The sequence below is a fragment of the Acomys russatus genome, chromosome 29 (assembly GCF_903995435.1).
Source record: "Acomys russatus chromosome 29, mAcoRus1.1, whole genome shotgun sequence".
Lineage (NCBI taxonomy): Eukaryota > Metazoa > Chordata > Mammalia > Rodentia > Muridae > Acomys > Acomys russatus.
This window is the reverse complement of record NC_067165.1, coordinates 27,789,266-27,902,300: the sequence shown is the minus strand read 5'-3', so window position 1 is coordinate 27,902,300 and position 113,035 is coordinate 27,789,266. Positions and strand designations below refer to the sequence as shown.

The following is a 113,035-nucleotide window of genomic DNA, read 5'->3' as shown; positions in this document are numbered from 1 at the left end:
ACCATCTCCTGTAACTGCAGCTCCAGGGATCTGTAGATGAGGCTGATCCTCCTCTTTTCCCTCCCGAATAGTAGAGACCAGGTGTAAAGTCACCATACGGGGCTCGTTGTCAGTTTGATGTGTAGTTCTGGCTGGCCTGGTACTTGCTATGTAGCCCAGTGTTGCTTCAAACTCATGACAAGTCTCCTGCCGTAGCCTCCTGAGAGCTGGTATTACAGGAGAGTACCACCAGGCGGGCTTAACTGAGTGATCTAGGTGTCAAGACTTTGTTGGATTAGGTTTTGTTTTGTTTCATTGGGACAAAAGTCAGTGTGTTTAAAAGTTTGTTCTTTTTTAATTGGCTCTAGATTTTTTTTCGGGGGCTGGAGAGATGGCTCAGTGGTTAGGAGCACTGACTGATCTTCCAGAAGCCCCGAGTTCAATTCCCAGCAACCACATCGTGGCTCACAACCAACTATAATGTGATCTGATGCATACTGTATACATAACAAATAAATCTTTTTTTAAAAAAAATAGATATTTTTTTCATAAATATATTCTGAACAGTCTTCCCCATCCCTCCCAGATTCTCCACACTTCTGACCTACTGAAGCCATACCTTTTATTTCTCTCCTTTGAATACAAATAGGAGGGGGGTTATAAGGACCAGACTGGGAGAAGAGGGAGGGGCCTGGGATCAGGCTGTAAAGTGATCAAATAAAAATAAAAAAAAAAAAAAAAACCAACCCAAGTGTGGTGGCATTTAGCTGGCAGAGCTCTGTGTTAGAGGACACCAACAGAGCAGAGTTCTAGGACAGCCAGGGATACACAGACAGACCCTGTGTTGGCTCAGCGGTTAAGGGCACTGACTGCTTTTCCAGAAGTTCTAAGTTCAATTCCCAGCAACTACGTGGTGGTTCACTACCATCTCTAATGTGACCTGATGTGCACTGTGTACATAATAAATAAATAAATAAATAAATAAATAAATAATAACTCTTAAAAAAAAAAAGAAAAACGAAAACTAAAAACTAAACTAAATAAAAAGTAAAAAAGTGAGCAAACCTGAATAGGAAAGTCAAAGAACTTTTATAATTCAATCTGATGGACTAATGCTATCTCTTGGGATGGAATCCAGGGTTTTCTACTTGCTTGGAAGCGTTCCATCAACTGAGTTGTACATTCTGTCCTTTTATACTTATTTATTTTTATTTTTGGACTGGGGATTTAATTTGGGGACCCATACAATGCTACATCACCTGATTTCCCCCCGGACCTTTTTCTTTTTAAAATTTAAAAACTTAAAAAAAAAAAAAGATCTTACTTGTTCACTGAAAGATAACCTTGAAGTAATTCTGTAGCCCAGACAAGCCCTCAGCATCCAACCCTCTACCCTCGCTGAAGTTACAGGGGGTTGTGATCGGCCCAATGTGGGTGCTGGGAATTGAACCTGGGTCGTCCACAAGAGCAGCAAGTGCTCTTAACAACTTAACCCAATCTCCAGCTCCATCTGGTATTTGTTTGTTTGTTTGTTTGGTTGGTTGGTGGGTTGGTTTATGGAGACAGGGTTTCTCTGTGTAACCCTGGCTGTGATAGTACTAGCTCCATAGACCAGGAGGGCCTTGAACTCACAGAGATCTGTCTCTCAAGTTCTGTAATTCTACTTTTATTTTTGTATTTTTGTTTTCACATGTATTCTTTCTCAAGAGCACACATGTGTTAGAGAAAGAGTCTTTTATTTAGAGAAAAAGACGGAAATGTTGCAGGATATTCAATCACACTGTGAACCCCAAGATTGTGTACTAGAAAAACCTAGTTGTGGTGTGGCTTAGCCCTAGCACACAAATTTAATCAAAGAGCTTTTCTTTGTTGTTGTTTTTGTCCTTTCTTTTCTTTCTTTTTAAATTATTATTATTGTTATTGTTATTGTTATTATTATTATTAGTTTTTTAGTTTTTTGAGACAGGGTTTCTCTTTGTAGCTTGGCTGTCCTGGGCTCACTTTTTAGACCAGGCTGGCCTCGAACTCACAGCGATCTGCTAGCCTCTCCCTCTCTGAGCACACCACAACATCTGGCTTTTTGTTTGATTTTAGAGACAGGGCTTCTCTGTGTAATCCTGTCAGGGAGAACAGACATAAGACATCTTGGGCTGTGCTTTTAGCTCAGCTGGTAGAGCGCTTGTCTCATGGACAGAAAGCCTGAGTTCCATCCTCAGCAGTGCACGAGCCAGCCCTAGTGACACAGTTCCTGGCATGACATTGCACTGGGTGAGAGTGAAATTAGACTGATCTACATGACTTGTCCTCAGGAGGCCAACATATTTTTTATAATTCTTCTTTAAAAAATAGATTCGGGGGGAGGCTACTACCGCTGCTAATATGGAGACTCGTTCTTAGTGCTCGAATGACCTAACCTGAAACTGAAGAAGCCGCCCTGGGTCCACATGCTGTCAGCCATGATGGTGTACACCATGGTGGTGGTGTCTTACTTCCTCATTACCAGAGGAATAATCTAAGTGTTGGCTTAGTGACCTGTAAACATGAGCATCAGAGACCAGTAGCTTTCTTGGCATACAGAGTAAATGGACAGTATATTATGGACGGACTTGGCGTCTAGCTTTCTGTTTACAATAGGAGGTTTAGGTTTCATAATCCTGGACCAATCCAACGCACCAAATATTCCCAAAGTCAATAGGTTTCTTCTTCTTCTCATTGGCTTTGTCTGTGTCCTACTGAGTTTCCTAATGGCTAGAGTCTTCGTGAGAAGGAACTTGCCGGGCTACCTGATGGGCTAGCGTCTCTTGAGAAGAAAGCAGTGGATCCTGGATCTACTCCCGTTAATAAAGCTTTGAAGGCTGACCCACTCCCTTGTGCAGTGTGGAAAAGAATAAAGAGCAGGGCTGGAGGGATGGCTCAGTGGTTAAGAGCAGTGGCTACTCTTCCAGAGGTCCTGAGTTCACTTCCCAGCAACCACATGGTGGCTCACAACCATCTATGATGAGATCTGGTGCTCTCTTCTGGTGTGCAGGTGTACATGAAGGCTGGATACCATATACATAATAAATAAATATTAAAAAAAAGAAAAGAATGAAGAGCAGTGTAAAAGCAGCATTGAGAGACACCTTAGCAAGCATATTAAAGCCAAGACTGGAAATTCACAGTATCAGACAAGTTCACTACAGTATTTTTCCTGATGACCTATTCCAATGTACCAGCTATGTTCAGTGGCATTTTCTTCTTAGTTTTTTATTTCTTAAAGTGTACTCCACTTCTAAAACTTTGGGATTGAATAAAATGATTGTTTTTTACAGCCCCACCCCCCAAAATTATTTGGGCGCACACCTTTAATCCCAGCACTCGGGAGGCAGAGGCAGAGGCAGACGGATCTCTGTGAGTTCGAGGCCAGCCTGGTCCACAAAGCTAGCCAGGACAGCCAAGGCTATACAGAGAAACTCTGTCTCAAAAAACAAAACAAAACAAAAACCCAACAACAAAAAAATTATAGTCCAGGCAGTAGCACACACCTTTAATCCCAGCACTGGAGAGTGTATGGGGTGTATGTGAAATTGTGAGGGGAGGGGGGGCAAAGGACAACTTTTTGGAGTCAGTTCTACACATTGAACTCAGGTCCTCAGGCTGAGGTGGCAACAACCAACTCGCAGGCCGCTCTTCTCCCTCCTTCCTCCACCACAAAGATCTGACAGCTGTGTACACCTTGCCTCTAACCTTCCTTGGCTTTTATCTGCTTGTTGTTTGTGTTTGTTTTGTTTTGATTCAGGGTCTTGCTTTGTAGCCCAGCTGGCCTTCCGGACTCTGAGCTCCTTCTCAGCCTCAGTCTTTGTGTGCCACACTCTCTACTCCATGTTTGGAAGCAAAGCTTAGGTCAGCAAGTATTTTCTCAAAAGGAATCAGATGATACGTACTGCAGACTATCCTGACGTTGCCACTGGAGGCTTCTGCTGCGAGGACTCTCTTCTGCTCTCAGTAGGAAAGCAGGCACACAGCACAAACAACTGGGGGTGGCGGGAGAACTGCAGTGCCTAACGTACGAAAGCAGATCCTGCATTAACCAATGGCCGCGGCTTGCTAACCTTGCCCTGCACAAATCTTTCTTCTCCAATCTTTCTTTCTTTCCTTTTTTTTTTTTTTTTTAGTTTTTTGAGACAGGGTTTCTCTGTGTGGCCTTGGCTGTCCTGGACTCATTGTAGACCAAACTGGCCTCGAACTCACAGCAGTCTGCCAGCCTCTGCCTCCAGAGTGCTGGGATTAAAGGTGTGTGCCACCATGCCCGGCCCTTCTCCAATCTTTCGTGCTTCCATTACCCTGTTTTTTCTTGAAGTTTGCTCCCACTAGAGCCCGAGCACCCGGAGGGCAAGTGTGTCTCTCTGAACCGAGCAAAGCTGAACTGACGAATACTTTGAACATTTCTGGAAGAACGACACAGAAGACTGGGATCCTACTGCGACAGGAGATGCAAACTCTGGTCCTCCTAATCGATCATATGATCCAGACTATATATAAAATGACTCCACTAGGCTCTTCTAAAATGTCTGATTTCAGTCAGCATGCGAAAAGATTCAAGTATCTGGGCCAGGTGTGGTGGCGCAGGACTCGAATCCCAGTACTCAGGAGAATCTTTGTTGAGTCTGAGGCCAGCCTGGTCTTTATAGAGTGTTCCAGGCCAGGCTCAAAACAAACAAACAAACAAACAAACAAAAAGATTCACTGGGAACTTATCTCCAAGATGGCAGCCCCAATGACCCTTACTCCTGTGGGCACATCTCCCCCAGACCAGGTAAGACCGTGGGGACAAACCTGAGTAACACATGAGGCGAGCCATAAGATAGTCTGCAGCCTCCCCACTGCTTGTTCAAGGATATCGCTATGTTCCCTCTATCAAAAACTAGCTTGCTTTGGAAAACAAGGTTGGCCTCCCATTGTACCATTGGGAATGGATTGGTTTTTCTGTTTTGTTTGCATTGGGTCCTGTTTCTTCAGTTAATCCTTTGGATGGCTCTGCCCACCAAGACTTTGCCTGTAACCTTGTGGTTTGAATGTGAAACATACCAAAAGCTTGTGGTGAAGGCTTGGTCCTCAGTATGGCAGGACTCAGAAGCGGGGCCTTGGGACCAATGTAGTCAGGAGGGCTCTAATACAAGATCTGGCTGAGAAGCCTTAGAAAACGGGCCTTGTAGGAGAAGTGGGTCATGGGAGGTTGTCCTCCCTCCTTACCTCTGTGCTGCGCTTCTAGAGACAGGTTCTTATGTATCCCAGCTGGCCTTGAACTCACTATGTTGCTGGGGATGACCTTGAGCTCCCGATCTGAGGGTGTCCTGCATATGAGGGAAACCTCCTACAGCTGAATTACAGCCCAGTGCTAGAGGTGTCCCCTGGAGAGCCAATGATGTTCTCAGTCTTCTGTTTTTTTCTGTTTCCCTGTCTCCTGGGTGCTGCATGCAGCTCCGATCCATGATACTCTGCCTTGGCTGCGCTAGAAACAAAGGAGCCAATGACCATGGACTGGTAGCTCTGAAGCCAGGGGCTAAAATAAACCCTTCTTCTTTTCAAACTCTTTTCTTTGGTGTTTGTCACGTGGACAAACAGCTCAGAAACCTCATGAAAAAGTCTGAGCCTCACTAGCGCCAACCCTTGACTCAGAAACTGCGTGAGATAGGTTTTTGTTTTTGTTTTTGTTTTTGGAGACAAGGTTTCTTTGTGTAACCTTGGCTGTCTTGGAACTGTCTTTTTTTTTTTAAGATTTAAAAAAAATTATTATTATGTATACAGTGCTGAAGAGGGCATCAGATCACATTATAGATGGTTGTGAGCCACCATGTGGTTGCTGGGAGTTGAACTCATGACCTCTGGAAAAGCAGTCAGTGCTCTTAACCTCTGAGCCATCTCTCAAGCCCCTGGAACTGTCTTTATAGGCCAGCCTGACCTTGTACTCACAGAGATCAGCCTGCCTCTGTCTCCCTGAGTGAGATAGGTTTTAAGTTGCTAAATTTGTGGACATTTTTTGTTATTGCTTTTGTTTTGTTTTTCGAGACAGGGTTTCTCCATGTAGCCCTGGCTGTCCTGGAACTCACTTTATAGACCAGGCTGTTCTGGAACTCACTTTGTAGACCAGGCTGTCCTGGAACTCACTTTATAGACTAGGCTGGCCTGGAACTCACTTTGTAGACCAGACTGGCCTGGATCTCACTTTATAGACCAGGCTGGCCTGGAACTCACAGAGATCCACCTGCCTCTACCTCTCAAGTGCTTGGATTAAAGATGTGCTCCACCACCCTGCAGGGAAAGTTCTCCACACCCCCCACCCTAGGCCCCCACCCCTCCCCCAATCTCAGGTCTCCTAGGCTAGTTTGTTATATCACTGAGAAGGATCTTGAACTTACTAACACTCGTGTCTCCACCTCCTGAGTGCTGCGATTACAGGCATTTGCCACTCCACCAAGTTGTATGTGACTCTGGAGCAACACTCAACTTTAATCCCAGCACCCAGGAGGTAGAGGCAGGAGGATCTCTGGGAGTTCAAGGCCAGCCTGTTCTATAAATTGAGTGCTAGGACAGCCAGAACTATGTAGAGAGTCCATGCTTCAAAAAACCAAGACCATGCTGGAGAGATGGCTCAGCGGTTAAGAGCACTGGCTGCTCTTCCAGGTCCTGAGTTCAATTCCCAGCACCCACATGGCAGCTCACAACTGTCTGTAACTACAGGTCCAGAAGATCTAGCACCCTCTCACAGACATACATGCAGGCAAGACATGAATGCAAAACCAACCAAACAAACAAACAAACCCCAAAACAAACCAACCAAAAAGCCTGAATCTTCCCAGGAATCACTAGACACAAAAGCAGCATGTGAGGTAGAGTGTAGGCTCCTATGGAAAGGATTTTTGTTCCTGTTTGTTATATAGTCTAGGCTGGCCTCGAACTCACAATCATCCTTTCTCCGTGTCTCAAGCTCTGAATGTCAGGCAGATGCTACCATTGCAGAGCTCCGTTCTATATTGTTTCATATGGCTTCTGTGCTTGTTAGTGTTTGTCAACTTGATACTAGCTAGAGTCATCCAGAAAGAGGGAACCCCGTCTTAGAAGATGCATCCGTTAGATTGGCCTGTAGGCAAGTCCACGGGGCATTTTCTCCATAAGTAGTTGTTATGGGTGGGTCCAGCCCACTGTGAGAGCTGCCACACCGGGAAAGGTGGTCCCAAGTTGAATAAGAAAGATAGCTGAGCCGGGCGTGGTGGCACACGCCTGTAACCCCAGCACTCGGGAGGCAGGAGGCAGAGGCAGGAGGATCTCTGTAAGTTCGAGGCCAGCCTGGTTTACAAAGTGAGTCCAGGACAGCCAGGGCTACACAGAGAAACCCTGTCTGGAAACAAAACAAAACAAACAAAAACAAACAAGCAAAACGAAAAACAAGGTGGATGGCTCCTGAGGAACACACAGACACAGACACTCACACACACAGCTGTCGTGGTGGCACATGCCTATAATGCCAGGACATGTGGGGACAGCAGGAGGAAATTGAATGTAGAGTCACTGTTGCCCACATAGCCAAAAGGAGGCTGGAGGCTGGGAAGATAGCATAGAGAGCTGTTGGCTAGGTGTAGGAATATGGGTTTACCCACAAGTGAAAGCCAAGCATGGTGGTCATGCCTGCTCGTAATTGCAGGGCAGGGGCCATAGAGACACATAGATTCTTGGAGCTCATTGGTGAGTCAGCTTGGCCTCAGGCCACAGTGAGGCCTTTCTCTAAAATCAGGGCATTTAGCCGGGCGGTGGTGGCACACACCTTTAAGCCCATTACTTAGGAGGCAGGAGGATCTATGTGACTCTTTTTTGTTTTTGGTTTGGTTTGGTTTGGTTTTTCGAGACAGGGTCTCTCTGTGTTAGCCTTGGCTATTCTGGACTTGCTTTGTAGACCTCGAACTCACAGCAATCCACCTGCCTCTGCCTCCCAAGTATTGGGATTAAAGGTGTGTGCCACCATGCCAGGCTGGATCTATGTGACTTTGAGGCCAGCCTGGTCTACAGAGAGTTTGAGGACAGCCAGAGCTACACAGAGAAACTCTGTTTCAAAACAGAACAAAACCAAGATGGGTGGCTTCTGAGGAATGTTACCTGAAGCTGACCTCTGACCTCCACCTGCCTCCTCACACATGCACATCCAACAACATCGTATGAACTTGAACAGACATACACTTCCTTTTTTTTTTTTTTTTAAATGGAATGCCATTTCACTAAATACTGCAGCTTTGGGGGTTCTTTGACTTATTAAACTAAACAAAGGCAGGGCTGAACTGGAGAGATGGCTCAAAGGTTAAGAGCACCACTGCCTCTTGTTCTTCCAAAGATCCTTAGTTCAATTCCCAGCAACCACGTGGTGGCTCATGACCATCTATAATGAGATCTGGTGCCCTCTTCACTTCTGGTGTGCTAGGCTTGAACTTAGGGCAAGCCTCCTGCTTCGGCCCGAAAATAGTTTCTTTTGGGCTTGTTCCACTTCCAATTTGCAGCTGGAGGACACAGGATGTGCATACTTGCACAAGACACTTACAGATGATGCAACCCCATTCCTAATGAACCACCAATCCAAAGCCACCAGGGCTAGGTGCTCCCCGGAGTGAGAGTCCCACTCAGGACTTTTAGAAGCTCAAGTGCCCACCGATGATCTGGACGATTCATGATAGAGTGGTAAAGCAGGAAGCAAAATGTCCCGGGACGGCACAGCACAGCACACTGAGAAATGGCTTTGTTCAAAGTGCCACGACTATGGTATTGACAAGCCAAGGAAACAGCAGGGTTTTTGTTTTGGTTTGGTTTTGTAGAGAGGGCCCAGGCAGAGCCTCAAACTGTGAAGCCGAGACCTTGATCTTCCCATTTCTACCTCTGAGTGCTGAGGTCACAGCCTGTACCAACATACTGGGTTTCTACGGTGCTGGGATGGAGCCCAGAGCTTCACAGATGCTAGACAGGCACACTCCCTACTGAACTACATGGCCCCGCCATGGAGGAAAAGCCTTGCATTATGTTAGTGTGCAAATCTATAAGGAGACAGTGAGCTATTTTCACAAGAAAAATCCGAGGAAGGCATTCTGGTATTGGAGAACTCAGCAAAGCAATCCATTCTGAGCCAAAGGCGGCTGCTTTATTCAAGTTACATAAGATACATACCAACCAAAAGAGGCCAGAGCGTCACTGAGTTAGCAATGACCGGAAGTAGACTCTGTTGTTTTCCCCTGTATTTCTACTTCCTACTTCAGTGGCTTCAGACTAATGCAGACACATGTGTCCATATCAAGGTCAAAGGTATGAAACACCCATCCTCCACAGGCAGCCTTTCTGACTGGGCGGTAACCTTTTCGGGTCACACAGAATTGTCATAAACCAGGAACAAAATTGAATCTATCTTAAATTGCCAAAATATAACAATAACATGGAATATAGGTTCTGGTCCAAAAGGGAACACAGGGCTGGCAAGATGGCTCAGCAGGTGAGGTTGCTTGCTGCCAAGCCTGACAACCTGAGTTCAAGCCTTGGGACCAACACGATTGGAGGCACAGACTGAGTCCACAAAGCAGTCCTCTAACCTCCACATGTGCTCGTGCCACAGACACATACAAGCTTAATACAATTTGTTGTTTGGGTGTTTTTGTTTTTTTTTCCAAGACAGGGCTTCTCTATGATAGCCTTGGCTGTCCTGGACTTGCTTTGTAGACCAGGCTGGCCTCGAACTCACAATGATCCACCTGCCCCTGCCTCCTGAGTGCTGGGGTTACAGGTGTGTGTCACCAGGCCCAGCTATTTTTTGTTTTTTTTGAGATAGGGCGTCTTTGTGTAGCACAGGATATCTTAGAGCTCCCCTTATAGACCAGGCTGGCCTAAAACTCTGCTTCCCAATGCTGGGATTAAAGACATGCGTCACCACCACCCAGAAAGCTCGTTCTTGAAGGAGTTTTTGTGTTCAAATATTTTATTTGTTTATTTATTTTTGAGACGTAGCCTAGGCTAGCCTCAAGTTTGTGGTTATCCTCCTAGCTCGGCTTCCTGAGTCCTGGGACCACAAGTGTGCCACCACAGCAGCTACATTTTATACTTAGATCACGTGTAGCCAAAAATGGAAAACCCACAGTGCTAGCCATGGGTCATACAGGGGGTTTTGTTGTTGTTATTGGTTGGTTGGTTGGTTGGTTTTTCGAGACAGGGTTTCTCTGTATAGCCTTGAATGTAGACTCTCTTTTGTAGACCAGGCTGGCCTGGAACTCACAGCGATCCGCCTGCCTCTGCCTCCGGAGTGCTGTGATGAAAGGTGTGCGCCACCACCTCCCGGTTTGTTTGTTTGTTTTTTGAGACAGGATTTCTCTGTATAGCCTTGGCTGTCCTGGATTTGCTTTGTAGATCAAGCTGGCCTGAAACTCACATTGATCCACCTGCCTCTGCCTCCCTGAGTGCTAGGATTACAAGTGTGTGCCACCACGCCCAGCTTGGATCATACAGTTTTGAAGAGGAGTTGTTTGTTTTTCACTTTTGTTGTTGTTGTTGTTGTTTTGGGACAGGGTTTCTCTGTGTAGCCTTGGCTGTTCTGGACTGAAGAGGAGGTTTAGAACATCAGAGGAGAGACAGGTGGATCACTGTGAGTTCGAGGCCAGCCTGGTCTACACAAAGAGGCCCTGTCTTGAAAAACAAAACAAACATACACACAAAAAAAGAACATCAGAGGAGCCATGGAATATTCTTGTTTGGGCTTGTGCTCTCACCATGGATACACTATGAGATCTGAGCTGACTTTTTTTTTTTGTTTGTTTGTTTGTTTTTCAAGACAGGGTTTCCCTGTGTAGCCCTGGCTGTCCTGGACTGGCTTTGTAGACCAGGCTGGCCTCGATCTCATAGTAATCTGCCTGCCTCTGCCTCCTGAGTGCTGGGATTAAAGGACTGCAGCACCACGCCCAGCTTTTTCTTTATTTTTCTCGAGACAGGGTTTCTCTGTGTAGCCTTGGCTGTCCTGAACCCGATTTGTAGACCAGACTGGCCTCGAACTCACAGAGATCCGCCTGCCTCTGTCTCCCAAGTGCTGGGATTAAAGGCATGTTCCACCACACCCGGCTAAGGCAAAATTTTTATAAGAAAAACATAACCAGCTAGCAACCAGGTAGCCATGTGGGAAGAAAGGGGGAGGGCAGCATTACCTCATTTTGATTAGCAGCTAAACATAAGAATAATTGATTTTGTCCCAAGCACAGTGCATCTAGGTGGCTAGACAAAGCGTTTGAAGCTGATTGGATGGGATGTAGACTTGGGAACTCTCCAGCTCCCCACCATTCAGGGAGAAAGGAACATAGCAGGGTCTTATGGCTTTATTTAAATAGAACATTAATTCAAGTACAATGTTCAGCAAGTATTGAATTGTAAGTAAAAGGTTGTTCAAGCTCCCAGGCAGGTGGAGGCTGAGAACCGGAACTTAATTTTCCTTATGAATCAAAATGGAAACTTAGAGGCAAAAATGGCTTTCAGTATCTTAAAAGCGGCTGCAGGTGTGAACAGGGAAGCCACAGTTATGCTAGGAACTAAAGTAGGTCTCAGCTGAGGGGCTATGGAGTTTAAACATGTTAAGCGGCTTACAGCATCAGTTCCCACCCATTCATGTGGCTGTGGAACAAACACAGGAGAAGCATAGCTAAGCCATAAAGGAACTTGCTGCCAAGCCGCACCACCCCAGTCCACCCGTCCCAGAGGCCCACATGGAGGAAAGCAAGAACCAGCTCCCACACACTGTTCTCTGATTTCCGTATGTTTTCTGTGTCACGAGCATGTTGTTTTTAAACAAAATCTCAAACGTTCGGTTTTACCATGAAAGACTGAAGAGCAAGGCAGGCGTGGTGGCTCACACCTTCAATCCCACTACTTGGAAAGGAAGGAGCAGGTGGATCGCTGTGAGTTCGAGGCCAGCCTGGTGTACAAAGTGAGTCCAAGACAGCCAAGGCTACACAGAGAGACCCTGTCTTGAAAAATCACACACACACACACACACACACACACACACACACACACACACACACAAAGACTAAAGAGCAAAGTTGAGTGTGGTGGCACACGCCTTTAATCCCAGTACTCAAGGAGGAAGAGGCAAGTAAATCTCTGTGAATTCGAGGCCCACCTGGTCTATAAAGCAAGTCCAGGACAACCAAGCCTACACAGAGAGACCTTGTCTTGAAAAACCAAACCAGGCTGGAGAGATGGCTCAGAGGTTAAGAGCACTGACTGCTCTTTCAGAGGTCCTGAGTTCAATTCCCAGCAGCCACATGGTGGCTCGCAACCATCTATGATGTGATCTGATGTCCTCTTCTGGCCTGTAGGTGTACATGCAAGTAGAGCATTGTATACATAATAATAAATAAATAAATCTTAAAAAAAGAAAACCAAACCAACCAATTCAACCAACAAACAAAAAAGCCAGGCCATGGTTTTACACACCTTTAATCCAAGACTCTAGAGGCAGAGGCAGGTATATCTCTGTGAGTTCAACGTCAGCATGGTCTATAAAGTGATTCCAGGAAAGCCAAAACTACACAAAGAAATTCTGTCTCAAAAAAAAACAAGAAAAAAAGGGCTGAAGAGATGGTTTAGTGGTTAGGAGCACTGTCTGATCTCCCAGAGGTCCCAAGTTCAATTCCCAGCAACCACATGGTGACTCACAACTATCTATAATGAGATCTGGTGCCCTCTTCTGGCATGTAGGTGTACATGATAGAGCACTTTGTAAATCTGAGAGCAGCCTAGTCTACCTAGTCCAACCTGTTCTATAAAGCGAGTCCAGAACAGCCTAGACTACAAAGAGAAACCCTGTCTTGAAAAACCAAAAGCACTGTCTTAAAAACACTTCCAATTGGGGCTGGAGGGGTGCCTCAGCAGTTAAGAGCACTGACTGCTCTTCTGGAGGACCCGGGTTCAATTCCCAGCACCCACATGGCAGCTCACAACTGTCTATAACTCCAAGATCTGATTCTCACAAAGACATACATGCAGGCAAAACACCAATGCACATTAAAAAAAAAAAAAAAAAAAAAAACACCTCAAATTGAATGTCCCTTCTTTCTACGTCCTGTAGTTCCTCTATACTTCCTCTACATTTCATCTCACTCTCTATGGTTTTTTTCCTGTGTTCACTCCCTGTCAAATGGTTGCTTGTTTATAGAAAGCTTTTTTATTAAAGGTGTGTGCTAGGACTAAGCCACACCACAACTAGAAGATTTTTCCAGTACACAATCTTGGGGTTCACAGTGTGATCAAATATCCTGCAACATTTCATTCTTTTTCTCTAAATTAAAGACTCCCTAACACATGTGTGATCTTGAGAGAGAATAAATGTAAAAAATAAAAGCTGAATCCCAGCACTTGGGAGGCAGAGGTAGGTGGATCTCTGTGAGTTCAAGGCTAGTCTGGTCTACAGAGCTAGTTCTAACACAGTCAGGGCTACACAGAGAAACCCTGTCTCCAAAAACCCAAATACCATAAAACAAAAAACAAATAAATAAGTAAATGAACAAACAAATGTTAGCTGGAGCTGGAGATCGGGTTCACGCCCACATTGGGCGGATCACAGCCCCCTGTCACTTCAGGTTCAGGGGGGTCAGTGCTCTCTTCTAACATTTGCAGGCATGTTACACATATGCACATAGTCACCCGTGGACATAAACATACACATCACAGAATGGAAACATTCAAAACAACAGGTAAGTGTTGGTGGCAATATGGAAAACTGGTGGTGTGAATGGAAAATGCTGTGGTGTTTTGGAGCTGGGGAGACAGCTCAGTGAGTAAAGGGGTTGCTGGGCCAACAAGACGGCCCGAGCTTGGATGCCAAGCAGCCACAGAAAAAGCTGGGACCACAGGGCTGGGGCCGGATACAAGTGCATCTAGCATTCACAGGCCAAAGAGAATAGTCAAAATGGCAGCATCTGGGTTAGTGAGAGGTCCTGTCTCAAAGAAAAGGTGGAGCCGGGTGTGGTGGCACACGCCTTTAATACCAGCACTCGGAAGGCAGAGGCCGGCAGATTGCTGTGAGTTCGAGGCCATCCTGGTCTATAAAGCCAGCCAAGAAGAAACCTTGTCTCGAAAAACTAAAAAAATTTTTTAAAAAGATAAAATGTTGTTAACAAGGCATGGCAGTGCACATCCTGCAGGCGTGAGAGTAAAGAGTTCAAGATCGCTCTCACTACACAGTGTGTTAGAAGCCAACTTGGACTACTTGTGACCCTGCCTCAAAACAACAAAATTCTTTTTTTTTTTTTTTTTTTTTTTTTTTGTTTGTTTTTTTGTTTTTTTTTTTTTTGTTTTTCGAGACAGGGTTTCTCTGTGTAGCCTTGGCCATCATGGACTCGCTTTGTAGACCAGGCTGGCCTCGAACTCACAGCGATCCGCCTGCCTCTGCCTCCCGAGTGCTGGGATTAAAGGCGTGCGCCACCACGCCCGGCTTAAAACAACAAAATTCTAAAAGAAAAAAAGATATATATAAGCCTGGCTATTTGAGAAGCAGCAATAGGATGATCAAAAGTTTAAGGTTGAATTGGGCACAGTGGCACACACCTCTAATCCAAGCACTAGGGGAGGCAGAGGCAGGCATATTTCTGAGTTCGAGGCCAGCCTGGTCTACAAAGCAAGTCCAGGGCAGCCAGGGCCACACAGAGAAACCCTGTCTTGGAAAAACAATAACAACAAAAGTTTAGGGTCATTCTCAGCAACATAGGAGGTTTGAGGCCAGTGTGGAATATATGAAACCTTGATTCAAAAGAAAACAGAATTTGGTATTTGGGCTGGGTGGTTGTGGCACATGCCTTTAATTTCAGCACTCAGGAGGCAGAGGCAGACAGATCGCTGTGAGTTCCAGGCCAGCCTGGTCTACAAAAGGAATCTAGGACAGCCAAGGCTACACAGAGAAACCAAGAAACCTTGCCTCAAAAATAACTAAATAAATAATTAAATGAAACAAAGTATATAAGGCCCTACTTAAGGTTTGTAGAAAATGCAAGCAAAAAGACATTAAATAACTTAAGCAAATTCATACTAGTATTAAGCAGAATAGCTAAGACTCAAATAAAATTTTGAATCCAAAAATCTTTAGCTGGGCAGTAGTGGCACACACCTTTAATCCCAGTGCTTTGGACTTTGGAGGCAGAGACAGTTAGACCTCTGTGAGTTCAAGGCCGACTTGCTCTACAAAGCAAGTCCAGAACAGCCAGGACTACAACTACAAGAGAATACCTGTCTCGAAAAACCAAAAAAAAAAAAAAAAAAAAAAAAAGACTTGCCTACGGGCAGGATGTAGCATTCCAGAGGCAGAGGAAAGAGGATATTTGAGTTCCAGGCCAGCCTGATTTACAGAGCAGGATCCAGTATAACTGGGATTACAGAGAAACCCTGTCTAGGAAAAAAAAAAAACAAAACTTGCCTGAATTACAGAGTGAACTCAAGGCCAGGCTAGATAGGTTATCAAGACACTATCTCAAAATAAAGACATGAGGCCACAGGTAGTGGGACATGCCTTTAATCACAGCACTCTGGAGGAGGAGGCAGGTGGATCATCTGCCGTCCAGCCCTACCTGCTCCACATATCCAGCCAGGGCAGGGCCACTCAGAAAGACCTTGTCTCAGAGAAGAGTTAGGGGTGGAGATGGGGCCTTGGAATGAAGTTGTGGAGTGCTTGACATGCCTGAGACCCTCAGCTGTATCCCCAGTGTCACTTAAACCAGGCATGGTAGGTAGAGACACGAGATCAGACGTTCAAGGCCATCCTCAGCTACAAGGGGAGTTCAAGGCCATCCTGGAGTATGTGAGACCTTCTCGCCAAATTAATTATTTAATTGTGTTGTTTGGTTGGTTGGTTTGGTTTTGGATTTTCTTTTTCTTTTTTCTTTTTGGTTTTTTTTTTTTTTTTTTTTTTTTTTTTTTTTTTGGTTTTTCGAGACAGGGTTTCTCTGTGTAGCCTTGGCCATCCTGGACTCACTTTGTAGACCAGGCTGGCCTCGAACTCACAGCGATCCGCCCGCCTCTGCCTCCCGAGTGCTGGGATTAAAGGCGTGCGCCACCACGCCCGGCTCTTTTTGGTTTTTCGATGCAAGGTTTCTTTGTGTAGCCTTGGCTGTCCTGGACTCACTTTGTAGACCAGGCCAGCCTCGAACTCACACGATCCACCTGCCTCTGCCTCCTGAGTGCTGGGATTAAAGGTGTGCACCACCACCGCCCGGCTACAACATTTTATCTTACTTTAACTTTCTTTTAAATGCATATATACTATTTGTTACAGAAAAACACTTCCACAGGCAGATCTGAACTTGAGAGCAACCTGGTCTACAGAGTGAGTTCTAGGACAGCCAAAGTTACAAAGAGAAACCCTTCCTCTGAAAAACAAAACAAAAACAGAAGGGGGAAAAAAAAGAAGAAGAAAGAAAAGCCCTCCAGATTAATTTCTTCTTAGATCTACCTGAGGGACAGCCATGCAGCCAGTCTTTTTTTTTGTTTGTTTGTTTGTTTTGTTGTTGTTGTTGTTGTTTTTGTTTCTCGAGACAGAGTTTTTCTGTGTAGCTTTGGCTGCCCTGGACTAACTTTGTAGACCAGGCTGACCTCAAACTCACAGCGATCCTCCTGCCTCTGCCTCCTGAGTGCTGGGATTAAAGGCATGCACCACCACCACCTGGCTCATGCAGCCAGTCTTGATGTGTTGGCCTCAGATGAACGTCCTAGATGTTGTCCAGCCACTGTGAGCTATAGTGCTCAGCTACTCCGGATTTTCACAATGCTTGTTGTCTAGACCCCTGGCTCTGTTTTCCATCCTTTTTAGTGTTCTATCTGTCTGAGAAGCAGTCAAAGTTCTAATTGGCATGGACTCTGCATAATAGTGACCACACTTTCTGCTCATCTTTAGTGTCAGCTCTCCAGAACAGCACAGAGCACATCATTGTCTCACATGTTGTTGTTGTTTTTCGAGACAGGGTTTTTCTGTGTAGCCTTAACTGTCCTAGACTCACTTTGTAGACCAGGCTGGCCTCGAACTCACAGAGATCCTCCAGCCTCTGCCTCCACCACCCCTGGCTTGTCCCACATCCTTTATGGCAGCGATGACAGGCTGTTTTGTTGTTGTTGCTCGTGGATGTTGGTGTGGAGGACTAGCAAAACAATCAGCCTGCACTGATCTCGGTAACTACTTGAGTCCTGAAGTGCTGCGATTAAAGGCTATGAAAGCAGGAGGCTTAGTGTCGGAAATCCCAGGGCTCCTAAAGGGAGATAGGGAGTGCAAGCAGAAGAATCTTGACAACCTCGGGCCAGCCATCTAAAGCTTCTGCTACTCTCCCAGAAGACCCGAGTTAGGTTCCTGGCACCCACAATGGATGGCTCATAAATGTCTGATGCTCTATCTCCAGGGGACCCTCACCTGGCTTCTGTGGGCACCTGTACACACACATGAATAAAAATAAAAATCTTTAAAAAAAGAAAGAAAGAAAGAAAGAAAGAAAGAAAGAAAACACTGAAGCCAGGCAACAGCAGCGCACGCCTTTAATCCCAGCATTTGGGAGGCAGAGGCAGGTGGATCTCTGTGAGTTTGAGGCCAGCCTGGTCTACAAAGACCCACAACACCGAGACCCTGTTTCAAATAAGGCTGAAGACAAGGATTGCTATCGGAGACTGTCCTCTGACATCCACAGGTACACGATGGCACATGTGCACCCACCCTCATACACACACAGAAAAATAACCCCTAAGCCAAGCATGGTGGCTCGGGCCTGCAGTCGTGGGACTTGGAAAACCAGGGAGTCATGAGTTCAAGGCTATCCTGGGATACAAGAACCTCTGTCTTCCAAAGCTAAATCAAGCCAAAACAAAACAGAAAACTCCTGTTTTCTGTGAGCTCTTTCAGCAGGTGTAAGGTCCTCCTAGGTTACAGTGTAAAACTGAAGCAATTCTGAGCTGCAGGAGACTGCTTCAAAGAACCAAACAAGTAAAGTGAACAAATTAAAAAAAAAAAAAAAAAAAAAGAGCCGAGCAAGGTGGTGCACGCCTTTAATCCCAGCACTCGGGAGGCAGAGGCAGGTGGATCCCTATGAGTTCAAGGCCAGCCTGGTCTACAAAGTGAGTCCAGGACAGCCAAAGCTACACAGAGAGACCCTGTCTTGAAAAACCTAAAAAGAAAGAAAGAAAGAAAGAAAGAAAGAAAGAAAGAAAGAAATTAGAAATTAAAGGAATGAAAAAGAAGAATTTAAAAACAAAGGAAAAAGTTTTTGCTTCCTGCCCCCCCCAACAGGTTCTCCACTCTGTATCCCAGACAGGCCTAGAATTTACTCTGTACACCAGGGTGGTCTTGAACTTTTGCCAGTCTTCATACTTCAGCTTCCCTGCTGTGATTACAGGTGTCAACCACCAAAGGAGAGCTTTCTGTGTGTTACTTATGTGTTATTTATCTATACAGATGTGTGTGTGTGTGTGTGTGTGTGTGTGTGCATCTGTATGTAACCTTAGTGCTGGCGGGTGGGGGTGGGAAACACAGAGACAGGCAGAGATCCCTGGCGCTCTCTGGCCAGCAAGTCCAGCTAATTGGTGGGCTCCAAGGTCCATTTGAGACCCTGTCTCAAAACAAAACAAAGCCGGGCGTGGTGGTGCAGGCCTTTAATCCCAGCACTCGGGAGGCAGAGAGTTCGAGCCTAGCCTGGTCTACAAAGTGAGTCCAGATCAGTCAAGGCCACACAAAGAAACCCTGTCTCGAAAAACCTACACAACAAAAAAGAATCCTTGGCACTCCTCCCATGAACTTCCATGCTCAGAGACATATACACTCACAGTATGTATAAGCGTTCTGGGTCAGGGAAGAGGTTCAGGAGGTAAAAGCGTCAGAAGACCCGAGTCTAGCTCCCAGGACCCATGAAAAAATGCTGAGCATGTGCCTGTAACCCTAGCACTGCTGAACAGAGACAGCTGGATCCCGGGAACACACTGGCTAGTCAACATAGCCAAAGGGATGCCCTCCAGGTTCAGTGAGGAGAGAGACGGCTGGAGAGATAGCTTAGCAGCTCTTCCAGGGGACCTTTGACTGGATCCCAGCACCTACTGCAGGAGGCTCAAAGCCACTGTAACTCTAGCTCCAGGGTATCTGACACCCTCCCCTGCTCTCCTTGGGCACCCGCAGACACCAGACACACTCACAAATAATAATCTTCAGCTTTAGCGGAGCGTGGTGGTGCACGCCTTTAATCCCAGCACTCAGGAGTCAGAGGCAGGCACATTGCTGTGAGTTCGAGGCCAGCCTGGTTACAGAGCAAGTCCAGGACAGCCAAGGCTACGCAGAGAGACCCTGTCTTGAAAAACCAAAACAGGGGCTGGAGAGGTGGCTCAGAGGTTAAGGGCACTAACTGCTCTTCTAGAGGTCCTGAGTTCAATTCCCAGCAACCACATGGTGGCTCACAACCATCTATACTGTGATCTGATACCCTCTTCTTCAGGTGTGCATGCAGGCAGAGCACTGTATACATAATAATAAATAAATCTTTAAAACAACAACAACGAAAACCTCATGTAGATTCCGTGCAGTCTTTACTCACTCCCTTATGTTTAGCTTTTAACTCTTTTCTGTTACACTGTTCCCAGTATGCTTTTGTTTACATATGTACTTTTAATTACTCAAAATTAAATTTTAAATTAAGACATATTGCCAGGCGTGGTGGCACACGCCTTTAATCCCAGCACTCGGGAGGCAGAGGCAGGCGGATCTCTGTGAGTTTGAGGTCAGCCTGGTCTACAAAGTGAGTCCAGGATGGCCAAGGATACGCAGAGAAACCCTGTCTCGAAAAACCAAAAAAAAAAAAAAAAAAAAAAAAAAAAAAAGACATATTTAATTTAAATTTTAATTATTTTTCTAGTTCTGTAATGGATTTGTTTTTTTTGAGTGGAGGATAAGTGCATAAACTTTATTTGACACTGAAAGCACAAGATTTAATGTAAGGCTCTAAAGCTTCTATTTCTATTCTTTTTTGTTTGTTTTGTTATTGTTTTTTTGAGACAGGGTTTCTCTGTGTAGCTTTGGTTGTCCTATATTCGCTTGGTAGTCCAGGCTGGCCTCAACTCACAGGGATCCACCTGCCTTCCACCTGAGTTCTTTTTTTTTTTTTTTTTTTTTGTTTTTTCGAGACAGGTTTCTCTATGTTATCTTGGCTGTCCTGGACTCACTTTGTAGACCAGGCTGGCCTCGAACTTACAGCGATCCACCTGCCTCTGCCTCCCAAGTGCTGGGATTAAAGGCGTGCGCCACCACGCCCAGCTCCACCTGAGTTCTTAAACTGCTGTTTCTACATTCAATGAATAGTTTTAGAAATAGCTTTCATGCATAGGGAGTGGTTGCACTGGCCTTTAATCCCAACATTCGGGGACAGAGGCAGGTGGATCTGTATGAGTTTGAGGCCAGCCTGGTCTAGAAAATGAGTCCAGAACAGGTCTCTGCTACACAGAGAAATACAGTCTCAAAAAAACAAAAACAACTCCCCCTCAATAACTCTGTGTGTGTGTGTGTGTGTGTGTGTGTGTGTGTGTGTGTCAGAGGACAACTTACAGGAGTCAGCGCTCTCCCTCTAGCATCTGGGCCCTGGTATTGAACTCTGATCCTCACGCTTGCAGCTGTACCTGCTGAGCCATCTCACACTCATGCATTTCTCCAACGAATATAGACAGAATGGCAATGAGAGCTGGAGGTTCTTGGAGCTTGAGTTTGCACCGTCCTTCCCAGGAGTGAGACTATAAAGTGGAGGGAGACACAGCTTACCACAGGAGGATGGTGCAGTGGGTAACAGCCTATAAAGAAACTAGCTGGCCCCACGTCAACTCACAGAAGGCCTCGAATCCGGGCTCCAGCGCTCAGGGAAAGTGTCGCTGGTACTATTCCAGCTGTCTTTGGGAATGCCATTTAGTTCAAGACAAAACTTTGCGTTGAGGAGCTTCCTCTATGCAAAAAGAACATTTGGACTTGGGGGAAACAGAAAATCTTGTTCGTTTTGCCCTGCAAAATGGGCAGACTATTTAGACTGCCTTTTCCTGTTTTAAAAATGGAGGTAACCAGGTCGGGCGGTGGTGGCGCACCCCTTTAATGCCAGCACTCGGGAGGCAGAGGCAGGCGGATCTCTGTGAGTTTGAGACCAGCCAGGTCTACAAAGCAAGTCCAGGACAGCCAAGGCTACACAGAGAGACCCTTTCTCAAAAAAATAAAATAAAAAATAAAAGGAGGTAACTTAAGCACACCAATGTCCAAATACACCATTATTATGAACCCTGGTAGTGGCAGAAGGATCAACTCAGGTAGAAACAAGCCTTGGGAGATGGTTAGCTTCCCTGGTCTGTGAAGAGCCACATGGGGAAATGAAAGTGAGGTGAGGAGAGGAGAGAAATGGGGAGCCAAGAGGATCAGGAAGAGAGTGTAGGGCGGAGTTCCCCTTGCACCCCGTGGGTATTTGCACACACGCACAGGCTTCTCTCCCTCCCTCTTGGTTCTTTGCACGTGCTGGGAACTTAGTCTCTCCTGGTGACACTCTGCCCTGAGTCACAGCCTTGATTGCCAGAGAAACATGGAAGGGCAGGGGGGCCTCAGGTGAAGGGAGAGCTTGACTCGCTGTCCACTACTTCAAGAACCGGGCATAAGGTGGCAGCACTGGCAGTGCCTGCAGGTGTCTGGAGGGAGCTTGGCCAGGGGCCAACTCCACTTGAGCTCTTGAGTCCCTGGGAGAAGATGGGAAAAGGAAATGACTGAAAGCCTCATTAGCCTAGGTAGAAATGGAAGGGGAGACTGCCGCACACACCGTGTGCTCCCGCCGTACGAAACGCCTGGAATAGGCAACTCTATAGACAGGAAGGAAACTGTTGCCCTGGGCCTTGGGCTGTGTAGATGATGGTAAAAACGCTGAAAAATAAAGCCAGCTGGTGGTGGCGCATGGCTTTAATCCCAGCACTTGGGAGGCAGAGGCAGGTGGATTGCTGTGAGTTCGAAGCCAGCCTGGTCTGCAAAAGCGAGTCCAGCAAAGCCAGGACTGTTACACAGAGAAACCCTGTCTCGAAAAACCTAATAAAGCCAGGCATGGTTTCCCATGCCTTCAATCCCAGCACTCGGGAGACAGAAGCAGGCGGATCACTGTGAGTCCGAGGCCAGCCTGGTCTACAAAGTGAATTCAGGATAGCCAAGGCTACACAGAGAAATCCTGTCTCAAAAAACCAAACAAAAAACAAACAAACAAAAAACAAACCAAAAAAACAAAAACAAAACAAAACCAAGAAAACCTAATAAAAAAAAGAAAGAAAGAAAAGAAAAACGCTGAAAATATGGGTTTTTTTGCAGGGTGATGAGATGTTCAGAAACTCAGGATAGGACTAGATTGTTATGTTTTTGTTTGTTTGGTTTGGGTTTTGGTTTGGTTTTTTGAGACAGGCTCTCTCTATGTAGCCCTGGCTGTCCTGGACTCACTCTGTAGACCAGGCTGGCCTTGAACTCACAACCATCTGCCTGCCTCTCCCTTCCTGAGTGCTGGGATTACAGGCGTGCGCCACTGTACCCAACTTCAGGTTGTTAGTCTTTTTTTCCCCCCCTTTTTTGAGACAGGGTTTCTCTGTGTAGCCTTAACTGTCCTGGACTTCCTTTGTAGACCAAGTTGGCCTGGAACTCACAAGGTTCCACCTACCTCTGCCTCCTGAGTGCTGGGATTAAAGGCCTGTGCCACCACGCCTGGCGATTGTTAGTCTTTTAAAGAGTTTATTTTCATTATTTTTTAATTATGTGTATTTGTGTGTCTGTGTATGGGTGTACATGTGCAGACGCCCTCCCTCCCGTCCTCCCCACCCCAGGAGGCCAGAGTTGTGGGATCTCTTGGAGCTGGAGTTACAGGTGGTTTGAACCACCTATTGTGGGTGCTGGGGGAAAAAAAAAAACTCAGGCCCTCTGGCAGAACAGCGCATGTTTTGAACTGCTGAACCATCTCTCCGGGATGGTAGGTATATCTCAGTGATGTCATTTAAAAAAAAAAAAAAACGGCCAGAAAGATGGCTCAGTAGATAAGCCCCATGCTGATGGGGTCTATCCCAGGACCGAGATGGTAAAAGGAGAGAACGGGCTTCTGCAGTTTGTCATATCACCCTGTCACATGCACCTGGACATCTGCGTGCATGCATGCTCTTTATTGTGATCAAGAGAAGCGAATATGCCAGCCATAGCAGCATGTAATCCTTCACCTGGCAGGCCTACACAGGAGCATGTAGGTGTGAAGCCAGCCTGGGCTACATGATGCTTCTGAAGCCAGCTTCTTCCATGTCATCTAACCATGTGGAGACAGGAGGGCCAAGCGTCTCAGGCTTGGGCTGGAGAGATGGCTTCCTGTCCTCCCAGAGGACCAGAGTTTGGTTCTTGATCCCATATCAGGCAGCTCCTGACTACCTAGAACTCCAACTCCAGGGGACCTGATGCTCTGGCCTCCACAGGCACCCATGCACATAGCATAATCACTCAAACCGCCGCCCCTCAAACATACCCATAAACATAAATAATTTAGAAAAAGAAAAAAGGTTTCAGGTCTGGGCTGGAGAGATGGCTTGTCTGTAAGCTTGATGACGAGTTCTGTCATCTCTGGACCAAAAGCCCCTGTGACAGAGGACTCATTATCAACACTTGGAATGACATCACAAGCATGGCAGGCCAAAGTGCCTCCACTGTTCCCAACACTAGACACTGAGAGGTGCGTGCACGCACACACGCACGCACACGCACATAGGCGTCTTGTCCTGTCTTAACTACTCAGCCCAGTCCACTCTGTGACAGAGAGAGATGGGAGAGGCTGCCCAACTTGTTTCTTTTCTTTTCGGTTTTATATTCTTTTTCTTTTTTTTTTTAAAGATTTATTTATTTAGCCGGGCGTGGTGGTGCACGCCTTTAATCCCAGCACTCGGGAGGCAGAGGTGGGCGGATCGCTGTGAGTTCGAGGCCAGCCTGGTCTATAGATGGTTGTGAGCCACCATGTGGTTGCTGGGAATTGAACTCAGGTCCTTCGGAAGAGCAGCCAGTGCCCTTAACCTCTGAGCCATCTCTCCAGCCCCAGGTTTTATGTTCTTTTTTCCTCCAATTTTGCCTGTCCTCTCTGGTCACTGGAAGAAAATTCCACAAATGCTAGTTGTCACCAGCAAGGGCTGTTGAGTAGTGTCAGTGATGTCAGTTTTTATTTTTTATTTTTTCATTTTCGAATCTTTAAAAAAAAACAAACTACTGTGCTGGGCGTGGTGGTGCATGCCTTTAATCCCAGCACTCGGGACGCAGAGGCAGGCGGATCACTGTGAGTTCGAGGCCAGCCTGGTCTACAAAGTGAGTCCAGGACAGCCAAGGCTACAAAGAGAAACCCTGTCTCAGAAACAAAACAAAACAACAACAACAACCAAAAACCCCACTAAACTACCTTTTCAAATGTAACATTCCCAATACCCATCTCAGGGGGCTCATAATGACCTGTGCACAGGTGTGGAGACTTAAGGATTAGTTTTCTTCTGTATTTGTGTGCTATAGGTATGTGCACGCATTGGCCAAGGTCAGATGTCTTTCCCTACTCCTTACTTCTTTTTCTCACATAACTAAAGAAAGATTTTCTTTTTATGCATGTTTTGCCTACATGTATGTATGTACACCACATGCCTGGTGCCAAAGAGGTCAAAGAGGGAGTCAGGTCCCCTAGAACTGGAGGTATATACACATGTTTTGAGTCACCATGTGGATATCGGGAACCGAACCTGGGTCCTATGAAAGAATAGCAAGAAGTAGTCTTTGCTGGGTGTGGTGTCGCACGCTGTTAATCCCAGCACTCAGGGAGGCAGAGGCAGGTGGATCTCTGTGTGTTCGAGGCCAGCCTGCTCTATAAAGAGAGTTCCAGGACAGTCAAGGCTACACAGAGAAATCCTGTCTCTAAAAAAACCAAACCAAACAAAGCAAAGCAAAACAAAAAAAGAAGTGCTCTTAGCCGGGCGTGGTGGCGCACGCCTTTAATCCCAGCACTCGGGAGGCAGAGGCAGGCGGATCGCTGTGAGTTCGAGGCCAGACTGGTCTACAAAGTGAGTCCAGGATGGCCAAGGCTACACAGAGGAAACCCTGTCTCGAAAAACCAAAAAAAAAAAAAGAAGTGCTCTTAATCACTGAGCCATCTTTCTAGCTCCATCTTTCTTTTCTTTTTGAGTCAGGATCTCTTCCCTAAACTTGGAGCTCACCGATTCAACTAGAGTGGCTGGTGAGTAGGAGGAATCCTGGTCTCCATCTCCCCGGCTGGATTCTAGGAACACAGATTTTTATGTAGGGGCTGGGGATTCGAACTCAGTTCCTCAAGCTTGCAAGGTATACACAGTGCTAACAGAGCCACTTCCCAGCCATTATTTTCTTTCAAGATAGTAGCTTAGCTATGTAGCCCAACCCCGGGTGGCCTGGAATTTACTACAGACACCAGGCTGGCCAGGAACTTTCAGGATTACCTACCTCCGGAGTGCTGAGATAACAGTATTTGTTTTCTTAAACCATAGATGAGTGTAATGCCACCAACTGGCAAATGCGTGGCCTTTAAGGTAAACACCATTCCAATCTTTATAAACACTCCCACATGGACAACTGGCTTTACTGACACCGTTTTTAAGGGAAACAAGAAACAAAAAAACAAAACAAAAAACCCCAAAAAACTTAAGGAGAGAGTTCTGTTAAACACGCATTTGCAAATTGAAGAAGAAAACAAAGGCTTTTACACATTTGTCTCTTTATCATCTATTTATCACAGCCTTAAATAGGATTGCTTTGATTAACTGCTTTGTGTAGATGTTAGGGGAGGTGTTCAAAAAAGGCTGACCTGAAGAGCCAGCTGCCGGACCCAGGCAGCACACAGTGATAAGTTCTGGCGGTTGATATGGGACTTCCCAGGTCAGTACTTTTGAGACGCACCCCCAGATTCTGATCTTTCAGTGGACAGGCTTGAAAGGTGGGAAGGCTCTCCTGTTTCTCCCTGCAGCACAGGGCTCTCTCAAGCAGTCAAGTGGACTCCAAGGCAGGCTTGCTCTTTCCGTTCTCCTCTGTCCAATTAAGGGCATTATTTCATTAGAGGCATGTTAGCCATCCATTTTGGCGGACAGTTGATTCTCTGGTTACAAAGACCAAAGACCATAGACCATTCTAAACCCAGTCATCCAGAGAAGTAGAACAAATATCTCATCTCGTCATTTGCGTGCGAGCGTGCTAGGGCACTGCTCTGTGCACAAGCCTGAGCCTCAGGAGCCGACGCTGGGGCAGGCACTGCACAGGGGAACATTTTGGTGTCACTAAGTCCAAGAACAGCCATTCAAGCTTGAGAGACCCTGAGAAGAAAAGAAAGAGCAGGAGATATGTTGGGGGTGGGGATAGGGGTGCTGAGGACTGGGAGGGGCTACCTGAATTCTCTTCTCCTCTGTGGGGAGGTAAAGACTAAACTATAAACCCACCACATAAAACCCAGAGTGGTGGCACACGCCTTTAATCCCAGCACAGCACTTGGGAGGCAGAGGCAGGTGGACTCACTCTATAGACCAGGCTGGCCTAGAACTCACATCGATCTGCCTGCCTCTGCCTCCCAGGTGCTGGGATTAATGGCATGTGCCACCACACCCAGCTATTTTCTGTTTTTGTTTTTGTTTTCCAGACAGGGTTTCTCAGTGTAGCCCTGGCTGTCCTGGATTTGATTTGTAAATCAGGTTACCCTCTAATTCATAGAGATTTGCCTACCTCTGCCTCCTGAGTGCTGGGATCAAAGGCCAATCCTATCATGCTCAGCTAAGAGTAAATCTTAAAAAGGAAATAAACATTTACTAGACTCCTGGGAACTTCTGCTTTGGTGGGCTTCTGGGCATATACATAATCTTGTCATCACTGGTGTATCCCTTTGAAGCCTTGGACATTGCAGCTTACAAACGGGCATCTTTGCCAGACATGGTAGCGCACACCTTTAATCCCAGCACTCGGGAGGCAGAGGCAGGTGGATCGCTGTGAGTTCAAGGCCAGCCTGGTCTACAAAGCGAGTCCAGGACAGCCAAGGCTACACAGAGAAACCCTGTCTTGGAAAAACCAAAAACAGAAAGTAAAGAACAACAAAACCAAATGGCCGTCTTCATTTGGAATCACTGGAGTGGAACTCTAGGGGCTGAGGGCTGGACTCTCCATAGGATCTGGGTTCAGTTCAGTTCCCAGCACTCATCTGGAAGTTTATAGCTGTTCCTAGTTCCAGGGAACCCAGTAGCCTTCAGCCTCTGAGGCTGCCAAGGCATGCAGGGAATGCCCTTACACACATGTGAGCAAAACAATCATACACATAACATAAAAACAATTTTGCCCCCAGAGTCTAGGACTGTAGGGAATGCTTGATGGGTAACATGCTGACTCTGCAAGCAAGAGGGCATGTGTCTAGATCTCCAACACACACACACAAAGTCAGGCATAGGGTTAAAGAATACAAAAATATCTACAGTAAATTAAGCAGGACCCCAAGGACGCTGGCTGTTTAGAGTCTTTACTGTTTAGGGAACTTTCTCCTGTTGTTCCTATTAACTGTTCGTCTTTTGCCAACACACATCGAAATACCACATCGGAGCCAGGTGTGGTGGCGCAAACCTCTAAATGCCAGCACTCGGGAGGCAGAGGCAGGCGGATCGCTGTGAGTTCGAGGCCAGCCTGGTCTCCAAAGCGAATTCAGGACAGCCAAGGCTAACACAGAGAGACCCTGTCTCGAAAATCAAAACAAAATACCACATCCAAAGTTTATGTGGGGGCATGTATGTAGTAGAGGTGATTGATGGGGAGCCTCAGTCCTAGAGCCTCCTGAGGGGAAGGGTGACGAAATCCCTAAATTAATTGTTCTTCATTTCGCAGACCACTAGGATAGGAGCTGCTCACAGGCAGGCCGGAGAGCTACCTGTGAATCCTGTGGCTCAGCCTGCTACAGTCAGTCCTGGCACCAGTCTATTACAGGGATCTCTGGGGAGTTTCTTTTTTATTTATTTTATTTGTCTTAGTTTTAATTGTGCCTATCTCTCTCTCTCTCTCTCTCTCTCTCTCTCTCTCTCTCTCTCTCTCTCTCTCTCTGTGTGTGTGTGTGTGTGTGTGCATATGCATGTGGGTGCTTGAAGAGGCCAGAAGAAGCCATAGGATTCCCTGGAGCTGGAGTTACAGGTGGTTTTGAGTCACACACACACACCTCCACCACCGCCGCCACCACCATCAATGTGTTGGGATCCAAACACCGTTCTTCTGCTCTTAACAGCTGATTCATCTCTCTGGTGAATTTCATTGTAGAACTTTGGAAGTTTCTACGACCACCAAGAAGTAGCAATAAATGCAATTTCTGTAGCATTTATCAGTAGTCTAGGAGCTAGTTAAAGCCAAGCACGGAACAAGGCACTTAATGAGGTTTGTTAAGTGCAGCCTTGGGATGGTCTTACTATCTACAAGTGTCCAGCATTCGTATCTGGTTGAAAGAATACCACACGAGATTTCTGACCTCAGTAGAAGACTAACGTTGCTGGAAATTGGGTCAGAACAACACACACAACTCAAGAGGTGAAGGTGAGCAGGTGCCTGGGGCCAAACTGCCCTGGTGGAAGAGGATGTTCATGGAGGAGAGCGTACACCATGGTCTACGGTATTACTCAGGGAGAGGGCAAAGTGCTTGCTGCCTAGCCTGACAGCCTGAGTTCAATCCCTGGAACCCAGTGCAACACACACACACACTCATTCACGCTTACATGTTCATATACACAGTCATACATACCACACACACATACATGTTTCTATACACACATTCATACATACATTCATAAACACACAATTCCACAAAGTTGTCTCTGGCTTCCCCACATGCCCCATCCTACATCTGACACTATACACCACCACCACTACCACCAACAGTCAATCAATAAGATTACTTTTTGCCGGGCATGGCGGCGCACGCCTTTAATCCCAGCACTTGGGAGGCAGAGGCAGGCAAATCGCGGTGAGTTCAAGGCCAGCCTGGTCTATAAAGTGAGTCTAGGACAGCCAAGGCTACACAGAGAAACCCTGTCTCAGAAAACCGAGGGGGGGGGAGAACATTTTAGGCCTGGATTAGATTGTACGGAGGCTAGAAGCTTCCAAGGGTAGGCCTAGGTTAGCAGACAGAGGCAGTAAGCCTCCAAAATGACAATTATATCAGGTGAATAAAAATTATTAAAAAAAAAAAAAAGAAAGAGTTACTTTTACAATTAACTGGTTTTTTTTGTTTTGTTTTGTTTTGTTTTTCGAGACAGGGTTTCTCTGTGTAGCCTTGGCCATCCTGGACTCACTTTGTAGAGCAGGCTGGCCTCGAACTCACAGCGATCCACCTGCCTCTGCCTCCCAAGTGCTGGGACAATTAATTGTTTTGTTTTGATTTTATTGTTTTGTTTTGTTGGTTGGTTGGTTTATTCAAGACAGGGTTTCTCTGTGTGTAGCCCTGGCTATCCTGGAACTCGCTTTGTAAACCAGGCTGTCCTTGAACTCACAGAGATATGCCTGCCTCTGCCTCTGGAGTGCTATGATTAAAGGTGCGTGCGCTTGCTGCAATATAGCTCAGTGGTAGAGTGCTTGCCTAGCATGTTGCTAGCCATGGGTTCAATCTCCAGCCTGTCAGGTGTACTCTAGACTCTGTCTGGGGCGTAGATATTAGTGTGTAATGTTAGCTTTACATATTCCTGTTGTATATGGGCTCTCTTCAGGAAAATACAATGTGTTGCTGTGTGTTCGAGGGTGACTGAGTATAAATGTATGTATACCTGTGTGTATGAGTGTCAGTGTGTTTGATGTGTGTTTGTGTACATATGATCATGTGTGTGCACGTCACTGTGTATAAATGTGAGTGTGCATGCATGTTCCTGCATGGTTTCTATTGACCCGGGGGTGGCTGAAGGTCATTTCCTCCTTGGCATTTGCTCTTTCTCTTCTCTAGCGAGGCTGGAAGAGCAAGAACAAATCTCTTCAGAGGCCTGCAGTGGTCTCTTTGCTGAGGAGGCCATGACAAAGGAGCCTGCTGCTCCCACACCTCAACCTCTCTAGTAGATAACATGGGGACGGGCCAAAGCGTGCAGCAATACCCTGGTGGCCTTCTGTTGTGTCCCTGCTAAATTCCTCCTTCTCTGGAACGGGGAGTGCCACTCCATCACCACCACCGCAGAGATGGGTCTCATGACAGCCTTGTGGTTGGGTCTACTTCATCTTTCCAAGATGTCCTTTTCAGCCCTGTAGAAGGGTTCAAACCCAGTCAAAGCTAGTCGGCATTCTTTCCCCGAGGGCCATTCCACTTCCTGTCTTATGCTTAATAGGGTCCTTTGGATTGACTTTGATTCTACCGTAAAAAAGCCTAGGAGCATCCTGTGGGGGGACTGATTCCCTTGAAGTGCTTGTGTTGCCCGGCGGAGAACAGGCAGAGCATCTGTGTTCCCAGAAGCCCCTCCTGCTTCAGAGTGCTTGCCCTCCTCCCTCCATTCTGTCTATGACCCCACTGTGCTTTTGCTTCTAACTGTTTTCTACAGAACTGTGGAAGAAACAGAAGACTACTTCCAGACCCATTCCAGAGATGCTGTGAGGAACGGCCTGTGTTCCACCTCAGGAAGATGGCATCCCTAAGAGGCTGTGCAATCAAGGGGCTGAGAGAGGAACCCCCCACCCCCTGAGGATGCCTCCCACCCCCACCCCCACCCCCGGACTCTTCATCGCTTTCTCCACGCTCAGTCTTGATGCTTTCTCTCTTCTACATTATGGAGAGTGAAGTTTTTCCTAACTAGGCTTTACAGAACGAAACAAAATTGGTTTCCATTGGTTTAATATGGGATGTACATTCTGGGGAAGTGGGGTTCTGGACTGCCTTTCCTGGGTGATCTCGCTGGTGCTTAGCTGTCTGTACCCAGAAGCAGTTTGCAGTTGGTGCAGCGCGTGGAAAGGTCTCGCTGCTCTGATGACTGTCGCTGCAGTCATCAAAGTCATCAGGCTTCTTTGGAAACAGACTTTCTTTTTTCTCTTTTGGTTTTTCGAGACAGGGTCTCTCTGTGTAGCCTTGGCTGTCCTGGACTCGCTTTGTAGACCAGGCTGGCCTCGAACTCACAGCGATCCGCCTGCCTCTGCCTCCCGAGTGCTGGGATTAAAGGCGTGTGCCACCACGCCCGGCCATATTTTATTTTATTTAGTTTTGAAACAGGGTTTCTCTGTGTAGCCCTGGCTGCCCTGGAACTGACTCTGTAGATCATGCCTTGAACTGAGAGATCTGCCTGCCACTGCCTCCCTACTGCTGGGATTAAAGATGTGGGTTACCGCGATGGGTTCAGTCCTGTTACGGGGGGGGGGGGGGGCGGGGAGGGGGGAAGGTTTATTATCTTCTCAAAAAAACAAAACAAAACAAAAACCACAAACAAACAAACAAAAAAAACCTTAGTAACTGAGCAGTGAGATGAGATGAGATGCTGAAATCGGCTTCCTTCTGTTATGTTGACCTTGGGAGTTATGCTTTATTTGAAATTTCCACAGGCCAGAACCAGCACAGACCTGTGTCTTATGTTGTTGTTGCTGTTATTGCACTAGTGGGAATCAGACACTAGAGTTTTATCTACGCAAAATGAAGGCCCTACCACTGAACTGCATTTATTTTATTTTTATTTCACTTTGGGGGGGAAACTAGTGGTGAGGGTAATTCTTATGTTAACATGAAAGGCTGGTGGATTTATGCCCAAGGCTATTTTGTCTTAGTTGAGAAAAAAAAAGTCTCATTCAGAAATGAACATTTCTTAAAATGGGTCTTTTTCTTTTTGTAAAATGTACAATCTCCCAAATTGTTTAAAGACTTTGAGGTGAGTGGACAGGGATCCAGAAAAGCAGTGAGAGCCTTTCAAGCTGGAAGCCTCACTGTCGGCTCTTTGAGCATCCTTAGGTGGCACAATTTTACCGCGAAGAACTGTGGCGCGCCGTTCGGACTCCGTTCCGTGTTCCCCCGCGACAATCCAGTTCGTATCTTACCGCTCCTGTCTGCGAGCCGGGAGCATAATGAATTGCCTTGACTCTAGCTTCAATCCACTTTCCTCGCTTAATATGCAGCCCAAAGTTTTGCGGCTCGCTGTCAGATGGTAGTGCTAGACTTTTCGCACCGATCCCAAAGCCTCCGCTGGGGCTGTTTCTTCACACGGAGTTACAAACTTTAAGAAACACAGCTCCAGACGGAAATCCACGCCAGGCTTTGAACTCTGCTTCTGGCTTCCGTCAACTGACACAGTTGCCCTTTTGCTCAAACTCGCAGCTCCAGTTCGCACTTGAGAGCGCTCGGCTGGGTGTCTGCTGCGGCGCCGCGGCGGGAATGTGCGGGGGCCCAGCCCGGCTCCGCGCGCCGCAGCCCGCAGCCAGCCGAGGCCTCGCCCCCTTGCTAGCAGTGCCCTGCCCGGAGTGGAGTAAAGGAAAGAGGTCTGCAGGGAGGCGAGGCCGACCTTTTGTTTGTTTGAGGAGTTTTGTGTTTTTAGACATTTAGAGTGAGAAAACTGCGTGGAAGGACTTGTCCTCCCTGCAAGCGTTTCTTTTAGCAAAACCTCCGGGCCCAGCTTCCATATTTTGCAGTTGACTGTGTGGGATCTTCGTAGGTTCATCCCTCATTCTCGGGCCCAATCCATGCACGCTGTGCAGCTAGAGAAAATGAGAGCACATCCTCTGCCATTTTCAGCCGGTTGCTGCCGGCAGCCCAGCCCCCTTCGTTGGCTGTGGCAGGCGCCGGAGTTCCGGCGCACAGAAACGGCACCGATCCGTGCGGCCCGGAATCCAGTCCGCTTTTGCAGAGTGCCGTCCTGCCGGGCTCGGTGATAAGAACTCTCCTGTGAGAGCGAGCGAACGAGACTTTAGTCCGGTTTCCATGTCAACGATTCAGTCCATATTTGCCATCAGGCTGTCGGTGGCAGAGGCGCTTTCGTGTGGGGAGCGCTGTCCTAGCCCTATAATCTGCGCCGGGATTCCTGAGCTGCCTGGGTGTGGGGTGAAAAGGCAGGGGCTGTGGGGGGAAAAATACCCACCGAGGGGAGGACCCCGGGCCCGGAGTCGGGGTCTCGCTGCTCGGGCCAGCCACGTGCCCGTTCCTCCCCTCCCCCTTTCCCGTTCCCAGTGCCCCTGGGGAAAGCGGATGGACCAGTTTCTAAGAAAGTTCCTCAGCCCAGCAGTCTTAGGTTAACGCTGTGGCTCTTGGAGTGGAAGAGACCCTAAAGATTTAAGATCTTAAATAAAAAATTAAAAGGGAAGAAGCAACACACCACCTCTCCTTGACCCCGGTGGATATATTTTCTTGCGCTTTGCCTCGTTGCTAGATTAAAATGGTGACTGTTTTCAAAACAGCGTGACCACGTGTAAGGAAAGGGATTTTGGCGCTTTTCATATTCAGGGCCATGTGGACTTTCCTTGAAGACAAATCCGTTCTGGCTTCCAGATTTTCACTGGGCTCCAGGTTTCCCATTACACCCCAGTTCTGAGGAAAATGGCAGGGTAATTGCATGTAAAAAATTCCTCGTTTGTGTGCGGGACTCAAGACTGTTTGGCAGCTCCGAGGCAGTTGATTAAATAGCAAAGCTCCATTTGTGAGGCAGCCTATAATTTGGTTTCTAGGACCTAATGCATCAGTGGGGTTGTTGCTCCTGAGGACTGAGTGAAAAGAGGGCTCCCGGCCATACCCGCCAGTCCCATCATCCCGGCAGGTTGGTTTGGTTGGGGGATGGGGTAGCAGAGGGGCTCTGGCCATCTCCCCACTCTCAGATTACCAGGAAGGTTTGTGGTGTAGGATGCTCTTAGTTTTTCTTGGTGGTACAACTGTTAGCCTCTTGGAATTATTTATGTTGACCCACGAGATGGTCAGAACTCCAGGGGCCTGTAGAATTCCAGGAGTTCTAAAATAATAGTCTTGTGGCCCTCAAGTCTCCATTTATAAACTCTGGGAGGAAAGCAGGCCTTTGTCATTGATGCTGGCCCTGGCCTTTCCCAAGACAGTCTTGGGCCTGGTGAGAAGCTGGAATTGCCTGGTTTTTCCTAGCTTGCCATGTCAGAGCATTCCAGGCCTGCCTGAGAAGAAAAGGCTGCTGTAGGGTTTGGTGAGGCATGTAGATCCTGGGGACTCTGAGCTTCTCTGTGAATGCCTTGATCTTTACAGATAAACGTGGCCTTAGGGTCTCTGGTAAACTTCAAGGAGTCTTACACCTTGGGCCAGACAACAGATCTGAGGGCATCCGTTTTCTGAGTGTTAGGCTCTGCCTTTTTCCTCTCTTTGAAGAGAAAATGGTTTCCATTTTCTGCATGGCTCTTCTGCAGTGGGTTTTGAACACTTAGGGTTTTCCAGGCCCTGGAGCCTCTTCTGTGTGCTGTTTACAGCCTTCCAGGGCACTTGCCTGCTGAGATTGGGGCTGCAGGCCTTTGTGAGCTAGGTTCCCTTAGGAAGTGCTAATGGAGCTTGGCTCTCCTGGAGGACAGGCTTAGCCCCCCCAAAGCATCAGTAGCCACCATTTTAAGTGAAGTGGAGATGACCACGTTTGGTTGGCACTCTGGTCCCGTTGTTGGATTTGCTTACAACAGAAGTGCCTTTCTTTTCTCCTTTTCTCAGGCTAAGCTGACAAGATACAGCTTTGGTGACTCCACTATTTTACAGCCACTGGCTTCTGCACTCTGACTTTAAGTGACCTGGGCAGTCCCCTCCTTTCTGTCTGTCGGTAAAATGGGGCTAATCCAGACCTCATGCCCCCGGGCCTTGTCAGGGCTGGCTAATGAGGGCAGGGCATGGGAGAACCGACACTTTGAACAATGGTCAGTCCTCCTTTGGGGCTAGCCAAAGGGGGTAAAAAGCAGGGCTCACTCAGCTGGGTCTCTGCAGCAGGTCTGCAAAAGGCTTTGAGGAAGAAAAGTGCTGGAGAGGTGCTAAATCGCAGCCAAGAGCCCAGGCCCTGTGCCGGGGTGGGGTGGGGTGAGGTGGGGGTGTCAGGCCAGGGCCGCGGCGGCAGCGGTTTCGGGCTCAGGCCAATTTTGCAGGCGCGGGTAAAGTTCACGCGGCCCGCTCCCTCCGCAGCGGCCAGGAAGGGGACAGGCCAGGATGGGAACGCGGCGAGAGAGAGAGGCGGCGCAGGCTCCGGAGGCGCGGGCTCCGGGCCGGGTTTTCCTCGAAGCCTTCGGCGGCGGCGCTGCCGAGCGAAAGAGGCAGAGGGCTTGCCGCCGCCGCCGCGGCTCGTTCTCTCCCCTCCTCCTTTGTGAGGGGAAGGGAGCGAGTCCATTCCACGGCCTGCGCCCGCTCCGCGCTCCACTCCGGGTTTTTCAGGCGGCCGCGACGGCGCTGGGTAAAATGGCAGTGCTGAGCCTCGTGTTGGAGTGAGGGGGACTCGGAGGAGAGTGGGGCGCTCTAGCCGCTCAGTCCCGCCGCCCGCCCGCCTGCCCGCCCGCCCGCTCGCTCGTTCGCCTGCCGCCGCCGCCGCGCAGCAGCAGCCTCGGTCCGGGCCGCGGCCGGGGAGGCGAGGCAGGGCGCCCGCCCGAGCCGCGCTCCTACTCTGCCTCCCGGCGCCCCGTCCGCTGCCGCGCGCCCTCCAGCCCGCCCGCCCGCCCGCCCGCCCGTCCCGGGTCCCCCCTCCCCCCCGCTCCCTCCCTCCCTTCCCGCCCCCTCCCCCTCGCCTCCCTCCCTCCCTCCCTCCTCCTTTCTCCGGCAGCAGAAAGCGGAGAGTCACAGCGGGGCCAGGCCCTGGGGAGCGGAGCCTCCACCGCCCCCCTCATTCCCAGGCAAGGGCTTGGGGGGAATGAGCCGAGAGAGCCGGGTCCCGAGCCTACAGAGCCGGGAGCAGCTGAGCCGCCGGCGCCTCGGCTGCCGCCGCCGCCGCCGCCTCCTCCTCCTCCGCCGCCAGCCCGGAGCCTGAGCCGGCGGGGCGGGGGGGAGAGGAGCGAGCGAGCGCAGCGCAGCAGCGGAGCCCCGCGAGGCCCGCCCGGGCGGGTGGGGAGGGCAGCCCGGGGGACTCGGCCCCGGGGCGGGGTGGGAGGGGGGAGAAGACGAAGACAGGGCCGGGTCTCTCCGCGGACGAGACAGCGGGGATCATGGCCGCGCAGGTCGCCCCCGCCGCCGCCAGCAGCCTGGGCAACCCGCCGCCGCCGCCCTCGGAGCTGAAGAAAGCCGAGCAGCAGCAGCGGGAGGAGGCGGGGGGCGAGGCGGCGGCGGCGGCGGCAGCAGCGGCCGAGCGCGGGGAAATGAAGGCAGCCGCCGGGCAGGAAAGCGAGGGCCCCGCCGTGGGGCCGCCGCAGCCGCTGGGAAAGGAGCTGCAGGACGGGGCCGAGAGCAATGGGGGTGGCGGCGGCGGAGCCGGCGGCGGCGGGCCCGGCGCGGAGCCGGACCTCAAGAACTCGAACGGGAACGCGGGCCCTAGGCCCGCCCTGAACAATAACCTCACGGAGCCGCCCGGCGGCGGCGGCGGCGGCAGCAGCGACGGGGTGGGGGCGCCTCCTCACTCGGCCGCGGCCGCCCTGCCGCCCCCAGCCTACGGCTTCGGGCAACCCTACGGCCGGAGCCCGTCCGCCGTCGCCGCCGCGGCGGCCGCCGTCTTCCACCAACAACATGGCGGACAACAAAGCCCTGGCCTGGCAGCGCTGCAGAGCGGCGGCGGCGGGGGCCTGGAGCCCTACGCCGGGCCCCAGCAGAACTCGCACGACCACGGCTTCCCCAACCACCAGTACAACTCCTACTACCCCAACCGCAGCGCCTACCCCCCGCCCCCCCAGGCCTACGCGCTGAGCTCCCCGAGAGGTGGCACTCCGGGCTCCGGCGCGGCGGCCGCCGGCTCCAAGCCGCCTCCCTCCTCCAGCGCCTCTGCCTCCTCGTCGTCTTCGTCCTTCGCTCAGCAGCGCTTCGGGGCCATGGGGGGAGGCGGCCCCTCAGCGGCCGGCGGGGGAACTCCCCAGCCCACCGCCACCCCCACCCTCAACCAACTGCTCACGTCGCCCAGCTCGGCCCGGGGCTACCAGGGCTACCCCGGGGGCGACTACGGCGGCGGGCCCCAGGACGGGGGCGCGGGCAAGGGCCCGGCGGACATGGCCTCGCAGTGCTGGGGGGCAGCGGCGGCGGCGGCGGCGGCGGCAGCAGCTGCCTCGGGAGGGGCCCAACAAAGGAGCCACCACGCGCCCATGAGCCCCGGGAGCAGCGGCGGCGGGGGGCAGCCGCTCGCCCGGACCCCTCAGGTACACAGCTGAGTGGGGAGGGGGCTGGGGCGAGCAGGGCAGGGGTGGGTGGGTGGGTGGCGGCCGCGGGGAGCAGGCCCCGGCCGTGGACTCCCCTCGGCCTTGGGCCCCCACTGCCGGGGAGCTGCCATTGTCTGGCTCTTCTCTCTTAAAATGGCTGCCTGTCTGCCTTCCTCTCCTTCCCTCGATCTGCCTTTGTGTGGGGCTTTTCCAGAGGTCTCTGTCCGGTTTCTCTCTCTCCGTTGGTCCCCTCGAACTCTGGGGGCCTCCAAGGGGGTGCAAAGCAAAGTGTGCCTGGAAGGGCCAGCCCCGGGTGAGGGGGGGTTGCTTGGGGTTCAGGTTAGGGGTGTAGGCAGTGTCAGGAACCGGAGGGGGGGGCGGAAAGAAGCAGCGTTTTCTCGCTCACCTGCCGCTCCTCTGTCCCCCTTGCCTTGCTCTAGCCGTTCCCCAATATGTGCCTTTAGAGAGTGGCCCCTAGGGCTCGGGGACCCCGGGGGGGAGAGCTGGGGCCTGCTTGGGGGCAGCTCGAGGCCGACTGTGGTTCGCCCTGGGCCGCCCGGGCCACCTCTTGTCTTAGTCTCCGCCGGCCTAGTGGCCTGGGCTTCTCTCTGGAAGTGCTGGTAAACAGCTGAGTGATTGGAGTAGTAAGTGCAGATTGCTTTGGTTTGGGATTTGAATTATGGAGGTAAAATCCTTCTGTCAAAGCCAGGAGACAGTTGGTCTTAGGTTGACATCCTATCTGTGATCTGATTGGCTCCCCATCTTCTGCTCTTGGCCATTTATAATTGCCTCTGATGTAATGGTACAACAATCCTGATGAGCTCATAAACTTTTACACTCTGCTTTTCTGCCAGTGATAACCCAAACCATCGCTGCCACCATCCGCCTTTTATTCCAGAGCTGAAATTGGCTGTGACCTTGAGGAGGGAGGTTTAAGCCACGATACTGTATCTGCGGGAGCGAGTCATAGACAGGCTGCCCTGGTTACATTGTGCCTGAAACAAAAGAGGCGGCGATGGCATTTTGCTTGTTCCTTGGATTTATTCTGCCTGTTATGTTTTATGCGGTCTGAAATAGATTCTGTGTTGGAACAGTAGCTGAGTTTTTCTCTACAATGGGTTTGCTGTTTGTTTTGGTTTTGTGACTTTCCTGACGGTATAAATGAGTCCTTTGATGGCTCTGAAGATACATTTGTCTTGAGTAATTTTTTTTGACACTGTTCACTTTACAGAACTGAAATTATTTTATTGGCCTTTTTTATTAAGTGGCAAATGTGGGATCTGTGGGGAAGAAGATGATTTTTGTTAATATTTTGCAGGGAGCTTTCTGATAGAATTGGATGTTAGGTTCACCAGTTCCTTTTAAGCAAGGCTTGCATGCCTCTTTGTTTACATGTTGAGTCCTGTTAACACTTTCTTTTGTTAATTGAACTTTGGGAGAACAGCTCAACTGAAGGAGATGCTAATGTCTTTCCAGATCTAGACAGATCCCTCCCCCCCAAAGTCTTGTTTTAAGAAATTAATGACTTGTTCCTGGAATATTTGTTTTGCCATCAGTCATTTTAGAGCTTTAAAGTAGAGACTGGTCAATATTTTTGTTTGTATTTTCAGTTGTGTGACTTTTTTTCTTTCCATTTTCCAAGGTGTAAAAATATAATGATTGCCACTGTTAGGTACCTTCTCCTGCGGTTTGTTTTCTTTTTCTTCGCTTTCCTCCTCCTGGGTGCTTTGGCCAGGAATATCAAGTCCCCTTTGGAGTCATCTTTTCAAAGTGGGGGAGAAGCTCACTTGGGTTCCCATTCTTAGCAGTTGCACCTATGTTCTGGGTTTTGTTCACGCAGAACAATAATTACGTGTTGACCTGGGAGCTTTGAATAAAGCCTTGTAAGGCAGCTCTGCTGTGGTGCTACAGTCTAACCTAATGTTTTCATCTGTATGAGAATAGGGAACTACTCATTTCCCCCCTGCTGCCTGGAGCTACGTTCTGTCTTAGAAGACAGTATGCATAGGTCCACGGTCATTCTATGATCTGTGTCTGCTTTCTCTCGCTTTGTTTTGTTCTAAGAAATTTACCTTTATTGAGAACTATTAGAGGGAATAATTGTGGGTGAGGGTCAAGGTGCATTAAAAACAGCGATTTTTGTTTGTTTTGGGTCAGGGTCTCATGTACCCCAGAGGGTGCTTTGGGACTCACAATGTATATGTAGCTGAGGTTGATTTTGAACTCCTGATTCTCCTGTCTCTACCTCTCAAGTGCTAGGATTACAGGCAGGAGCCATGCTTTATGTATTTATTTTTTAATCAACTTTTGTGGTGCGGTAATTTCGGGATTTGGTGATTAAATAATTGAAGATTACCTATGTGTCTTAAGTACTAGCCATATGTCTTGTCCAGAGGACATAATAAGAATGTGGACACTGTCGTTGCTTAGAGTCCTGTGTGTGCTGCTGTTGGCTGAGGAAGTCTTCTCCATCCCCATCTCCTCCTTTGATGCTCTTTTATCATTACCAGGCCCCAACACTCACAACATAGATTCCTGCTCAGTTTCATTTTAGTTCTGAGAGGTAGGGGATGAGGTGGCCAGCAGTAAGTGTGGGGGAGATAGTGCAGCTTCAGCCTGCTGAGCCTCAAGTGTGTCTAACAGTCTGCAGCCCCGGGTGTGGGGATGGCCTTTGCTCTGAGATCCCCCTGCTGCCTTTTGAATTCTCTTGTTGGTTTTGAACTCAAGTGTAACTTTGTGGTCCTGATCCTCTGGCTTCCACCCCTGAGTTTGTGGGAATCTACGTACGAATGTTTCACAAGGCCTGTATGTTTTGATTTTGTAGATTTTAAAAATTGTGTATGTGAATGTGTTTGTGCGTCTACATGAGTTTATGTGCACCAGCTGTGTGCAGGTGCCAGAAGTGGCCAGAAGGTGTCTGATTCCTTGGAACTGGAGTTAGCAACGGCTGTGGTGCTGGGAACTGAAGGAACCCAGGTCCTCTGCAGGAGCAGTTTGTGCTCTCAACTGCGCTGAGCCGGCATCTGTCACAGCCCTAGGCCAGGTTTCTTAGGTAGTGCTGGGAGTTGAACCCAGGACTTCACACATGTTTGGTAAGCACTTTGCCAATTGAGCTAGAGTCCTAGTCCCTAAGTATTCTTAGGAAGGTTATTCCTTTCCCCAGCCCAGTCACAGATTAAGGAGTATGTTTTTTTAGGACCAGGTGTGGTATAGTTCTTGGGAGACAGAAGTAGGTGGATCTGTGTGAGTTCTAGGCCAGCCATAGCTGCACAATGAGATCCAGCCTCAAACAAAACAAAATATTTTCTTCTAACAGATGATCAGGTAAGGTGGTGATGTTATTTGACTTTGGTTTTACGAAGTAAAGATTAGTGTGTGTTTTCATAGGATCTAGGACTGATCACAGTGATGTTTTCCTTCATCGGTTTAGTCAACAGTTTTCAAGGGCTTGGATGGTACTGATAACATGGCTTTAGGATACCCATGTGCATGGTTTATGTAAAGCGTTTTACGTTGGCACCTTTATCAGTGATACCTTGAGAGTAGTACTAGCTTATCATAGTGAAAAAGTGAACTGCAGCCTGATGAGGTGGTGCACGTGTGTGTGTGTGTGGTTGGAGGGAGAAGGCTCAGGAGTTTGAGGCCAGCTTGTGCCACAGAGACCCCTGTTTACAAAACACAGTGGAGCTACAGTAAGCTCTGGATGGACTGCAGAGGCATGGCTGTTTGTTGTTAGTTTCTGCAGGACGCTATCAGCTGATGCACCAAACTTCTGGGAAACAGACACAGGACTCCTGCTTTTGCTATCAGGATGCTTGCTGGCAGATAGTCTGGGCTGGCTGGAATACAGAACAATTGGTGTTCTCTCAACCTAGGAGGGGCTAGGAAAACCAGTGAGACAGCGCGGCTGTGGAGACGTCATGTTTCTCTACTGTTCATGATTGTGGGTGTTGGGAGTTGGGACGGTGTGAGAAGAGAGGAAACAGCAAGGTTGATTTCTTCCGTATTGATCTCCATAAGGATTTCTTAGTTGCAGGTCCATCCCCCCTCCATAAACTATGACAAGCAGCACATGCTCTGACCTTCACATGTTGGTTCATTTGGTACAGGTGTGATGTCAGCTACAATAGGCATCTCACACAGCAGTTAGTGACTTTTTTTTTTTTTTTTTTTGAGACAGGGTCTCTCTGTGCAGCCTTGGCTGTCCTGGACTCGCTTTGTAGCTGACCTCGAACTCACAGTGATCCACCTGGCCTTTGCCTCTTGAGTGCTGAGATTAAAGGCGTGCGCCACCACGTCCGGCTTAACACCCCCCCCCCCCTTTGAGACAGGGTTTCTCTGTGTCACACTGTGTGTCCTGGACTCTTCTTTGTAGACCAGGCTGGCCTCGAACATACAGAGATCTGCCTCCTTTGCCTTTCTAGTACTGGGATTAAAGGCGTGCGCCACCATGCCCGGCAGCAGTTACTGAACTTTTTTAAAAATGTGGGAGTAGGCTAACAAAATAATGGACTGGGCCCTTCCCTGATTCCCACCCCCAGAAGAGTGTATTGATTTGCTTTTAGAAGCAATGGAAGCATGCAGATGTTTAAAATATGGTGTTCAAGAGGCAAGAGTTGTGATTGACACCTGTATCCCCAGTCCTCCTGGGGCTGAGGCAGGAAGGTCTTAGACTTAAGGCTAACCTAGGTTACACATTGAGTTCAGGACAACCTGGACTACTTAGAGGAAACCCTGTATCAAGGCCGGAACAGTACTGTGGTGCATGCCTGTAACCCCAGCAGGGAGGAAAGGAACCATGAAGACTCGCTGATTTTTGAGACAGCCAGAGCTACATAACAAGACCCTGTCTCAAAACAAACAAACCAATTTACAGAATAATACAGAATAAAAACCAATAATACAGAATAAATTGATACTGAGTAGTATTCTTCTAGTGAACTGGGATTCCTAGAGCTTTGAGATTCTGAATCCACTCTGGTTTTTTTTTTTTTTTTTTAAACCTTTTTCTTCTCTTTTCTTTTTCTTGTTTAGACTCGTCCTTAGCTGCACTCTTGAGGGTTCAGAGAGCTTGCAACTCAGGAGTGAGAGAGGCTTGGCTTCCATATGAAACTGACCCAGAGCTAGTCATTTGCATTTTCAGTTAAATGAAGCTGGTGGGTCAAATAATCTTGTTCTGTGTTGAATCTCATTGATTTCTTCCATAATATGTTTTTTTTTTTTCTTCACTGGAACCCCACCCCCTTCCCCCATGGGTTGGGTGTGGTTTGAACCTGTTTGAGGTAGATAGGGTCCTGATGGGTAGCTCAGATTGCCTCTCAGACTCAGTCTTCCTGGGGTCAGGATGGCGTTGAGTGTCTTTTGAAGCCATCTTTCTTCCCTTAGGCTTAAGGAACTCAAAGTTGTCTCCTGGGTTTTGCAGGGACAGGCTAGTAGAAGTTGAGAGCTATGTGGGGGAAAAAGCTTTCAAAACTGTTAATTTGTCATTAGTCATTTCACCTGTTTGGAGGTTTTAAAACAGTGAAGGTAATGAAATACCAGGCCGACCTCATTAAGACTTGAAAATAGTTGCTTTAGCATCCCCGAGAGGCTTGCCACTGGGGTGAGATAGGAAGTGTAGATATTGATACAATTTAAGATGAACATACTGCTCTGAGGTAGGCGGGTAGGTGTTTCTTGAGGTAGCGATTAGCTCTTCAGACTCAAGTGTTGGGGCAGGTCTAGGTCTGGTTTGGGCAGTTGGTTGTAATCTGAATGCCTGGACTTGCCCTGTAAGTTTTGCTGAGAGGAACAAAAGTTCTGACCCTGGAACAGGAAAAACTAAGGGTTAGACAGTAAATTCTTTAGGTTATTTGTCTTTCTCCTACCCTGGTTTAAGGAACTACATGGTCTGGCTTGCTGTAGTCCTGGAACTGTGCCCCACTACCCCGAAGCACACCTGCATTTCTCATGTTTTTTTCATCTTTTAGTAGTTTAGAAGTGTAATTTCTGCATGTTGGAGCTGCGCTAGAGGGAAGCTTGCCTCTACTGAGGATGAAAAAAGGTAGAAGGAAAGGTGTTTGATAATTCTCTGCTTGACACAGCAGCTTCTTCCTCTGAAGGAACTGGATGTTTCAGAGCTTTGTGTAAATACTTGCTGAGCTGTCAATATGTACCCAGGAGGTTTCTGTAGTAAGATGTAAACGGTTCTATAGAATGTTTGACAGACAAATTAATAAACAGTTTTCAGGCAAAGATAATGCTAGTCACCTCATGAGGTAGAATAAAATAACCCTGCTGAAAGGGAGGAAGGTGGTGCTGGGGACAGGCATGCAGGTTGGAGAGGGTTGGAGAGGCGATCCAGAAGAACGGCTGAGTAAAAGATGCCGCCATGGAAGGAGACCTGCGGCTTGAGTCCACGCTAAGTTGAAGACGTGAAACCTTGTTAAAAGTCAGTTGCTGTTACATAGAGAAAGCCAACAAAAGTTTGGAAAGGACGCCCTAAGTTCCAATGTGAAGTGTGTTCAACAGCTTGGCTTAGGAGACCGAGTTAAATCCTTGTTCCTTTGGAAAAGGATTTGTAGTTTGGCATGAGGTCCTCTTGGATTGGATTTACATATCTGGAATACCAGAGAGGAGAAGGATCCTGAAGGTTCCGCGTCAGCTCACTCTCTTGTTCAGCTGTGCATTATAAACTGCCTTGCTAGGGGCCAGGCACATTTATACAGTTCTCCCAGGGCTTCTCTGTGATAGTCGTGGCTAAGATGCTTCTCGGCTCCCAGCTCTAGGTCAGTCAGCTCACTACTAGATCCTGTCTCAAGGGTTACCTGTGTAGAGTTTGTCCTTCAGTAACTTTATTTTTATGGAGGAAAAAAAGAGCCTGATTTGGTGCCTCGTGGAATGCCCAGAAAGACCTTGCCATTGCCTTTTAAGACTAGACCACTGAGCCAGGCTTGCTGGCACACACACACACCTTTTTTTTTTTTCCTTTCCAGACAGGGTTTCTTTGTGTAGCCGTGGCTGACCTAGAACTGTCTCTGTAGTCCAGGCTCGCCTTGAACTCAGAGATCCACCTACCTCTGCCTCTAGAGTGCTGAGATTAAATGCGTGGGGGTACTTTTAATCCCAGAATTTGGGAAGGAACAGAGGCTGGTGGATCTCTGACTCTAAGGCCAGCTTGGTCTACAGAGAGAGTTCCAGGCCAGCCTGGGCTACCATCACCCCTCCTGTTCCCGCCCCCCCAAAATAAAAAACTAAATCTGCTGACTGACTTCAGTTCCTTCACAAAAAAGGGATTTTTGTTGTTCTTGTTTTTTAAAGATGAGTGTTCTGTGAGAGCCTGTCTGGCTTATTTTAGGTGATAGCAGGGACTGTGAACGTAATTATGGGCCTGACAATAATTTTTAGGTTCAGCTCTGTTACAAAAGCTATCTATCAGGTTGTTTTAAAGCAAAATTAAGAAAACGGCGAGTTGGATGACATTGACTTTGATTGTCCAATATTGTTAAGGCCTTTCCCACAAGGAATTTAGTCATCTTGGGTTGTGTGTACACATCCAGAAATCTTGGTAAAGTGGTTTTACTGTGGATGTAGACCCAGATCAAGCATGTAGACAAGAGGGAATCAGGAGTGAGCATGGTTGGTCGGCTAGTAGTTCACATGTGTAGTGTTTGACAGGCTTTTGCTTTGGGGTCGAGACAAGGGCTTCTCTGTGTAGTCCTGGCTGTCCTGGCTGGTCAGTAGACTAGTGTAGACCTCTGTGAGGTCCACCTGTCTCCCCAGTGCTGGGGATTAAAGGTGTGTACCACCACACCTGGCTAAAAGCTAAATATTTTAAAAGGGAAAAGTTCAAATATTAACTTGTTCTTTATCCATAATGGTTTCAAATTTTGTGGGGGGTGTGTTTGTTTTTTGAGACAGGGTTTTTCTGTGTAGCCTTGGCTGTCCTAGACTCACTTTGTAGACCAGGCTGGCCTCGAACTCACAGCGATCCACCTGCCTCCAGAGTGCTGGGATTAAAGGCGTTGGCCACCACACCGGGCCTTTTGTGGGCTTTATAGAATCCAAACTTAGAGCCATTCGAGGACCTCTAGTTTACTTTAGTCCCTGAGAGAGAATGGTTGCACAGGCTTAGTGGTTCCTGTGACTGTGTTGGAGTCTGCTAAGTTCTAGACCAGTTTGTAGATTTATTTGTAGTAACTCTGCATTTGGAAGATCTGGGCACCCTCTGAGTTGTGTACTGGGGACAGCCCTCTAGCTGGAGTGGTTCACTTTTGGTTGGTAAACCTGGGTGATGTTTTTAGAGTGAGCCAATTTTTCTCTGCAAATAATTATTACATTTATTTGTGTGAGAGAATGTCACATGTGTTCAGTCAGATACCAGAAGAGGAGAGTAGTTCCTTTGGAGTTGGAGTTACAGGTGGTTGTAAGCCAGCTAGTGTGGGTGCTGGGAATTGAACTGGGTAGAACAGGAAGCATTCTGAACTGCTGAGCCCTCTCTCCAGTTTAGGATTCTTAACACTGCCCTTATGAATGTCTAAAGGCCTGCAAGTTGTGCTCATGCTGAGTCGCAGACCTTATATTTTATATTGGTTGGCAGATGGATTGGATAAACCTGCAGATGAGCAGTTTGTTGTAGTCTGTTCAGAGAAATGGCCATTAGTACTGTTCATTAGGTTGACTGGCCAAGAAAGTCAATGCCACAAACACTCATTCCGAATGGAGTCTTTGAAATGCAAAGATTGTGATTTCTCTTACCTACTGGTCTTTGTGTTTGGGCCTGGCACTTGTGAAGGACCATCAAGGGATGCTTAATAGTCAAGGGTGACTTGTGTGACTTGTGCCAAGCCACTGCAACACATGGATATAACTAGGTATATAACTAGATAAAGAACACGCTAGGCCTAGCAGTTATGCCACACCAGTATGGAAGTGTGGATTCTCTTTAAAAACCCGTGTGTGTGTGTGTGTGTGTGTGTGTGTGTGTGTGTGTGTGTGTGTAATTGCCATGAAGTGTAGAGGTCAGAGGATGATTACGTGGTGGAGTTGATGGAGTTGATACCTCTTCCTACCTACCTTAACATAGAGCATGCCGGGGTCGGGCAGTGAGTGCAGCCTTGTCAGGCTGGTTCATCAAGCAAACAGTGTTGCCTATTGAGCCATCTTGTCAGCCCTGCAATTAAGGAATCTTTGTTTTTTTCTGAGACAGGGTTTCTCTGTGTAGCCTTGGCTGTCCTGGACTCACTTTGTAGACCAGGCTGGCCTTGAACTCACAGCAATTCACCTGCCTCTGCCTCCTGGGCGCTGGGATTAAAGGCGTGTGCCACCATGCCATGCTTCTCTTCCAACATTTTTGCCTTACGGGCTTTGCACTTTGGGAAAGTGAATTTTGTGTAACTCAGCATTAGATATCTACTAGTTCACCTGTCCTGGATCGTAGGTACACAGGACAGAAGATGAACTCTAATCCCGCATTTCATTTTATGTGTATGTATCTGAATGTGTGTATATGCTTCATAAAAATGCACGGGCCCAGGAGTTCAGAAGGCGGCTTAGATCCCATGTACTGGAGTTACATGTGAGCTGCTACCTGGGTTTTGTTTTTTGTTTTTTTGAGACAGGGTCTCTCTGTGTAGCCCTGGCTGTCCTGGACTCACTTTGTAGACCAGGCTGGTGTCGAACTCACAGGGATCCACCTGCCTCTGCCTCCTGAGTGCTGGGATTAAAGGCGTGCGCCACCACCGCCCGGCTTTGCTGCGTGGAGATTTGAAACTGAACCCTAGTCTTCTGCATCCTGTAAGAGCAGTAACCACTGAGCCCCAGGCCCACATTTTAGAGGGATGTAAGTTAGGGTACATATTGACTTAAACATTAACTTTAACTATTCAATGAAAGTGTCTGACCACCATTGAAATGGAGGAAAGGCTTTTGTTCTGTGTTGCAGGTGAAGAAGGAGGTGTCTGGGGGTTTGTTGGTCACTTGTGTCTCTGCACAGGTCGAGCTCTTATTTCCCAGTGGCTTCTGCATAGCGTAAGGGTGGGCTGCCATGGGAAGAAGCCTGATGCCAAGAATGCGGCCCAGCAAGCTGCAGTGGGACATTCCATCCCGAAATGTAGACTTAAGTCTTGGTTATGGTACATATTAGAAATCACCCAGTAATCCAGGACAGATAGTTTACATCCTCCAGGATGTTATGTTGATCCTAAGTATCAAGGGGCTTTAGTACCCAGCTCTGTGCTCTACAGGCGCAGACATGCCTATGAGGAGGAGACTGTCCCATGTGCTGCCTGCACCCCTGCCCTTTTGCATTTGTAGCTTTGTAGCTTCTGTGTTCTGAAGTCTGCAGTGTTGGATACTAGATTTCCCTTTCCCTTGGCACCGGCACATTCATGGTTGTCTGTGGCTCATCACCAGCAGCCAAGATTTTTATATGCTTTTCACTCTTAAACTTGTTAGCTTTTAGCATGCTTGTTTATCTCTGTTAAAAGGATTCCCTACCCACTCCCAAAGATCTAGTGTGACAGCAGCTGGGGAGTGTGAGGGGTCGGTGTGATAGCAGTTATTTTAAAAAGCCCATTTGTTATATGCTTGATTTTTGTTTTGCCTCCGTTTTTTCTTGAGCTCACAGTGTGCTCACCGAGCTTTCCCGGCAAGAGTGCATTTGAGCCTGGCTGTTTACTCTCAGGTGACTCGAGCCTGGTGTACTTCGACTTAACAACAGTAGGAATTTGGTTCTGTGGGAGAGGACCTGTGCTGTTTGGGTACATCCTTTTGGAGCTCTAGCCAGTGAGTTAGTTTCCTTCTCTGGACTGCCGTCACAGCTCCCTTCTGTCCTTAGCACACAGGTTCTGCAGGCAGAAAGGCTTGCTGTGTATGTTGCTGTGTCTCTGGCACATGTAGCTGGCATTCTCTTTGCCCTTTGGACATTGTTCTGCTCTGATCCTGGGGTTCTGGAACTCACAGGCTGGACCCACTTTAGTCCAGAGCCTGAAAGAAACTCTGTCGTCCAGTTCAGATGACCTATGTTTTTGGTTTTTAGCTTTTACCTGTTTAGGAATCTAAGCTGCAGAAGAAAACTACATCTTAATGGACTTTGGGGAACAATTTGTCCAAAACATTGCTTAGAGCCAGGCATCCTTGCTGAGGTCTTGGCTTTGAAGTAGTAGTGTGCTGAAAGTGGGTTTCACAACAGCTCCCATGCACGATGGGCCTAGTGTGTGCTGAGTAAGCATCATGTTAGAGTCTTATGGACTTCCTCATTTATTCCAACTCCTGAAAGAGGAGGATTCTGTTCGTTCTTTTGGCTTCCAGTCATGGAAATAAAGTAATGTAAGACATCCTTTAGGGTAGTCGTTGGTTTAAGATTAAGTTGGGAGTGAAGTAAGGTTTGTCAGCACTGTGGTTTTATTATTTATTTAAGGCTCTCTTGATGCCAGGCAAGTGTTCTTGTCACTGAGTCATCCTCCGCTAAAATACTAACTTTTCTTCCCCAGAATAAATCACTTAAGAAGCAGGACCACTTAGGACACTTCTGTAATTGCTCAGAACTACTTCTGGTGTTACTTTTACGTGTGTGTGTGTGTGTGTGTGTGTGTGTGTGTGTGTGTGTGTGTGTACGTACATGTACCTGCAGAGGTCAAAAGAGGGAATACAAATAAGTAAAAAATACTTTAAAAATACTTTGAAGGTTATAAGTACTAAAGATAAATGAAAAGTACTATTAGGTGATGGAAAGTTTTCAAAAACAGTGTTTTTACACACTGTGTACAGTGTGTGGGTGCAGATGTGTGACATTGCACATGGAGGTCAGAGACCAGCCTTGTCGGCCCTGGTTCCCTTTGTTCCACGTGGGCTCCAGGGGTCAAACTGGCTGTCAGGCCTGTATGAGTAACACTTCACTCACTGAACAATCTTGCTATCAGCCTTTTTTCTTCTTTTGAGGCAGGATCTTGTCATGTTAGCCCAGGCTGCCCTTGAATTCACAGGTGTTCTAATGTCACCATATCTGCCTGAAGACTTCAGTTTTGGTCTGGTTTGAGAGACTGCCTGGGTGGCCTTGTTTGGACGGTGAAACCCTGAACCCAGAATGCAGCGGTGTGCTGTGCTTTAGACTGCCCTGATGGACACTCAAAATTGAGATGTACTGAATTGTGCATTTATGCTCAACTGGGCTGCAGGGCATATCTAAACTGCCCGAGGTGCTTCTAATTATACTGTGTGATGAAAAAGTGTTAGTGGATAGAGAAAAGGCAATAAAAATGCTGCAGTTGTTAATAACAAAGCCTTGTTCTGGGGAGCGGGAGTGTAAGGTCAGGATGTCAGCAGACTAGATTCTAGGTGACTTCTCTTGCTATGGTCTCAGCATCTTCTCACTAGGACTCACATGCCATTACATAGTGCTGCTCCTACTGTCCTGCTGCCGAGACCCAGGCTAGACCCAGTACTGCCCAGGACCCTTCTTTGCAGTGGCGATTAACTCTTAACGGGGTGGTTCCCACACTGATATTTATGACTGGCCTTGCTGGGTTTCCTTCTAGTTCTGCAGCGAGATGACATGGCAGTACAGCCTGTACCGTGGTCCTGGAAGTTGGAGATGTCTGAGTCTTCCAAATACAACCACTTTAGTGCACACCTACCTAATCCTAGCACTTGGAAGATGGAGGCAAGAAGATCAGGAGTTCAAATCTAGCCTCAGCTACATGAGATTCTGTCTCAGGGAGAAAAAAAGATACCAGCCTTGGAACACTAATTAAATGCCATTTCCTTGTGCCTGTGATGGCCACCTGATCTGAGAGGAGGAATGAGATGGTCTCTCTCCCCCTCATGGCCAAATCTTAAGTGACCAGCCTGAGTTTTTTTCCCTCGTGTCCCTTTTGAAGTTGTTTCAGAGCCCTAGCAAGTACTCTTCCTCATTGAAGTGGATGAGCCCTGTCTGAGACGCTTGCATTTCAGCTGAGACTGTCTCAAGTCGTGTGAGTTAATGTTAGTCAAGAGACTTGTCCCCATTTGTGTGAGTTCTTGTTATTCAAGATTGTCCTTGGAAATGTAATGGAATTGCAGAAATGGTCAGCTATACCCAGTGGAGAACCTGTGCTTCCTGAAAAATCTCATGTAGTCTTTCCCCTGGAAACAAGTATACTACCAGGCCTCCTTTTTCTTGCTGCCTGATAAATGTATCATTAAAACCAACCAGGACAGGTCAGTGGTCTCCAGGAGGCGACAGTTTGACCTGTGCATTGGCGTTTGTATATTCAGAGGATAGGGAGTTCTGTGTTGTCCGTGTGTGTTTCAGACTCATTTGCTTGTCCTTCTGCCTTTGGCTGCATTTCTTTACACCTCCCTATCCTTTCATCCCCTCATTTGGTGTCTAACTTACTAGACTGTAAAGCGCATGGGCATTCCAGTAAATTCACGGCGCTAGAGCTGGTACCAGTGCCCGGCTCAGCGAAGACCCCTGCTGCCTTACCTCTTAGCTGTCTCACCACTGGCTTCTGCTCTGAAGGCTGACTAGCGGCGGCAGGAGGCGCCTTATCCACAGAAGTTCCTAAATGGTCTAGAGGTCACACCTCAGCCTCTTTTGCTCTTTGGGGTTCAGTTGCTGTGGGACAGCTTTGTGACATTCCTTTCTTTCCAGTTTGTGACTCCAGTCCTTGCTCTGTAGTGCAGCTTGGAGCCGACTTCTTTAAAACTCCCTGCAGAGAACCTCAAGTCACCGATAGTGTTCTCATGATGGCATTTGGGTTTAAAATAAAACAGGACTGAAGTAGTGGGGCTCACCTACCTAGATACACACACCAAAGGGACGTTCTTTGTTCTTTGAAATAAGATAATCTCTGAAGAGTATGAGCCAGAGTGGAGGCCTGGGGGGAGGGGTAGACAGTGTCTAGACTTTCACGGTTGTTTACTATGCCAAGTGTCCATTCCCGTGTGCTCCACTGGGCAGAGCGCAAAGAAGACGGGCACTACATCTCTAAAACAGCAGCTGCTAACTTTAGCCCCATGCATTTCCGGTGAAAAATATTTTTGTTTGTTGTTTGGTTTTGTTTTTCTAGACAGGGTTTTCTGTGTACCTCTGGCTGTTCTGGAGACCAGACATCAGGCTGGCCTCGAACTCACAGAGACCTGCCTCTGCCCTCTAGGTGTTGGGAAAAATAAAAAAAATTTTTTTTGCAGTGGGTGGGGCGGGCGTAGGGAGGATGTTTGAGACAGGGTTTCTCTGTGTAGCCCTGGCTGTCCTAGACTCACTTTGTAGACCAGGCTGGCCTTGAACTCATAGAGATCTGCCTGCCTCTGCTTCCTTAGTGCTGGGATTGAAGGTGTGCACCACCACGCCCAGTGATGGAGCCCTTCTTTAACCAAACTCTGTAATAGTTGTGCGTATTGTAATGGCAGTAGGCCGGGGGTGGGTCCTCGATGAAAAACTGGCGTTTTCCAGCTGGTAGGGGCCTAGGGTACTTGCAGGAATCAAGTGTGGTGAGCATAGTGAGTGGCGTTGCTGTCACCTTTTGCTGTTGAAATGTAGTGTAGCATGCTTTACATGTCTGTATGTAAATTCAGTCCTACTCTTCAGTGAGGTGCTCAGATACCCCTTTTAGGACAGGAAGAAAAACTTTGGCAAGAGATAAAACTGTGTACTTAAATTTGGTATCTTTTATTACACTTATTTGGGTATATGTGTCCTCCAACTGTGATTTTTAAAAGAGAAAGTGGTAGTTTTTGCCTTTACTTGTTTAGTTGGTTTTGAATACTGTCTGCAAGCAAGCTACGGAAACTGGAAGAGCATTGTGAAACTGCTCTGAAGAACTTGACAGTATTTTGTGCTCTCATAGGTGAAGCTGTGTGCAGGTTTCAGACCTTTACTCTGTATTCCTTTTGTGCTGTATCACACATTGATAAATACAGTACACAAGAATGACAGAAGATAACAAGAGAATTGCTACCAGTTGTGAGTTTGTCCATACCAAAGTCCTTTCTCTAGAAGAAGTACCATAGGACAGCTGTGGGGGAGCACCTTTCCTTTGGGCAGGGCATATCAGCTGCGCGAGTGCCTTGTTCTGGTATTAAGTCATGTCGCTTTGCGTGAGTAACAAAGACTGTCTTTTTTGGTTTGTTTGTTTTTGTTTTGTTTTTCGAGACAAGGTCTCTTTGTGTAGCCTTGGCTGTCCTGGACTCTCTTTGTAGACCAGGCTGGCCTTGAACTCGCCTGCCTCTGCCTCCCGAGTGCTGGGATTACAGGCTTGCGCCACCACGCCCGGCTAAGACTCCTTGTAAAGGCCTCATTTAATTTTCTGTTATCCTTGCTGAATTATCACTTAAGTTAAGCATAAAATAATTGGGCGCTTGCCAGCTTAGTAACTCACAAGGGCCTACCGTGTGCTAGTCTGCTTTCTTCAGTCAGCAGGTACTGACTGAGCTGTAGCCCTGTCAGACAGTGAGCTTGGGTACACGGACCCCATATCCCCTGTCTCTGAGGACATTTGTGAAGAAGCAATTGTAAGTGATAACAACAGATAGTAGTACGGCTATACTTAGAACACATGACTAGAGGTAAAAAATGATTTGGGCGTGGTAGCGCACGCCTTTAATCCCAGCACTCAGGAGGCAGAGGCAGGTGGATCGCTGTGAGTTCAAGGCCAGCCTGGTCTACAAAGTGAGTCTAGGATCGCCAAAGGCTACAAAGAAAAACCCTGTATCGAAAACCAAAAAAAAAGATTGGGCTGGTCCGAAGGTAGTGAGTTATCACAATTGACTGTTCACAGTCAGTTAGAGATTGAACCCCTGTTGTACACTTTCCCCCTTCTCACTACTGCACTTGACTAGTCTTTAAAAAAAAAAAAAAAAGAAGAGATTGGATCTTACACTTATAAACCAGGATAGCATGGAGCTCAATCAGTAGTCTAGGCTGACCTCACTCTCACAGAAGTCGGCTTGCCTTACACAAGAGCCACCAGGTCATTAGGCCTGACTCCCAACTATTACTTAAGATAAAATCCTATGCTCTTCCTTTATGTCTTTGTTTAGCTGTTAGGGTTAGTACTGGTCAGTTCTGACTTCTTTTTCTTGGTTGCTCCAAGGATTAAGTTTGGTTAAATTGAGGTTGTAAACTATTCAGCTGTGGTAGGCGAGGCCCGTCTTCTCTGTGGGGAGCTGCACTGCAGGGCATTGGGCACTTTGCAGAAAACGTCAATAGCATTAGGAAGATTCCGGGACCTGAATGAGTGAGTGAATGAAGTATGTCATACATTTAAGTACAGGCACTTAGAATGGCAGTCCCCCTGGTGTGTCCCTTCCTGTCCTGTCCAGTCCTGTTCCCCCCAAAGTGCTAGCTGTGTTGTCAGTTCTTCCTTGGAAGGTGTTATTGAGCAAATTCCTCTTGGGGGGGAAAAAGCTGAAAAATATGTGATGCTTTGGACTTGCCTTCTAATTTTGTGTTGGTGTTTTTGTTATTTGAGACAAGGTTTCTCTGTGTAGCCTTGGCTGTCCTAGATTCTCTTTGTAGACCAGGCTGGCCTGTCCGCCTGTCTCTGCCTCCTGAGTGCTGGGATTAAAGGCATATGCACCATCATGCCCGGCTTGTTTTTTAATTATGTCAAAAATTTATTTTAAGTCTCATTTTGCTGTTTTTGCTTTTGAGGCTGTAAGGGGAAGAAATAACTGTTGGGGTGCTGTGTGTGCTGGCGCTCAGCGAGCGCGCTCTCGGGTGCAGCTAGCACCTGAACTGTCAAACAGCCTTGTTAAACATGAAACTTACAAAGTTTGGCTTATTCATTTGTTGGGGGAGGGGTTGTTCACGGCATGTGTAGAGGTCAGGGAACAACAGAAACGGGGCTTTTTTTTTTTTTTTTTTTTTTTTTTTTGGTTTTTCGAGACAGGGTTTCTCTGTGTAGCCTTGGCTGTCCTGGACTCGCTTTGTAGACCAGGCTGGCCTCGAACTCACAGTGATCCGCCTGCCTCTGCCTTCCGAGTGCTGGGATTAAAGGCGTGCGCCACCACGCCCTGCTGTCAGCTGGTTGACTTAATGGCACTTGCTAAAGTGGTTCCAAACCTTATCGTTTTGTTTTTCTTTTTTCTTTTTTTGGAGTTTTTCAAGACAGAGCCTCTCTGTGTAGCATTGGCTGTCCCAGACTTACTCTGTAGACCAGGCTGGCCTCCAACGCAAAGTGGTCCCCCTGGTCTGCCTCTGGTTGATCATGTGAAGATTTTGTCTCAGATGTTTGGGTTAAGTGTTAATTGTTCTGTCTTCTAAGCTTTGCTGCTGGAAATGTGGGACTTGTGCAGGGTGAAGCTGGGTAAGGATGTTACCTGGCAGACGAGCGCTGACTCATACACAGACCCATAGCTTCCTCCTGGGGACGGGTAGTAAGTGAGGGTCAGCATCTGCTATCTTGTGTGGTAATGGCATGGTGGGAGAAAGAATTAGAGAAAGGTTCAGGATTTACATTTTAAATGGTTTACAGGAAAGGCAGTGCTGAAGTCTGTCTACTTAGGAGCTGTGTTTGTGTGTGTGTGTGTGTGTGTGTGTGTGTGTGTGTGTGTGTGTGTGTGTGTGTGTAGACAGGCTCTTATGTGGCTAGGCTGGCCGGCCTCAACTCCGTAGCTGAGGATAACTTGAGCTTAAGATCCTCCTTGTTCCTGCTTTCACCTGAGTGGGAGAAGTGAGTGATCACTTCTCCTTCAACTTTGAGGATGCTATTACAGTGGAAGAGTAACTTGTTCATTTGTCCTTCCTTCCTTCTCTTTGTGTTTTTTTCAAGACAGTTTCTCTGTGTAGCCTTGGCTGTTCTGGACCAGGCTGGCCTTGAACCCAAGAGATCCACCTGCCTCTGAGTATTGGAATTCAAGGTGTGGCCCTTTGTTATCTGTGGTTTTTGCTTTCTGAGTTCTTTTTTTTTTGTTGTTGTTTTGTTTTGTTTTTTGAGACAGGGTTTCTCTGTGTGGCCCTGGCTGTCCTGGACTCACATTGTAGGCTGTCTGTGGTTTTAGGTCCCAACAATCAAATTTCTATCTGAAACTACTCAGTGGAAAACTCTGTTTTGAGAGACAGATGTTCATTTAACTTAGAATTTGTTGCTAATGACTTATCTTTAACCTCTTGCTTTGTGTAATATATAAAATAAATTTCTTTATAGCCATGTATATATTGGGGGGAAAACCATATGTGTGTGTTATAATGTACAGTTTCAGGTAGGGAGAAACTGTTGTACAATTATTGCTATTTTCTTTCTCAGTTATTCCAGGCTGCTTCATATGGCTAAGAAATACCTGGGTTTTTGTTTGCTTTTCCAGTGCTGGGAATCAAACCCACGTCCTTCTGTTAAACAAACACTCAGCTGCACACACCTAGCTCACTCTTTGTGTGCATGTGTGTATGTTCAAGACAAGGTCTCTCTGTGTAGCCTTGGCTGTCCTGGACTTGTTTTGTAGACCAGGCTGGCCTCGAACTCACAGTGATCTACTTGCCTCTGCCTCCCGAGTGCTGGGATTAAAGGTGTGTGCCGCCACTGCCCAGCCTGGACCTTTATTCTTTTTTTTTTTTTTTTTTTTTTTTTTTTTTTCTTTTTTTGGACCTTTATTCTTATAGTCCCATATTTTAAATATTATCTGAAGACCTTTTCCTTAAAGTAGGAAATTTTGCATACAGGTCTAGCCTCCCAGAGTTTATGCTAGCTGAGGCGAATAAGAGAAGCAGGGTCCTCTGAGGTTAGGATCCCTGACCCTGTCCTCTTGGTAGGGATGGGGCGAGAACCATAACTGGATTAAAATGGATTCACTCTTACCTGCTCTCGGAGTAGCTGCTATGAGAACTGGGATTGGAGCCCACCTGTTCTGCCTCTCCCAGGAACTTATCTGTCAGTTGTAAACAAGGGAGCTCCAGACTTATCAGATGACCTTTCAGTTTCTGCCTGTCCTCTTGGAGCCTTACCCTGTTTTTATGGCCCTGTGTTTAAGCAACATTTGAAGAGGAATATTTTATTTTTTAGATTTTTGTTCGGGGCAGGGGGAGATAGGGTTTCTCTGTTATGTAGCTCTGGCTGTCCTGGGATTTACTATGTACACCAGGCTGTCCCTAAACTCTCAGAGAGATCTTCCTGCCTCTGCTGGAATTAAAGACATTCACTGCTGTACCCAGCAAGAGGAGTATTTTCTGAAGAAGTTGATTGTTTTATCTTAGCGATACTAGAGTTAGAAGTAGGAAAATTGGACATGTAAGTTCAGTCTTCCTCCTTGTAGGTTGAGCCTTCTCTCTGTAAAGGTAGCTGACGAAAGTGCTGTAGATGAAAGAGATCCTCCCATTTGTTGGGAAATACTAGTTTGGTGCTCTAGCCGCTCTGTTGGAAGGGCTCTAATGGTGCCAGTGAACAAGTAAGGAAACCCAGCCGCCTGCTTGTGGGGTTTCTGGCTCGCTTCCTTTGGGGGGGCAGCTGTGAAGTGGGTTGTTACAATTGGCTCTCATAACCGGTACGTTTTATTAGATGCTTGCTCTCTTTTTCTAAACCTTGCTAGTTTTTCTATGCTCTCTTGGTCTGGATAGGGATTCATAGTCCAAATCCTTTCTTATTTTGAGTCAGAATCTAGTTTGTTTGTTTGTTTGTTTGTTTTTGGTCAACCTGGCTGTGTAACCCAGGGCATCCTAGGACATGCTGTGTCCTGGGTGCTGGGATTATGGGCCAACCACACCCAGCTTATCTGTATCATTATGAGGCAGTATGGATTTGGAAGGACCGTGGGTCTGGTTGCAGCCCTCACCTGGTATGTGGGAAAGGTACTCTTACTCAGCTTTTAAACACAGGGAAGTTTGAAAGAACTAACAAAATAGTCTGGAGTGGTGGTGGTTGCAAACAGGCAACTACACAGGCAGGTGACCAGTTTGTTCAAAAGTTGAATGAACTGGCGTGTGGTCTTCGGATAATAAGTAATGAGACTCCCAGGCCAGCCGGTTGGACTCTGATAAAATGTTGGTATGTGTGATGAGATTGCCATTTCCCACCTCCCTGATTTCCATTTCTCCACAGTGAGGTCACTCTGCTAAGGCTAAAGATTAGGCATGGAGTCACGTTTCCCTGTTTAAAAGTAAAACGCATGGCTGTGTATGGTATAACTGCCTGTAGTCTCAGCGTTACTGATGATCGTTTGAGCCCAAGAGTTAGAAACCAGCCTGGACAAGACAGCAAGAGACACTATCTCAACAAAACAGCAGCCTGTCCCCCATCCCTTGTATAGTCTCCTTTTAGAAGGCAAGGTCTCAGGACATTTGATTTCATAGCACTTCCTCTTAGATCTGGGTAGGAATCTGACCAGTGGTCACGCCATGGTGTCCTGGAGGGGGCGGCCATGGTGTCCTGGAGGGGGCGGCGGGAGGCAAGGTAGGTAGCTGCAGAGAAGAAGCACAGTGGAATGGTTTGTGCTGGTCAACTGTGGGGAACAAGGCTGTTCTTGCAGGGGGATTCTCCTTAGTCTTAAGATCTAAGTGATTTCCCGGAGCTGGCAGGGAAAGCGAAAGCATGTTGGGTGGGAGAGGCCTTAACTTTTGTACTTACCTCTGCCTGCCTGGAGTGCCCCTTCACAGAGGAGGATCTCCTCCAGGAACTCGTCAACAGCTGCTGCCAGTCCCTAGAATCACAGGAAGCCGCGGCCTGGTGCCTTTGTATAGGAGCTCTGCAGCTAGACAATAGTGTGTGCTGGCGGGGCCATGTGGCGAGTCACGTGACCCGGGGCTGTAGTCTGCTGGGGTCCTTGCCCATCTGTTCTCCCGGCTCTTTCTGGGTTATCAGGCGCCAGTCCAAGTCTTCCCAGGCAGCCAGCTCCATGGCCAGAGATTACGAGCACTAACCTTCCTGGCAGGGGCGGTGTGGCTTCGAGTTTATGCAGATTAGCCATGTGTTTCTCACTTCAAGGCGGTCCACAGGAAAAGGCTTTTCCTGTGTTTGGCTCTCAGTGGGCGGTTCCCAGCTTACTGTACTGGGACTCAAGCAGCAGGCATGCACGAGAGGGATCACAGTACACTGCCCCCCTCCACCTCCAGTGCTACGTCACCACAACACAACCACTAGAGCTCTCATACTGTTGGTGTCATTCATTCGGTGCCAAGATTGCTTTAAAAAATTCCCTTGGCCCCAGTTCAAACAGGAGTACAGCTGGGATGTGTTAGATTTTAGGCAGTCTGCCCTCAATTTGAGATGAGTTATAAATAGCAGTGCCGACTTCCTTAACTACCGCTCTCTGAGGTAAAATGCAGGTTAATTACTGTGGGAATCAATTAGGGGGTTCTTTCGGTTAAAGAGCCAGGGATGCATTTTTATTGTTATTATTAAAACTCATAAACAAATCTGGCCAGGAATAAATTGAAAGCACAAGAAGTAAGAAATACTATTTGGAGGTCCAAAATCCAAGGGTATGGCTCTAGATTTATCCTGGCACGGACAAGTTGGCATCTAGAGTGAAGGCACAGTGCGTGGCTGGTCAGGACTTGTCCTTTCCAGCGATGGGTACTCTTGGCAGTACCTGACCCAACCCTTCACTTTATTTTTTCTAGTCTTTGGCACTGCTGGGCATTCAAGTTGGCCCTTACCTCCGCTTCTGGTCACTTCCTCTCTGCATCTTTGGCTTGGGATGGCGATTCCCTCTCAGACGTTTATTTCAGGGTCAGAGTTTGTTTCCCCACACGATGTGGGGAGTGAGCTCTTCTGGTTGATGCTTGAAGTGTTAGTGCTTGCTTGGTCTTGGCTCTTCTCTCCGCGGCTTATGGTCGGATAGAGAATTGCAACTATGTTGAATCTTTTGAGTGCTCTGAAACACTTTGATTATCTGACACTTAACCCTGATGAACTCCAGTTTGCTACATTCTCAGTTCACAGGGTCACTGTGGCTTTCCTTGTACATAAAGAACTCGGGAGCGATTCCAGTAGCCACCTGGTCTGGAGGTGTTTGTAATTCCATTTTCTGGGAGCTGGAGAACCCCCGCAAGTGGTTAGTCTGCAAGCTGTTTGTACTGAATATATACCGAAGGACAAGCCTACTTAGGCATCCTTGCCTCTGATGCCCCTAAGCTGCCTTCGTTGCCTTTGTCAGGCAGTTTATGACTTAGGCAGTGAGCTAGAAGGAGCTAAGTGGTAGAGTGATGCATTTTCTTAGGACTCCCCCCCCCCCTTTTATTTTTATTTTTTTATGAATGTAGGCGAGTATATAGCAGGGGGCCTGACTTCCCTGATCAAGGGCCAGCATTTTCCTCTCAATTATGTATCTCTGTGGCAGAGCCTTTGCTTTTGAAGTGTAATCACAGTAATCTACTCCTGTGGTTTCCCATTGAAAGGATTTCCTCTCTGTCTTCCCAGAGTGGAGTCTCTGGCTCTTCGCAGCTAAGATTTGTGTTTCTCCTTGTCTGTGGTGCTGACTACTGATACTGACTTTTTCTATTTTACATGAAGTGGAACATTTTCTGTTTCAATAGAACTGGTTGATGAAGGTTTAATGTTATTCTATATTTTAAGAAATTGGATGGTACCTTCTTTTTCCTCCTATAACTAGAACCCCAGCTTTCACGATATTTTAAAGTCACAAGGATGACTATATTCTCTTTTGAAGCGAGGCCAGAGTGGTCTGGTTGTTATAACTGAATATATTTTCATTTGTCAAATAAGCTGCATGGCTGTTGATCATGATAAGCCTTTGGTGAGGGGGAATGAGTTTGATTCCCCCCCTCCCCCCCGAAAAAAAAAAGTCAGTTTATTTTGAGAAACTGTTCTTGGGTCCTGATATGAGGCCAGTGTGGTCTTAGACTTAGCCTTCCAAGTGCAGGGAACATATTTGCTGCCATGCCACTGTAAGCTTTTGGGGTTTGACATGTGTTTGGGCCTGGCTCTGTATGTATTGACTCTCATCAATACAGATTGGGTTATCTCAGAATGTTTTTCCTTACTCTCTCATGACTGTTTAACCTCCCCTCTTCTAATTCCTAACCTGTCCGCTGCCTTCTGGCTGGATCGTTTGAACTGGGCTTTCTCTCTGGAGTGCACCTTCCCCTTTCTTGCAGTAGGTGCCGTTGCAATTGAACAGTTAGAACTTTGAAAATAAAAGGCCTGAACTCTTATGTCCCAGAACTTAGCCAAAGTGGTCGTGTATGTCTGTAATTCCAGCTATTCTGGAATCTTGAGCCCAGGAATTCAAGTGCAGCTCGATCTATCTACATAGTGAGATTTCATGCCATTTCAAAACAAAGCAAAACCAACTTGGACTTAAGAAACAGCCAGTTTAATGGAGTAGTTAGTTATTGCTGTTAAGCCTTAGGATGCTTTACTAAATTTACAGCAGGGCATGTAGAAGTGTGACAGATTTGCAGTGTGCTGAGAATGACGTCATGTTGCATGTTGAAAGGTTGAATTTTGCCACTAGAAGCCATGTAGGCCTGCGAATGTAACACGAGGGGAACGAGGAGAGCACGCAAGGCCTTGAGTTCCGTTGCCAGCACTGGGGTGACAGGAAGCCATTGTGGCAAAGACGGCAGTGTCAGGAATTAGTACACACAGCTTGGCATATATAGTATGGGAAAGACATTGAAATATAAGCACTGTGAGAAGCTTTTTTGCGGGGGGGGGGGGGTCGGTTCACTCTGTAGCCAAGGCTGGCCTAGAGATTACTTTCTAGTCTTGGTTTGGGTGGAACTCATGGTGATTCTCCTGCATCAGCTTCCCAAGTGCTGAGATTATAGGCTGAGTTAGGATTTGAACTGAAGCATATCTAATCACTGCATTCTTTACTCTTTGTATATGCCAATGTTGTGCGCCCGCTTAATAGGAAGTTTGGAGCCATATTTAGCAGGAAGTGATACATTGGAAACATTGCTCTCAAATTACATTGTAGTATGGTTGCCACCAGCCATATGTAACTGTGGATTTAAATTAATTAAAAGTAGACTGGGAACACAGAGAGTTGTAGAGTGCTCGTCTAACATACATTTGCCCTGGATTTCATCCCAAGCACCGCATAACCTAGGCGCAGTGGTGCATGCCCCTCGCCTTCAGCCCCAAGACGTCGGGAGGCTGGACGGAGGCAGGAAAGTGAGCAGTTCAGTTATCATTTGCTGTATAGCTATTTGAGGCCATCTTAGGCTACTTGATTGAAACCCTGACTTAAATACACAATCAACAAATAATAAATTAATGTAAGAAATGCCAAGCTTAGTAGCACAGGCCTATAATTCTACTTATTCCAAAGCTGTGGCAGGAGCATCAAGATTTCAAGGTGAGATGGCTCAGCTGCTAAGAGCACTTGTTCCTGCAGAGGACTGGAGTTCGATTCACAGCACCCACATGGTGGCTCACAGTTGGCCATGCTCCGGCTCCAGGGATCCAACACCCTCTTCTGAGTTCCTGGGTATTAGGCATGCAGGTGGTGCACAGACAGCTATCTGGAACAGAACACTCTTACACATAAAATATATAAGTCTACCTTTTAAAGTTCAAAGTTAGGGTCTCACTAACTTGTACAGGCTATCAATAAAAAGTTAGATGGGGTATAGGTGGTGGGATAGTTACCTAGCATGCTTAAGGCATTATGTTCAATCCCCAGCACTGTAAAAGTGAGCAAGTGTACAAATAGTAAAAATAGCTGGGCAGGTGTGGCACACCTTTAATCCTAGCACCTGGGAGATCTCTGTGAGTTCCAGGCCAGCCTGGTCTACAAAGTGAGTCCAGGACAGCCAAGGCTACACAGAGAACCCCTGTCTCCAAACCTAAAACCAACCAACCAACCAACAGCAATTAAATAAAAAAAAAAATTAAAGGTTTAAATGTGGTGTGCCATACCTTTAATCTCAACACTTTGGAAGCTAAGGCAGGGAGCTTGTCAATTTGAGGCCTGGCTTACATGTAGCAAAAATCTAAAGGGAGAAAGTGTAAATTCCATGTTTTTAGTATGTAGTAGTAGCACACCACAGCCAGTCTATTTCATTGAATGGTGCTTTACTGGATCACCCTGGCTCCCAGCTAATCATTCATGCATCTAGAAGAGGGAGGGGCTAAGGCCTTTCCACACCAACAAAACTGGAACCTGGAGGCTTGGGCATTTGTGAAGTGGCTTCATGGAAGATTGTGATGTTCAGCTCCTGTTAGCAGCCGCAGCTGTAGAAACTCCACAGTGACTGCTGCTGGGTTCCGGGCAGGTCTAGACTACAGATACCCTGAGCATGCTGGTCTCTGTTGAGAAAATGCTGCTGTCTTCAGTTGAGAGCCTCAAACTGGCCCTGTCACCTGGGATGAAGTGAAGTGTGATGTGTGGCATTGGAAGACACCCCCCACCCCGGTCTCTGCTTCATTGCTAGCACTGTTAGGGGAAATTGTGGTATTTCTCACTAGCCCAATTTTGCTAAACTTTAGTGTCCTAAGCAGTCCCAGAGAAACCCACAGGACTCTGGTTGGGAGCGTTGATGGGTCTTGTGAAGTTAAGGTTGCTGGGAATAACTCTGGAGCAGCTCTGAAGGGTAGTGATTTGGGACACAGCTTTCCTGTGATTCTCTACAGTTTGGGGAGGAAGTACTCTCACCTTTTTAGTTGAAATTTATCCATAGCTGAGAGAACTCTGCTTCTGCTTCATTTTGTTTCTTTCAGAAAGAAACATAGCCAAGTCCACTTAGCCCTGGCTAGTGTAGGACTGACTTGTATGGAGACCAATTTGGCCTCTGAAGTAGCCGGAGTTACAGGTGTGCAGCATCATACTCCCTCCACTTGCTTCTGTCTTGTTCTTGGTAGTTGGAAATTCTTTCCCAGTAGCTTTACTTCCTCCAGTATTATAAAAACACACTTAAGAGGGAAGAGGGATGAAAAAAAAAAAAAGCAATTGCATGTATGCACCCTTACCTTGGAACATGTCTTAAATTATTAAGTATGTCAATGAATTATTATTTATTGAATAACAGAACTAGAAAGAACTCTAGGGATGATTTAGGCTTCTAGGCCAACTCCAACAACCCACATTTTTAGCTTCCGTCCCCCGCAAAACTGTGACTTGAGCCTAGGACCTCATACTTGCTAGGCAAGGTAAGTGTTCTACTGGACGGTGTCTTCAGTAGGTCTCCCCCCCCCTTTTCTTTCTTTTTTCTTTTTTTTCCAGTAGGTTCTTAATTATGGACCCTGAACCTGTGACATCATGATCACCAGGGGTCTTGTCACTAAATGAATATCTTGGGCCTGATTTTGCACCACTCTCCCTTCCTCTTCTGCCCTACTCCCTTCCCCTATTTTGAACCTTTTGAGAGTTAATATTTATACCTAGAAAGCCTGTATCTATCCCCTACTCCGCGTTTAAGAGCCTGTCCTCCACGTGAGTGTATTTGAGGGTTATTTAGACTTTCCCCCTCTTGTCCCTAGTATATAGGATAGGCATCTCTGGCAGTGGAAAGTGTGCTGGTGTGCTGTCTGGTAGCTCTAGCGCGACGGTGCTGTCAGAAAGTAAATGAGCTGGAGTGAACCTGTCGCACCACAAAGGACTGGAAAGTCACGTAGATTGTTTTGGTTTTTGAGACAGTTTCTCTGTGTAATAGCTCTGGCTGTCCCAGATTCTCTTTATAGACCAGGCTAGCCTTAAATTCACAGAGATCCACCTGCCTCTGCCTCTAGAGCCCTGGGATTAAAGGTGTGCACCACCACGCCCGTCTAGTCATGTGGATTTTTAAGTGTGTGTTTGTTTACAGACAGGGTATCATTCCAGCTCATATTGGCCTGAAACTTATTTTGTAGCTGGGGGTCACTAACTGCACAGCAGTCGTCTGGCTTCAGCCTCCTGAGTTTGAGCCACACCTAGCTAGAAAACTCTGTAGACTGGTGCCTGTGCTTTGAGCTCTTGAACTTAAGTTGGTGATGTGCTTTGTTCTTTTTGGCATCTAGAGCTACGGTCTCATTTAACCCAGACTGGTCTCAAACTCACTTTACAGTTTAGCCTGAGCTTGAACTCGAATCATCCTGCTGTTACCACCAATGTGCTGCAATTACAGGCATGTGTGCCACCACAGCAGCCTGTGCCTGTTACTTGTTTATCTAAAGAGTTTTTCTATTTGTGATTCTGTGTTTGTGTGAGTACATGACACTCCCCCGCCTATCTTCCTGTGTGCTGGTATGTGTTGACATGTGTGCCTGCTGAGACCAGAAGAGGAGGTCACTGGGATCCCCTGGAGCTGGAGTACAGGTGGCTATGAGCCACCCAGTGTTGGGGACCAGACTCTTTTATTTTATTAATTTATTCATATTACATCTCAATGGTTATCCCCTCCCTTGTATCCTCCCATTCCCCTCTCCCTCCCATTTTCCCCTTACTCCCCTCCCCTATGACTGTGACTGACTGGGACTTCCTCCCCCTGTATATGCTCATAGGATATCAAGTCTCTTCTTGGTTGGGACCAGACTCTTAAAGAGCAGGAAATGCCATTAACTGGTGATGATGAACATTTCTCCAGCCCAATATCTTGTTCTTTGAAGAGAAAAAGTCCTGTCCTTTTTTTAATTTTCAAATTCATTAGTTTTGTTTTGTTTTTAGAGACAGGTTTCTCAGTGTAGTCCTAGCTGGCCTGGAACTCAGCTCTGCCTGCTTCTGCCTCCTGAGCAGAATTAGTTAGCTGGCATTAAAGATGTGTACCACCACTGCCTGACTAACTTCTTTAATTTTAAATGAAATGGACCCTTCCCTTGAAATATACAAGGCTCCAAGTTCATTATTCTTCTCTCAGCAACTGTTACTTAGCCTGTTGCTCATTTGAAGAAAGCATAAATTGAACCACTTTGTACCACAGCGCTACAAACATGCAAAGAAAAAGTTCCCATTAATGGACTATGGGCTTAGGGGCTACCTCCCCCTTAGTTCTCTAAGATGCTTGTGTATCTCAGTTTTTGGAGCATTGAAATAATGGGTTTTAGTGCTGAGCAAGGTTATAGTAATGAAAAAAAAAAAAAAGGTTATAGTAATGTATGGTGGTTGACACTGTCCTGTCCAACCAAGGAGAAGGTTCTTTGCTCTGACTTCTATCCCTGCCATGTGTATGTGGACTGCTTTACACCTAGCCTTTCCCTTTGATCTCCAGTAGCACCATACTTAGAAAGTAATTCTTAGCTTCCAAATGCATTCACATGGCATTTTATTAATGACAATCTAAGTTCTGAAAAGGGTTAAACAACCACTGTAGGGTTACTGGACCTGTCCCATTAGTTTTTCATAATAGCTGGTTTCTTATGTGGCATGTGGACTTTAAAAGAACTGTGTATGTTCATTTTGGCCAGAGGCCCTCAAAGCTTGAGGTTAATGAAAATGTTTTTTATTTTTTAGTCATCCAGTCCAATGGATCAGATGGGAAAGATGAGACCTCAGCCGTATGGTGGGACTAACCCATACTCGCAACAGCAGGGACCTCCTTCAGGACCGCAACAAGGACATGGGTACCCAGGGCAGCCATACGGGTCCCAGACTCCACAGCGGTACCCAATGGCCATGCAGGGCCGGGCTCAGAGCGCCATGGGCGGCCTCTCTTATGCACAGCAGGTATTTGACTGACTACCTTGTGACCCGCTTTGCTGTCCACAATTGGTGTGTGTCATATGGGGTTAAAATGGCTTCCAGACCTTTTAATATGTGCATAGGCTACCTGGCTCAACTGCTAATAAGGGCAAGATGGTCCGCACCATTCTATGTATGTCCCATGTCTGTCTGTATGTCTTAACATATCTTCGGATTTGAACCCAGTCTATGGCTCAGCCTCTGGCTGCTCTGCCCTGGGAGGTGAAATATGGTAGAAGGGCCATGGCTGGGCACTTGTTTATTGCTACTGCAGTAGAAACACTGTGGGCCGCTTGCTTCCTGGGTGCAGAGGCCCTCACCGTTCTCCAGCCTTTAAGACAGCTGCCTGGGTAAAAGAGGATGGAAGAAGGACTGAGAGTGAAAGACAAGGGAACTGTAGTAAGCAGCAAAGATGCTAACAGATGAACTGATTACCCAGCCTGTTCTTATGAGGAGAGTTTGGCCTTGTTTTTCAGTGCTGAGAATCAAACCCAAGGCCTCAAGCATACTAGATTAGACTCTGCTACTGAGCTCTACCCCCAGCTGCTGTACTGTCATCTTTTAAGAAATTATATCACTATGATTTACTTGGGGGTTAGAGCAAGATGCCAGATCTCACAGCAAAGCACATTGTTGTTTTTGTATTGGCAACTTTTCTGCCATTTCTGTCTGAGTAACATACCAAAAAGGATAAAGAGGGCCTGGAGAGATGGCTCAGAGGTTAAGAGCACTGGCTGCTCTTTCCAGAGATCCTGAGTTCAATTCCCAGCAACCACATGGAGGCTCACAGCCATCTATAGTGTGATCTGACACCCTCTTCTGGCCTTCAGGCATACATGCAGGTAGAGCACTGTATACATAATAATAGATAAATAAATAAATCTTAAAAAAAAAAAAAAAGATAAAGAGTAGTGTGTAAAAACTGAAATTATTGCTAAAACTTTAGAGCAAAGAATGGCTTTAAAATATGGAAAATGAAGCTGGGCGTGGTGGTGCACGCCTTTAATCCCAGCAGAGGCAGGCGGATCGCTGAGTTTGAGGCCAGCCTGGTCTACAAAGTGAGACCAGGACAGCCAAGGCTACACAGAGAAACCCTGTCTCGAAAAACCAACCAACCAACCAAACAAACAAACAAACAAAGTAAAAGTAGAAAATAAAATATATACTCTTTCTTTTCTTTTTTTCTTTTTCTTTCTTTTTTTATTAAAAGACAAGTTTCTCTCTGTAGCCCTGCCTGGTGTAGAGCATCCTGGCCTCAAACTCAGAGATCTTCTGCCTCCACCTCCTAAATGCTGGGGTTAAAGGTGTGTGCCACCACTGCCCTGCTGTCTTTCTTCTATGAGAAAACTAAGAGGCGACATGGAAATTTTTTTCCTTGTCTATTTTCTTTACTTTGTTGAGGTAGAATCTCACCCTATAGGCTGGTCTCTAAGTCTAGTATATCCTAGAATGACTGAACTTCTGGCCTTCCTGCCTGGTGTATGTATGTGCCTGTTAGACCAACACACAAAGTGAGCTATATGGCCCCCGAATATTTTAAAAATAAAATCACTAATTACCCTGATTCTCTTTCATTTAGTCTTCATTTTTAAAACATTCGAGCCGTACTAGGCCTTCAGTCGTTTGAGCCAGGCTCCTAGTGCCTCCTCATTGTGGTTAGGACGGAATCCCGAGTAAAGCCAACGTAGGCCATGGTAAGAAGAGTAGGCTCACTGGGGAAGAGAACGGTTCTTGAGCCCAAATAAGCAACACCAGTTTTCAGTGTGTGAGCCATTCTGTACGGCTCGGCTCCTAGAGGGGTGGAAGAAGAATGCCAAAGCATTGCACGTCGTGTGGCCGTTGCACCTGAGTCAGTCCTAAAAGTATCTTGTCTTTCCTTACAGATTCCACCATATGGACAGCAAGGCCCCAGTGGGTATGGTCAGCAGGGCCAGACTCCATACTACAACCAGCAAAGTCCTCATCCCCAGCAGCAGCAGCCACCTTATTCCCAGCAGCCTCCATCCCAGACCCCTCATGCCCAGCCTTCATATCAGCAGCAGCCGCAGACCCAGCAGCCACAGCTTCAGTCTGCTCAGCCTCCTTACTCTCAGCAACCGTCCCAGCCTCCACATCAGCAGTCCCCAACTCCATATCCCTCCCAGCAGTCCACTACACAACAGCACCCCCAGAGCCAGCCCCCCTACTCACAACCACAGGCACAGTCTCCCTACCAGCAGCAGCAACCTCAGCAGCCAGCATCCTCGACGCTTTCCCAGCAGGCTGCGTATCCCCAGCCCCAGCCTCAGCAGTCCCAGCAAACTGCCTATTCCCAGCAGCGCTTCCCTCCACCACAGGTAAGATGCCCTGCCTCCTGCCCTACCTGTGCTCAGCAGGTAGGGTGGGTGGTGCACTCCGGTAATCCCAGTACTCAGGGAAGCAGAAGCAGGTGGATCTCTGTGAGTTCGAGGCCAGCCTGGTTTTTACAAAGTGAGTCCAGGACATTTGTCTCGAAAAATGGAGGGAGGAGGGAGGGGAGACACAATGCCTCGATATGTTGCCCAGACTGGCCTTGAACCTACTGTCCTCCTGTTTCAGCCTTTTTAGTGCTGGGACAGGCTCACTCTTGACATTATGAAGAACCATTGTTTTAAGTTTTCATCTTGTCAAATATTACATGCAGTTGTGCTTCTCGCACATGACTCCCCTGTGTAAGAAAGCATTGCATCACAGTTCTTTCACCCTCAAGTAAGCATGGCTGGTCTCTAATTCTTCTGTGTATGGATGTTTTGCCTGTATGTATGCCTATGTGCTTTGTGTGCACCTGGTGCCTATAGAGGCCAGGAGAGGGTGGTAGAGGCTCTGTCACAAGACACAGACATTTGTGAGCTGTGAGCCTTCATGTGGATGCTGGGAACTGAACCTGGGTCCTCTACAGCGACAAGAGGCTCATCCACCTCTCCAGTAGTAGCCTGGTCGGTGGTTGGTCTTGTTGTTTTGAGGCAGGGTTTCTGTGTAACCCTGGCTGTTGGGGAACTCACAGCATCTGCCTCTGCCCCTGCCTCCGCCTCCCAAGTGCTGAGATGAAAGTTGTGCGCCACTGTTCGGAGCAAGCCCTCATAGCTTTTTGGGTTTTCCTTATAGGAGCTTTCTCAAGATTCATTTGGGTCTCAGGCATCCTCAGCCCCCTCAATGACCTCCAGTAAAGGAGGGCAAGAAGACATGAACTTGAGTCTTCAGGCAAGACCGTCCAGCTTGCCTGTGAGTATTTCTGACATTTAGAAAAACGTGATGGGACAGAGAGGAATAAACTAAGTCCAGGTTTTGGGTGTTTTGGTGGCATTGATCTAAGCTGTTCAAAATTCTGTCTGCCTCTTTAAGGATAGGCTTATGATCTGCGTGTAGGGTTGATTGATTGTTTTTTGAGACAATCTCCAGTTTCCCAGATTAGCTTTGCTGTCCCTATGAACGGAAGCTTCCTAGTTCCCTGCTTCTTCAGAGCAGCTAGGTATACATGTGCACCCCTTGTCCAGTGCTTGTTCTTTTGGGTTTTTTTGTTTGTGATAGGATATCACTGTGTAGTAAGCCTGCTTGGCCTCAAGCCCACCTGACTGTGCCATCATTTTCAACCTTTGTTTTCTGAAAATCTTGGGCCTCTTATGTGTGAAGTAATTAATATAAGGAACAGAGAGAATATAGATGTTAGAAGCCATGTTTTCCATCATACTGTAAAAGGCAGGTGGATCTCTGTGAGTTTGAGACCAGCCTGGTCTACAATGTGTGTCCAGGACAGTCAAGGCTACACGGAGAAACCCTGTCTCGAAAAACCAACCAACCAACCAAAGAAACAAAAAAACTGTGTATCTCAAAGGAGGCAGGGTTAATCCCACAGTCCATTACTCTTCTCCATCACAAAGCTTTACATGGCTTACCTGAGCCTTAGTGGGGGAGGTCTGCAGAGACTGAAGCCACAAGGGAGCTGCTATTAGGGTGAGACTGACTTTCTCAACTGCGGAAGCTGAGTAAAGCAGTCACCTTTTCTAGTGGTTCCAGGCCAGCCTGGTCTACAAAAGAACTAGTCCAGTCTGGGCTGCACAGTGAAACTGTCTCATCAAAATAAACAACAACAAAACCCACCGACAACAAAACCGCTAGACTATCAACAAAAGTTATTACTTTTAATCCTTCTCATTATTGTCTATGAATCCTTTTCTAATCGCAGTGAACTTCATTCCCTTAAAAAATTTTATTTAAATTTTAATATATCAACATGTCTGTGCATCCATGTGCCACAGTGCACATGTGCAGGTCAGAGGACAGTCTGTAGAATTGATTTTTAATTTTCCTCCTTTCACCTTTATATGGGTTCAAGGGATCATTCCTCACCAAATGCTTTTTACTTATGGGGCCTCTTCACTTCCCTCAGTGTGAATACTCTCATTACTGTATGTGGCTAAGTCTGGGGTGGTGTGCTGTTAGGACAAGATACCAGAACGATGGATTTCTGTCAGTGTTGTAAGTTGCTGACCATCAAAAGGTTTCTTGATTCTGATGATTGGTTAGTTAGAAGGTTTCTCTGTGTAGTTCAGGTTAGCATCATCTGATGCCCTTTTGTTTGAAAATTATTTGGTACTTCCGTGAGAAGGGTTATAAGCAAGTGCTAATGTGTCTTCTAAGGACTGGGAACCTAAAACCCAGTCAATGAATGGAGGTTAGCCTTCCAGGAATACAGAGGGTAGCAAGCACTGTTAGCAGATTTAGGTTTCTGCTGTGGAACCTGCCAAAGAGCTCATTTGCTCTGTAGTAGAAGCTCCACCCATAGGCGAGCTGGTCAAAAACTTGTGGGGTATTCTCAGGGCAGTTCACCTGCCTCAGTGCTCCCCCCCTCACACACACACACACACACCCATCTCTCCAGTTGCTGAGATTATGTGTCACCATACCTAGCTGTTAATCTTGTGGGTTTTTTTTGTTTATTTGTTTTTGTTTTTTTGTTTGTTTGTTTGGTTTTTTGTTTGTTTGTTTTAAGACAGTTTCTCTCTGTAGCTTTGGCTGTCTTGGATTCCCTTTATAGACCAGGCTGGCCTTGAACTCAAAAAACGATCTACCTGCCTCTGCCTCCTGAGTGCTGGGATTAAAGGCATATACCAGCACACCCAGCTTTATTTTTATTTTTATTCTGCTTCTTGGATCAAGACTTGCCAAAGCTATTCTTGGCGAGGCTGTTGAGGCTAGGAAACACTCATATCTGAAGAAGTCAGAAGCCAGAGTTTCTACAAGACTTTTTTCTTCATTAGCCAGTTATTAAAGGAAGTGTAAGTCTGCCAGTTGTCTTAGTTCAGCTTCTGTGATAAACACCACAGACAGAAGCAACTTGAAGAGGAAAGGGTTCCTGTCAGACTGTAGTCTGTAGTCCATCTTGAAGAGAAGACTAGGGCAGGAGCTCCAGGCAGGAGGTGAAGCAGAGGCCATGGGGAACACTGCTTTTTACACAACTCAGGACACTGCCCAGGGGCAGCACCCGTGGTGACCGGACCCTCATCATTTCCTCAGCTTCTCTACAAGCCGCCCAAGGGATGTGTTTTCTCAGAGACTCCCCTTCCCAGGTCAAGTTGACACAATTCTAACCTGTTGTGTCCTTCAGTAAACAAGGGTGTGGAGAGCCCTCAGGGTGTGGCACGGCAGCAGGCGCTGGGATGGGTGCTGATTGGACAGTCCCTTCAGTTTTGTGTTGTCCTCTTCACTCATTAACCTTCCTTGTGTGGCTCTGGGTTTGTGATATTTCTTTGTTTTTGTTTTTTCGAGACAGAGTTTCTCAGTGTAGCCTTGACTGTCCTGGACTCACTTTAAAGACCAGGCTGGCCTCAAACAAGTGATCCACCTGCCTCTGCCTCCCAACTCGCTTCTTTTTCTTTTAAAGAAGTTTTGCTCAGAGAATATCAAATTATCTAGGTGCTGTTAACATTGAATATTTTAACCCAGCATTTTAATGAGCTAATTTTTCTTTTTTTATACTTTATTTTATGTATGTGGGTGTTTTGCCTGCATGTATATCTTGCATCATGTGCACGAAGTTCCTGTAGAGGTTTTAATAAGGCATTAGAGATCCCCTGCAACTTATGTTACAGGCAGTTTTGAGCCATTATGTAGGTGCTGGGAATTGAACCTGGGTCTGAGCAATTAGTACTGAGCTATCTCTGTAGCCTATGAGTTAATTTTTTATTAATTTTAATAGAAAATCTAAAACTGTTAGTATAAAATTACCCAGGCAACCAAAGCACGGATTGTTGTGGCCCCTCATCAACAAAATCTTTATAATTGATCTGAAGGAGGGTTTGCTTTCCTTTTTCTCTTTCTTTCTCTCTTTCTTTCTTTCTTTCTTTCTTTCTTTCTTTCTTTCTTTCTTTCTTTCTTTCTTCAAGCTTCTTGCATGCCATTCAGCTCTCTAGATAGACCATGGCCAGGACTTCAAGACCCTCTGTTTTGTTTCCTGTGTCTTTCATCTGTCTCTGAGGCCTCATGAGAACTTAGGGTTGTTTTGTTTTATGTTATATGGAGTTTATTAAATGAGCATGGGAGGAGGAGGAAAAGGAGGAGGGGCTGCCCCAGAGAGGAAGTAAAGAAAGAGGATAGAGAGTGAGGACTAAGTTTTCAGACCTCTGCACACACTCTTGTTTCTCAGTCTTCTCAGCTCCTCTTGTTTGACCCTAGTCCATAGTGTTTTGTTTTGTTTTTTGAGACAAAGTTTCTCTGTGTGTGTTCCAGGACAGTAAATCCCACTTACTTAAATAGTCTCCTAGAGCATTGGCCACTTGTTTTTGGCCACTGTGCCTCCTGCACCTATGACATGAATCTAAGACCAGTAGTTATTTACTATGAATACGTATTAAAGTCATAGAAACAAGCAGACTATTTTCATCTTTCTTTCTTTCTCTATTTTTCTCTTTTTAAATTTATTTTTTATTTTATGTACATTGGTATTTTGCTTGCACGTATGTCTGTGTGAGGGTGTCAGAATTCCTGGAACAGGAGTTACAGACGGTTGTTAGCTGCCACATGGGTGCTGGGAAATGAACCCAGGTCCCCTGGAAGAGCAGCCAGTTCTCTTAACATCTACACAGGGTTTCTCTGTGTAGTCCTGGCTGTCTTGGAACTTTCTCTGTAGGCCAGGCTGAATTCAAACTCAAATTCACATGCCTCTGCTTTCTAAGTGCTAGGATTAAAGGCTTGGGCTGGCCTGGCTCAAGGTTATTTTTATACTTGTCTTTGGTTTTAGACCAGCCTGGAACTCACTAGGTAGCCCAGGTTCCCAAATATTTGGATTAGAGCCAGGAGCCATCATACCTGGCTTACGATAACTCATTTAACATGTGCTTGCTTTAGGCTGGCTTGATGACTCTTGCATATTACCCTCATAGTGCCTGGCCTATGATACAGGTTCCCAACTATTGAAAAAATGAACATAAAAAATGTCCATAATAAACAATTAGTGAAAAAAGAGGCCATGAGCCAGGCAGTGGTAGCACACACCTTTAATCCCAGCACTCAGGAGGCAGAGGCAGGCAGATCACTGTGAGTTTGAGGCCAGCCTGGTCTACAAAGTGAGTCCAGGACAGCCAAGGCTACACAGAGAAACCCTGTCTCAAAACAAAAACAAAAAGAGGCCATGAATTTGAAGGAGAGTAGGATTGTGTGTGTGTGTGTGTGTGTGTGTGTGTGTGTGTGTGTGTGTGTGTGTAGGAAAAAGGAAGGAGAAATGTTGTGATTAAATTATAATCCCTTAAATAAGCAAATGTCCATACCATTGCCGTATCCTGGTGGGGATGGCTTGGTCATATTACTAGATTGCTGTTCTTTTTTTTTTTTTTTTTTTTGGTTTTTCGAGACAGGGTTTCTCTGTGTAGCCTTGGCTATCCTGGACTCACTTTGTAGACCAGGCTGGCCTCGAACTCACAGTGATCCTCCTGCCTCTGCCTCCCGAGTGCTGGGATTAAAGGCATGCGCCACCACGCCCGGCCTTAGATTGCTGTTCTTAAATGCCAGGTCGAGGCAGTCATGACAGGACCATACCTCATTTGAGAGTTTAACTTGTCTTTATTGACCATTACCTTAGGAAGTGAGGTTAGGACTTGTTACCCATCTTGTAAGTTAGTGGCCATTTTATGTCAAGGTCCTTGTAAAGAATAGGTGAGGTCTTTAGTTTCCTTCATGTGTGGACAGGATCTTAGGAGACTGGAGTGCAGACTGAAGGCTGGCCTCTGATTAACTTGGAGCCATGCCGTGGTGTGTGTATTGGAGGAAGAGAAGCGGCCCTTAGACAGGGTCTTAGCTATGTGACCCTGGCTGGCCCGGAACTCTCTGCCTTGTATGTGCTGGCATTAAAGTCATGTGACAACACATGCTGGAATTGTTTCTTTAAGAAGATTCTGTTTGGACAAGCCTGCATCCACATCAAGCAGCTCACAAGTGCCTGTAACTGCAGCTCTGAGGAGTCCAGTCCTTCCTGCTGACCTCCCCCGCACATACACGCACATAATGCATGTATATACACTCAGGCAGAAACATGGTGATTGGTATATAATTGTAGTCTCAGCATTGGGAAGGTTGAGGTGGGATTGTGCATGTTTGAAAGCTATCTAGGGAGGCCTTATCTTTTTTTGAAAAAAAAAAAAAGAAGAAGAAGGTAGTTATTTAACCAAGTGTGTCTGGTTTCCCAGAATAATGCACACTTTTATTTAGAGAGAGACATTTGTATGAATTTATATTTGGTCTTGAAATGTGCTAGTGGGGCCTGGCGTGGTGGCGCACGCCTTTAATCCCAGCCCTCAGGAGGCAGGGGCAGGTGGATCTCTGTGAGTTCCAGGCCAGCCTGGTCTACAAAGTGAGTCTAGAACAGCTAAGGCTACACAGAGAAACCCTGTCTTGAAAAACCGAACCAAAACAAAACAAAAATGAGAATGTGCTAGTGATAGGACATGGAAAATGGTTATGGGATTGAAAGCCCCATTGAGGGAGGCTAGATAGAGCTAACTCCCACACTTTTAGCATGCGTCAAAATTGATGAAAACACAGCCCATTGAGCCCTGCTTGAGAGTTGCATTATTTTTTTTCAGAAGATGATGAGTCCACTGGACATACCACCATTTGAACATGCTGAGCTAGGTGGACCTTTAAAACAGAAAAATACACTTATCTAGGACCCACAGTGGCAACTCTAATGGTGATGGTGGCTTTCTCATGTACGATTTCCCTTGGGATTTGGAGGGCAGAAAGTGAGTTGAAAACCGAGGAGGGAGCCAAGTGGTAGTGGCACACTTAATCCCAGTGAGGGAGGGGCAGAGGTAGACAGGTCTCTGAGTTCTGGGCCAGCCTAGTCTATTACAGAGTTGAGTTTTAGGGACAGCCAGGGCTACACAGTGAAACCCTGTTTTGAACGACAGAGGGCAGGCGGAGAAGAAGGGACTTGGGCTGGGGAAGTTGAGCTGTAAGCTGCTTCCCTACAAGCATGATGCCAGTGCTGGGGAGATGGAGCCAGGAGGAGCCAGTGAGCTCTCCTAACAACAGACCTTAGCTTTAACGGCAAGGTGGATGGCTCCTTCTGGAACACTCTCGAGCTGCTCTGTAGCCTCTCTTGCCTCCCTCTTCCCCTTCCTGATTTCACCCCTTGCCCCAACCGCAGATGAGAAGAGAAGAGACAGGCTGTCTTGAAGCTGGGGCTTCTTCCTGAGCTAGGATAGGCCTTGTACTGCATAGCCCCCTGGAGAGCTCTTCTCTGCTCTGGGGTTCTCATCACTGGGCCATACGGCTGGTCCTTTCCTTTGTAGGGCCATACTGAATGGGTCACTAAACTCTCCTGTACCTAAGAAAAAGGTTTTGAGGGGCTGAGAGTTGACTAAGCAGACAACTGCACAGGTGTGATCTGAATTCAATGCCAGAACATGAGGAAAGTAGGAGAGAACCAGTTCTGCATTAGTGCCCTCTTCTCTTCACACTTGTGCAATGCCGTTTGCATGGTTTGCATGCCCACACTTGCATGTTGTACACACAGTGAAAACACTTAGATTTGTAGAAAGGAAAACAAAAGCCTTCTGAATCTGTTAATTTTTCCCATTGCCGTGGTTTTTCTCTTCTAGGTCCCTGTTACCTCTCACTTAATGTCTTACCTAGTTTTCCTTTCTTCCCCTTCCCCTTCCAAGTTTGTCCTTAGTAGTCTGCCAGGGGACAGGGAGGGAGACCTGGACATTACCGCCGCCTGCTTCTCTAAAACCTCGTGACTACCTGTTGTCTATAGGCTTAGCGTTAAAACATAGAACTTTGTGTTCTGAAGGATAAGGATGGATATGTGTACATGTATGTGGGGAGTGTGTGAGAAACAGTCACTACACAGTATAGGTGGCTCTTGATGTCATCATCGCTTCCGCCTGTCCAAGGCTGGAACTGCAGACTTATGCAACCATGCCCAGGACTGAAAAGGGGCTGCTTATATAACAACGACAGTGCGAGTGAGTGTTTGCCTACATACATGTCTATATGTGCGCCACATATGTCTCTGGTACCTGCAGCGACCAAAGCAGGTTGGTGAGTCCCCTGGAGCTCAAGTTAGAGCTCTTTTTGAAGAGCCGCGTGGGCTCAGGCAGTGACTCTGACCTCTGCCAAGAACAGCACGTGCTCTTCTACTGGGTCAGCTCTCTAGCTCTCTACTTTCTGATTTTTTTTTTTTTTTTTTTTTTTTTTTTTTTTTTGGTAGGTAAGTTTCCTGTTTCTGGATTAAAACCTGGTACATATTTTACTAGAGTTATGGTAAAATACAAATAGTTACGAAAGATTGGATGATGGTGACTTGTCTTGGAATCTTTGGCTTATTAGTCTAATCTGGTTTCCTTCAAGAAAACTTTCTGTGAAGAAGAGTTGCCTGGACTGCCTTAGGGTGAGGGCTGCCAGAGTCTGCAGAAGTTGGTGGCTGGTATGATAGGCTGCATGTAAAGTAATCTCAGCTTCTGGGAGGCTGAGGCAAGGGTTTTTAAGTTCAAGGCCTGTTTAAACAACTTTTTTTTTTCTTCTTTTTTCTTTTTGTTTTGTTTTTGTTTTCTGTTGTTGAGACAGGGTTTCTCTGTGTAGCCTTGACTGTCCTAGACTTTGTAGACCAGGCTGGCCTCAAACTCAGAGATCCACCTGAGTGCTAGGATTAGAGGCATGTGCCACCATGCCCAGCTTCTGTCTAAATAACTTATGAAGTCCTATCTCAAAAAATAAAAGCTAGCTAGGCGTGTGGCTCACATCTGTAATTCTAGCACCTGGGAGTCAGAGGTAGACAGATTCTGAACTGTTAGTTCAGGGCTGTTACACAGAGAAACCTTGTCTTGAAAAACAGAGGAAAGATGGATGGATAGATGACAGATAAATAAAAAAAGTCTTTGATCTCAGTGCTCAGGCAGGAGATCGCCATAGTGAGTTCCAGATGCTGAGTATGTAGTGTATATATGTATTGGAGAGTTTGGAAAGGGAAAATTTGACTGGACCAGAGGCTAATAAGGATACGGTCGGGGGCACGGAAGATGTTCAGGGCTTTGACAGGCCACCCAGAGCGAGACATTATAGAGAAGAGGAACATAGGCTGCAGGGCTTGAACCCTTTGGGTCTGATGCTGAGGCCTGCGGAAGATGTTCATTTTAAGTTGTTGCTGTTGCTTGACTTTTAAAAAAAAGATCACCATTAGTGTGCACTGTGGCTTGAAAAGACTCATGTCTGAGAACAAGGGAGTAACGTTAAACTGTTAGACTTAGTTCTGGTGAGAGATGTCAGGTCTATCATTTGCATAGTCACATGCAGGAAAGTTTATAGGCTTGAAAATGAAGCCGGGCGTGGTGGCGCACGCCTTTAATCCCAGCACTCGGGAGGCAGAGGCAGGCGGATCGCTGTGAGTTCGAGGCCAGCCTGGTCTACAAAGTGAGTCCAGGATGGCCAAGGCTACACAGAGAAACCCTGTCTCGAAAAAACCAAAAAAAAAAAAAAAAAAGAAAATGAATGTGCTGTGTGTGGCACACATTGGTGTGCTCAGTTAGATCTTTCAGGGAAAAGGAAGGAGGGAAAAGAATCTCATCAACAGAAGAGTTTAATAGTAAACTCATTTCCCAGTCCAAGTTAAGTGTCATTTTTATGTTGTGTCATAATTAGCTTTAGTAAGATATCCAGAAACATGCCTGGTTACTAGTCAGAGATCAAAGACTAAAGCTCAGGTAAGAGCGATTCTGGGTAGTGCCGAGAGTAGTCTTGCATGGTAGTTAATAGTTAAACCCTGACTGAAGTGAAGTAGACCTCAGAGGCTATGATTAGAGTGTAGAGAAAGGAGCCAGATGGAGCCCTGAACAATGCCTGCAGTCACAGGTGGAGGCAGCCAACGGGGATGGGGAGATGGCACTGGACCAGGAGTGTATATTTCTGGATCCAAAGGGGAAGGGAAAGTAATCTGTATCAAGCTTCTATCAAGGAAAACAGACAGGTGGATTTGTCATGAAGCATTTTTATTGGGATCTTTTATACACAGGGAAAGGAAATGAACAAAGGAACGGTAAGAACACTCCTGTCTCCTCTCCCTGTTTTCCGTCTCATATGGTAGCCCTGGCCAGCCAGAACCTTCCTGATCATCCTGCTGGGCACTGGTCTGAGAGGTGTGTGCCTCCGCATGCAGGCGCTGACCAGGAGAGGTGCCTGCCTCAGCCCAAATTCCCCTGCTTTATACATAGAAGACAGAAGAGAAAAGATGCTGGAATTGGAGAGAAAAAGAAAGCTGGCTTAGTTTATGGAGGCCACTCTGCCCTGCCTGAGAACTTGATTTCAGAGGCTACTGGTGAAGATCTGAATCCTGCAATGGGGATTTCTAGTGCCAGGATGAGGTGCAGAGAGGAGCAGGATTTTTATTATTTATTAAGTTAGCTATAGGTATTTTATCTTCTTTTTGTCTGTTTGGTTTTTGGTTTTTTAAGACAGGGTTTGTCTGTGTAGACCTGGCTGTTGTGGACTCACAGCGATGCTCCTTCCTCTGCCTCTCTGAGTGCTGGGATCACAGGCATGTACCATGACACCCAACTTATCTCTTGGATTTTTAACTGTCTTTAGATTTCACTTGATGGAGCTAGAGAGGTGGCTCAGTGATTAAGAACCCTGGTACTCTTGCTGAGGACCCACACAGTGGAACTCTAGTGCTAGGGGATCCAACACTCTCCTCTGAGACACAAGGCACGTGTGTGATGCACATACATTCAGGCAAAATATTCACATATATAAAGTCAATCTTAAATATAAAAGCAGATTTTACTGCAGAACATAGTAACTATGAGCCCTTTTGGAATTTGTTTGTTTGGGTTTTTTTGTTTTTTGTTTTGTTTTTTTTTTTCCCATGGGTATTTTGTCTGCATGCAGAAATACATGCATCACATGCATACCTGGTGCCATGGACCCCCTGGAACTGGGGTTATATCAGGCGGGAGCTGCAATGTGGGTGCTAGGAATTGAACCCAGGTCCTCTGGAAGAACAGCCAGTGCTCTTAACCACTGAGCCATTTCTCCAATCCCATGTTTTTTAATTGTGTACTTTTGTTTGAGTGGGTGTTTTTGCATCTTGTACCACATGTATGCTGGCTACCTGTAGAAGTCAGAAGAGTATGCTTGGATGGGTGTGGACTACCGTGTAGGGGCTGGAAGTCAAACCCAGGTCCTCCAAAAGAACAGCCAATGGTTTTGTTTTGTTTTTCGAGACAGGGTCTCCTCTGTGTACCCTTGGCTGTCCTGGACTCTGCTTTGTAGACCAGGCAAACCTCGAACTAACAGCGATCCCCCTGCCTCTGCCTCCTGATTGCTGAGATTAAAGGCGTGCGCCACCACTCCCGGCCGACCATCCTAGTCTTATCTCAAACCTCAGACCCTCCTACCTCTGCCTCAGAGTGTTGGTATTACAGGCATGTGCCACCACACGCCATGAAACATTTATTAGGCTTGTCCTAAAGGAAGGACAATGAAGTGATTTCCGTTTCACTTTTTAGAACATTGCATTTGTTTATTCTATATGTGCCTGTGTACATTCTCAAATACCACGCTTTTTTGGAGGTCAGAACAACTTTCTGGAGCGTCCAGTAAGTGGGCCCTAGGGGTCTAATTCACGCCCCTCAGGCTTCCTCCTGCTAAGCTATCTTTCTGGTCTGTATTTCACTTTTGTTTTCCCAGACCTTGTAAGTCACAGATGATGAGATATAAAAGGTGAACTGGAAGGAGCTGTCCCCCAGGGTAACCTGTGGGAATTGCTTGGCTAAGGAGCCATCTAGAGAGCTGCAGAGACTAGGCCAGGGTTTGGTTCCTTGGCTTCTGATGTTGGATGGGAGCAAGCCTGACGTGTATTACACATCTGTTAGTCTGGAACAAAGTATTCTGGTTAATGTTAAGTTAAATCAGAGCCCTACTACTCAGGTATTATACTGTGGTATGGGAAGAGCCTGGGAACACAGGCAGCTCCTCAGGCCACATCCCTGGTCTAATGGTCCTTCTTGTTCTTTCTTCTTTGAGACAATATAATTACATCATTTCCTCCTTTCCCTTCTTCCCTCCACACCTTCCCATTTGCCACCCTCCTTATCTATTTCAATTGCATGGCTTCTTTTTCTTTGTTGTTACATATATATGTATCTATATTGAATAAAAAAAATAGAAAGGAAAAAACATGACTAGTACCAGGTATATTGGACAAGATTTATTACAGAGATGTGGAGAGCAGAGCCCAGAGCAGGGGCATCTGGGAATGAACATGACCAGTTTATGAACTGGGCCTTGTGGGGAGAGGAGAGCACACGGGAACCAGGTGCAGCAGCCAAGAGGATAAAGGTACAAGGAGCTGATAACCAGAATGGTTGGATTGTGTAGGGAAGAGCATCCCAGTACCCTGGACTGGGGAGTTCTGGGTAAGGCGTGAGGTTACAGAAACCCAAACAGGTTTCTACTGTGGCTTCAAGTTCAAGCCAAAATGTCTTCTGGGGGACTCGGTCCTCATTTTTGGTGTGAGCACACACTGTGTCTGGCGCGTTTAGACAAGTCTTCAGTAAGCCTTCATGGAATGTGCGCCATGTGTTGCTACCTAGCTGAGTGCAGCGGCGAGCCTTTTGCTGTCTTTTGGAAAGGATGTGAATGCTTAAAATTTTGAGATATTTAAAGGATTCTAATGATCCTTTTTTGTTGTTTTCATAGTACAAGAGAGCCAGCAGCACTTGTCGTGGGCTTGCTGGTTTGTTTTCTAGGGTAGACAAATACTGGTAGCAGTTTTGATAAGCAGAGGGATGATCTGTTACCTCTACATGCAGTCACAGCTAGAACTGAGCCAGAGTACTCTCCACAGCCTTGAAAAGAAATCCCACCTCCACCTTCACTCTGCCTTGGCTGCTGATCCTGCTCCTAGCAGGGTAGACCATGAATATGAAGCCGTCCTTGTCTAGGGCGCCTGCTGCCTGGCAGAGCCACTCTACCTGTTGGTTTCAGTCACACTGTTCTAGCCTTGATACTGCCTGGTGCCTTCCGGAGCCTGTGCTGCACATTGCTGCATGCTTGTCCCTGGGCCCATTTCCTGTTTCTATTCTAGTCTCTGGTGGCTCAGCTATGCTTCCTGCCTGTGTCTCACACAGATTCTTCTTGCTGGAACCTTTTGTATTCTTTAGAATAACCTCAGCCTGAGAAGCAACTGAGCTTTAATGTGAGGGCTCCCAGTTGCTCAGCCCTAAGAGGAGCGATGGGAAGTAGCCCTTTCCCCTCACCAACTGACTTTGGTTTGTTTTTCAGTGCGTCCTCTACTAGAGGATGCTATGGACCAGACACTTGTATGAAAATGTATGGGGCGGTCTCCCCTCACTGATTAGCTACACTAGGCTGGTAGGCCCACTCCTTCTTGATCTTTTGCAGTCAGTGCTTACAAACATATTTCCTACCTCTGAGGGAGAGGAATGGAATCTTTCTAGTGCAAGCCTAGGTAGATACTGATTCTTGAGAACATAGGGACAGGAAGTTTTCTTGCTTATGTGAGCAGGTCATGTCTTTTTGTTTGGGGTTTTGGTTTTTGGAGACAGGGCCTCTCAGTGTAGCCTTGGCAGACCTAGAGCTCCCTATATAGACATGCTGGCCTCCCGTTCAAACAGACGCCTGTGCCGGATACTACTAAAAGTGCTGGGACTAAAGGCCGTCCACACCAGTTCACGTTTTGTGCATCCCCGTCTGTACACATACACACAACTTCCCACGTACACACAAAAACACATTCTGCCTTAGAATGGGAGAGTTGTAAAAAGGAAAGAAATGAAGGTGACCATCCTAGACAGATATATTTATCTTCCCCCAATAAAAGTGCTTGCTTACCAGAGTCTGCTTTGTGGTTGACTCTGTTCTGTTTCGTGCTTAGCGACTCTGGTGGGGTCACCTGATTATACCAAAGCACAGTAGCTGGAGCTGAACCGGGTGCCTAGGTATGGCTGTAGAGACACAGTCAGTAATGAGGACTTACAAGGAAAGGATCGAGGGACACGATTCAGGTGTAGACTTTAGAAACAGACCAGTTGATGTAAAGTCACTATCAAAATGATTACCCTGATGTTTCCTCTTCCCCCAGATTTGTGATCCCAGAATCCTTAGGGTAGAGTCAAAAGGCAACTGGGCATAGTGGCACACCTTTAATTCTAGCACTTGGGAGGCAGAGGCAAGCAGATCTCCAAGATTGAGGCCAGCCTGGTCTTCAGAATGAGTTTAGGACAGCCAGGGCGACACAGAGAAACCCTGTCTGGAAAACCAAACCAAAACAATATTTTAAAAAAGCAGCCAAGTGGCTACCATCATAGCCAGGACCTAGTTTAAGTAGAGGATGGAGCCAAAATGCTCCTGCAGAAATGAGTAGAGGAGACAGAAATATGATTTCAGGCACACTTTTGAGCTTATCTCAGGAGTGTGCTTTTATTTAACAGAACCTGGACTGTATAGAGAGCTTATCTGTAATGATTTCTTAAAGATGTAGTTTTTTAGCTTTTTAAATTATACAGGTTTGGGGAGGGGGATAAATGGAGACAGAATGAGTATTAACCACACTAACACACACGTGCGCGCACGCACACACAAACACGCGTGATCCAGAAAGAAGGAAGGATTAGAAGATAAGAACTCATGGAGTAGGGGCTGGAGAGATGGCTCAGTGGTTAAGAGCACTGCTTGCTCTTTCAAAAGGACCCGGGTTCAATTCCCAGCACCCACATGACAGCTCACAACTGTCTGTAACTCCAAGATCTAACACTCCCACACGAAAAGACATAAATTAAAATTAAATAAAATTAAAAAAAAAAAAAAAAAAAAAGAACTCATGGAGTAAATGTAAACTTGGGGTCTTCCGAATTCCAATACATTGTTCTTACTCTTGGGACTAGTTTCTGCAAAGAAACAGCAAAAAGATCCTTTAAAAGATGGACCTCAGAGATGGGAAGGGAGCAAGAGAAGAGACTGTGTATTCAGAAACTACTTTGCCTTTCGTGTGAGTTGGTTTGTTTGGTTTTGCTTTGAGGAAGGGAAGAAGGCATGGAAGAGCCTGAGGTTGATGTTTGTAGGCAAAGTAAGAGGCACTGCTGTAGTTTGTAGATTTGGGTCTGCTTCCTCGGAAGATGTGAGCAGCACGTCATGAAATCCTCGGCCAGCTTACAGGTGATTGGTGGCTTTCGTGTCTTGGCTTACCTTCACTCATTTCTTCTTTCTCCCTCTCACTTGATGCTTTTATAACATTCTTCAGAAAATACCAACCAAACACAGAAAACCAAGCTTGAAATATATAGTTACCAAGCTATTTGTGTTTGTCTGGGGCAGTAGGATGGGATGGTCGTGGCTCTGGAAATCAGCAAAGTCTACCTAGAAATACTTTGTTTGTAGAGAAGCCACTAGTACTCCCTTTAGCTAAGTTGAGATTCTGTGGAGCAGTCCAGAGGGAAAGGCCTCTGGGTGGAGTTGTCTCTCCATACCTGGAGACACTTGACATTCCACCTGGAGGTTGTATTGAACCCCAGCGTGTGTTCTGCTGCTGTTTGGGGGACCCAGTACTTGATCCATCAACTCCAGTAGCCTAAGCCCGTTCCATCTTCCCCACATGGTACTAGCACGGAATTGACAAGTATTGTGACATAATCTGTGATTACCATGATTATTCTCTAAGTTGGTAGCTCCCTTCCCTGTTTAACTCTTTTGAAAGGAGGCTGGGAAGCCATGGCCTTTCAAAGGTGGGAACCTAGGGATTGAAAGCGGGAGCTTGAGAATCAGCAATGTTGTCACTTAAGGTCAGCCTTGATGTAGAAGGAGTTCTGACTGTTGTCTACTGAGATGAGTTAAGGTAATTTGCCAATATTTTGGGGACAGGAGAGGAACTAGGTCTTAAATAAAAGAAACCTCATTGAGAGGAAGTAATAAGAATGTTTGGAAAACTTCCCCTCCCCCATGTTGTCTTCTAGAACTTGACAAAGGCTCCCTGCATTGTTCTGATTTAAAGGACACTGATGTTAGTGGCTGCCTTTTCCTCCTTCCTTCCCTCCGAATTTTGTCTGTTCCCCATGACCACATCTACTTGTTCTACCCAGATATTTAGACATTTGTGGAGACTGTGGTAGTGAAGCTCTTTGGCTAATAGGCCCCGACTCTAACTCACATTCAGCACATTGACCATAGTTGCTTTCTGACCACTCTGCTTCTGAGAGGGGAGTCGGGATCTGGAAGCTCAAGTCGGCATCCTCATGTCCTCTTCCCTGCTGCACTTCTTATACCCAGAACTTTCCTTGCTTCTGTGCTTTTTCTTGCTGTCTTGCTTAGGTTCTGGGATCACAACTGATGCTCTTGATGGGACAGGCTTTGTATGGTTGGCTTTCCTTGTTTCCTGGTGGGATTAGACCGGCCCTAGTCCACAAACACAGCCTGCTCCAACGCAGGCCCAGGCCTGTTCCAGACCCCAGACCCCAGACCCCACCCCGAGTCAGATTTAACTAATGATTCAAGAAACACTGTAGATTTCTTTGGCCAAGAGATAGTTACTAAATAGAACATTTCTTTCTGGTCCACATGAGAAGCCTTTGAGGGAGACAAGATCCATGTGTGAGGGGAGATCGAGGTGGCCAAGTAACGTCAGGACCACAACAGACTGGAGAATAAAATTTCAGCTGATTATTGCCCTGTTGGAGTTCTTTTAAATCTCTGGACTTTTACACTGGTCCATAGAGGAATACTGGACACTAGCTTCGCTGAGACTGTGGGTCTTTCCTTGACTTTATGAGGACCTTCCCCATGACTTTGGCTCCTTCCTTTTTACATTTGCCGCCTTTGAGATGGTGTGTAGACTCTTTCTGGGATAAGGACACCTATGGAGACCAGGCTCTCACCTCTCCTTTGTGTTTAATGTTTTATTGGGGCGGGGGCAACATTGTTGAGCACAAACATTCAATATGATTAAACTTCCAACTGAGAAGATATATGGAAGCAATTTATTGACCCTGTGAAATCAATGGCTGCTGCAGTGCCAAGCCACTATTTGCAGGAGCTCCTACCACAGGAATGTAAGGAGCCCAACAGCCTTTACTGTCCTCGCTTTTCACCTTAGCAATGTCCTCAGCCTCCACCCTGAGTCAGACCCACCTCCAGATTTTGCTTAGGTGAGTTAGAACAGCAGATTTTTATTTTATTTTATGATTACAGTGCTCCCTGCCTCCAGCAGCCTCCTCTCCATCCCTTCCTTGCTCTGCTGCACTCCAGTCGGCAGTGCCATGTACCTCACACTGTTTCTAGATATGAGAGTGAGTTCTCTAGGTGGCAGTACCTGTCTGAAGTTCCAAGTATAGAAGGTAGAATAGGGATAGAAAGAAGGTGACCATTAGAGATTGTGTCCACAGGGGATATTTTTGAGACTATTCATCAGACAGCATTTGTCAATCATCTTGTCTTTTATGTGACTGGGATTTTTATGGCCACTGGCTCATGGAGTAAAGAGATTCAATACAGGGCAATCAAGAATTAAGAGCTTTCCTATACAGTGAAGACAATGAACCAGGAAGATGTCTATGGTCTTGACTTACATTAGATGCTATTGTAAAGCCAAGTCCGGCAGTGGACATCCATCTTCTGTAAGCCCACCGTGCGAGCCTGAGCCAGATCAGACAGAGTTCCAGGCCAGCCTGCACAGTGGGTGAGTGTCAGGGTAAAGAGAAGAAAACAGTAAGATAGATGCTCTAACGGAATAGCCAGCAGACCTTATGAGCATAGAAGTGAGCTTTGTTTTTATTTCTGAAATAGAGGTTTCTTTATATCGCTAAGAACAGCCTTGCCCTTGAACATCCATTCCTCCTTTAGACTTTCAAGTACCTGGGGCTGCAGGTACATACTATTGCATCTAGTTTTGAAGTTTCCAAGGTAAAAATCTAAACTAGAATTGTTTCATCTATAACACATTTAAAACAACTGCTCTCCATCCTTGTTCAATAGTTTGGTGACAGAGAACCACACAAAGCCTTGGCTGTCCTGGACTTGCTTTGTAGGCCAGACTGGCCTTGAACTCACAGCAGTCTGCCTGCCTCTGCCTCCAGCACTTTGTGTGAGTGCTCTGTGGCCCTGTTGCTGAGCCTCGCTGTGTCCTGGCTGGGCAAGTGGGGGTTGAATCTTATTTGGTGGCTTCCCTTCAGTAAGGAGCGGAGTTTCTCTCTCTCTCTCTCTCTCTCTCTCTCTCTCTCTCTCTCTCTCTCTCTCTCTCTCTCTCTCTCAAAGATTTATTATTTATGGGGCCTGGAGAGATGGCTCAGGGGTTAAGAACACCCTCTGCTCTTCCAAGAGGTCCTGAGTTCAATTCCCAGCAACCACATGGTGGCTCATAACCATCTATACTGTAATCTGATGCCCTCTTATGGCTTGAAGGCATACATGCAGATAGAGCACTCACAGATAAAATAAATAAATATTTTTTTTTTAAAGATTTATTATTATGTATACAGTGCTCTATCCTTGTGTGTCTGGATCTGTGGGACTAGGCTGGGGTATGGGAACTGACAATTTGCCTGTGTAGGTTTGATTTTTTTTTTTTTTTCCACATTAATCATTTAGAGTTTTCTAATCTAAGACTCATTCAGAGTGTGCAGCTGTAGATATAACTTGTACTGTCCCCTGCCCCCCCCCCCAATGTAGGATTTACCTGGTTCCCTCTCCCATCTTTTTCAAACCCAAAGCCTCCAAGTGAACAATGTCCTTGGCCCTCAGCTGATTATAATGGATGTTCTTTACCTCCCAGTAACAACACAAGCCAGGCAAAGACTCTTCACAGCTAAGTAGATCGATGCAAGAACTCCAGTAATATACATATACATATACATATACATATACATATACATATACATATATATATATATACCTGCCAGGGTATCTTTCTTGCATAGTTCTGTGTGTCTGTCATCTATCTGCCTTCTCTCTTTAACCCTAACGGCTTCACCAGGCAGCTGGCTCATGGTGGATCTTGTGGGATTTTGTTGTTGTTGTTTCCCCCTTGGAGAGCGCAGCCCCCAACCTCCGCCATGAGGTATGGACTGTGATTTCAGGCACGTTTTTTTTGCGGTGTGAAGAGAAGGTGTCAGCTGCTGAATTCTGTTTGTCAGCAGAGCCTGACAAACACATGCTGGCACACTCTAGGCTGGGCAGCCAATCACAGCTGGAACAGCTATCGTCATGGAGTCCCGATGGGCTTCCTCTATCAGGTCACATCCCAAAATAACATTGGGCAGTATTTCAAGTGAAGAAATGAAGGCTTTCGGGGCTGTAGCCAGCCTGGAGTGTGAGATTCTGTGTGAAATATTTGGACCCGCTCCAGCGCTTTTGATCTGCATGGTAGATGAGCAATAAAATCCATGAAACACGTTGGAAACACGTGAGGAAATTCTTCTGGCCCTGCTGCTTCCTTGGAACTGGCAAGGGCACTGAGCGGGCTGATCCTCGCTTCCCATCTCTCAGCAGGATTATGCTTGGAAAAGAGCAGACCCAGGGAGAAGCTTCCCACTAAAAAGGCCTTGCTGCAGCTCCCCTGGCAACTAGATGGGTCCTTTTGGGAGAGTTTTGAGAACATGGGGTCTAAAATGCTAAAGGCAGCCCCTGCTGGGGAAAACAGGGGCTTAGACTGATGAAAACTTTAAGTGTGTTGTAGGAACTAGGCTTGTTAGCTATACTGAAGGTCTGACTCAACAGCCAGACGTCAGCTTCGTGTGAAACAGAAGACCTGAAAAACTGCATTTTTGTGGAGTAGAAAGCAGAGGTGTGTCCCAAGCAGTAAAGGGCCATGAAGGTCGGGGCCAAGCTTGTCCTGGACAACAGGGATGACTTGGGAGGCAGCTTTTGGAGACGTAAACCTTTATATCCAAATAAAAACAAAAGCACTTACCATGTGATTAAACCCCAGGACTGGTAAATATGCCTCGCATTTCCTGCTGCTTGGGTTCTGTATGTTTATCTTTGTTATGTTTGTTTTCCATTGAAAACAGGTTTAATTTGTGTGTATGTGGCGGATGCATGTGAGGGGGTGTGTGTGTGTTCACATATGGAGACAGGGAAGTCAGAGGAGGACATTGAATGTCCTGCTGTACTGAGTCTCTGGCTGAACCTGGAGCTTGACGGATTTCAGTTCACTTAGGCCGGCTAGCTAACAAGCGCCAGCAATCCTCTTTGCTCCCCAGCCCTGGGGACACAGGTGCCTGTGGTCAGGTCATTCCTAGCTTTAATATGGGTGCTAGGGATCCAGGCTCAAGTCTTATCCCACCCATTGGACCATCTCCCCAGCTGTCACTTTAGTTTGTTTGTTTGTTTTTTAATTTATTATTTTCTCGAGAGTTTTCTTGTGTGGCTCTCACTGACCGGGAACTCTGTAGACCAGACTGGCCTCAAACTGACAGATCCGCTTGTCCCTGCCTTTCAAATGCTGAAACTAAAGGTGTATGCCACCTCTACCCAGCATATATTTTTTATTCTAGGATATATTGTAGCTGGTCTTTTGGCCTTAATGGTATTGTACTAGTGGATTTTGTGAGCATGCCCCACCAGTGTCTTGTCCGGTCCTCTTGTTGTACAAGCAAAAGAATGGAAGCATAGCTTGTTTGCCAGATTTCCCAAAAGCACAAATAATAATCACCTAAAGCTGATGTTTCTTTGGGTTTTTTGGTTTTGTTTTTTCTTTCTCTTTTCTTTCTGTTTGTTTGTTTGTAGGCCAAGTTGGCCTTGAACTCACAGAAATTCACTTGCCTCTGTTTCCCCAAGTATGGGGATCACAGGTGTGCACCACTGTCACCTGCCAAGTTTCTTAACTTAAAATCTGTCATGGTTTTCCCTAGTTCGTACAGTGCTAGCGCATAATGAGAAGTGAGTGAGGCTTGGTATGAGGTCTTCTGCCTTGGTCACACTTAGTGCACGTGACTTGGCTGTGTAACTTAGTCGTAATAGTGTGTACAACCAAGACTTCCAAAAAAGTCAAAACAGAAAATTCCAGCCTGGTCTACAGAGTGAGTTCCAGGGCAGCCAAGGCTACACAAAGAACTCTTTCTCAAAAAGAAAGAAGGAAGAAAAGAAAATCCCAGACTGAGCCAGGTGTGGTGGCTTTTGTCTGTACCCTAGCACTTGGAAGATAGAGGCAGGAGGATCAGAAATTCAAAGTCAAAAAAAAAAAAAGAAAGAAAGAAATTCAAAGTCACCGTTAGTCCGAGTCTAACCTGAACTGCATGAAACACTATCTCCAGAGTAAGACCCAGGTGCAGTGGTATACCTCTGTACACCTAGCACTTGAGAAATAAGAGGCAGGAGGGTGAAAAGGTTCAGGGTCTGCCTTTGATACATCATAAGTTTGAGGCTAACCTGGGCTATAAGAGACCATCTCAAATAATGAGGAGGAAGAAACAGATAGTGGTGGTCGTGTTAGATGGAGAGTGACAGAATGAAACAAAGAGTACCTTGCACATAACAGATGGCTCAAACGGTAGCTATTGTTAATATTGAATAATAAGAGGAAATAAAATTTTTGGCCTTTCTCATTCTTTTTTGGTTTTTCAACACACTGTTTCTCTGTGTAAATCCCTGCCTGTCCTGGACTCCCTTTGTAGACTAGGCTGGCCTCAAACTCACAGAGATCTGCCTGCTTCTATCTCCCAGTGCTGGGATTAAAAGCGTGTGCTACTACAGCTGGCTTGACAATGGCAGCTTTAACAGGAGCAAAGACAGCTGTGTGTGCTGGCGCACGCCTCTAATCCCAGCACTCTGGAGGCAGAGGCAGGCGGATCACTGTGAGTTCAAGGCCAGCCTAGTCTACAAAGAGAGTCCAGGACAGCCAAGGCTACACAAAGAAACCCTGTCTCAGGAATAAAAAAAAAAGGACTATAGTGCATAAGGGAATATACTGGTGCCTAGAACAAAACATTGACTTTGTTCAGTTGTCAAAATTCTGTCCATACCTGTCTCTTACAGTTCAGGACTTGGAAATTTAGTGCCAGACCTTCTTGGCATTTAAGAAATTCTCTTTCCCATATCCCATGTCCTTTTCTTACCATCCCCACCTGACACGCACCCCAATATAATGAAAAGGTTTGGATAGAAAGAGTCCTTAATAAATGGAGGTTGCAGCTGGGCGGTGGTGGCGCACACCTTTAATCCCAGCACTCAGGAGGCAGAGGCAGGTGGATCACTGTGAGTTTGAGGCCAGCCTGGTCTACAAGGTGAGTCCAGGACAGCCAAGGCTACACAGAGAGACCCTGTCTCAAAAAACTAAAAAAATAAAAAATAAACAAATTAATGAAGGTTGCAATAATGTAAAGAAGGGACTGGAAAGATGGCTCAGCAGTTAAGAACACTGGTTGCTCTTCCAGAGGACCCTGGTTCAATTCCCAGCACTTATGGCAGTTCATAACTGTCTGTAACTCCATTTCCAGGAGATCCGACACTCTCACACAGACATACATGTAGGCAAACCACAAATGCGGACAAAGAATAAAAAGGAAACATTAACCACACAGACACATGTGTGTACACAATAATATGAGGGAGGGGGCTTCCTGGCAGTACTTTGTAGTTCCCATTGGATTGGGCCTTAATTGTCACTGAAAGAGGCATTTTCTCCTTGTTGTGGAAGAGAGAGAAGATAAACTGCCAGATTTTATTGGGATAGAATACACCATAGACCCAAAAACTAATAGCTAGCCCAGTTACCTGTTTTTATAAATAAAACTTTATTGATACGTGCATATTTTTTAACATTTGTTGCTGCTTTTGAGATAGGCTTCAGTCAGTTGGTGGCAAGGTAGCAGAGAGCTGACTGGTTTATTGTGTTTTGTTTTGTTGAGATAGGGTCTTAGAACTCACTTAATAGATGAGACTGGCACCAAAATCGTATGAAGTCTAAAAGGCCTACCAAATCACAAGTTTATCCTTAATGAAGTTTGCTATATGCAAGCTAGTTATATGACCAAACATACATACTTTATTTGCCCTCCTTTTACTAATTTATGTCCTTGTGTGTGTGTCTGTGTGTGTGTGTGTGTTTCAGGATCTCTCTGGTTCAATAGATGATCTCCCCATGGGGACAGAAGGAGCTCTGAGTCCTGGCGTGAGCACATCAGGGATTTCCAGCAGCCAAGGAGAGCAGAGTAATCCAGCTCAGTCTCCTTTTTCTCCTCATACCTCCCCTCACCTGCCTGGCATCCGAGGCCCGTCCCCATCCCCTGTTGGCTCGCCTGCCAGCGTCGCTCAGTCTCGCTCAGGACCACTCTCGCCTGCTGCAGTGCCAGGTACCTCAAGGACTGGCTTTGGGAGGAGGGAATGCTGCTGGTTTGCTGAGAGGGGGGAGCTTCGATTCATGCCTGCGTTCTTCCCCTTCACACTTGAGGAAGGGAGGGGCCCAGGGTATGGATACTTCCTTCTATGTGACATGGGAAATGGTTGGCCATTTACAGCACCAAAGTCACCCCTTAGCTAGATGTGCAGGCTGAGCCAAGGTTTGCTTACTTTTTTTTTGTCTGGAACAGGCAACCAGATGCCACCTCGGCCACCCAGTGGCCAGTCAGACAGCATCATGCATCCTTCCATGAACCAATCAAGCATTGCCCAAGATCGAGGTGAGAGCACCACTGACATTGTGACATGATGTTGTCAGCTACAAATATGCTGGGCCAAATTAATAGCTGTCCCATGGCTGCAGTACATGGCAGTAAAGTATTGGTGTTTGTGCCCTGTGCAATAACTTTTGGAGAACCACGTGGCAGAAAGCTTAGAATAAAACCAGCAACAGACGGTGTCAGTCTAGTGAGCATGGCCATGTTTGCTTCCCCCAGCAGTCCTTCTCCATACCACAGTGCCTACCCGCGTTTTGGTAGCTTGCACCATCCATTGTGCCTAATTTAGTAAGCATTTTCTGAAGACAAAGCATTAGCTGCTTTACTCATTAAATCATTCACACTGTGTTCTATTGTTATTTGGGGGGGGTTGTTATTGTGGTGGGTTTTTTTGTTTTGTTTTTAAAGATTTATTTATTATGTATACAGTGTGTATTAGATCACATTATAGATGGTTGGAAGCCACCATGTGCATGCTGGGAATTGAACTTAGGACTTCTGGAGGAGCAGTCAGTGCTCGTAACTGATGAGCCGTCTCTCCGGCCCTTGTTTTATTTTTGGTTTTTTTGTCATTGCTTTTTATCTTTTCAGTTTTCTATTTAGTATTAAAGTTAATTGGGGCATTGGTGGCACATGCACTGGGGAGGCAGAGGCAGATAGATCTCTCTTGAGTTCTAGGCCAGCCTGGTCTACTGGATGAGTTCCAGGACAGTCAGAGCTACACAGAGAAACCTTGTCTCCAGAAAACAAAGCAACAACAGTTTAATATGTATATGCCCTGTGTAAATGGCACATCACTTTTAAGATAATTGAAGGGGCAAATGAGAGCAGATTCCATGCAACAATGTCCCAGCAGAGTAGGACGACCAGTCATTACCATTGCACTGAGCAGATAAATATATGGATACTTTCCACAAATAGGTTATATGCAGAGGAACCCCCAGATGCCCCAGTACACTTCCCCTCAGCCCGGCTCGGCCTTATCTCCACGTCAGCCTTCTGGAGGACAGATGCACACAAGCATGGGCTCCTACCAGCAGAACTCCATGGGGGGCTATGGCCCCCAAGGGAGCCAGTATGGCCCACAAGGTAAGGATGCTACCGTATTGTAGCTAGAGATGAGAGGGAATAACTAATATGTTTAACAGCAGGGTTAAAAGAGCAGGACTGTTGTCAACACACACTTACCCAGCCTAGACCCTGCAGTAGAATGGGCAAGGTTCCATCTTGTCTTAAGTCGGTCACCTTGAAAAGGCCTTTGGGCCAGCACAATAGCTTGTCAGGTAAAGACACGGCACCATGAGCAGTAACAGAGCCAGCCACTTTCTGTGCTGGGCAGTCATGCTGTACTGTGGCTCAGTGATACAACACATACCTACTGTGCACATGGCCTGGATTCAATCCCCAACACACCCCATCCCCAAACGGGGCAGGAAGGGGAGGAGGGCGCAGGGCAACAGAGGCCCACCTTCGCATGTTTCTAACCTCCCCTGCTACTTTTTTTTGTTTTTTTTTTGTTTTTAAGCCATGGAGTTGTTGAATTTCCCGATCAAAATATTGATAGGTTCTCATTGTTTGGAGTTTTAAAGTTGAGAAATACTAGGGCTGGCTAACCAAGACTGTGTCCTCTTTCCCTCCCCTCAGGAGGCTACCCAAGGCAGCCTAACTACAATGCCTTGCCCAACGCCAACTACCCCAGTGCAGGCATGGCTGGAAGCATGAATCCTATGGGTGCTGGAGGTCAGATGCACGGGCAGCCTGGAATCCCGCCGTACGGCACACTCCCTCCAGGGAGAATGGCTCATGCATCTATGGGCAACAGGCCTTATGGCCCTAATATGGCCAATATGCCACCTCAGGTTGGGTCAGGGATGTGTCCTCCACCAGGGGGGATGAACCGGAAAACTCAAGAATCTGCTGTTGCCATGCATGTTCCTGCCAACTCTATCCAAAACAGGTAAGGTCCGGGAAGTGAAGGACGGCCGTGTGCCCTTCTCATCCTAAAGCAGAACGTGTGCACGCATGCACAGATGAGGCTGCCTGGTGGGTTGGTTTTTGGAGAGCTCTTCTGAGCACTATGCTTTCTTTTGGGGGGTGGGTGATGGTTCAAAACAGGGTTTCTCTGTGCAGCCCTGGCTGTCCTGGACTCACTTTGTAGACCAGGCTGGCCTTGAATTCAGAGTCACCTGCCTCTGCTTCCCTTAGTGCTGATAGCACAGGTGTGCGCCACCACACCTGGATGCACTATGTTTTCTTATAATTTATACATACACATATACAAATGTGCTAATTCCTAAGATGTCTGAGTAAAACTGTGTATGACAGGGTATCATGGTTGTTATTATTTATAGTCTTGCTACTTGGGATTCTGGGAAAGAAAGGATGGGAGCAGAGAGAGCAGGCAAGTCTGGTTGGGCTATTTAGTGTTTAGCATGACAAATAAGTGTTAAAATTAAACATGTCCTATAGGCCTTATGCCATAAAGAGGGCTTTTTAAATAGAAATATAGCAACTTTAGAGGTTGTTTACAGGAAAGTGATATTTATGTAACACCGTAATACCCCTTCAAACTAAGCTAGGGTTGTGATTGTTACACGAAACTCAGATCTTCCTTGAACTTTTTGTGAAGAATAATAATAACTAGCTGGGCGTGGTGGCGCACGCCTTTAATCCCAGCACTCGGGAGGCAGAGGCAGGCGGATCGCTGTGAGTTCAAAGCCAGCCTGGTCTACAAAGTGAGCCCAGGACAGCCAGGGCTACACAGAGAAACCCTGTCTCTGGGGGCTTTTTAAAACAAAAACAAAAGGAAGAATAACTAGATGTAGCCTGGGTCAATTTTGAGGGAGTTAGACTTTTTCTACTCTTAGTTATAGACTCAAACAACTGTATTTAACTCATCCCCACATGTAAAAGTTAAATGTGTCTCTAATTTTTCTTCTTTAATTTCCATCTTCTTCCTTAGGCCACCAGGCTACCCTAATATGAATCAAGGGGGCATGATGGGAACTGGACCTCCCTATGGACAGGGGATTAACAGTATGGCTGGCATGATCAACCCTCAGGGACCCCCATATCCTATGGGTGGAGCCATGGCCAACAATTCAGCAGGTAACTATAATCCATTGAAGATTTCTTCAAGAATGATCTTCAAGCAGGCGTGGTGGCGCACGCCTTTAACTACCCCAGCACTCGGGAGGCAGAGGCAGGCGGGTCGCTGTGAGTTCGAGGCCAGCCTGGTCTACAAAGTGAGTCCAGGACAGTTAAGGCTACACAGAGAAACCCTGTCTGGGGGGGTGGAGAGGAATGATCTTAAAGTTTTAGCAAAATCATTGCATTTGATATTTTTCTTTTCTTTTTACAGGGATGGCAGCCAGCCCAGAGATGATGGGCCTAGGGGATGTTAAGTTAACTCCAGCCACGAAAATGAACAACAAGGCAGACGGGACGCCCAAGACAGAGTCAAAATCTAAGGTGATGATTTCTGTCTTGAGTCCTTTCAACTTTGTGTCTTCACTGAAAGATAAGAAGGAAAAATGTGAGCTAGGCATGGTGGCGCATGCCTTTAATCCTAGCACTTGGGAGGCAAAGACAGGCAGGTCTCTGAGTTCCAGGCCAGCCTGGACTACAAAGAGAGTTCCAGGACAGCCAAGGCTATTACACAGGGAAACCGTGTCTCGAAAAACAACAAAGCAAAATGTCATTCTGAGCATAGCATGAAGGTACATGTCTTCAATCCCAGCAGAGGCAGATACATCTCTGAGCTCAAGACAGCCATGATTACATAGACTAAGAGGAAGTATTAGTATTAGTATTAGTATTTTGTTGTTGTTTGTTTTGTTTTGTTTTTTGAGGCAGGGGTTCTCTGTGTAGCCTTTGGCTGTCCTGGGCTTGCGTTTTAGACCAGGCTGTTCACAGAGACCCGCCTGCCTCTGCCTCTTGAGTGCTGAGAATATAGGCATATAGGCATGCATCACCACGCCTGGCTAATCAGGGTTGTTGTTGTTGTTGTTTTGTTTTTTAATGTACATTTATTATAACAATGATAATAAAATAAACTGATTATTTAAGAAAAGGAATAAAGGAGCTAGGGTAAGCATGGGAGGTGGTGCATACCTATAGTCCCATCACTCAGAAGGCAGAGCAGGAAGATCTCTGAGTTAATAAGCACAGCCAGGGCTACCCCAGAGAAACCCAGGCTCAAAAAAACAAAAGCAAAAACTTAATTAAGGGTTTGGAAAATGCCTCAGTGATTAGGAGCACTGGCTGCTCTTCGAGAGGACCTATGTCCAATTCCAACACCCGCAAGGCAACTCAAACTGTTAACTCCAACTCCAAGAGATCAACCCACTGTCGTCAGGTCTTAGAAGCACCAGACACTTGTAGTGCACAGGCATACCCACAGAAAAACCAGCATTTCCATGAATCAATTTTTAAATTTTAATATTAAAAAACAGTGCCCAGTGTTGGTGGGGCATGCCTTTAATCCCAGTATTAGAGAGGCAAAGGCAGGCAGATCTGAGTTCGAGGCCCGCCTGCTCTACAAGGTAAGTCCAGGCAGCCAAGACTGTTACACAGAGAAACTGTATCTCAGGTAGAAAAAACAAGCAAACAAACAACAACAAACTTTTATTTTTTATTTTTTACTTTTTTTTTTTTTTTTTTTTTAAATCAGTTCCTTCTTTTATTAACTCATACACAACTACTTGTCTCTGGTTTTTGTTGAAGCAGTAAGGTCAGACAAACACTTCTTGCCACAGTAATGTCTGTCAAAGTGGCTAGCCATGAACACTCCAGCACCCTGTTCATCAGAAGGACACTCTCGACAAAGTCGGCTAATTTTGCCATTTTCATCCACCTTATAGTATTTCAGCACACAGCCAACTTCACACCTTCCTTCTCCTCTTATGCCTTATTCTTCTCTTGGGAGGGTGTAAGACTTCTTCCTTTCTTAGCACACCTCCATGAAGTCTCAGCCAACCAAGATGGAGGGTGGACTCCTTCTCTGAATGTTGTTGTAGTCTGACAAAGTGCGGGGCCGGCCATCTTCCAGCGCTTACCAGCAAAGATCAACCTCTGGTGATCAGAAGGAATTCCTTCCTTATCCTGGATCTTGGCCTTTACATTTTTTATAGTATCCGAGGGTTCAACCTCTAGCATGATGGTCTTTCCCGTAAGGGTCTTCACAAAAATCTGCATCTTGGCGGTGGCTCCACCGCAGATGGTGGATCGGAAAGCAACAACAAACTTTTAAATATAAAAACAATCACTAGAGCTGGGTGTGGTGGCACACGCCTTCAACCCCAGCACTGAGGAGGCAGAGGCAGGTGGATTGCTGTGAGTTTAAGGCCAGCCTGATCTACAAAGTGAATCCAGGACAGCCAAGGCTACACAGAGAAACCCTGTCTCGAAAAACAAAAAGCAAAAACAAACAAAACACCCGATCTATATGTCTCAGTTAGAGCAACCGTTCTGAAGCTATGGACCTTCCCAATGGGCTTTACACCTTTACTATCGAATACACATTTAAAAATCAATAGTGGCTAAGATATCATCTCTGAGAGACCAAAGCAGGAAAGTTTTATAAGCAGTGCAGGCTCTAGGAGGCTGCTTTTCGCAAATGGAGGGAGTAGGCGGAGAGGAAGGGAGCTTTGTCACCCCGGTAGCGGTAGGTAAGGGAGCTTTGGCATCCAGTAGTCGTAGGTTTTGGCTTCACTGACCTCTGATTTTGATGCACCCTCCAGAAATCCAGCTCTTCTACCACCACCAACGAGAAGATCACAAAGCTGTATGAGCTGGGTGGGGAGCCCGAAAGGAAGATGTGGGTGGACCGGTACCTGGCCTTCACAGAGGAGAAGGCCATGGGCATGACAAACCTGCCTGCCGTGGGTAGGAAGCCTCTGGACCTCTACCGCCTCTATGTGTCTGTGAAGGAGATAGGTGGACTGACTCAGGTAAGTGCCAGACAGCTGACTTCTCATGGTGTCATGCATCTCACAGGGGCTGGACTCTGAGACACTTAAAACATGCGGCCTTAACCAAGGTCTATAAAGCATATGGGCTTTATTTTTCTTGATGGCAAAACAGGGACCATGTGTAACCTTGTACTGTCAGATATTGGAAATCATGAGTGTAGAGCTTCACCAAGAGTCAGTCCCACTGAATCCCTTGATCTCTGAGATGGTGTTGTGGCCAGATCATCCACTCTTTTAGTTCAAGGAGCATTTTAGGGAAGATAGAATTTCAGAAACTTTTTTTTTTTTTTTTTTTTCTTTTTTTTTTTTTTTTGGTTTTTTTTGGTTTTTTTGGTTTTTTGAGACAGGGTTTCTCTGTGTATCCTTGGCTGCCCTGGACTCACTTTGTAGACCAGGCTGGTCTTGAACTAACAGTGACCCACCTGCCTCTGCCTCCCAAGTGCTGGGATTAAAGGTGTACGCCACCACCAGTATTTATTTCTTTTATGTATACAGTGCTCTATCTGCATATATACCTGCAGGCCAGAAGAGGGCATCAGATCACATTATAGATGGTTGTGAGCCACCATGTGGGTGCTGGGAATTGAACTCAGGACCTCTGGAAGAGCAGTCAGTGCTCTTAACCGCTAAGCTATCTCTCCAGCCCCAGAAACTTCTTATTAAGAGTAGCTATGGAGCCACGCGTGGTGGCGCACACCTTTAATCCAAGGCTACACAGAGAAACCTTGTCTCCAGAAACAAAAAAACAAAACAAAACAAAAGAGTAGCTGTGGAGGAAGAAGAAGAATGGTAAAAAACTAGTTATTTTATACTGAGACTTAAGAGAATGGACTAATTGTTACTGAAATGCCCTTGTCATATACTTTATAGTTTTGTTTGCATTCAGCCAGAGGCTAACTAGTGATAGCTCACTTTGCCTTTATAGACTTTCTTCTATGGTGTTTTCTCTATTGTCCTGTCCAGAAACTCTTGGGTGTGGCTGGGCATGGTCTCACGAGTCTTTAATCCTGGGATGCAGAGGCAGGTTCGAAGCCAGCCTGATCTACAAAGGTAGTCTAGGACAGCCAGAGCTACACAGAGAAACCCTGTCTTGAAAAACCAAAGGAAAAGAAAAGAAACTCTTGGGTGGGGGTAGGAGAGCCTGACAGGGTGAGACTTACTCCGAACCTAAATCAGAAAAGGAAAACAGCTGTCACCAGCAGAAAAGAAAGTGGTTGGAATGCAGCCAGCTACCAGGCAGTTATGAATTCCTTCTCCCTCAAGCTTCATTACCCTCCCCCACAAAGGGAAACAAACAGCAGAGCACGTGCAAACTGCCATATAACTGGCGTGGGAAGCAAAGCCATGTGCGGCCACTGAGGTGACCTGGCGCGTTTCTACTCGTTCTCACTGAGTCCTTTACTACATGTGAGAAAGGGCAGTTGGTTGCTTAGTGACTTTGCCACCTCTGAACTCACTGAATCATAAGATGAGGTATGAAAGAAACCTCCAAGCCTAACCTGGTTTCCCAGTTTGAAAAAGAAATTTTTTGTTTTTGTTTTTGTTTCCGAGACAAGGTTTCTCTGTGTAGCCTTGGCTGTCATGAACACAATTTGTAGACCAGGCTGGCCTTGAACTCACAGAAATCCACCTGCCTCTGCCACCCAAGGCTGGGATTAAAGGTGTGCGCCTCCACCACTCAGCAAAAAGGAAATCTTTTAGTTGCTGTTAAGTAATTGTATTCTAGAGACAATGAGAATTCATTTATAAGTGAAGGCTTTGAGAAAGGCAAGAGTGAGCTCTGAGCTTCTCTGGCAGCTTAGTGAACAAGCCGTCCCTGTAGATTGGGCCAGATGGCCTGGGCATGGGAGAGAAAGTACAGAGTTACACAAGACCCTCCTAACTTTAAAGACAGCGGGTGTTCCTCTGGCCATCGCCACCAAGGACGTGTTCCTGGTCACCTCCCTCAGTTTTTTCTCTCCTCCCTGAAGCCCATGGCTTTGCAGCTTCCAGATCATAGGAGTCAGCCCAGAGATCTTCCCTGTGGATGCGGACCTGAGGGCCAGTGTTCTCAGTACTAGAGGAGATACTGGCCGTCGTGTTTAAGAATGTCCTGTCCAGCCAGCACAGTGCTCATTAGAAGGAGCGTTTGGGAAGTGGTCTAAAGAAAGGAGGCAGAACTGTGGACTGGCTGCTCTTAAATTGTCAGCCTTACACCGAAATAGGAGAGCCCTATAAAAATGCTTGGCTTGACAAAGACAGTCAGGCAGAGGGTAAGGGCTGGAGCATAAAGACCAGATGCTGAATTCTGTTTCAGTATTGTGCCAGTGGCCCTGTTGTAATTAGGCGCTGGTGCTTGAAGTTACTTGAACTGTACCTTTCTTGGAGCACTTGTGAGCTCATCTTCTGCTGGTCTTACAGGTCAACAAGAACAAAAAATGGCGGGAACTTGCAACCAACCTCAATGTGGGTACATCAAGCAGTGCAGCCAGCTCCTTGAAAAAGCAGTATATCCAGTGTCTCTATGCCTTTGAATGCAAGATTGAGCGGGGAGAAGACCCTCCCCCAGATATCTTTGCAGCTGCTGATTCTAAGAAGTCCCAGCCCAAGATCCAGCCTCCCTCTCCTGGTAAGAATGGGTGAGCACCCCACTGAGGCTTAATGCACAGCTCTTTAGGTAGCAGTGCCTCCCTCCCTCCAGGGAGCAGAGCAGATGCCAGGGATGTGTGTTTTTCCCTGTCCACGTGGCTTGGCAGGTTGGCAGACTAAAGAGCGGCAGTGGCGACTCCCTTGGGAGGTGCTGCACAGCAGCCTTAAGTTTTAACTTTCTAATTTTCCTGTTGTACACCTGGCATCTTGCCAAATGTTTGTAAACTAGTGAGTGGGAGGGACACCAGAGGAGTGAGAGAAAACTGACAAATAGCAGCGAGGCTGGGCCATCTGGGAGCTTTGGCCTGCTGATGTCAGCGCCTTAGAATGCAGCTCAGACTAGAGCCTGGAATTCCCTAGAGAGCTAAGATGCTAATGAATGGGAGGAGAGGTTAGGGAGGGAGAGTGATGGAACCTTTGGATGACAGGAGCTCTGCTTCCTCTTCTTTCTCAGAGGAGCTGGCGGGGAGGGGCATCGGAAGAGGCCAGGGCCCTAGGAGGTAGATACAAACAGCTGTGCCCTGTCGTTGACCTCTGAGGGTGTAAGGAGTGACACATCAACTGGGGAGGCCTCGGTGGTGGGATGTGTAGTGCTAGGAACCAATGGAAACATTGATTACTGGGAGTTCTGTGCTCCTCTCTTCAGAGGAGCATTGGAACCCTAGGACGACATGTGCTGGGTGATTAATAGAAACATCTTGCATCTAACCCTTCCTGTACCCTGTATTTTAGGGCCTCTAATTAGGAGTTTTTGCTCTACCACCATTATGACAAGTTATATACATGGCAAGTTCTTTATAGAAGTAAAGCAAGGCAGTCAGGAAGCTGCCCATGACTTAAATGACCTGGCATGGTGAAATAATGGCACCTCATCTCTTCAAAAGCATGTATGCAGCCACCGTAAAGCATTAAAGTCGGGGGGCTGTGTGTTTGTTTGTATTTATTTATTGTAACACAATTGTGCCTGTCTCGCCTTTCATGGCCATTGTTGTATCAAGACATGCCTACATGAGTGACAAAACCCATTCCTTTCTTTATGGCATGGCCTTTTAGATCACCAACTATGAGAAGTCTGCTGAAGTCCACTGTGTCCTTAGGAAAATCCCTTACAGAGATATCCTGGAAAGGCAGACACAGTGTTAACCCCAGTACTCTGGGGGCTGAGCATAAAGATCACCTTTTCCCAGCCAGCCTGGGCTATACAATATGAGACCTGTCTGAAAAGAAACAGACAGACTCATACACGTTCATACCCCCAGATTCTAGAACATTCATGGTTTTGTGAGCAGCAAATATTTTGACTGTGAAGTGAGCTGCTCACTCTGCTCTGTCTACAGCGGGATCAGGATCCATGCAGGGGCCACAGACTCCGCAGTCAACCAGCAGCTCTATGGCAGAAGGAGGGGACCTGAAGCCACCAACGCCAGCATCCACACCACATAGTCAGATTACCCCCTTAGCAGGCATGAGGTAAGGCCGCCATGGTCAGGAACAGAACCCTGAGGGTCTCTAGGGGTGAGACTTGTGTCACCCAGGGGCACTTCACGCCACTACTCACCCACTCACCCCACTCACCAATCCCTGTGTCTCAAGGCTTAGGTGAGGAATTGATCTATTGAAGGTTTCATTAGTTTTCCTCACTTTGGAGCAGGAGCAACTCAGTCGGAATCCAGGATGCCTTTCCTGATGGAAGTGACCCCACATTCCAGAAGCGGAATTCCATGACTCCAAACCCTGGGTACCAGCCCAGTATGAATACCTCTGACATGATGGGGCGCATGTCCTATGAGCCAAATAAGGATCCTTACGGCAGCATGAGGAAAGGCAAGTGCTGGGTGATGTTGGCTTGTGCTTGTGGAGACAGGAGCATGAGTGACTAGCCAGTGTTACTGGGGTGCTTCTTTGTGGCTCCACCTACCTAACTCTCTTTCCTTCCTGGTGTGATGCTAGGGGTTAAAACTAGGGAATCTTACATGTGAGCAGGCGTCATCCCACAGAGCTACCTCGTTAGCCACCTAGCCACTCTTGGGTCTTTGTGTTTCTCTGTGAAGCCTGTCAGGAAAGCAACAGAAACAAACCCTGCTCTGGAAAGAGCCAGAAACTATGGGGCAGGCAATACCTAGCTTACCTAGCCTACCAACCTGCTAGTTTTCTCATTGCTTTCCTCTCTGCACTCAGCTCCAGGAAGTGATCCCTTCATGTCCTCAGGGCAGGGCCCCAACGGCGGGATGGGTGACCCCTACAGCCGTGCTGCTGGCCCTGGGCTGGGAAATGTGGCTATGGGACCACGACAGCACTATGCCTATGGAAGTCCTTATGACAGAGTGAGGACGGAGCCTGGAATCGGGCCTGAAGGAAATATGGGCACTGGAGCCCCACAGCCAAATCTCATGCCTTCCACCCCAGACTCGGGGATGTATTCTCCTAGCCGCTACCCCCCACAGCAGCAGCAGCAGCAGCAACAGCAGCAACAGCAGCAGCAACAGCAGCAGCAGCAACGGTAAGTAATTCCTGGTCTCTTTGCATTGTTGCTCAGGTTTTGTGACTCTCTACCCTGACCCACTTTGTCTTTTGCAGACACGATTCCTATGGCAATCAGTTCTCCAGCCAAGGCACCCCTTCCAGCAGCCCCTTCCCCAGCCAGCAGGCCACAGTGTATCAGCAGCAGCAGCAACAGCAGCAGCAGCAGCAGGTAAGGGAGGTAACCGCCTGGGCACACACTGAGAGCAGGAGGGAGCCAGATATATGTCATTCACTTCAGCTTCTGTGTTAGTATTCCTCTTACCCAACTAGGCAGTTGTAGAGAGTCAGGTCTCACTGTCTTCCTTGTAAAGCCTCTCTTTTCTCTAAAAGGGCTAGAAACATTTTATTTTGACTTTTGGTGTTTTATATATTTGTCTACTTGAAGAAGAAGAAATAGTGGTTGCTCTCAGAAACAGCTTCAAAAGATAATTTGCAAAGGCCTTTTCCTTTGTTTTCTTGGCATCTGTGTCCCATCTTTCAGAGAGGCAAAAGAAAAAGGAGCTAGTGTCTAGTAAGTGGGAGCCATCTGCGGCACTAGTGACTTTTGTGTGAATCAGTGTACAGTATTAATTTACCCTCTGCTTTCTCTGCCTTAGAATTATAAGAGGCCGATGGATGGCACATATGGCCCTCCTGCCAAACGGCATGAAGGGGAGATGTACAGTGTGCCATATAGCACTGGGCAAGGGCAGCCTCAACAGCAACAGTTGCCTGCAGCTCAGTCCCAGTCTGCCAGCCAGCAACAAGCTGCTCAGCCTTCCCCTCAGCAAGATGTGTACAACCAGTACAGCAATGCCTATCCTGCTACTGCCACTGCTGCTAATGAGCGCCGAACAGCAGGCGGCCCCCAGAACCAATTTCCATTCCAGTTTGGCCGAGACCGAGTCTCTGCACCTCCTGGTTCCAATGCCCAGCAGAACATGCCACCACAAATGATGGGCGGCCCCATACAGGCATCAGCTGAGGTTGCTCAGCAAGGCACCATGTGGCAAGGGCGAAATGACATGACCTACAATTATGCCAACAGGCAGAGCTCAGGCTCTGCCCCCCAGGGTCCTGCGTTTCATGGTGTGAACCGAACAGAGGAGATGCTCCACACAGACCAGAGGGCCAACCATGAAGGCCCATGGCCTTCCCACGGCACACGCCAGCCTCCTTATGGCCCTTCAGCACCTGTTCCTCCCATGACGAGACCCCCTCCGTCTAACTATCAGCCCCCACCAAGCATGCAGAATCACATTCCTCAGGTATCCAGCCCCGCTCCCCTCCCTCGGCCCATGGAGAACCGTACTTCTCCTAGCAAATCTCCATTCCTGCACTCTGGGATGAAAATGCAGAAGGCGGGACCACCAGTACCTGCTTCGCACATAGCACCTACTCCTGTGCAGCCCCCTATGATTCGGCGGGATATTACCTTCCCACCTGGCTCTGTTGAAGCCACACAGCCCGTGTTGAAGCAGAGGAGGCGGCTCACAATGAAAGACATTGGTAAGGAGGCCTCCCTGGTTTGCTGGCTCTGTCTGCCCCTTTCCATCCTTCAGATAGTTCTCTCCAGCCTAGTGTCTTGGATGTTGTTAAATCTGGTATGGTGTTTATTAAAATAAAGCCAAAGAATATGGAGGATGGAAAAAAAATGGTCTGATTTCAGGTTTTTCTTTAAGGCTTTGCCATATACTGGTGTCCTAGACAGCTTAGAAGCACTGAATGCAGAGTAGCCTGACTAAGGGGACAGCCCTGGGGTGCCTCCGGCCAGCTGGGGTTTGGTGGATGGACAACACAGAGGTCTATTTCAGGAACCCCGGAGGCGTGGCGGGTAATGATGTCCCTCAAGTCTGGGCTGCTGGCAGAGAGCACATGGGCGCTAGACACCATTAACATCCTGCTGTACGATGACAACAGCATTATGACCTTCAACCTCAGTCAGGTGAGTGCAGGGCTCTGGGCAGCTGGGGAAGGCCTGGGATATCCCTGATAGTAGATAACACTAAGTCCTCCCAAGCTAACACACCTGTCACTTTGCTGGGAAACTTCTATGTTTATTCTTTGCAACACTTGACCCTGGGCACAAGTCCAGGGCATTAGGGGCAGTGACAATTCACATGAGTTGTAGAACTGAGCTCAAAAGGAATTTGGTTTTGGGGGTGGGTTTGTTTGTTTGTTTTTGGGGTTTTCAAGATAAGGTTTCTCTGTGTGTATCTCTGGTTGTCCTGAACTCACTTTGTAGATGAGCCTGGCCTCAAACTAACAGAGATCTGCCTGCCTCTTCCTCCCAAGTGCTGGGATTAAAGGTGTGCTACCACGCCTGTCTAGTTTGGTTTTTGAGACAGGGTCTTACTAAGTTACCTGTACAGGATAGCCTTAAAACTTACAGTGCTCTGTCCTAGCCTCCCTAGCTTCCATGCTCAGGTGGGAGTTTTCATTTTTGTTTTTATTTTTGAGACAGGGTTTCTTTGTGTAGCCCTGGCCATCCTGGAACTTGCTGTATAGATCAGGTTTTCCTCTAATTCAGAGATCCACTTGCTTCTGGCTCCCAAGTTCTGGGATTAAAGGTACTACAGCCAAGCTGGGCGTGGTAGCGCACGCCTTTAATCCCAGCACTCAGGAGGCAGAGGCAGGCAGATCACTGTGAGTTCGAGGACAGCCTGGTCTACAAAGTGAGTCCAGGATGGCCAAGGCTACACAGAGAAACCGTGTCTTGAAAAACAAACAAACAAAAAAAAAGGTACTACAGCCAACTGGGGAAACTTTTTGTTATTGCTAAGGATCCATCCTATAAGATGATGGCTTGGTGTATAAAGGTACGTGCCACAGGAGCCATGGAAAAGGTGTAAGGAGAGGGAGCCAGCTCCACAAATCTTCCTCCCCTGCCACCGCCTGTTACCTGTAAAACTGCTGCTACTACTTCTTCTCCTCCTCCTCCTTCTTCCTCCTTTCTTTTTCTTCTCTTCCTCCCCCTCCCACTTCTCTCTCTCCTTTCTCCTCTCCTTCCCATTTATTCATTCATTTTGAGATAAGGTTTCTGTGTGTAGCCCTGGCTATTCTAGAACTCTCTGTAGACCAGACTGGCCTCAAACTCAGAGATTCTCCTGCCTCAGAGATTTAGTCCCAAATGCTGGGACTAAAGGCGTGCACCACCCTCACTGTTTCTTTTCCTTTTCTGTTTCTTTCTTCTCCTCTCCCCGCTTTAATTAAAAAGAAGTTCAGTACTAGAGACTGGGGTTGTAATTTAGATGCTGAAGTGCTTCCCTAGCATGGCCATGGCCCAGAGATGGATTTCCAGTACCACATAAATCAGCTGTAGTGGCACACACATAATCTCAGCACTTGGGAGATTCAAGGAAGATCCTATGCTCAAAGTCGTCTTTGGTTATCTAGGTAGTTTTGGACCAACCTGTGTGTGACATGTGAGACCCTCTATGTAAAACAAACAATGTGTCTCCATCAGTAAGCAGAGCAGTGCACCTTCTCTCTCTCTCTCTCTGCTTGTTATTCGGGGGGGGGGGGGGGGACTTGCCTCCATGTATCTGTGTACCTCGTGTATGCCTGGTGCTTACAGAGGCAAGAGTGGGTGTTGAACTCGAGCTAGAGTTACAGTGGTTGTTAGCTGGGAATCTAACCCTGGTTCTCTGGGAGAACAGCCAGTGCTCTTCACTGCTGAGCCATCCCTCCAGCTCCTACCAATATTTAGGTAGGGATCTGTAGAAGCCATGAGTAGCCTTGAACTTGTGATCTTCTGTTGTTTTTAAATTACGTGTATTATCTGTAGGCCTGGCTAGTAATCAATTAAGACACAGACACTTGTTATATTTTAAAATAGTCTTAGTTAACCTGGGGCAGGGCAGATATCAATCCTCCAAAGCACCTCCCATAGTGGGGCAGGCATGGGATCCCTGCCTCAATCCCGTGCCATCTGCTTCCAATAACTTCTACCAAGCTACCTCCCATCTATAATCTTAAATATTTTTTATCTGGGCTGGATTCTCCATCCACACTGCCGGCCATGTGCTTCTCCTCCAGCTAACCCATGGCAGCCTTCCTCTCTCTCCACTTCAGGTCTCTCTCCTCCTCGTGGCCATCCTTTCTTTTTCCCAGAATATCCCCCCTCCCCCACCCCCTCAGCCCCACCTATCTCCTGTCCTGTCCCCTGTGGGATGGCCTTTTATTAAGCAAAAGGTGGGTCAGAAAGCAAGCAGTAATTAGCATCAAAATGCATCGGCCTTCCCCTAGCCATCTTCCTACTTCAGCCTCCTGGGTAGTGCAGCTCTTACCATCCTGCTAAGTTCATACTTACTTACATCTTTAAATCTCTCTTTGAATGTGCCAACTTGTTGGTGTGATTGGAGGGGGCACAGTTGGATTAATAGGTCTTGCTTGGTTCAATTATGTTGTTGTTGTTGCTGTTGCTGTTGTTGCATGTCAACCTTACCACAAGGCATGAGGCCATTCAGAGCTGAGCAAATGGGCTCATACTCATTGTGATTTCTGTTTTTTGTTTGTTTGTTTGTTTGTTTGTTTTTGGTTTTTCAAGACAGGGTTTCTCTGTATAGCCTTGGCTGTCCTAGACTCACTTTGTAGACCAGGCTGGCCTCGAACCCACAGCGATCCGCCTGCCTCTGCCTCCTGAGTGCTGGGATTAAAGGCGTGCGCCTTCATTGTGACTTCTGAAACAGGATTTCACAGTAGCACTGGCTAGCCTGGAACATACTTTGTATAGGTCCTGAACTCACAGAGATCCACCTGCCTCTACCTCCCAAGTGCTGGATCAAAGACATATGCTAGCACACACAGGCTCATAGTCCTGGTTCTTTAAGACAAGGTTTCTCTGTGTAACCTTGGCTGTCCTGGACTTGCTTTGTAGACCAGGCTGGCCTTGAACTCACAGCGATCCTCCTGCCTCTGCCTCCTGAGTTCTGGGATTAAAGGCATGTGCCACCACACCAGGCTCTTGTGGGGTTTTGCTAAAGGGTATTACTTTGTAGCTCACTCTGGAACTCTCTGTATATCCCAGGCTGGCCTTGAACTCAAGGCAGGCCTGTGCCTCAGTCTCCCAAGCACTGGGATTACATTTGTGATTCACCACAGATGGCCAAAGCATGACTGTTTATTGCCTAACTTTGCTGTCCACAGAGAATAAAAGAATAAATTTTGTTTATTTTATATATACCAGGAACAGCTTTATAAAACGTAGGAGTTTCTGTTTTGGTTTGATTTTGGGTTTTGTTGTTTGTTTTTAGAGACAGGGTTTCTTTGTGTGACCCTGGCTGTCCTGGACTCGCTTTGTAGACCAGGCTGGCCTCTTAACAACAATCCACTTGCCTCTGCCTTCTGAGTGCTGGGATTAAAGGTGTGCACCACCACATCAGGCTCAAAATTTAGAGTTTTTCATCATATCTTACAGCTAATTTCTGAGAAAGGCAGTATGATTAAAACCAAGGTTTTTCCAATTCTAAGAGTCAGGTGGATGTACCTAAAAGCACATAGTGTATGTTGGAAAACTCATGTCATTGCTGCTAAGACACATATTTGTATATTGTAAAAAAATCAAGAGGATGGGCTAGGCATAGTGGCATACACCTTTAATCCGAGCACCCAGAGGCAGAGGCAGGTGGATCGATGTAAGTTCAAAGCCAGCCTAGTCTACAAAGAAGGGGATCCAGAATAGCCAAGCTACACAGAGAGAAGTCCTGTCTCGAGGGGGGAAGGGGGCGTCAAGAGAATGGACTGAGTGACAGAATTCAGAAAAAAGTTAGTCTAACTGGAGGCTAGAGGAGAGTAGGTGACGCCTGCAGCAGGGCACGGCCTTTTCTAGCTGTGTGGGGACAGGCCTGCCCAGCATGCTTAGACTCGGGCCATGGAGGAGGGATAGTGAAAGTGACTAAATGCCTAGTGAAAAACTGAACATGTATTCAAAAAGAAGAGGCTTAAAGGCATTGGGTAGTACTGGTGGGCGAGGCCTGTGGCTCACGATTTTTAACCTGCTGAGGGCAGGCTTATGTGACCATTGTCTGGGCAAAAGAAAGCTTTGTGCTCTTTCTTTGGGAAGGCAGTGGTGTGAGAGAGAGGTGAAGAACAGTGTGTTGGAGAAGCCTTTAGAAAGGAAGCAGCTTTGCCTCCTGCAGGGAGAGGGAGAGATGTCTTAACTTGAAGGAAGGAAAATGGGACAGAGCTTGAACGCTCTCCTGTCCACAATTCTTTCTTTCTTTCATTTCCTTTTCTCTGTCTTTCAGCTCCCAGGGTTGCTAGAGCTCCTTGTGGAATATTTCCGTCGATGCCTGATTGAGATCTTTGGCATTTTAAAGGAGTATGAGGTGGGGGACCCAGGACAAAGAACACTACTAGACCCTGGGAGATTCCGCAAGGTGTCTAGTCCAGCCCCCACAGACGAGGAAGAGGAAGAAGAACTCCTAGATCCTAAACTGGAGGCAGAAGAGGAGGAAGTGGTTGAAAATGATGAGGAGATGGCCTTCTTGGGCAAGGACAAGCCAGCTTCAGAGCACAGTGAGGAGAAGCTAGTCAGTAAGTTTGACAAGCTTCCAGTAAGGATTGTGCAGAAGAGCGACCCCTTTGTGGTGGACTGCTCAGATAAGCTGGGGCGCGTGCAGGAGTTTGACAGCGGCCTCCTGCACTGGCGGGTTGGCGGTGGGGATACCACTGAGCATATCCAGACCCACTTTGAGAGCAAAATAGAGCTGCTGCCTTCCCGGCCTTATGTACCCTGCCCAACGCCTCCTCGGAAACACCTCACAACAGTAGAGGGTACACCAGGGACAACGGAGCAGGAGGGCCCCCCGCCTGATGGCCTTCCAGAAAAAAGGATCACAGCCACTATGGATGACATGTTGTCTACCCGGTCTAGCACATTGACTGATGAGGGAACAAAGAGTGCAGAGGCCACCAAGGAAAGCAGCAAGTTTCCGTTTGGCATTAGCCCAGCACAGAGCCACCGGAACATCAAGATTTTAGAGGATGAACCCCACAGTAAAGATGAGACTCCACTGTGTACCCTTCTGGACTGGCAGGATTCCCTCGCTAAGCGCTGTGTCTGTGTCTCCAATACCATCCGGAGCCTGTCGTTTGTGCCAGGCAACGACTTTGAGATGTCCAAACACCCGGGGCTGCTGCTTATCCTAGGCAAGCTGATCCTGCTGCATCATAAGCACCCAGAACGGAAGCAGGCGCCACTAACTTATGAGAAGGAGGAGGAACAGGACCAAGGGGTGAGCTGTGACAAAGTGGAGTGGTGGTGGGACTGCTTGGAGATGCTCCGGGAAAACACGCTGGTCACTCTTGCCAACATCTCGGGGCAGTTGGACCTATCCCCATACCCTGAGAGCATCTGCCTGCCTGTCCTGGATGGACTCCTACACTGGGCGGTTTGCCCATCAGCTGAAGCCCAGGACCCCTTCTCTACCCTAGGCCCTAATGCCGTCCTTTCTCCCCAGAGATTGGTCTTGGAAACCCTCAGCAAACTCAGCATCCAGGACAACAATGTGGACCTGATCCTGGCCACACCCCCCTTTAGCCGCCTGGAGAAGTTGTATAGTACCATGGTGCGCTTCCTCAGTGACCGAAAGAACCCAGTGTGCCGGGAGATGGCCGTGGTACTGCTGGCCAATCTGGCACAGGGGGACAGCCTGGCAGCCCGGGCCATTGCAGTGCAGAAGGGCAGCATCGGCAACCTCCTGGGCTTCCTTGAGGACAGCCTCGCTGCCACACAGTTCCAGCAGAGCCAGGCCAGCCTCCTCCACATGCAGAACCCACCCTTTGAACCAACTAGTGTGGACATGATGCGGCGTGCTGCCCGAGCACTGCTTGCCCTGGCCAAGGTGGATGAGAACCACTCAGAGTTCACTCTGTATGAGTCACGGCTGTTGGACATCTCCGTATCCCCGTTGATGAACTCATTGGTTTCACAAGTCATTTGTGATGTACTGTTTTTGATTGGCCAGTCATGACAGCCGTGGGACACCTCCCCTCCCCGTGTGTGTGTGAGTGTGTGGAGAACTTAGAAACTGACTGTTGCCCTTTATTTATGCAAAACCACCTCAGAATCCAGTTTACCCTGTGCTGTCCAGCTTCTCCCTTGGGAAAGTCTCTCCTGTTTCTCTTTCCTCCCCACCCCCACTCCCTCTCACCTTTCTGTTCCTCATCCTCACCTGCTTCCCTCAGGACCCACCCTATTTGAAAAGACAAAGCTCTGCCTACATAGAAGACTTTTTTATTTTAACCAAAGTTACTGTTGTTTACAGTGAGTTTGGGGAAAAAAAATGGCTTTCCCGGTCCTTGCATCAACGGGATGCCACATTTCATAACTGTTTTTAATGGTTAAAAAAAAAAAAGGAAAAAAAATACAAAAAAACCCTGAAGGACAAAAGATGACTGCTGAACTGTGTGGTTTATTGCTGTCCATTCACAATCTCGCAGGAGCCGAGAAGTTCGCAGTTGTGAGCAGACCCTGTTCACTGGAGAGGCCTGTGCAGTAGAGTGTAGACCCTTTCATGTACTGTACTGTACACCTGATACTGTAAACATACTGTAATAATAATGTCTCACATGGGAACGAGAGAAGATGCTGGGTCAGCAGCAAGCTGTAGTTTTTAAAAATGTTTTTAGTTAAATGTTGAGGAGAAAAAAAAAAAAGGCTTTTCCCCCAAAGTATCATGTGTGAACCTACAACACCCTGACCTCTTTCTCTCCTCCTTGATTGTATGAATAACCCTGAGATCACCTCTTAGAACTGGTTTTAACCTTTAGCTGCAGCGGCTGCGCTGCCACGTGTGTATATATGACGTTGTACATTGCACATGCCCTTGGATCCCCACAGTTTGGTCCCCTTCCCGGCTGCCCCTTTATAGTGTGACGAGTTAACAAGTTGGTGACCTGCACAAAGCGAGACACAGCTATTTAATCTCTTGCCAGACATCGGCCTCCTGGGGCGATGCTGTACAGGTCTCTGTAAAAAGTCCTTGCTGTCTCAGCAGCCAATCAACTTATAGTTTTGTTTTTTTTTTTTTTCTGGGTTTTTGTTTTGTTTTGTTTCCTTTCTAATCGAGGTGTGAAAAAGTCCTAGGTTCAGTTGAAGTTCCTGATGAAGAAACACAATTGAGATTTTTTTCAGTGATAAAATACGCATATTTGTATTTCAACAATGTAGCTAAAAACTTGATGTAAATTCCTCCTTTTTTTCCTTTTTTGGCTTAATGAATATCATTTATTCAGTATGAAATCTTTATACTATATGTTCCACGTGTTAAGAATAAATGTACATTAAATCTTGGTAAGACTTTGTGAGGCTTTTTTTATTTTCAAGTTATTTAAAAGCTTTACCTGTAGCTGAAATACAGCTCAGCAGTTAGGACGACCCATGTTTGGTGGCTCATAACTTCCAGCCCAACTCCATGGGATCTGAACCCTCTGACTTGGGCACCTACACTCATAGCCACATGAACTAATACACTAGGGCTGGGAGGTTGGCTCTGTGAGTAAGAGCACCTTTACGTAGGACCCAGGTTAAGTTTTCAGCACCCATGTTGTGGCTGACAGTCACCTGTAACTCCAGCTCCAAGGACAATCCAACACCCTGTTTTGACCTCCATGGGCCCCAAGCACACAAGGCAGTGCACATACATGCATGCATACATACATACATACATACATACATACAGGTGTAACACAAACAACAAAATCTTAAGCCAGGATCTTTTAAAAGTAATAAAAAGCTGGGCATAGTAGCACACTCTAATCCCAGCATTTGGGAAGCAAAGATGGATGGATCTCTATTCTAGGCCAGCCTGGCCTACCTGTTCAGTTCCAGGACAGCTACATAGTGAGACTCTGTCTCAGAGGATAATACATAAAACCTTGATCTGCGGGGTGAGAGGAGTTCCTCCTGTTCTCTTGTGTTCTCCTAAATGGTGACCTGCAGCCTCTATCACCAGCATCTGTAGTCTGGCTGTCTCTTGGCTCCAGACTTGAGCGTCATCACTGCTGAAAACTTGAGTTACATA

At 47.0% G+C, this 113,035-nt stretch overlaps 2 protein-coding genes and 1 pseudogene across 3 annotated transcripts in view; 2 read left to right on the top strand and 1 right to left on the bottom strand.

The window, feature by feature from the left end:
- The window catches only part of LOC127211241 (oligosaccharyltransferase complex subunit OSTC), a 17,465-nt gene extending 14,691 nt beyond the window's left edge, over positions 1–2,774 (top strand). The window contains 3 exon segments of the mRNA XM_051171066.1: positions 2,365–2,490; positions 2,493–2,584; positions 2,586–2,774. Of these exon segments, the coding sequence (XP_051027023.1) occupies positions 2,365–2,490; positions 2,493–2,584; positions 2,586–2,774 (407 nt within the window).
- A 33,291-nt stretch (positions 2,775–36,065) lies between these two features.
- Arid1a (AT-rich interaction domain 1A) lies at positions 36,066–112,327 on the top strand. 2 transcript variants are annotated; one of them, XM_051171897.1, is made up of 19 exons: positions 36,066–37,258; positions 65,543–65,755; positions 67,654–68,106; positions 68,894–69,010; positions 91,341–91,581; positions 91,819–91,908; positions 92,827–92,994; positions 93,550–93,862; positions 94,868–95,013; positions 95,267–95,376; positions 97,647–97,856; positions 100,278–100,485; positions 101,843–101,975; positions 102,154–102,329; positions 102,684–103,005; positions 103,083–103,197; positions 103,625–104,516; positions 104,822–104,952; positions 109,256–112,327. In XM_051171897.1, exons 1-19 carry the CDS (start codon positions 36,125–36,127, stop codon positions 110,981–110,983), a joined length of 6,900 nt encoding a protein of 2,299 aa, XP_051027854.1. In that variant the 5' UTR covers positions 36,066–36,124; the 3' UTR covers positions 110,984–112,327. The 2 variants fall into 2 exon arrangements, with proteins under 2 accessions (XP_051027854.1, XP_051027855.1); XM_051171898.1 differs by having other exon boundaries at positions 102,157–102,329; positions 109,256–112,326.
- On the bottom strand, positions 96,156–97,136 carry LOC127211910 (ubiquitin-40S ribosomal protein S27a-like; annotated as a pseudogene).
- Positions 112,328–113,035: the final 708 nt, after the last annotated feature.

Bases quoted from the DNA above. Each gene is read 5' to 3' on its own strand.
- Arid1a (XM_051171897.1), top strand. From the start codon at position 36,125: ATGGCCGCGCAGGTCGCCCCCGCCGCCGCCAGCAGCCTGGGCAACCCG. The intron at 65,756-67,653 runs GTATTTGACTGA...CTTTCCTTACAG, and splicing joins GCCTCTCTTATGCACAGCAG to ATTCCACCATATGGACAGCA. The intron at 91,582-91,818 runs GTACCTCAAGGA...TGTCTGGAACAG, and splicing joins CTCGCCTGCTGCAGTGCCAG to GCAACCAGATGCCACCTCGG.